This window comes from Parus major, chromosome 6, assembly GCF_001522545.3.
Source record: "Parus major isolate Abel chromosome 6, Parus_major1.1, whole genome shotgun sequence".
NCBI classification, from domain to species: Eukaryota; Metazoa; Chordata; class Aves; order Passeriformes; family Paridae; genus Parus; species Parus major.
In genome coordinates, this window is record NC_031775.1 from 17212368 (window position 1) to 17346930 (window position 134563).

General features: G+C 38.2%; 2 protein-coding genes and 1 long non-coding RNA gene across 3 annotated transcripts in view; all 3 read right to left on the reverse strand.

Moving 5' to 3' along the window:
• Positions 1-28448, reverse strand: part of ADGRA1 (adhesion G protein-coupled receptor A1) — a 258887-nt gene extending 230439 nt beyond the window's left edge. Inside the window, exon 1 of the mRNA XM_015633408.3 lies at positions 28170-28448. Within this exon, the coding sequence (XP_015488894.1) occupies positions 28170-28390 (221 nt within the window). The 5' untranslated portion in view covers positions 28391-28448. The remainder of the gene's footprint in view (positions 1-28169) is intronic.
• Positions 28449-53066: 24618 nt separating this feature from the next.
• On the reverse strand, positions 53067-70857 carry LOC117244671. Its single transcript, XR_004498177.1, has 3 exons — positions 70820-70857; positions 60506-60604; positions 53067-55434 (listed from the first exon to the last, which is right to left on the reverse strand). It is a non-coding gene; the product is annotated as an uncharacterized LOC117244671 (long non-coding RNA).
• A 12393-nt stretch (positions 70858-83250) lies between these two features.
• Positions 83251-121401, reverse strand: LOC107206598 (gamma-aminobutyric acid receptor subunit pi-like). The gene is made up of 9 exons (XM_033515838.1): positions 121317-121401; positions 115918-116021; positions 106702-106769; positions 105226-105443; positions 104548-104630; positions 99979-100116; positions 90575-90727; positions 89518-89711; positions 83251-83860 (listed from the first exon to the last, which is right to left on the reverse strand). The coding sequence occupies exons 1-9, from the start codon at positions 121370-121372 to the stop codon at positions 83546-83548; spliced, it is 1329 nt and encodes a 442-aa protein (XP_033371729.1). The 5' UTR covers positions 121373-121401; the 3' UTR covers positions 83251-83545.
• Between the last annotated feature and the right edge of the window lie 13162 nt (positions 121402-134563).

Sequence of the window (134563 nt, forward strand, 5' to 3'; positions counted from 1 at the left end):
AACAGGCTTTATGATCAAAGACAAAATCCAGAGTGATCTGGTAGAAGCAAAAAATGAGATGAACTTCATTAGGTCCCTACCACTGAAAGCTCTAATGTTCTTTGTTTCATAAAGCACATATGAATATTCTCTTCCCTTAAAATTACACCCATTTCTCTAAGTATTATTATTCCACATAAAGTGAATCAAAGTACCAGAAAGAGAATTATTCATGTGGCTTTGGACTTCTGAGTGAGTTGGCAACCAGATCAAATTTCCGGCGTTTCAGGCTGCAACTCTGAGCAAGCAACTCTCCCTCCCACTTCACTGACTTCAACCTGAGAACTGGGATGAATAAGAATTGCATTGCCAGGAGAACAAAAACTGTGAGCAAGAATTAGCTGAGATACATAAGTCAACTTCAGACAGCTTAAGAAAACTCCAGCTGAATTGTTCAGGCAAAGTTAATTTCACCCCTAAGACTGAGCTGCTTGTTAAATCACTGAGTATGAAAACCAACACACAAACATATATTCATTTCACAGATTCCATTAAATCAGCTGAGTTTCAGTAAAGCACAACTTCCTCACCTCTCTGGGATAGCTCTCTTGGTGCTTTTCCTGTTAATGTGAAACAGGTAAAACATTAACCTCAGCTGGGAGACCAATGTGAGCAGAAAGGCAGAGCAAGCAGTGGTTCCTCCCTGGGATACCCAGTGCCCAAGGGATGGACAGGAAGGGGATCTTCTGAGCAGAGAGAGAAAACCTCCAAGCAAAGTCTGAGTTCATTTTCACTGCACACCACCACTGAACATGAAAAATAACAACTGCTCTTTGTGAGAGATGTACTTCGGAATTTTCTCAGAGGATACACCTCAGAGAATACCACTGTCAGTGCCAGAGAACAAGGGTTTTGCAGGTCTCTTTGGAAAACCACTATCTTCTTTATGTTGCCAATTCCAAAGGAATATTACATTAAGCCTTTAAGGGGCATTCCTAGTTGTAACCAGTATGATTTGATAGAAATTCAGGGACAACATGGCATGATTAGATCAGACAAGATTCAAAGAATGAGAATATGGCACAGAAAGTATTGACTTTGCAAAGTCAAACTGCAATGCCTGAAATCACTTCCACTTAGCAGATGCAGTGTACCAAGACTTGAAATCCAGTACAAGAAAGTCTGGGTACTGATCCACAGAGTTCACCATATACTTAAAGGCATAAGCAAACAATTCCTGCCTCTGAACACATCTCCAGAATTCCATCAAGATGTCAGATGCCTGCTGTACTTTCAGCTCCCTCTACAGTGGAGAGAATAAATCAAAAAGATTGCGGATCTCCTTGGCACCTTTACAGAGTGCTGTAAGTACCTGGGCTTGAAAGAAAGATCTTGACTGTCAAAATTTCTTTACGTATAATCTCCATACATATTTGAATGGCAGAAGTTTTGAAAATTTACAGCCATTCTTGCAGATTAAGATGACAACTGAACCCAGCCATTCCATTTAACAAGTGTCACAGCAGTGACAGAGCTGCGTTTGAAAAGGGTGAAGGAAGGGTTAAATCAGTTGTCACTTGGTGAAATTCTGACATTGACTCTCCTGTAGATACTTGGCTACCAAGGGCAATGAAAAACTGTGGTGGCATTCACTGACCTTTCCTCCACACCTAATGCTGCCTGACAGAAAGACTTAACCTAGTCTGTCAATTATAAATTGCCACTCTGCTCTCACTCTGATCAACTAAATCATCTGAGATATTAAAAACAAAACCTCCCCTATACCTGCCTTGGCAATAAGTCTCATGAAAACATTCATTGTTGGGTACATTTTTGAGCTTGCACCAATCTTTTACAGCTGTGATAAATCACTGTTACAACAGTTTGTGTGACTGCAAATTTATCTTAAAATAGATGAAATCACATTTCCAGTTATGGCTTGTACTACAAAATAAGATGGTTACTCTTGTAAACCTTTTAAAGGCTATTTCTAGAGCCAATTTCAGAACTTTAAAGACCTACTGCTGGTCCTAGAGCCTGAAATCAGATACTCACACAGCTATAGCATCTGTTTAAGTTCAGCTGAGAAGAAAGAGGAGAGGAGGAGAATAATATTAATAAAATAGCAAAGTTAATGCATAACAACTTCCTGAAAGGATTTGGAGTTGAACTGAGTAAGAAAGTCAACTACCAATCTCATTTGGAGAATGTCAACAGAATATAAAAACCACTGAGGATGCAATTAACACCACCTGACCCAGCAACACAAGCATCTTCAACATTTTATAGATTGCACCACAAACACTGATTCTCTCCATAAAAAAATAGTGCTTTTCAGAATGTCAAACCTGGTTATTTTTATTTCAATTGAAGAAATATGAGTTCTTTTTCTTCAATTTATCTCTATTTTATAGGTTTACAAATCCTGTGACATTAAAGCAAGTCATAACATTCTCTTGCATGTGAGTATAGAGCAACAACCATAGGGCTGCTCTGTACACTGTATTTTGCTTTTTTTTTTTTGAGACACCTATTTTATCTTAGGTATTATTTATCCTTTTATACACTTATAGACTGAAAAGAGTATTTTTAGAAGGCATTTAAAAACTACAGGACTGTCTTCATACCTGAGCCTGACACTTTCAATGGTGTTGAATCCTACTGATCTAATACTAGGGTCTCACTGAAATCTAGATCAGTTTAGAAATCTCTTTACCCACTTCTAGGCAATTGATCACCATAATAAACTATTTGCTCAGATATAAAATATTCTCAGAATACCCATTTTACCAATGCAGAATATCTACCTATGAGCTTTGGAAACCATCATCAGGGTAAGCTCAGCTCAGCACCTGAGGGAAGTCTCTTTATCTTTGTGAAATGTGGAAGTGAGGTCCTGGACTACAGGCAACAGCCAGAAGAGAGCTAGGGAAGAAGATCCAGGACACAGGCACTGAGAGTAAATAACAGGATTAGATTGAAATTATAAAAGTGAATTCACTTTCTCACACTTTTTAGGTTTAAGTATTCTCTGCAGAAATGCCCAAGAGACAGATGTTTTAATGAATGCCCCAGCAAGCTTCACCAAATTCATCAGTCAAATAAAGAGCAGATGTAATAACCTAACAAGAGGTACCTCACTTTAACTACTTGATCACACTTCTTCTAAAGCATTCATGGCTGCAATTTTATCCAAATGATACACCAGAACTATAAAAAGCTCCTTGGCCTGCAATCTGGATCATCTCACTCCCATCTGTAAATCATCAGCTAACCACTGACTAATCAGCAGTTACATGCTTTAGGTAGCAATTTATTCCATAATTTTGAAAAAAAAAATACATACAAAATCATTGTGGACTCTAAGAGGCATACAGAAATAAGATTTCTTATTTAGTTTGAATACAATTTAAATGACATTGTCTGTATCAATAAGCTTATGCAGTACATGTGACACTAGTTTATTTATATTTATTTAAATTTGCCACCAGATTTTATAAGCTGTATTAGCCCAAGGCATGTAACATTCATACAAGAAGTAAAATTTCTGGCCACATAGTTTATATTCCATAATTTTGCAGCTGCATAGTTCAGAAAGAATGAGTAGTGAAAATAACTACAAACCACAACTAGCCTCATCCATTCCCAAATGCATTATCACTTAAAGAAGTGAAAATTCCAGTATCTTACTTTCTGACACGCAGCATAACTTAAAAAGATAAAAAAAACAACAACAAAAAACAAAACAAAACAAAACAAAAAAACAAAAACAAAAAAAAAACCCACCACCCCACTAAGTTGGCATTCCAAGACTTGGTTCTTTTCAACATTCACTCTGTTCCCAGAGAAAGCTATCAAGCTCCTAATAGTTCCATAAGATCAAAATAAAGGTGGAACTCTTGGCCATACTGCTTTGGAACATTAAGTCTGTAAAGTAGGCGAAGTATTTTATATACTTACAGGTGGTTTTGATTCTATAATAAAAGGAATTTCAGTTCCTAAATCCTGCAGTGTTATTATGAACCTTTAAGACAGTTTGCTAAACTTCAACAATGTGCCTTTAAATTCTTTCAGGTTTCCTACTATGTTTAGAGAGAAAGAATTTTCATAAGGCTGATAAAATTTTCCTAAGCTATATAGTTTCATAAATATGTTTTTTTGAAGAAAGAAGAGCTCTTGAACTTGAGATGGGCAGCTTTTGAATCCAGAAATTCAATTTCCTTAGAGAATATCTGAAAGCCACATTACAGGAAGCTATGGTTCCTGACTTAAGGGAAGTGGAGAGAATGAAAAAGTAAAATAACAAAATGTGCAGCTGACCTGAACCTGCCAAAAAAATCAAAATAAATATTACCCTGCATATATTGTTCCAAGCACATGTTGCATTATAAACAGCAGCTGGCAGGCACCAATAAATAAAAAGGGTATGAACTTGGTTTAATATGTCTACACTTAGCAAATTATCAAAACAAAACCAGCAGCGTAAGCTATTCTATCATAAACTATTCATAAGGGTTCTCTTGCATTTTCCTTACACTTCAAATTAATTTCTGATTGCTTTTGCTACTAAACAAGTAAATATACATTAAACATATTTAATACATACAATAATATATTATAATAATTATGATAAGTAAATATAAATGTACACACAAATTTAGGCATTATCTTAATGATAATATTGTACATTGACAAATCTGTTTCTACATGTGAAGTACTGCAGACTTTATAGACATAAAAAAAGCCCCACATTGCTTAAAGTCTGTCCTGGCTAAACTTGTTACTCCAAAGTGTCAATTAATGTACCTGCAGCCCTTTCAACCTACCCCAGTGTAAACACATTTTTTCTCATTGTACATTTCTTTTTCCAAATTTCCTTTTAAAGCATTATATTTTCCGCTCTGACAGTGTCACTCCCTGTTTATATCTATATATAGATATAGTTCATACAAGTATACCAATTTGTCTTATATCAACTAAACTTACTGCTTCATCTAGTTCTATTTCAGTCAAAAAACTTTCAGCATATTAAACTTGGTTTTATTTATTATACTGCAATGGTAAACATTTTTGAAAGTAGTATTTTTCATACATTATATTTGTGCCATACTTAAATTTCACTTCCTTAACTTCAACTCCATTCCAATTTCACTGAAAGCCCCCTCTGAAGTTCACTGCTCATTATATCCTGTCCATGTGTTTGTTTGCTCTTTATGTCGATGCATCCCTGTTACTCCCTCTCACCTCACCAGGGCTGATGTTTTTATTCAGTCACCAAAGTTCAGAGTATTGAGTTTTTCCAGGTTCATTTGGGTCAAATAAAGGTAAGAAGGGCTATAAGTAGTCATTAGACAGTCGAAGTGTCAGAATTAACAGATTAGATTTTCTTGTTCAAACTCAAATATTATTGCAGCACAGAAAAGGAAAACCAGAAGCTTGGTCTTTCATAATTAACTGATTTGGGAAAATTATTTAAAAGGTTGTTGTTTTTCACAATGCAAAACGTTGCTAAATTACAAAATGTATTGAATGAAATTAAAGTAAAAATTGGGGGTTTTATTCCAGGAGTGCCCAACAGGCAAATAATGATTTTCATCAGAACTCGTTAGATACAACTGCAAAACACGAATAGTTTGAAAAAACCAAGCATGCACTAAATCCTGACAATCTTTATGCCTGCCAAGGATAACATTTGGCCCTACCTCTTCTCTCCTGAGAAATAAAATAAAAATTTCACTTTTTCTGGGTTCAGTGCGTAAGTATCTAATAAAAATATCAAAAATAATGATCTATGATAATTACTTGTATGTAAAAACCCCACCCTGCCACTAAAGTACTTTAAAATATGTTCTTCATTTAATTCTCTTCTCTCCTAACATACACAGTTAAAATGCATATTCATACATCTACATGAAAATAAAATTCAAGATAATTTGGATATGTCAGCATCAAAGAGGTTTCTTATTTCTTTACACTTGGAATCTCTCCATGGAAATTAATTCATTGGAACTATTGGTTTCCTTCTGGGAATCATTTTTTCTGGTCTCCAGACTTTCAAAATATTATTACTGTAATTAACATGGATTTGAAGGCTTGATATTACTGCATTGCTTTCAAAGTCTACTGAATACCTTGTACCAAACAACTTATTCATGGAATAAAATGACAGAGGCAAACTCAGAACCATGTTGATCCAATACAGCAATCCAACAGCTATCACACATTAATCCACCTTGAAAAGTTATGATTTTAATTCTTCTGTAAGAACTGCAGAACTGAAGCAGTACTTAAAAATCCTTGATCATTTTAGCATCTTTGGCCTCCCTGCCTACTTCTCACATCATTTATGAAACCCAGCACATCTTCATGGTACTTCATAAATAACCAATAATGACAACTTTTCATGCAGAGGCAGTTGAATCACCAGAGCATATTTGTTCACATCCATCACATTCTTATCCTTAACTAACACTGAGGACTGCACCTGTAATTTTTAATTTATAACTCACTATCTGAAGACATCACTGTCACTCCCCTTATGCTTATTTTCCTCATCAGAATCTCTTTCTCCAGATCAACATTTTGATGCAGAGAAGGAAGCTGCTTTTTCCAGCTTGGATTCAGACAGGCAGGAATGGACATCAGAGCTGACCAAGGAGGTCCCAAATCCTTACTAAAATGGGATGTGATCCCAGCTTCTTCAGAAGATGAGAACGACTACCCAGCAAGCACATGAACTGCATAAGAATTTCACAAAAGCAAAGCAGCACAAAGTATTTTTCTTAAGTGTGTTACGCATATTCCAAGGTACAATTACTAAGCACTCCTGTGGCTGCCAGGTTTATTTTAGGCTTACCTTGTTGTAGGTAGTAGGCCAGACTTACTGTGGTGGTGCCAGCTACAGCTGGAAATCCATCTAGAAATATTAGGTTGGTCACAACTTAAACCACTCCAACAGAAAAGGAAAAAAAAGGGAGAAAATTCCTTTCCTACCGTCTTCTATGAAATATAATTCTCCTAGAAACAAATACATCAGCTCTTCTTCCAAGCTAAGGAAACCTTGCAAAGAAAGCAAAGCTTTGACAACGTAAAACTTAACTTATTTATTTAAAGTTTGTCCATTCAGAATGTTTAACCCTAGAGGTAAAGGGTTTTACCAAGATTTTTAATCTCTATTTTTCAGTTTAAATGCTCCAAGTATCTTGTATCTGACATACATGATGTTAAAAGTCACTGTAGTAAATCAAGCTAATGTGAATGAATCTGTCTTATGAATCAAAGCCATAAGTTTTCAAAGGTTTTAAGTAACAGCTGTGATGAAGCTGTTTCTTGTTTTGCTGTTCCTTTTTACCCACACAGCTTTTTAATTTATGTCCTGGTCACCAACTGAAGTAATAGGAAATAATAATATAGCAAGATACAAAGTAAAGCAATTTGAAAATAGAACTTGTTCCTCCCTTTTCAAATACCTTAATGACTTCAAAATGCACTACCCATAATACTGGCGAACAAAAATTACTTAGCTGATTTTTTTTAACACTTCTGAAAGCCTCTCACTGTTGCTATTTCATATTATATTCAACAAAACTTTCAGTGAATATTTCAGAGGTGATCCCAGCAAGTACACAAAAGCACACAAAAGCATTCCACCCTGGCACTAAAAGATGCAGAATTAGTTCACCTTCATGAGCTCAGTTCTGCCATAGAAGGACAAAAATACTACACACAGACACAGGGCTACCAAGATGTGATGTGCTGACCTTGCCTGGACACCTGGTCCTCACCAAGCCGCTTGATCCCTTCCCTTTCCAGCAGGACAGGAGAGAGAAAATAAAATGTAAAATGACTCGTAGGTTGAGATAAGGCACTTTACTGAAACAAAAGTGAAAATTTGTGCATGCAGAAGCAAAGAAGGGAGAAAAAAAATGATTACTCCCTACTTCCCACCAACAAGTGATGTTTAGCCACTTCCTGGGAATCAGGGCTTCAGCACAGGTAGCAGTTGCTCCAGAAAGCAAACAATGCAATAACAAACACTCCCCTTTCTCCTCCTTCCCTTGGATTTTATATCTGAGCTGGTGTCACATAGTACAGAATATCCCTTAGGTTAATTTGGGTGAGCTGTCCCAGCTGTGTCCCCTCCCAGGATCTTGCCCACCCCCAGCCTCCTGATGGGGGGAATGTTGGGGAGGCAGCACCGATGCTGTGCCAGCCCTGCTCAGCAACAGCCAAAACACTGAGGTGTTCTCAGCACCTTTCTGGATACCAAAGCACAGCACTGGGAGCGTTGCCATGGGAAAACGAACTCCATCTCAGCCAGACCCAATACACAAGAACACTGAGGAGTATTGTATACACAGATAACACAGAATCCCTCCGGATTCCTGAACTAATATATAAAACTATGTCAGGTAATTTTCAGTTAATTTTCAGGGCTGTAAGCTGGCCAGAGCTCTTAAGATCTGCCTAACTCCTTTGCTCCCAGGCAGAACTCAAAGGTCTTTCAACTAAGGAAGACAAACCAGGAGTAAGAAGGGGTTTATCCAGACCTCTCCATGTCATTTCTTTCATACAGTTAGAGGGAGAATCTGATGGAGGTATTTTTTGCTGTTTGATAAATTTTTTTTGAAAATTCTTTGTGTTTCATTTGTATCAAAACCTCCACCACCACTTCTAACCTTTTGGCAACCACCACGGTGTCCCCATGCCTGTCTCATTGAGTTCAGGACATGAGCATGCTTTGAATGGAATCCTGTTCATTCCCCCTCTGTGCTTTGGTTTGTGGCACAACACTGCCTCCAAGGACACTGATGGGATTTCTTGTGGGTGAAATCAAGTTCAAGCTCTGCTCCAGGAGTGCATCTAATGCCTTTCAGAATGAGAGAAGCGCTCAGTCTGCAAGACCAGACTAGAGCTAGTCTGAAATTAAACACAAATACACATTCCCCTTCATCCCCAAACTATGTAAAAAGGAGTTCTACAGCAGCATTTCATATCCCAGAAATCTCTCTGGGATGGATGCTCCCTCCTCATCACCAGCTCCTTCACCCCACAGACCCACAGCACTGGTCGTGTTGGAGCTGGGAACAAATGCCCTGCTCAACCAGGCACCTGCTGACCATCTGCCCTGCTGCTGGCTGGCAGGTACCTGGAGACCCCAGGTGACCCCAGCTCCACCCCAGGCAAGATCTCCAGGCAGAATAAGGCACTGTACCTTCTTGCTCTCAAACATCATCACAGAATCTTCTACATTTTATGTCGTGAAAAGGAAATACTTCCTTCTGATCATCATCACCCTCATCCCAGGGGATGTCAGATGAAAATACAGGCAATAACCACAGGAGAAGCTCAATTAATTTACTTGCAGATTACTGAGCTTCCATAGTTGGCTGGAATGCCTTGGAAATATTGAAAACCCATGACAAGTGACCTTCCCCAAACCCCACCCTCTCACACCTCTGCCACAATCCCCACAGACCCGTCATTCAGTCGGGCCTGGAAAAGCGATGCAGGGATGCTCTTGTTTATCATCAGGAGCTATTGCCATTTTATCACATTATCTGTGACCTCTTATGTTGGAGTCTGAGATACAGTGTGTATGCCCTTGTAAAAACAATAAATTCTTTGGTATTTCCATTACAGCATGTGCAAAAAACCCAGCACAATCATTCTTCTTTGTATCACTGTAATGGGAGAAAATGGCAATGACATGATAGGGAGATGTAAAAATGCAGTGAGACTGAAAAGAAGCACAGATTATCATTAAACCCTACCTCTGACAACTAGAGATATACCTGAAGGATGGTATTCCACTGTATTGACAATGGTCATCTGAATCTGTACAATATTTAGCAGTTTACTGCTTTCCTACAAGCTACACATCACCACTGCTCCCTCTAATTTTTCTTTTTTTCCTGTCATCTCAAAAATAATAATCCCACAACCAAAATTCATACTTTCCAAATGACAGAATTCAGAGACATATTCATCTAGAGCACCAACACTCTGACTCCCTAAGGTGCTTTGTTTTGTGGGGATTTTTAACTATTCCTAAATACTGAATTTCATTCATTAACACCATCTAGATGTGTTTCAACAGAACCAAAAATGACAGTTAGCAATCAAAGTACAACATGCATCATTTGTATCATAAATAAAACAAAATTTTCATTTGCTTTCAACTACACTTTCTGATCAAAAAATACTACAGATAAAAGTATAAATTTGGCTTCAGACAAGATGACAGATTCTGGTAAATGCTAGAATTAAGTCAATGTGCATATTGTGTAGAGTACTCAAACCAGAAAGCAAATACTGTAGTATGGCATTTTTGTCACAGACTATACATTTCTTACGGTAAACTTAAAAATTTCATTTTGAGTATCTTAAAAAATAGCAAAAAAGGAACATTATTTTATAAAATGGATCTTGACTTTGAATGCTGAACCAGTTACAAAGAGCTGATTTCTCACTATAGAAAATGGGAATTTATCTCTCTCACAAACATGATTAAAATGAATCAAGTACCATGCTCTCATCTTGCACAAAAGGAACTATTGATGTATTTCTGTCAGACTGCTATGAGCAGGTTTCCCCATTCTATATTCATTAAAGTAAGATCTTAGTCACCTTGAAAGAACACAGAACGTGTTCTGCACTTTCTGTTCTTGACAAAAGTCCCAGAAACTGCAACTATCACTCTCACCAGGCTCATAATGTAAGTGCTTAAATATACAACTGATGTGTCCTGGGAAGAATTAAATTCAGAAAAAGCTTGTTTAAAGTCATTCAATATCCTTTCATTTTATTAGTAATCCCCAAAGTATAACTTTTGCTACTCATGTGCCAGCTCCTATTGTCAGTTTGTATTTTCTCAGCTTGGCTATAGTCAAGATTTATTGACAATAACATTTGGACACATACTCCATCAAAATGCTGTATAAATACATACTGTATTAAATAAGTCTTGCAATCTTTGATCATACATGCTGTACCATAAACCCTTTTCATACAGACTCCATTAATGGTGACACTAAACTGATGTGACTTTAAAAAGTTTTTCCTGTGACAATGGTACCTGTTTGAAGAAATGGGCAGCAACATTAATTTTTACCAACACCAGAGAATCAGGATAGCATCTGGAGAGACTACACAGGAAGTGAAGAGCTCCAAGTAGTGGAAGGGAACAGCAGCTTCCTTTAATGCCTGCAGCATGGATGCCATAAAAACATTTCAAGGTCCTGCTACCGAATTCTGGCAAAGGACTTTGGTCTTGAATACTTTTATAATGGTTTGCACATTGTCTTAGAAAGCCAGTTTAAGTCACAGAGGAGAAAAAAGCTTGCTTCAAGTGTTACAAACGTTTTGTGAGGTTTTTTGGTTTTTTTCATTTTTAAATATAACCTTTCCCCCAGCATATGCATCACATCTCAGTTTAATTCCAAATGATTAGTGGCTGTTTTACACAGCAGAAAGCTGAAATCTAGCTGCATCATGAAACCCACTCCCTTTATCTTCACTTTAAAACTTGAAACAGCAGTAATTTAATTGTCTAGAAAGTAAAAAACTGCCAATATTAAGATTTCTCTTTTCCTCTAATACTTTGGATTACTCCAGTGGCATTTGAATTTTCATATAATATAATGTATATACACATACCTGTTACACAAGAGAACATCCATCAATAAAACAAAAGTAATCCTAGATTACATAAGAATTTACCAGTGAATCTTCAGGGTGATTTATATGGTTTTTTTAAACAGTTGTCATTTTGGTAAGCAAAATACACTAATTTTGCACACACATGATGTAACTGCAGGTTCTCCAACTATCTGTAAGTTTGATTGAAAGTGGTATGAAAAAACCAGATACCTAACTTGTTCAGTCTGGGTTTATAAATTATAACATACTGCTTTCATTGTTGCATAAATTATTTTTAAAAGTACTAAGAAAGTCTAAGAGGAAATCTTTTTAAAAAGGCTAAAAGGTCGCATTTCCTAGTACAGGAAAGAAACAGTGCCAAATTACAGAAATAACTTTTTCTTTTTTTTAATTTAAAATACAAGGTACAGAAGAAGAAGACCTTCAAAACAGTAGCTACTGAAACATTAAACTTAATGAGCAACTTAAAGATCAAAGGATGGTAACATTCAAATCACAAAGCTCTTCATGACTTTCATCTCTGCAATAAAGCTGCTATACACTGACTTAGAGCTATACTGGGTTTTAGTAGCATCCCCTTTACCAACACCCACCACTCAATTAAAAAAACTAATGGCAGCAACAGACAGGGAGAGCAGAAATACAGTTCATTAAAGAAGAACACAGACACAGTGATTCTCTTTAAATGCAACTTCTTATGCTAGTATCTTTTTTGTGGTCAGTATGTTTTAGGTAAAATGGCAAGGGTTAAGTTTGATGGAGAAACTGAATTAGTTGTGCACAATCAAATAATAAACAAACACCATAAAAATCACTGTGTTTCACATCTCAAGAGTTAAATTAGAGCCAGAGTATTTGGCAGAATTCAAAGCAGAACCATTCACAGATAAAGTACACCTGGTGAACACGTTTGCCAGTGTCAAGCCAAAAGACACTTGGAAACTCTCCAGCCTTGAGTACTTCCAAACACACAGTGTACTACTGTACAGTCAACAACACTGTTTTGATACTAGCAGGATTCTACTTCTGTATTAAAAACAATGAGTCACATGTTTACAAGTACTGCACCAGACTGGCAGCTTCTACCACACAGAAAGAAACGTTGCTTAGATTGTCGTGGTGTTTCTATGTCCAAACCCTAGAGCACTGAAATCGTGGGTTTGGTACTGTTCGTGTAAGTACAGGGGAATACATGCTAGATTTTCACCAGGTCATTTATTTTAATGGCCACAAGAGACAATGTGATCACAAAGCTAAGAATCCCTCCCAGTATAAACACATCAATCCACTAATTTCTTGAAGTTTTACAATATTCAGTCTTAATTTAAGAAGGTAAAAAGTTTCCATTACAGTTTCTATGTCTTCCAACAGTTAATTACTCTCTCTTAGATTTTCACTGGCATTCTTATTCTGACTTCATTTGTTTTGAGTTCTCAATAACTGTATCTTATTACTTCCCAAATTAAAACATCTTTAACATCAGACATCTTTTTTTTCTGGGACATGATCAAATAACCTCATAACCTCAAACAAGTAAAACAGATTTATGAGAACATATTCAAGGATACAGAACAGATTTTGTAGTTCCTAAATCATGCTTGAAACTAAAATGTAACACATTTTTCTGGTCATCTTTTTCTCGGTAGCAGCAAACAAAAGTAACACTCCTTAATTCTGCTTTTTATTCCTCACTTTTGGATCCAAGATGATATTATCACTGCACTTTTAGTAATATCACTCCAGGAACAGATGTTTAACTGATTATGCACTATTATAATTAACTGCTTTTCACTGACACAATTTTGGAACTGTTTTCTGGAACATGCAAATGCAAATTATTTTCTTTATTCTGGAGGTATGACAACATTCTTGGCCATGTAAAAATGAATGCTGATCTATTGAGTCCAACTCACCAAGTGATCCGTGTTACTCTGCAGAGCTTCCCCAGGCTGTAATCACATCACCTGACTCTGCCTTCTGAGAACTTGGTGGGTTCCATCTGGATTGTGCACAAATACAGCAACAAGCCATCAGGAGCAGGTCAAACAGCAATCCTTCTAACTCTGACCTGTCCCCAACAGTGGTCAAGTTAAGACATGTGAATACAAAACCACAGTAAGAAGCTCTGCAGGTAACCTACTTTCAATTTCTTATGAAACTTCAAAAATTTGGTGCCCCCTCAGTCCAATAATATGGAAAACAGTGAATAATGTTCCCTATTTACTATTAACACACTCTAGAGGATTTCAGGATAAAAGCCCCTCAGCTGCTCATCATTCCTCACACACAAGCTTTCCCACAACTCTGCAGATTTCTCTAGCTTTCCTTGACCTGTTATGCCATTTTGACATGGAGGAATCAGAGCAGTGTCAGAATCAGTGTCCAAGATGCAGGAGCACCACTGTGGGCTTACACAGCAGGAACAAGATGCTTTATTCTGTCATGCATGTTGACTACACTGAGTTTTCCTGAGGATACACTGAGGTGTATCCTGCCTCCAGAGCATCACTCCTGCAGCTAAGTACTTCATTCACAGACAATCAATGTGCAAGTTAAAATGTTCAAAACATCCCTTTTCACTTAGCATTTATCAATGCTGAGTTTAATCTGGATTTTATAGGATTCTCCTTCCTGATCACTTAAATTTACAGATGAAAAACAGAAAAGCAGAGGAGGAAAAGACTTGGACAGTGAATGGAATATTCATAAGTTCAAGACATCAATATTTTCACCCCTATTCTTTTAAACATTAACAAACTAACCTTAATAAAATATTACTTGTGCAGTGATCTATATGTCTTTTTCTGCAAAGTAACTACTATTAAATACAATACAAAACCAGAAGAAAAATAAAATACTACTTTAACACAACACTTGCAAGCTCAAAGTGAGCACAGAATCCCCTATAACCACTCAGGGCTGGGGAACCCATCAGGACCCCACAGCATCCTGCACTTCTCTGACTCACTGTCCACAACAGGCACATTTCCCCAGACTGGACAAAGACCTTGGCAGAAGAAATCTGTCTCTGATGGCTGGGCAGGATGTTCTCTGTGCAGTCTGTAAATCTCCAAACCATGCAGGCAGACTGATACACAGAGGAAATTATCTACATTTTAAGCACTTTGCCATGCTGTAAAAAGCACCCAGTGGATGGGTTGTAAGCACATAAGTCTGCCCCTGAACATCTCGTCTTTCAGGGTTAATCTGGCAGACAACAGGCACCTTGAAAAGCCAAAACTGGCAAAGGCTTTCCTGCTGAAGGCTCGAGGACTCTCCTACTCCTCATGTACTGGATGGTGGCTCCCATAATTTACAAGTTAAAAATCAAAACCAAAAGCTCTTCTCCCAAAAAAGCAAACCCAAGACAGTCAGCAGTAGGGCACAAAATCAGGAAAATGGTGCAGAACAAAGTAAAAAATAATAGGTAAAAGCCCAGAGACAGGGGTGAAACACAGGGTTTGTGGCCAGATGTTCAGAGAGGATCAGCCTCAGTCCCACAGAAATAATGGGGAGAGACTACACCAAGGAGGGAGCATTACAGAGAGACTTAGAGACTGGCTAAGAAGTACAATCCTGTATAAAATAAAATCATCAATGTTTGTATCTTTTTTCTCCCCCATACAAAAAATTCAGGCTCAAAATCAGATTTTTTCCACTTCTAGTTTCATTCATGTTCTTCCAGTCTCAGATAAATAGTGTTGTGGCCCATATACAGTAATTAACAAAATCTACTCATTTTCTTTCAGCAAATAATAACAATAGAACGCAGTAAAAGACAAAAGTGAAGCGTAACTCAGTTATCAATCAGCAGAGTCAAGCTGCAGTCTTTCTGAACAAATACAGTGCCAGCCTCAATAACCAGTGAAACTTACTTTTAACAGCTGAAAAATGAAATTAAAAAGGACCAATGACCAATGTCTTCCGAAGCATTTACTTCCACCAAAACCTTTTCTCACTGGCATGCAGTTGTTGCAATTTTGCACTTTTTTTTCTTGCTCAGACCATCTCCCTCTGCTTTCTGTGGTGCCAACAACTAAACAAAGCACAAAACACTGGCCTCAACACACAAGGAAAATTGAAGATGCTCTTATTGTTCAGGAATACAGAAGGAAACAGGAAAATCTATCAATCTGACACAAGAAAACTAGGCCAACCAATGAGAAAGCTGACTATGAACTTTTATTCATTTTTCATTAATCCAAAATGTTAAAAGCAGGAATAGAGCTTCTTTTATTTTTCCTAGAAGACCAAAGCATTTTCCCATGGATTGAGTTAAATATAATGATATTGTTATAAAAATAAGTTTTATCACTGTTCTCTCTTCACAGTGTTGAAAAGAGAAGAAAGCATACTATTAGTAGAAAAAATTAACTTTAATTCCTTACATTTCATCACCCCCTTACCTTTCTTACTGAGAGGGACTAACAGGTAAAAAGAGAAAAGTAGAAATATACAGAGTCTCCTACTGAAGACCAAACCAGGTCCATCCTCCCAAGTTTGAGAACACACCAGCTCTGGCTGAAACAAAGCTGGAATTCAGAAATAAACAAAAGCAGGATGGTTCCTTGCCAGCAGGCAGTTGAGCCATGGGATGCTCCAAATGCAGGGAACTGTCATGGGATCTGCAAGGGCCTGGATCAGGCTGTGGAAAATCAATCCATTTCGGTAAATCAAATGCACATAAATCAAATTCACAAACAACTCTGAGCTGCAACAGGGACTGGAAGATCCTTGTGGAAAATATCACAGTGTTACTCGACTGGAGGCACCTGCTTCAAAAATTTTTAGTCTGGAGACAAAATACTGGGATATTCCATGGCTCTCTGGCCTGGTCCAGGACAGCCACATGTATTTTCATTAGTGCTCCAGACTCAGAAAATTAAAAGCTGTGTAACCATAAACATTTTCAAAGCCCATTTATCACATCTTCACTTATTCCAGAACAGTATTATTAACTAACAATTCACACAAAACATCAAGTTAAAACAGCCAGGAAACCCAGCTGCCACAGCTCCTTCCACTAAAGCTTTTCCCAAAGCTTTATTACCTGTTCCCATTTCTAAAAGGAAAAACCAGCCAACCAAAAAGGCTAATAGACTAACCAGTCATATGGAATGACTGGCTCAAAATGTAATTCAGTACCACCATTTTGACAGAAACTTTCAGAGAAAAAAACCAAACCAATTTGACTTAAGTGCTATTAAATAAATGATTACTTAAGGGATTTTATTTGTTTAAAACAATCACTCTGCTTCAGCTAAAGAAGTACTTTGGAAAGCCAGCATTAAAAAATTATTTGCTCTAATCTTTTCCAAACTGAAGCTTGGCATCTAATCCATCTTCATTACCAAATAGCAAAGTAACCAAGTATTCCATTTGTAGTCACAATAACAACACCAAAATCGTTGACCTGAGTTCTTCAAAGGTAACTACAGAAAACAAAACCTCAAACAGCATTTAATTACACAGAGTCAGGCAACAAACTCCCTTAGTCTTATTAAAAATATATGAAAATATATGGAGGGTATTTTCATATGAAGTAATTTCATCCAATTAGCAATACTGCTGTATTGCTTATTTAAAAAAGAGATGTTGTCCTAGTCAGCAAGTTACTGTTCAACTGTGTAAAGTTGTTATGAAAGTCATTCCAGACAACAATTCACTAATGGACTTGTTATTAAATATAGGCGCAAATGAATTAATTAGAAAAATAATCGTTTATTAGGAAAAAAATTATAATGATAATCAATAATCATGAACTACTTTACAGCAGTAACTTCATTTACTCTAAATGCAGATGATTATAATTTATTACATTTATTTAGCTCGGGGTTATTTTTTTGCTTCGTCAATCCATATTGCTGACTCTTTATATTGTTATTTATAAGTTTTAATTGTGTAGAAAGGGGAGAGAATTATGAATAGTACAACAATAAATTATCGTTAATATGTTTTTTCCCCCACATTTCAAGTCTTGGGAATTTCCTTTTTCATCCTTTTATTATAGAAGGGAAAGACAAAGAAAAGTGTTAGAAAATTTACTTTCTCTTTTTCTGCAAATCTCATTATTTTAAACAAAAAAAGAAATAAAGACACCAGAAGCAGAATATCTGCTACAGGTCCATAAAGACTAGCAAGCATACAAATATGCCAGGTGACTTTTAATTTAACAAGAACAGTTGGTGTTCATTTTGTACATATTAAGTCATAAAAATAAATACCAAACATCTACCACTGACATCCAAGTAATTTTCTGATGTTCATATCTCAGATTGGGGTATACCACAAAAAACAGGTCCTCAAACCGTGAAACCTTTAATTGACCCTACCAGCACTGGTGCTAAGGAAAGGAAAGCATGATTCACAGAAAAAGAACCCATAAAACCACAACTGATGTCTTACTGCTCCCACTGGACAGACTTAATATTCTTACCAGTCTCCCAACATTAGAGAAGTATTGAACTTCCCTCCACAAGACCCTGACATGATACAGCCCAGGCAAAGAGCAGATTAACTCTCCAAGAGCCTATTGTTCACCAGACACGGAGGGATAAAGAAACAAACCACTGATATTATTCTCACACGCACCAGCAGTTTAACAGCAACCTGAATATCTGGTGTCCTAACTCCCACAGCTTGACTCTGTTTTCCAAGCACCATGTCATCCAAATTCCTTTAGAAGTTGGAATATCTTACTTTGAAGAGTTACTTGAAGCATAATATAACAAATTTTGCTATTTTCCCTTTGCCACCTTGCTATAGGTGAGATGCTGTGTGACTGCATCAGGGAATCCAGTAGAACAAAACTCTAATGATGAAAATGTTGGTGAAACAGGATTCATTAATGCCTTCCCAATAAAAAAGCCTTATAATCATGACATCAATTACTGAGAGATCAACTCGTTGTTTTCTTCCAGTGGAGAGTTGGTTTCCACATATGCATTTTGACTGCTTCCTTTCCCGCATCCCCTGTGTAGTATGGATAGAAAAATGTGTTTTTTCCAAAATTAGCACATATTTGTCAACTGTTACAGCAGCTGACAAATAGCCATATTTCTCAGCCATAGCAGAGAACAGTTCATTAACCTGATCTAATTTAAGATAAAGATTTATGATAATTATGTGAATAATACTAGCTGTGTCACAGAAGAAATGGATACAGGCCCTTAAGCTTAGATTTGCTAATGTAACTTTCATTTTATGGCTCAAGAACTGCATGAAGAGTAACAGCAAACATTACAATTTCTTTACCACTATAATTATTTGTGTTACACACATTTCATAGTTTTTCATGGGTAGTTGCCATACTGTTTGAATGCTGCCACGAGGGTGTAGAGAAAACTGAAAATCAGACATTTCCCTTCTAAACAATACGCAATGCAGAGGATGGAAAACAGCTTTGATCATCGTGGCTGTTCCCTCTGATCGTCAGTGCCATGTCTGGTGGGTCAATATAAAATCACTGCTTGACACAACCACATTCAGACCTCTCTACTCCACTAGCTGCAGTTTAATGATAAGCTCTAAGGAGGGAGAGTTAGAGATTCAAAAGATTTTTCTTCTTTCTAAGTTGTGTAATAGGATCAACTCCATCTGCCTGGCCCCAATTCCAGGCACGGCTGAACTCCAGGACTTAATTCACATCTCTCTAAGGACCCATGTCCTTGCTCATTTCAGTTCCACTCAGCGAGTTCAGAAGAGAAGGGTAAAATGAGTCAAGGATCAAAGGTGATGAGGGAAGATGTAATAGAGGGTTTTAGAAAAGCAGAAGAAGCTGGGAAGTCATGCAAGACTAAAGAAGTGGTGGAGACCGTGAGCTGAAAGCAGAGCCTGCAGCACACGGCAGTGAGAGCGCAGAGGCTGCCACAGCACAGGAGCACAGCACAGGACCAAGAGCAGAGCTGGTGAGGAGGGAAATGGGTTCTTTACTTTTTTAGAAATGCACTGGCAGCCTGCAATTCAGATAATCAGCAAATAAAAACAAGATGCAGACAAGAAGGAAAAAACAGGCAAAGTATCAAGAATGATAGGAGTTAAAAGGAAAGGGTAGAACTGAAAGATTCTGGGAATACAACAGATGGGACAAAGTAAAGAGGATGGTCCACGGAAGACAAAGAACTAAGCATTTTTCTTAGTAGTGCAAAGTTCCCCAGACAGGACACATGTTAATGTATAAAAATTCATGAGTTCAGAGTTCACAGGAGTTAGGAGTGCTGGCAAATTTTATTACTCAAAATAAATACTACTTTTGTTTTGCTTCTCCATCCCTCTTAAATGCTTGTAAGTTTCCTGTTGTGCCAGATTGTGCCAGCACATTCCATTACTGAAATCTTTCCCAACACTTGAGTATATATCCTGTGAAAATTCTGTACAGCCTAATCTGGTAATAAAGTCTCTCACAGATTATGATCTCCTTCCACCCCTCCTCTCTCAAAGAAACTAATTAACGTACCATGCACGTTAATTTCTAATGCAAATATTTAAAAAAATGTTACCAGGGAACTACAAATATACAATAAAGTTATATTCAATTTTTCCATTATGTGTTTCTTCACATTTTACAGGCTTTATTTTGTTATTACTAGTTTTAACCTTCTTTTCCATTCTATGATGCATTTTGTTCATTTCTCAAGTCACAATACACATAAAACCTTTACCCTCACAATTAATACTTTTGATAGTAAAATAGGAGTTCTCTGGGAGAGGCAATCTCATAACATAAAAGGAAAGGTTTTACGAAGAGACATAATCTTGATTGCTATTAATTCTTCAATAAACAAGGAGAATCATAAATGTGAATAATTTAGAGACCTTGACTTACCAAGTTACTTGAAAGCCATAATGATACCTTAATAACACAGAAAATCCATTAAACCTCATTGTGTGTTGTACCAAGCCTACAGCAGAAATGCTGAAAACACAGGCCAGTGTCCTTCCATCCTCATGAGTTTTGATGAATAGCCCCTCAGCAAAGGCAAGCTTAAAATACAAGTTTAAAAGAATTTGCTTACTTATGCACAGCTATCAGCAAATCCAGATTCTATATGATGTAGGAACCAATCTCAGGCTTTTGCAAAGACAGGTCTGTGAGCATAACATCCCAAACCCCTGTGTGCCTGTGTTATTGGCAAAACTGTTTATGCATTTGACAAACTGCTGTTCAGATAAGATGAAATCCAACTAAGTAGAGAAAGGAAACTGTCAACAACTCTGCAAGACTGTAACAGAAATTGCAAAAGCAGAGCTTTCATGATGAACCATACCTTCAGAATAGCCTCAAATCAGTCCCAGGCATGAAAGCACAGTTGGAACTGATTTTAAGAGAAGGGTGAAGAATGGCATGTTGCCACAAGAATAAGAACAAAGCCTTAACTGTGTTCCCTGTATTACATAATTGCTAAAGTAGATAAAAAATGTTAATATTATAGATAATACCAAGGTTTTAGCCAAATTATATTTGACAAGTCTAGAACAAGACGGCAAACTTGTAACTGGCAGAAATTAATCACAGTTGACTGGATAAGTACATACCCAACATTTCATGGTTTGTATGTTTTTATTGCTCTCAGGGCTTGGATGCTCCATTAGAAACATGGAAAGGGAGGAAGTTTAGAATCAATAGGTTATTTTTTCCACAAAAATCTAAGTCAAATGGCAGAACTAAGCAACTCTTGAAAACATGCATCAATATTATTGAGTAGTGAAAACTAAGCTGGCAGAAGCCCTGGCTCTCAGGTGTGCCTGGCCAAAGGGGGTAAGGTGCAGATACACAAAGGTTTGTTTCCTATTGGCTGCTAGAGCAGATGTGCTTTGGGAAAGGTACTCTGCCCTTTAACCTCCAGATCTATGCCAGCTCTGCATTACAAAACCAAGGTAAAAGACATCAGTGAGGAAAGTAGGGATGGATAAGCCGGAACATGGCTGAATCCAACAGTGGCAAAATTTGTGATCACAAAGGGCCTCAAATAGGCAGAAGCTTTGCACAAAAATATCATTTTTCTTTGGCTATTTCTGCTCAGAAAGTTTCTGTGTCTGTTTTAACAGCAAAGTAATAAATGGGCTTCTAGCATCACAAGGGTTAATGTGATCCTATTGTTGTAAAGCATCTAACATTTAAATATTTGTGATTTTAAAACACTGAGGATGCAGAAAAAGGACAACATATATAAAATTTAAAACCTTTGGAGTTTGCTTTTAATAATACTCTTTGGATCCCTTCTTTCTGGACCTTCCCCCTTCACCTACCCCCTAACCATTCCACCACTCCCTACTCTTCACCTCATCTGGTATTTTATTATATTGTCAGGATATTTAGAAGGGAACAAGGAAAGAATAATATACTTCGAGAAACGTTCCAGAATGCCTTAAAAAAAAACTAAAAAAAAAAATCACATTTACAAATCTTTTAAGAACAATTCATTTTAAGGGATAGCAGTACTTTGGTCCCAAGGGCCAGAAATTCATGCAGCTTCATATAAAGGCAGATTCCATACACATAAATCACCTTCTCCCTGGCACCAGCTCACTGCAAGAGATGCAAATACATACACTTCAGAAACTGATTTCTGTTGCACACATCTTTAGAGCAATAAAATTAAATAGACTTTATTAATATTAGGCAAAAATAATAAAAAAACAAATATGAGAACCAACAAGATATTCTAAATCTCTTCCTGTTTAAGGCAAACAAGGTCAGTAGCCAGACAACTGACAAATTATACCGTATCATAAAAGCCAGCTTCATCTAGGACTGCTCAATAGGTATCAGATCATGTAGACTTAGATGATAAAAATCCCTTCCCACATGCATCATTTTCCCCCTGGCTATTCTCACCACTTTATTTTTACCTCTGGAAGGAAACTAAGTGAAAGATCACAATACTGCAAATTTCCTAGTATGCAACAAAAATAGGACTTGATTTCTACATTAAATTACCAAATTAATGAACTGTTCAATACTGTGATAATTTTATCTGTTTCCAGATATTCTTATCTCATTCTCTTACACAAACTACTTTCCTCAAAAAAAGTTACACTCGGACATAAAAGCACCAGGAAGATATATGGCACTGTTTTAACTCATGGCCATTACAGTTTAATAATAATAGAGAAAGAAGCATCAGGATGACTCATATACCTTTTAAAAGTTATGGTATATGGCAACTGTTAAAGTGGTGTTTATTGTATTTTGAACATTATTTGCTATGAGAGTTCTATTTTCCAAGCAGAATTTTCTTCAGACTCCTCCTGGAAGTTTTTACATTTCTATAATATAAAAATATTAAAAATTATATCATAATTGATAATATTATATATAGCATATCATATATAAGTATATATATAGTGTATACACACTCAAATATATAACATATAACAGATATTTATACATGTATATAGATATAAATATAAAAATGTATTCTATAAATATATAATTACATATGTATAATATATCATATGCATTATATATCATATATAATGTAATAATTGGTAATTTATATTTTTATAATATTATAATAATTTTCAATGATGCCAATGCATCAGTTTAATCAAAAAAAAGTCATTGTTTGGGAGTGGTCAAACAACTGATATTTTTCAGGTGCAGCTGTATCCTTGCCAGAAAAAAACAAACAAAAAAATGATATGTTATGACCACTCTAGATGTATATATAACATGAACTACCATGGAAGATTAGACTAATACTTGAGGAATATCTTAAGACTTTTCATCTCTAGAACCTCTGTCTTCTCCATACTTTGCTCTCCCCAACAATTTGTCCCACACCTTCCAAGTCTTTGGTGTATTTTATCAAGGCTTCCCTTTTAAAAGTTTCTTCCACAAACTGTTTTTTTTTTCTTTTTCTTTATTTAAGAGTTTCAGAGAAAGCATGTATAAATATGTATATACATATAAATAATGGAGCAGGAAACCTGTTTCTTATTCCCTTTTTCCTGCCACTTTGAGTGAACACAGTAAGCTAAGGTGACCAAGTTGAAAACGGTAACCAAGGTGAAAAAGTTTGCAAAAACCTTTACAACAAGAATCACCCTACCTTCTTTAATAATGCTCTTATTCACAAATTAGCAATGCTATGTTAGATCTCAAATCAATAAAGAAGAATATGTGACTTTTAAGACGTGCAAATAAAACTACTGAGTAATATTTTTTGTTCAGTCTTTCTTCAACTCTTTGTTTGCTTTGGCTAGCTTAAACGCTGAACTCTTTGGGACATAACATTTTTGTGATCTATTTTTAAAACAAGACACTTATATAAAATAAACCATATTGATATATCCTAAACTGAATAAACGTGTAAAAGACCAGACTGGACATGAAAAAAAACACAGTAATATAATAACTCTGAAGAAATTCCAGTGGACATGATATAAATGAATGTGACATGAAAGTAATTTTGGGACAGAGAAAAGTGGGGCAATGCTGCTTTCAGAAGACAATTTAATGTTTGTGAAGTGCTTTGAAGATGAACACCCTTCATAGGTATCATGGCCATGGATTACCATTGGAGTCATGTAGCCTTACTCTGAAATTGAGAATCTGAGGAACTGGAGACAACCTCCAATTCAAAGTCAGAAGGAAGGCCTAGACATAAAAAGTATGAAGAATCCTATATGATAAAGAATTGATATAAGCCATACAGTACCATAAATTTTCTTCATTTTTATTATGACAGTTTAAAATTACACCTTTCAATAGGTATATCTGTGGGTAAAATTTGTCAAAAATAACAATCATTGGTATACATCTTAGACTTTCTTTTGAATTGACTGAGGAAAAAAAAGTGATGCTACTATCAGAAACCGATGGCATTTATAACTTCAAAGTATACTGTGCCCAGTGATACCAAGACACAAATTGAGCTGAGAACTTCCAAGATTAAAAGCATAAAGTTTTTAATCCCACTTGACACGAAAGAAAAAGGTATGTAAGTAATCTACCAATATACTGTCCAGTAGAGAATCCAATCTGCTAATTCCTGAAATTTCAAACTGTAGAAGTTTCACATTGTAAAAAGCAGCAAAATATCTTTGCCACATAGCCCAGATTTCACTTAGTCAACTTAGTCAAAATTTTACAACTAACTTTTCCATCAATATAGAAGAGACAGATGATTGTAAATAGCCTTATTCCCTAAAGCTATACTTTAACAACCCAATCAAACTGATTAAAAAAAAAAAAAAGTATAATATTGGTTTCATACAAGAATTCCCAAGTATTCAACCAGAGAGTGTAAAATGAGAAAACTACATTATCCTGAAGTGATGACTCCTCCTCGTTGGGTCTCCACTTCATTGCCTACTGAGAGTGAAATAGTGAGAGTACATCCCATAAATTAGTGATTCAACAGCTGTATCCTTCATGAAAAAAAAAACAACAAAGTAATTCCCTTTCTCCACCCCATCCCAAAATACAAAGCAAGAGATGCATGGATGCATGTTGCAAATCCGTAAGGACTAGAATCCCTTCTAACAAGATACGTGCAAATACTTGGTGAAGGTACAGCTAAGTTTTTTCTTTTGATCCACATCAAGCACATGAATCCTGTTTCCAAAGCAGTAAAATACTAAATTAAGACAGTGAAACAGACTCCAGAACAAGGATTTTTTTGGTTTGTTTTGGGTTTTAATACAAAGTAAAGAGGAGAGAATAGGTGCTTTATCAGCTTATATTTTGATTTTCTTTCTTCTAGTGTGATTTTTTATCATCAGGAGCATTCAGACACTACTGAATAGCTCTAGTGTGCATATGATTTCAAAGAAACTCTGCAGACTTCCCCACCTCATAAGCTGGAAATAATTGGTCCAAACATGTCAGGAATAAGCATTTCTTCAGTGACCTCACACTAGTTTGTAGTCACTGTGTGTGATTGTGTCAGAAGTATTTCTAGTAGCAATAGTTCAGTACAGAAACACCATAGAGCCTAAGCTATCAAACCCAGACAAGGCCCATGGTCACTTAGGTGAAAGAACCTAAGCTACCAACCTCATGCTTCAATTAAGCTACCAAATCATAACTTGTAAGTTTGCTGATAAGCAACATTACTGAGCGTGTAAATGAGATGTTGGACATCTACATCTTCATCTCTTCAGAGATGATGCAGAGGCAATTCTCTTCCATCTCCACAGAGCGGTTATCAGAGTTTATCTTCGACCTTACCTTCCAAAAGATCATGGCATTAGGGAACCAGCAACCCTATATAATGAATGATCTGCCCCAAAGCCCCCAAAATGTTTATTACAGTGTTTCATTACAGTGTTACTGCATCTGAACGTATATTCTTTTATCCACCTCTATATTTCTTAATAGTTAAAGCAATCCAAAAGGTTATGCTCCATATGTTAAAACTCTCCTTCTCTCTGTGGGCCCATAAAACTGAATGGAAGCAGACATCATCTACCAGAATATTCTCTTTTGCCTGCGTCTCCTATGCAGCTACAAAAACAAGTGTAAGAGCGCTAATACTTGAACCCATTATCATTATTTTCTACAGCTGGCCAAATCCCACAAGTGTAACTTAATTCATAAAAAACAGTTTCACCTGGAAAATCTTTGACGTGTTCAATCAAATTGTCACCTGTATGTTCTAGCTGCTGAAAACTACTAACACAGATTTTATTTTTCTTTCCTTTTTAGCTACAACATTTAGCCTTAAATTTACTTTTCTGAAAGAAAAAAAAGACCACACCAGAAAAACCTTCTCAAAAATGAGAAGAGGGACTGTAAGAGAAATAGGGATAAGTTTATATGATACATGGTACTATACTTGTCCATGTAATGCAAAAAAATAATAGAAACTGTGTCTTTTATATTAACTAGGGCCAACTAAGCAGCTCTCAAGTCAAGAGGTATTTGTGACTAAGTTTAAAAAAAACTAGCACAGTACCTTTCTAATGAGTTTTGAGCAAGTGTTACCTGAAATGAATGTGTTTAGGGGAATAGGATCAAGTTTGCTACTGGTGCCTTAGATCATATGTATACAGGAGCAAATCCTCCCACCTACCACTTCAAACACACCACCTCCCCTGTTCATCTTTCCTCACTTCTGTTTCCAATTCAATTTCTTTTCACTGCAGTGAATACATACTTCTGTTGATCTCATGGTCAGCTGGATTCATTGACTGGTACTTACCTCAGCAAAAGTTCCTTAAAAACCTAAATAAGACTCTGAGACTCAACATTTAAGAGGAAAAACCATGCTGAGTGTGAGAGTTTCTATAGGTCTTTAACCAAGAGGAAAAAAATAGTTTCTACTTCCCTAAAACACTGACATTTTATAATTCTGGTGAGTACCACCTCTAACTAGTTATACAAACTATAGAATTAGCAGTGAACTTATCACTGAGGTTAAAACTTTCATTGGTAAGTAATGTAATACTCTAAACCAGCCTATCAAAATTTAGGAGGAAGTGCAATTATTGTATCTTGTATAGAAGCAGAAGTTTCCTAAATAAATAATCAGCATACTGATAATCAGCATCAAGTCACTCAACAGTTATAGCTAAAACTGAACTGGAGCATACACAGCACATCTGTACATTTACAAGCACCAGCTCCCCAGATGTTATAAATTACTATCTTTTCTCCTGAAAGTGTTGACTTAAAGAAAATGCACTGAACAGTGGAGATGTTCATAGCAGCAACTGTCAACAGAACTAAATTCTACAGTAAAAGATCTGTTGATATGTGTATGATCTAAAGGGTAAATGTCACAGAGCTATTACTGCTTGGGTGCATTACAGGGACATTACTTTCAGCTGTACTTAAGGATACAATCTCAGAAAGTTCTACTACCTTACTTACAACATACTATTTATTCAAGTTTAGCTATGTGCAACAGGCAACGAAGTATCATAACCTAATTTCTAGTTAAGGGAAAAAAAACAAACAAAAAAAACAAAACCAAAACCAAAACAAAATAAAAAAACCCCTACCGAACACCATACCCCGAGTAATTTTAAATTACCAGACAACTCTGAACGATATTGGAAATTTGGGAGTTTCATATGGTTGTACAGAAACTCATCTTTTAGAAGAGACATCAAATTCCAAACTTTATTTAGAGGAGACGAGAGAGAAAGGGAAAACCAGTTAATGACACAGCACTCCGGAAGGCAGTTCAGCGTTACCGATACCATTCATTTATTGCCCGGACAGTGTGAGCCCGTCCCGTTGCTGGCGGAGAGGGACACCGGAGAGCTCCATCAGTTCTGCCACCACTGACATCTCCCGAACCGCCGCCCGCAGCAGCGTGCAATTTACACCAGCAAAGCCCAGCTCCCCCACTTCGACCCAAACGCCAGCAGGACTTTCCCAACACAACACGAAAAAGGGAAAAAAAGAAAGGAGAAGAAAGACCAGACTTTTTAAGAGCAGGGGCAGGGCTGCAGGGTGCAGGGAGCGCTGTGCGGGCTCCGGAGCTGTGCGGGCGCGGGGTGCCCTGGAGCCCCGCGTCTCCCCGGGGCAGCCGCAGCCCGCGCCAGGTGCGCGCCGCCCCGCGGGCCGTACTCACAGGGACACGGTGCGGTTGGGCAGCACGGCGGGCTGCAAAGTTTCCACCAAGTCTCCGCCGGTGCAGACCACTTTGATGCGGAGGGCCGGGCGGCCGGGCCCCTTGGCGCGCTCGGCGGCGCAGAGGCAGCGGTCCACGATGAGGTCGGGGCAGTTCCTGCTGCCCCCGCAGAGCCCCAGCAGAGCGGCCAGCAGGCAGAGGCGGGGGCACAGCCCGCGCATGCTGAGCCAGCGAGCGGGAGCCGCCGGCTGCGGTGCCGCGCATGGCACGCGCCCGGCCGCGCCGCTCCGCGGGCCCCTCCACGCCTCCTGCGCCCACCCCGCCCCGCCTCTCGCTGCGGCCGGCTCCGCTCCCAGGGACCCCCCTTCCTCCTCCTCCTCCTCCTCCTTTCTCCGAGGAGCCGCCGCTCCTTTCCTGCCGCAGCCCGTGCAGCCGCGGCGCTGGGCGGACCCCGCGGCGCTCAGCGGGGCCCCCCGCCCGCCGGCAGCCGCAGCCCGGAGCGCCCGGAGCGCCGCTACCTGCGCTCGGAGCCTGCGGCGCTGCCAGCCCCGCGCCGGCTCCGCCGAAACCGGACAGATGCGCCAAGGACCGGAGAGGCGCGGCCAGCCCAGGCACGGGGCAGGAAACCGGGAGCTGGAAAGATCGTGTGGGTCGGGAATCTAGTTTTGAAAACAGCCACCTTTGCTAGCGCTCCTGAGTGTGCTAAGTGCTGTTTGCACCTATGGCTGTGGGAAAGGAGCTTCAGGACATGGGCAAGGGTCAGTGTAGACCAAGAGACGGGACAGTCCAGCCTCTGCCACCGGGAAGGGTCCATGCGGGTAGCTGACTTCAGACACCTCACATAACGCTGTGAACGTGACCTAAAGCAAAGGTTTGATCAGTAGTCAGACACCTCATCACCCAGGTCAACGAGCAGTTTCTTTTCTACTTGTATTTCTCTGTCATTTATGGCACTCGGTGGCTTTGGAGCCCTCCCAATAGTATTTTGTGATCTGACTAGTAACTTCTGGGGTAGATTTTCAGCATCAAGCAAGCTACCCTCTTGCTGGAAGTGACCAAAAAAATTCCACATTGTAACAGCAACTTCCATTTTTAATGGCCTTTCACTAAAAGAGCAGGTTCCTTGCCTTCACTTTCTTGATGGAGACTCACAACGCACCATTTCATTGCAGGATCTAGGCCAAAGTTAGTAATAGTCTGCCATAGCTATAAAGCTATTTCAAGACATTACTTGGGTTTTATAAAATAATATTGTATTATAGCCCCTCAGGGAAGATTTGTCTTGCACATTTGCAGTGCCTGTTATCGCTGCTGTCTAATACCTAATTGGAGCCTTTAGGCACTATAGTATTAATAAGTGATAGAAAGGGTAGTGCCCTTCTGAAATTCAGGGCTAATAGCAAAATTTTCAGGAATAATCTTTTTCTGCACAGTTGTTGATTTAAAGAATCATAAATATTACAACCTCTGCTCTTTTATTTTTAAAAGCAAAGTTGTGTAAGGCTTACTGGCGGGCAGCAAAATGGATTATATTTCATGAGACCACTCAACATACTATGGTTTCATGGTGTTATTTATCATAAAAAACCCCAATGTATTTAATTATGAAAATGCTCTTTTAGTTTTGAAAAATTCTGTCTCATCCGCAGTGTTTTTGAAAGTGCAGGTGAAGAATACGCATTTATTAAGATGGTAGCATAGATTTCATTCAGTTTTAACCTTGCTGAGAAGAAAAGGAATTTTTCAAACTCAGCCCTTAAACATATGCTAGCAGAATTTTAATGGTTTTTTCCTACCTCATTGATGCTGAAAGGTTTTTTTTTTTAAATACTGTTTCATTAGGGAATAAAAAGGTTTACAACCCTCTATCAAATTCTGTGGTAAAGGCAGAAAAGGAATTATTCAAAACATTAGAGCAAAAAATAAGAGGAAACTTCCCTCTGTTTCCAAATATATCTTTTTTCTTGCTTTATTACACATAAAGACAAAAAGTTCAGCCATCTTTACTTTTCCTCACTGACATCTACAAATATCAAGGTCAATGGTTTGTGATGTTAAAGGTTTATGATGATTTGAAAGCACAGATGATGGTTCCTGCCCTGAGACCTCACAGTCTAAACAATTGTCCAGTCAATAAAAAAGGACCTGAGCACCTAGAGAGCTCAGGGTTGCTTCAGTCGCTCCAGCCAGCACAGCAGAGCGTTTAATGCTGGCGGTCACTAGTCATTTTCACAGACCGTGAAAGATGCAACTCCCACCCACTCATAATATACAAACAACTAAATTTCCCATGTCTCAGGACAGCATTACAGTCCCAGACTCCTTTGTAAGAAGGGAAGAAAGAAACTCGTGGCCCTTTGATTTGAAAAGCAGCCAACATTGCACTGTGTTTGGGTTCCAAAGTGCCGGTTTTAGACAAACTTTGTGCAGCTTGGGTGCCTTTGGACACTTACACAGCAGATAGCTTGGGATGGGTCATGAGCTCCTTAGCTGGGGGTTGGTGTGTGCAGAGAGAGAATCATGAGTTTATTGTGAAGTCAAAGATACTTGGGGAATTTAGGTGTCTGTGCTGTTAAACAGAACAGAGAGATTTTTTTAATTCGTATTTGAAGCCTTCAATTTCTCCTAAATCTTTCTAAATCTAGCTCAAAGTTATTGCCCATATAAATTGAAAGGGCATGCTTTAGGATATTTCTCCTTAATGTTTTCTCTCTTGGTTTGGTCAGAAATCAAAATGTGATATGTGCAGGTCTACTTTTGGACACAAAACCAAACATGAAATCTTAAGAAACTCTTGAGAAGTCCTGAAACACCAAGTTCCGATACATGAAGTTCCTGGCTGACAGAAACAAGACCAGAGATTTGCTTGAAACATGAAAAAAATTCTAATTTTAGAATTTATTTACAGTTAAATTCTTGCTTTAATTATTTGATTAAATCATATAAATGAGGGACACATTTTCTTAGATCAAGGAAGTAAGAAAATTACTAAAAGTGTCTATTTTCTTTATTTTTTTATTTCCAAGCATTAAACACTTGTAGTTTTTTAGTAAATCTGTCCATGTATCCACACACCATGACCTGATTATAGTACTTGAGAGAAATTCTATCCTGTGGCTGAATGTGTAAGTATTAAAAGGGAATGCAAATTAATTTAGGAATGTATCGCTAAAATAATATTAGCCAGAATGAATATGAGCAAGATAAAAAGGAATCAAAGGTTAGAGATACAGGTGGTTCACTGAACTACAGGTTTGCATTTCATTTAGATCACATTCCCAGGCACAAAACAGCAGCAGCACCTGCTTAGCATCACAGGACATTACACAGCAATTAAGTAACAAGAATGAATTATACAATAATAGGAAGTATGGGGAGGCAGAATGTAAATAAATGAATTTGAATTTTGTCAGGATTTCAAAATTGCATGTTAGTACTGGAACAGCGCCATGGAAACTTGAATAACTACGAACAGGTTTTGGTCATGGCTTTTGTTTCATTTCTTATCCAGGAGCTGGCATTCTATCAGCCCTCTAATTCCTTGAACATTGACTCTTTATTGATATTAGTAAAATAATGCATCATTTACTCCATTTCCTCCATCACCTCAGTATCCCAGCACTTTCATTCCACCGTGACTGTATCTCATGCTACTCATCACATCAGCATAGCACAAATGTCTGTAAGCCTTTGCAATAGAATTATTAAAAAAAACAAACCAAGAAATGATTTGATGTAGGAAAACAATAGGTAAGGTAACTGAGAGAAAAACAATGCAGAGTGTGTTTCCACTAGGATGCTTGGAATCCTATAAAAAGATATTATTTGAAAGGTGATAGAGGAAAGAAAGAATGGTTAAAAATATGCAGTACAACATTCATGTAGAAAGGACCCAAGATTTTTTGGGTCACACAAAAATGAATAATACATCAGCATTAGAGGTGAAATAATCCTGGTCCAAAAACAGGCTCATATAAGGCACTGGTGATACCAAAACCACTGAATAAAACAACAGAAGCAAAGTTGTTCTGGTTTGCTACCAGTCACTAGCATAACTGGATAAAACTGGGTGCAGAAACTCTCAACAAAACCATCCTGATGTTATTTAGCAGACTGAGTAATTTTTTAAGGAAAAGTGGAAACTGAGTCATTCAGGACTGGAGTAATTAGAGCAGGGAATCATATACTGGGGGAACAATGCTGTGTTAGAAGGAACTGACAAAACAGGATTTCCATATCTGCTGCTCTCCATCAGCACAATCAGAAACACCTCTGTACTGGTTTTATATTAAGAAATTATAATGTAAGAAACCTTCAAATATCATTGCATTGCTTCCCTACTGCTTACATTTGTTCAGCATATTCACATTTATATATAATATCTGAAATCAAAAGGGCTTTGAGCACTTCAGTCCTCACAGGGCACCAGATTTCCAAAAGGTTGCATTGAAATATTTATTGAAATAAAGAAGTCCTTGAAGTTAGAGGCCTCATAAAAAAATGTGGCTTCATTTTCTCTTAGCAGAGACCAATGTAAAATTCTGATCAAAACTAAGACTATTGCTCTGAAGTCATAAACAAATAATAATAAGCTATCAGTCATAGTGGAGTAATTATCACAAAAATAGAGGAATAATCAGTGGAGTGGAATAATTATCACAAAAATATCAACAGGGAAATAAATGATATTTGAAGGAAAAAAATGAAGTGTTTGGTATTTCTCAATACTGAGCCAAGTTTTCCTCCAATGAATACTTTAGGGTTGTTGCCAAATAGTACAAAATCCCCTTCCCCCAGAAAAATCATACCTACAGAGGAGTGAGTATATGTCAGTGTAAATTTCTGATGGCCACAAAATACAACTCCAGCTGTTGCCAAGTCCCTCAGCTGCTTCAGAGAACATATTGAAATTGTTCAGAAATACTGTTGATGGCACATATATTTTAATGTTCTAGCCTTCATCACTTCATGCTGTTTTATTTACTTGTGCAGTAGCAGAATAACAACTCTTTTAAATGGTCAGCCAAAGGAGAAGCAGCTTTTTTTTTTTTTTAACTTTGTACCTTTTGAGGTCTCACAAGGGTCAAGGTTCAGACTGCAAAACTGCACTGCAAACTGAATCTCTGTCCTGCAGAAGTCAGAGCAGAAAGTGCAGAAGGGATGGCAGCTGTCTTCTGTCCCACAGGCATCTATTCCTGCAGGAATGTGGGGTTTCAGGAGAGCCACCCTCTTTCTCACACACGTGCTTCCAAGATACCCTGGGAGGACATATTTTTGGATGTTGATGTACACATGCCAGTGCTTCTCAGTGTTTTTCATTCCTAAGACACATGAGAATTCTGACTGATTTAGCAGCATGCCTTGCATCAGATAAAAAGGGAGAGAAAAAAGAAAAATGTAGCACCCTGAAAACAGACTATTTTTCAGGTAGAGAGATATTTCATTTTCCTATCATAGAAAAATATTTTTTCTCTCTGTCATTTCCCTGCATTAAGAAGGTCAAATGAGTCTTTTCCACACCTTCCTGAATTATGAAGACCTCTTAATACCCTCCTTTGTGCTTCTAGAGGTGTCAGATTAGTCACTCCTTTCATTGCAGACGAGGCAAAATGGTAAGTGGATATTCTAAAGTCAGAAGACGGCAAGGGTCAGATGTAAACAGCAAAAGCAACACGTACTTGTGCCCATGATAGAGGGGTTAGAACTAAATGATCTTTAAAGTCCCTAGCCCTTCTATGATTGTATGATTCTGTAACTTCATTAATGGACTTTAAATACACTTTATAATAGTCATTAATGGAGTTTAGGGTCATAACATGGTCAGATAATGTCAGGATGATTTCTGTCTGACAGAAGCTCTGGACATCACCTGGTCCAAGTTCCAAATTAAAACAGCTTCAAAAAACATCTGGTTTCCCAGGGCTTGTCCAATGGTATTTTGAATCACTGAACTGAAGAGAATTTCCCTTTAGTTTGGCCATCCCTGCTGTAAAAGACTGTTTTTCCCTTTGCTCTTAGAATAATTTCCCTTGCTGCAGATTGTATCTATTCCCTCTTCTTCTTTTGCTGCGTACCTCTGAAAAAAAAGTTTATCTTTGCCATCTGCTCTTCATCTACCCATGAGATAATTGAAGACAGCATTAAGATCCTCCCTTTGCCTCCTCTTTTCCAGGCACAACAAACCCTTCTCTCTCCTTTATAAGTCAGGTGCTGCAGCTCCCTAGCAATCTTACTGATGCTCCAGGGAGGTAAAACCAGTTTATCAACGCATTTTTCTGCATGACTCTATCATCTTGTGACAATATATGAATGGTGCAAAATAAAAGTAGTCATTGCTTTATTATTTCCCTTATTAATCAACTTAATGGCGAGGATTTCCAGCAAGCTGACAGGTTATGTGCTATCATTTGTGCAGTGAATTAAAAGGACATATTAACCTAACCCATATTTCATTGCTTGTGGATTTATTCCCTTGCAGCAAAAAAAAAGGAAAATAGCGATTCATAATCTGAAAGACAATGATTAAAATAAGAATCTCATTATACAATAAATGCTTAAAATAGACAAATGTTGCACTGACTGCTACATTTTATCCTTATCACTCACTTATGTGGAATCCAATCAGAATGCCAACAGTAGCTTGATAGAGAAAGTTCCATGAATAGCTAGTGATTCTAATTACTTGCTAACTTGTATTTAAATGGCCAATTGAAAAGACAGGGAAAAAAATTCCAAACACTAAATAAGAACTTTTTTTCATACATGAACACTGATTTAAAAACTAAACTATACTGTGGCTTGAACTAATTCTGTAGAGGATTTAAGTGAAGTCATATTTTGTGGCCAAGATAGAAAGTCCACTGGTAGAAATGCTAACATGAGGAGCCAACAAATTCAATTATCACTAACAGCTGTGCAACATTCTGCTAGCATCAATCCTGCAGTAGAAGTATTATTATCTGTAAAAACAAATTTCTATCCTTGTTTCCTTACAAACAGAAAGTTGCATCTATTATTGTCTGTCCCCTTATTCCCACTTTCATTTTATTTCCCACTTCAAACCACTTGAAATTGTGTCATTCACTATTATGTATGGTTTCCTTTAAAATCCTTTGGAGAGCTCATATCTTCCTCTAAATTAAAAGTGTTTTAGAAACTGATCTTCTCCTCTGCCAGGTAGATGTCACCTTCTCTCTCTTTCTAAAGTCTTTAGATTCACCAGGAATTCTGGACTTTAATACTTTCTATGCATTCTTAGCAACCATTGTGTTTTCTGAAACATCATGCCTGTTGATGTCATCTGCCTTGGTTCTTTTGGAAGGAAAAACCTTCAGTGTTAAATTGAAGTGCTACATAACTAAAGTACCATGTACAGCAGCAGCAGAAAATGTCAATAAAGAAAATATTTAAAAGTAGTAGAATTACATGAATGCAAAATAAAAAGTATATGTATTTGCAAATCTTAATTGCTGTTAAGTGTAGCAGAAATTATTCAAGAAAGTATTAGTGATTTTAAAGGGCCCCACCTCCTTCTGAATCTTATGGTATCAGGCCTGCAAGCAGAGAATGTAGCTGCTTCCTTAAAACTCAGAAATGCCAATGTCCAAAAAGCTTATTGTGAAAAAAAATATTTTTAATATCCATTTAAAACTATTATTCTTTATGCTTTTCTTGTAATATGTACTGTTTTCCCAATCTTCCCTGACCTCCTCTCTCAGTATGGAGGCACAGTTGGAATACTGAATCACACTCCAGAATGGCAGCCATTGGTGTGCATGCAGTGTTAATTGACTAGGGAGACATTCCTTACCAGATGGATATGGATTTTTGTGAATGCATAATGGCCCTTTAAGAAGCTTAAGAGAAAAGTATGAAACCTTTTACAAGCAGCATTCCAAGGCAGGACTGCCAAAAGCAAGTGCACATAAATAGCTTTGATAACTGGAGCCGTCTTCCTGCGCTCGGTCCTGCAGCAGAGCAGGGCTGCTGACCACACACCATGGGGGGATTTGCCACCTGGGCTGGGCTGGGCTGCTGCTCAAGCTGCCCTCATCTTCTACCAAATACCAGAACTCAGGGCTGTCCTCTGGGCCAGAGCTGCAGCATCTGGCAGTCCCCAAATGTCATTTCCCACTTTCCGCACATAAGTGGATTTTTAGATTCTGTGCTTGTTTTAAAAGCAGCTGCAGGTTGGTACAAGGACCTGGCCCCACCAGGTACACATCTTCTCCAGGAACAGCAAAATCAATGGCCCAAATCAAAAAAAGAAGGGGGAAAGATGACATTAAATCCATCAGAACCGAGGTAACTCAAGGAACAGACACCTGAATTTTACATTCTTCTATGTGGCAATGGCAGTTTTGATGAGACTGGTGAAGAGCCATCTACACAATACTATTCATTATCTATTTTCTTTATCTACATTTTAAAAAACATGTGTATGGCATATGTTTCTCATCGTTAACTACGACCTTTGTTTATTTATAGTTTTAAAACCTCTGACTACTGCCAGACACTATTAAAAATAAACATTTTAATTGTTTTCATGTTTTCTCCTCCCCTCCCCTTTCCACCCAAATCTGACAGGATGAAACATTGTTTTTGCTTGGGATATAGCTGCGACAAGAAAGAGGACTAGAAGGAAGTTGTATGCATATTATCAGAATAGTTTTATATCCATCAGTCTGGAAACAAAGCAAGTGCGAGCTCACAGCCCTCTTTAAGATAAATCTCCCCATTCCCAGGCTCTGTCTTCAGCTGAGGGTGAGAACTGAATTGCTCTTCTGCCTTTAGCTCAGCCAAACTTAGCTCTTTCCTCCCAGCAACACAGCCGCAGTGCGAGAGGCCGTCTTCATTTCCCATGTAAACAAATAGCTGGACTGTTTGGTGAAAGGTGGGGTTTTGTTTCCACAGCCATATCAAAAGACTTCTGCATCGAAAATTAATTGCCTTAACAACTTCTAGCTTTTTGAGTTTGTTTGCTATTTGCCATTTGGGGTTTTGTTTGTTCTGGTTTGGGGTTTTTTTGCACAGGTTTAAGCATGTGATCACTGACCTAGTGCAAAGGGATACAAACTGCCAGAGAAAAGTTAAACCACAGCCTTTTCCAGGCTTCCTGGTCAGCTGGTTTTTGTGCTCCAGAACACAGATCAATCTTTTCTGGTTTGGGGGTACAAAGCCATGTTCAGGGAGCCTTCTCAGCACCATGGATTTTACTGCATGAAGTCCATGACTTTAACAGCATTGCAGAGCCTAAATCTCTTAGGGGAGATACCGGGAAAAGGCTAGAAACAAACTAACTAAAGGTGCTTCTAACCCTCCTGCAGTATTATTGTCTGCAATTCTGGGTGTACATACCAGATGCAGTAAGTTCTTTTATTGATACATGATATATCTCCTTTTCTGGGGTGTTCTACTTTCTCAGTCAACAGCAATGACCAATGTTTGAGAGAAACTGATTCAAGACTGATTCAGCTGAGTCAGTTCCCTAGTTTGAAAAGAGACTATGTAGCATAGTTTTCCTTTATTCCACTTGCCTTTGTTTGAAGTTAAATCTCCCTAGGCAAAACCATTCTTAGTAGGTGTGCCTGGCACAAGGGACCCCAAACAGAGTTGTGTGCAGTTTTTGCCAAGCAGGACAGGAGCAGCATCACGTAACACCACACAACATGCTCAGAAACTTAAAACAAGGGACACTCTCACTTTAAAAACTCTAAAAAGGACAAAGCATGTAGGTAATCCTCATCCTCCATTCCTGTGAGGGTTCCCAGCTCTTCCTTCTCCTACCTTTCATTGTCATGATGAGGTAAAATATCTCCATAGTTAAAAGCACTAGGTGAAGGAAAAAAAGACATACAACTAGGATATTTAGGGAGAACCCATCAGATGGTGAATCAGTGCAGTTCTGATGAAAAGAAGATACTAAAATCCATCTTCTCTGTAAAGATTAATCTCATTCTTTCCAGACAAAGAGGGAATAAAAATATTCTCAGCCCTTGGTGAAAAATAATGGTAAGTGAGTGTATGTGTCTGTCTGGGGCAGTGGTGCTGTCCAAAGAAGCAGAGAATGGGAGTTTTTGCATTGTTCCTGGCATGTCTGGGAAACAGGTAGAAAACAGGGAGGGAACAGTTAAAAACAAAGTGACTATATGTTTTTTCTTTGCCTGGTTTTTATTTGGTTAGGATGATTATTGGTCTGTGCACACAAATTCATTGTGAATATATTAATTTATTTCTTTGATCTTTTTCTGCTCTCTGTGTTAGATCCCTTCGTTCAACAGGCTGCAAGTGGAATTTCTGATCCCTCTGTCTCCAGCTGTATCTTGATGACAGAAGTGAAATCAAACTTTCTTTCAGGTAGGAAACTGAAAGTCCACAGGCTAAATGAGAGGTGCGTGACTCAGAGGTGTTTTCCTCCATCCTATCTCAACAGGTGCCATTGTACCTCCTGCTGTTTGGCCAGATTACCTGTGTGAGCCTCATTCCCTCCAGGCTCAGCAGTTACACTGTGCTGATGGACCCAGAGACCTGAAAAGTTACAGTCACACCTGGACGGGAAGAGTGATGGAAAATCTGACTGCAGGAATTTCCAGCCTGTGGGAACCTCAGTTCTGCTGTGCTCAGGAGCTGCTGCTACCTTGAGGTAACAGAAAAACTTTCAATTTCCAGAGAAACTGCAAAAATCAGGAATCTTCTTCTGCTGGTGCTACTGCTCACACTCCCTGTCCCAAATGCACTGAATGGATGCTCTGGATCATGTACAGCTGGTAAAGCAGCAAGGCTCAGTGCATCCTCCTGATTCCCTGAGTAAAGCTCTGCTTTTGTCTCCTGACTATACCATCATAATTTACAATCCAAATCCATAAACCAGAGTTACTACTGAGTATTTAAATCACCCAGGCAAATAAAATATTTCTAAGTTATGGTATAATTTAAGTTAGTGGCAGTATTTCCACTGAACTTGTATAGCCAGGCTTTCACTCACTAAATCTTGCCAGAATTAATAATCAGCCATAACAAGTAATCACTTATTAGTAATCAGGGACTTCACTGATGTCCTGACAGCCTGGTCTTCTGCAGAAGAGAGAATCTAAGAGTTTTCTGAACTGTGTCCAAAATAGAAATAAAATATGGATAGCCATCAGAAAAATAAATATCCAAATTTGATGTGGATTTTTGGTAGTGGAAATCTACTGCAGTCTTTATTAAATTATCTTAAAGGTGTATATATATATATATATATATATATAATCTATATTATATATATAAGCTATATAATCTGCATCTTGTCCCATGACAATTTGCTTAGCTCATATTTGTTATCAAATGGAAAAAAAATATCTTTAGCCTGAAGATGATAAAGTAAATGGATTAAACTTCTCGAGATTTTGCAGTAAGTTTTACATCCTCTTCTCATTTTTACAATTCCTGTTCTGACCATTCCAACGTTTTACTGCAGGAATCAGGAACCTGATATTCAGGCAGCTTCACACAAGCTGATACTGCTCCTCCTTGAAACCACACATTTCCAGTAACTTCCGTGCAAGTTTGCAGCAAACTGGGTTGAGGGATTAAGCAGATTACAGTGAGAGAAGTAAACCTAAGGGGAAAACAAAAACAAACAAAAAAGTAAAGAAGGAAAAAAAAAAAGCCAACACCAAAAAAAACCCTGAAACTTTAAACCAGAATTAGACTACTATAAAGATGCTTCATTATCCTTTATTAAACAAGGTAGGCAAATGATATTTCAGTTCATTCTATCAAAAAAAATTGAGTTACATTAAATATATATTCTGGGAAATTTATGAAGTGGAAGAGGAGAAAAAGAGGCTCAAAAATTGTTGAACTATAAAACAAGATTTCTCTTTTAAATCAAAATCTGATATTCTTGTGATGCTTCCATTGCAGTTAGAATTATATAACTGAAGTAAACAGTTAGATGCCCAGACTCTGTTTTTGTATGTTTGGGGAGGGACCTAATATTTGTCAGAAGCCTCAGAAAATAACATTGGATGTTTAATATTTCAGTTCTCATTAGCTGCAAATAAATCAATTAGTTGTGAACAGCTCTGACTCTCCTTGTAAACAGACTAAAAGCTGCACATAACTGATTTTTAGAGGCAGGGTAAAAGTTCTCCCACTTTATTTATAGAGGTGGAGAGAGACAAGGATATCCTTTGGACTGCTGCAGCTCAAAACTCAGAAAGAGTTTCCTGCTTCCAACTGTGTCACTAGGAAACAGGAAAATCAAAAAAGAATATTTACCAAAAAATATTCCTTTAGTTTGTATATATTATATCAAACTGCTATTACTACTGGCCATGAGAAAAAAAGCTTAACATCTAGTCTTTCTTGACTTTAGGCTATTTATTATCATAGATTTACACTTCTGAAATCATCGTTAACAGCAGAATTCCTCTGTGTTCGAAGCACATTTATGGTCTAGGAATAGCTATTGCCAGAGGAAATAAGCAAGAGGGTCAGGGGGCAAGCAAATTAAAAACAAACCCAAAATAACCCAAGGATGTACTGCCTTGGTAAATAAAAACTTATTTTCGATGTTGTTTTTGTAAAAAGGATGTCTATATTGGATCAATAACAACGTATTTATTGAAACTTACAGAAATCCATGAGCTATTTATTTTCATGTGAAACAAAGCCCTGAAATCTTTGAAGGTGACAAGGAAACTTAATAATGCATTCCCCACCCCCCAATGTGTGCTAATCCCGATTAATCCCAATTTTAATGATATTTTACAGCCTGAATTTTTAAGCTGTTACCACAACACACTGAAAATCCTTAGCATGGCTGCCAAATTGATCTAATCCTTCACTTCAAGTAAAAAAAAAATAGTAGTAGTAGTCAATGTTTTCCTCTACTACAGGAAGAAACCTACCTTTTTCTGAAGATGTGCAGCTGTATTAAGGCTCATTAGGAGAGTCACCCACTTGCTTGCTTTTTCAGCATAGGCCATGCACGTGGTATCAGATGGTTTTCAGAAACCCTTTCATTATCCCATCCCAAAGGGTACCACAGTACAAATCCCCATGGCTGTTGGTGAGCTCCATCCATCACATGGAAAGAAAAGTTTTATGAAGAGTTGTGAAAATGTGCAGTATTCTTAAACAAAACAAAACAAACAAACAAATAAATACAACTTCCCCACACAAAACCAACTGCAAACCCTCCCCATGAAATACCACAACAGACAAAAAAAATTGGTATTATTTGCAGGAAGTCAGGTGCCAGAAAAAAGTATATTTACAAAACATTGCTTAGCAGAGGCCTGATCTTCAAAGCTTCATAGAACATTTGAAAAAGTCATTATACAGGAACATGTCAGTCAGGAGAGCAGCTTTCTCATAGTCTCAGTTTCAGAAGGAAGACCATTGCCACTGCAAGGGCATCAGACAAGCTGATCTCAACTGGAAATGCTGGGCTGAGTCACAGCCTTGCAGCTTGTCTGCATTCTTCAGTTCGTCCTCTGTAAAGGTCTAACCTTTCACATTTCAAACAGGTCTTCAAAGGCATGTTACTGCCATACTGGGACCAAATTTCACCCAATGGATCGATTCTCCTGCCCAGGATTTCAGTCTGGTACAGTAAAGTATGATCTAAAATTAGTCAAGTGAGCCAAACTTCTTTGAATGGAGTAAGTAAACAGTACTTGCTTATCAGGCCATGCAAGATAGAAAGCACTTTTGTTTGACATTTATAATTATTGGGTACCTAAGTAAACTAATGGTTGGCTGTGAATACTAATCATGAGTAAGTTCAAATATTGCCATAGCTGATAAAAATTTTAGATGGTTTTATGGCTAAGTTCTGCTACAATAACAGCTGACCTTAAATAATCATACATTTTATAATAATCTCTTCATCTAATGTCCGTTTCCCCCTCAGCCTAAGTATTTGTATATTTCAGAGAATGGTTTAAGCATCAGGAATGTGTTTTGTAGCCAATTTTCTTTGGTTTGTTTTAATGTAAAAAAAAATCCAAAAAGAAATCACCACTTTTAAAGGGGACAGCTCTAATCTATTATTTCTCCTCTCATATAATGGACATTCTTACTGAAGTACTGAAAACCAAGACAGTGGTGATTTTGCTGATATCCCAATAGCCTGAGAAATGTCTTCAAAGACTCAGAAGTTGAAAGGCAGGGACTGGGCTGGCAAAGGTCTGTGTTGGGCACCCTGTGCTTCAGCAGAGTTGCACTGAAATGCAGAGCATAAAACAACACCAGGTTGTCCTCCTGGCTTGTTTCAGCCTATTCCCCGACATGAAACACAACATCCAGCAAGTGTAAGAATTTTCCTTAAGTCTACCAAGGAAGTTTATAGGTGTATTTCTCCACACCACTTAAGACTGGATTAAAATTTGAAATTAATCCAGCACTCAATTTAAAAGTAAGTGAAATAAAATGGGAGGAATATATTTTAAAACTTGCATATTTTTCCTCAGTGTTCTTGAAGTAGTTACAAAAGTGAGACTAAACCCACCAAGAATGGTAATTAAGCCTTTCTTCTCCCTTTTAGGTTTCCTGTCATCATTTGAAAGACAGGGTCCATAAAAAAATAAAGGCTTTTCCCCTTTAATTTACCTAGCCTGAACAATCAGGTTTTACCTTAACTCACGTGATTTTAATAAATTTGGTTTACGTTCTTTTAAAATAGTGGCCTTGTGCACAACATGTGTATACCAAACACATGCTTACAACTTCATAGTGGAGGTTTTGCTGTCAATCATAAAAATTCTGCAGGCTGATTATGCAAGTTTGAGACATCTGATGCTCCTGTTTGTAAGAATTTCTTCACAGGATTACCCAGGAACAGCTCAGAGAGGCCCAAACAGCCCTAGCACATTTAAGATTCAGGCAGCAACTTTGTGAAGTTCCTTATCTGTGTAATGTCCCAAGGCAGCCTGGTGTTCTGCTGGTTACCAGAAATTTCTTTTAGAGAAGGGAAGAAAAAAAAACCCTACACTGTGGAAGGCAGAGAAGCAAATGGAAGTTAGTGCTCACAGGGCCCTCAATGGGAATTAAAATAAATGCTCCTTGTCATTCCACTTACAACAAAGACTTAAAGTCTGGAAGTAAATCAGAAACAAAAGCTTGTCCTTTGCCTATCTTTTTACTTATTTGCTCCTTCTCGCCAAAATGAATGATTTCTGAGTATCTAAATTGGTCTGAAGAAAGAAAATATTTATGATACGTGGGGTGTTTATAATAAAATAGGATTAGTGAATATTTAAACATATAAATCACAAGTGCACTGTAACTATGACACACATGGCCTCCCTTACTAATATCCAGAGACTTGATCAGGTAGGACAAGACAGACTCCTGTTGTCCCCAATTCATTTATTTACTAATGCAAACAACATTAGACAACTTGCCCTTGTTTTGCTCTGCTAGTAAATAGATTCATAAGCCCACCAGCTACACAGAGATCATCTTTTTAGATTAAATTACATTAAAAAGAGTTATTTTGGAGGATCCAATTTTCCACTTTTTCTTTTAATAGAGTAACCTTGTAAAGAAACTCAAATCAAGATTATTTGAAAACCAGTGAGATTAAAATCTAGCCATTGTAATTTCAGTTCACATTACCCTTCACTGTCCTATCTACTAGCACTAGGCTGCCTTGAACTTGTGCAGGATATGAAAAGAGATAGCTTTGTGGTACCAGCTGAAAGAACTTAACTGTAAGTGTAAGAAAATATATTTTATTCCAAAAGAAATTTAGGAGTAGAGTTCATGTAATTGTGGAATCACTGGGAAAGCCAAAATGGTCAGACTAAACTGTATTCTCCAACTTGTACCCTTACTTTCCACATGACTCAGAGGATGTATCTGAAATTGTATCACACCTCTGTCCATTCTCCAGGCCAAACTATTAACACTAACACATGAAACATCATAAACCTAGGAGTTATAACACTAGGTAAATTCACTAGCTTCAGAGAGACAATACTATATTATTATTATTATGTATTGTATTTCTATATTATTATTATTATTAATAATAATAATAGTAATAATAAATGTTATATATTATATTATTGATGGTATCATCTGTTTAGGGTATTTTGATGAAAATACTTCACCAAAAAACAACTGGTCAATTTAGACAAGTGAACTACACTAAACTCTTCTCAAAATAGGTTAAGGGAGTTGTTAAACAAATGAAGGATGAAAAATAAAATTGCTTTGCTTTGTTAATTCTTTGCAGAAATTACTTTGGGGGATATACATTCAGATGTTTTATAGATAAATGTATTAAAGCACTTCAACAGGACTTGAAAGAGCTGTAATCTATCCCTGGCTTGCTAGGAAACCTTGCCACAGAGCCTTCTGTATCTATTACTCAGTTCTCTTAGAGATCAAATTCCTATTAATCACTTTGAAATTTACTAAGAAAAATATATAAAATAGTTAATTCTATTGCATACTTCATGATTTTAATGCTAATCCTTCTTTCAGTTTGCATATAAAGTTCTCATTGATCTCAGCAGAAGCAGGATCAAGGCTTCTGGTAACAATTTTGGAAAGCTAAGGGTTTTTTCTGACACCCAGGTAAAAAAGTTTCCAGAAGAGTTGATGTAGGCCAGATGGGTATTTGTCAATGGCTCTTTCTTCATAAGTTTTAAAACTGAGGCTGGTAAATGGAGCAGGGGGGTGGATTTATTTTGTTTGGTGGTTGTTTTCTTTTTAAATCCACTGCTCTATTTGTGTAGAAGATTCACAGTCCTACTTCTGCCTATCCAGGGTCAGCCACCTGTAGAGATAGCAGCTACTTAACTTACTCTCCTTTAGCATTCTGCAAACTAATATTTTGTATGTTGTCTGCCCACTGAGCCAAATTTATTTTAAAGGGTATGAAGTGATCGCAGAAGCAGGCAGTGATACTTTATTCTAGTTTGTTGCAAGACTTGTACAAACTACAGCTTGTCCTAGACTACAAAAACAGCAACACATTACTTAATTTTGATTCAGCATTTGCACAATAGTCCAATGACAATCTCCCTTATCAACAGTGGCTGCCTGGAGCACCACTTTCCTTCTGTGGTACAGCACAGTTGGTCTATCCTGCTTCTCGGTGACAAACCCCACAACTTTCCAATAAATAAAACCTACTTTTATATTAGCTTGTTTTTGCTCTGTTTAAGCAGTAGAAGGACAAAACTTGAAGATGCAGATGTAAAATATCTGAAAAAATAATATAGACTAGAATGAAATAATTGGAGCTGTTTGACCCCTAGGATGGGCAGGTATGTCCTGGCAGCCATTGGTGGCACTAAAGAAGATGTTATAGCCCTTGGAAGTGTCAATAGCAGTCAGTTTCACAGCAAAGATACAGGTGGAAAAAGCAGGGTGGGAAAGAGAAATCATCCAAACATTCAAACTTTCTGCTCATTCCAGCAGCTCTCCCTGCTCATGACCCATAGATCTTTAAAATGTCTTGTTTAAATATCCTCTAATTTATTTTTAAAAAAAAGAGTTGTCAGCTGGCCACAGACCACACATTCCAGAACTGAAGTAGAAAGGAATGTGAATGGGTGGGTGGGGGAGAGGAAGGAAATCAGATTTAGTATTGAAAACAAGACTAAACTCAGAAGCAATGATGTGCACTCAAGCTGTTGCAGTGTGCAAGATTATTTTTGTTCAGAGTACCTCATGTTCAGAAAAATATGTGGTGAACAGCCAGTTATTCATTTGCACACACATTCCTACACACTCTGACACATTTACACTCTTACACACACACACACTCATAGGTTCAGCTGTTATCTTAGCTATGATCATTTCTTCTGCTCAAGAAATGTAAGCAGATGTCAGTGTTTTCTCTCCAAAGTGAATGTAACTGCTGTGGAGATTACTGTTCAGAACACTGCATGTCTCTTCTGCAATCGGTACATTAAAGCCAAATACAGAAAGTGTTACATAAAAAAATTTCCAGTAGTGGCTGAATGCATATTAGGTGCTGTTAAATGTCAGTTGGCAATGTAGTGTGCATTCTACTGCATGAGCTATCACTGGAGGCAATGCCTTTCGCCATCAATCTAAAAATGGTTGTGGTGATAAGATAAAGCAAATACTTACACGTGTAGGTCTGGATACAGGGCTCCCTTTTATTTACATGGGGAAACAAATGGTCTCAGCACGAGTGTATATTTCAGAAAAGCAAAGGGAAATCTCTTCCAGTCCTTGCAGCGGGGCTGGGTTTGTTCTCATTGAGAAATGACCCTACAGCACATACCAGTGAAATTACACTGATTTTTAATTCAGTAAAAAAGGAAGGACTTGTCTTTCAGAACGCAGATATTTTTGCAGACAAAGACTAGACTAGATTAGTTATCTAGGGACTTATGGAAAATGAAATGTCCCTTAAAGTGTGCATTAAGTACCACTGAGATCATGTAATTGTAATGACTCACAGCTATTGCTGATGATAACTCCACAGTGCCATTAGATGAAGAAAAAATGTTGATAATGTTCTGAGATGTCGTTAATGTTGAGAGAATGAACATGCATATGTTCAGATTGCTCTTGTTATTACCATAACTATCACTCTAGGGCTGAGTAGCCATAACCATTTTGTGCTAATCATTTCACAAAACACACACAAAAATCTTTAAGAAAATAGCAACAATCTGAGGTAGAAAAAAAAGCATAATGAAAAAAATTTAAAGGCAGTGAAGCAGAAAGACATAAAGTACAAGGATGACAAGACAGCTCAGCACTGCAAGGTGTTTGTTTCAGGACACCACCAGCATAATTATTTTCAAGTACCTATTTTTTTTTAAGACAAGAGACAAGCAGCAAATGACTTGTCACCTACTGTACTTTATGGAACAAATGGAGATGCATTTGCCTCTTGTGAGACCTCTGGAACTTGCAAAAGTTTCTTGTCGCCAGTATTGAAGATTATCCTGAGGATAATCAAGGGAAGAAGCTCACATTTAATGAGAACAGATTAAAAGATTTCAATTTTTGTTTATTTTGCCTAATAAAATGTGGGGGGTTATAATTGCTGTTATAAATATATCATAGGTAAATGCTCAAGGAGAGGGGAGAGTTTTACAGAACTAGACAATGTTGGTGTAGAAATAAATAATTGCAGCATTGATGTGCAATCTCTAGCCATGAGTGAAGAAAAATTCTGGAATACTTCCCAAAAACTTCCCCAAAGAAATTTTGTTAGAGCCTGAATTAATTCTTTTTAAGATTACATTCAATCAATTTTATATAACATGACTCCTATAGCAGTTTAGTTGGCAATATATAATAATCCAAAGTATCTTCCCTTCACTTTTGTGGTTTGTTTATTGGTCCAGTTTTAGTTGGCTGAGGTTGGGTGAAATGAAGTCCCTAATCTCTTTCTCTTATGTATACAGAATTTTATCATCATAGGAACAGTCAGAAAACTACATTGTAATTAGACACAAGCAGGCATCAGCCACTAAAATCAGTGTGGCTCCATGGGAAATAAATATCTGCTTACATGGATTAAAGTGTCATTCAGGATTACAGATTACAGTCTCCAACATGTTTATGGGGGGGGGAAAAAAGCTTACAATATATCCTGCACTTCCATGGAATTAGTGAGGCTAATGTTAGGCTTCCACAGACAGTAATTCATCATTTTTCCTCGTGAATGAATGGGTTATATATGATTAATGAAGCTTACAGATGACCCTCAATCCATGTTTCATAACACAAGGTCCCAGTGATTGACAAAATCAATCATTTAACTTGTGCTTCATTACTGCTAATAGGTTTATAGCCACCTTCAAAACATATGAAGTGGTAAGGAATAAATTTTCAGCTTGGTTTAATGGTTTAATAATTTAAGAACAAATATTTACCCTTGCCCTCCAAGTAGGAAAATTTATCATTTAGTACATTTGTTAGTGTTTTTTCTCTGCTAAGTTTTATATCTCAGCTTTTGCACTTTCTTCTAACTTTTTAGGAACCTATAAGGAATGGCATTTCAGGAATCACACTGCATACCTTTACCATAAAAATTTTATTTTAAACAAATTCTTTTAAAAATCATAAATAAAAAAATTTGGTTACCCAAGTTTCTTTTTCTTCTGATTTTATGAATGACTGGTACCTAATAAACAAAGCTTCAGAGAACAATAAAGTAAATCCTTCTTCATGTTTCCAGCAGTGCAGAAGTAATTCTGCACCTTTTAGTCACTTGAAACAAGGTTTTCATGATTATTCCATCAGAACATGAATGACTGAGATAAAACAATTCTTATAATTTTTATATATAAGAGATTATTCAGATCAAAACTAATTGTGTTCAGAAGGTGGTTGTATTTTGTTCTTTGGTTTGGGTCTGTGTCCTATTAATGATCAGATAGAGAAATAAATTTCTTGCTCTAGACGATTCGCTTACCCAGAACCCCGACTCAACTGTGCAAAGGCAGATAGGAGGTTTTTTTTACAACTGTAGGAGAAAAAGGAAGTGGCTACAGAGAAAACAAAAACTAATTTAAAAAGAATGCATGGAGTGGAAGAGGATATTTTGAAGAAGACACCAGGTGATTCATTGATGGTGTTTCCTGGTGAATGTTCATTTCTGCAGTCAAGGCTCCCTGCATCACTCACTGACTTCAGTGGTTTCATTAGTTTGACATTTATGACACTGTGGTGTTCAAAAGGCATGTTTTGATGCTGAACTCTCAACTCCACATAATGACAATGACCCAAATGGCAGCAGAGTTGACAGCTTATCCCCTTGTCCCACGTGTTACACGGCCTCTGTGAGTGGATTTTTGAGTTGGTAAACGGAGCTGTCTTTTACGATTACTAATTCCTTATTTTACTGTTGATTCATGTCTGAAATTTATCCCTCTGTTCCTCTAGCAGACTGAATCAAATTTTTAAAGAAAAGTGATTTTTGTTTCTAGGATGTGCACACGAACATTAGAATTTTCAGTTTAGTTCTGTTTTCCCTTTCACGACATCTGCTTATTAGGTATTTTTGACATGATTTAAGTTATTTCTGTTACAGATTATGACCAAGGTAATTCATTAAGTCCAGAGGATGGCCTTTAAATTAGACATTGGGTAGTACATCTTAGGGAAGCCTCTCTGAGTGTGCCCTCTGTTAACAGAGAGGTTTATTTCTGGGTAGATTGTTAGTCACCTTTTTGTTTGGATGTTTACCTTTCAGATTGAAATTCAGAAGAGGAAGTTTGAGAGTATGGCTCAGCCTGAGTTATAAACTGCACACAAAAATGGATGTTTCCTTCCTCTGAGTTTTGGATTTCAAAGGCACAGCATATGATTGATGGCATTATTGACCAAGTGCAGTGGCTCAAAAAATTTTAAAACCCCAAAACTTGGCTTTTAAGTTTCTATTACTTCAGTGTTTTTCTAGAGAATGCCAACTTTTCATCTGTAGTTTTATTGTGAATCTCTTTGTCCAAAACCTATTACTTGATTGATATGCCTGTGACATCTGTGGTTGTTCTGGATCAGAGAGAGATCTCTGTACCAGCTCTCCAGCTGCTTGTAATGCTATTAAACATAGTTCAGTGTAATGCAGAGAAAGAAAAAGAAGAAAAAAGTAAGAGCCAAGGCATATATGAAAAATACTCTTGGAAGATTTCTGAAATTATACAATACTCTCAGAGAAATGGTGTCAATGTCATGGAAGTGGTTTTTTTACCCCTCTCTGACATACACAGTTCATTATTTTAATGCTGGTCTTTGCTGATATATTTTTTTAAACTTAATAGAAATTTCTCACTAAGATTCTCACTATTAGCAAGTGAGAGGTTGGAGAGGTGTTGATAGCAAACAAGCTTGCAGAGGCCCCTTTTGTCTCCTGATCTCTGATGAACAGCTTCCAACCAGCTCCTGGAGCCTTTTCCAGCAGTGATGTCACTGTGAAACTTGCAACAGAGAGAAGGAATTTTGAGCATTAATACCAGTGTGTTGAGCAAAAAAAAACAAAAGTGGGTTCTCAGAAATAGCAAAAGCACTTGGCAGAGTAAAGAATTTACTGATTAGTTTTATAATTTATCCACAATCCTTATCATGTTACTAGGGAAGTGACTGCTGGAAAATGAATTTAGGTGTTACCTTCTGTCAGAGCATGAAAGAAGCACAGCCCTGGTACCTGCAGGATCCCATTAGATACAGCCAAGCTTTCCCTATATACACAAACCCTGGATACCCTTTATGTTTGGAAACTGCCAGTTTTTAAGAGAAAAATCAATCTCCATAAATCAACAAAGCAATTAGATACAGCAAGGGGTAAAATTAATATTAATGAATTTAGATCATCACTGATTTGCAAAATATCAGAGCTCTTGCAGTCCCACATAAAATGCTGTCAGAAAAGGCTACAACATCACCAAGGGCAAAAGCCATTTTGCATTTATTGAGGAAATGCTTCCAAATGGTACAGGCTGTGGATGCCCTTCTGTGCATGGATCTCATATAGGAGAATGCCAAAATAGCCATACAGCAAAAAAATGTTTTGCAAGAGCTCCAAGCTGTGGTTTAACCATTGTGAAATTGCATGGAATTTTGTTTGAGAGCTTGGTCCCTGGTGTCCTGTGAATACATGAGAGTCTGTGCTCAGACCAGTGCCTGGTCCTGATCTGAACAGTGATGTTTGAAACTGTGGACTCTGGCAGTGCTGGGATAAGACTGAATTAGATACTGGGATCATAAAATTAAATAGGGAAACATGTTAAAATATCACAATGTTAGACTACACTTATTATTGACTCATAATCATGAGTTTGATTAGTTCTGATTATTCTAGGACTTAAAAGATGGAGTAAATCAAGAACATAATAACTGACACAGAGCAAGAAATGGTCTTTTGCCTATTATGGTCTTCAATACCCTAAAAAAAATTAAATAAAATATATGGGGTTTACCCCTAATCAACACAGATTATATTTCTGTTATTGAGATAAAATGTAACAAATCTCAGCACATACCTACTCTGCATGTTCTGGAAGTGTTGCATAAGAAACTTGCTTCTATATTTTAAACATCCACCTTCTCATTTTTATGGGAACTATGGCACCACAGCTGTAATAATGTAAATCTGCCACTTCCTCAGAGATAGGAAGAACTAAGAAAAAGTAAATTGTCAGGTAAGATGCTGTCTCTGGCACCTATCCCTCACTAGGGAACTTTTCAGCTCCTTTTTTCACTTAACAATAAGTTACAAGGCTCATTTGGTAGTTAGGACACAAATGCAGCTTCCTGCCTGGATGTCCATGATGCCTTCATTTCCCTAATGAGACTTTCTGATGTCTCCTTTTCTCAGTTCTTTCTCTTTTGAAATCAATTTTTTAGCAGCAAAAGGTAACATAATGCACTCACAGGAAATTACAGTATTTTATGAATCATTAAATAACAATGGCAGAGATGGAGGTTTATTAACTGAGACAGCAATTGCCTCAGACAGTAAATATTTACGACTATACAAAGTGGCAAAAAGCTGAAGGAAAAAGAATTCCAATAACCTTCTGTCCATTTCTTGCAAGCAGAGACACCAGCCCAGCCTCAGTCCGTGTCTCCTGCCTGGGTACAGGCATGGAGATAAGCAATCCTTTAGCACAAGTACATTAGAGGTGTCAGTGGACATAAGAGGGACTGGACAAAGTCAAAGTCAAGGCTTTGTTTCACATCCACAGTGATCTGCTGAGGCACAGCAGAGCTAAGGAGAAAAGCTTTTGTCCTCCTACAGCTTATTCCTGACACTCTTGAAGGCAATATTAAGGGTTACTGCATGAGCATTTCCTTCCTAAATGTTCATTTGAGTGGTCTTTGTAAATTAAGACCCCAGAATCTCTTTCAAGGAGTAGTATTTCTGAGTTTTCACTAACAGGTTTTTAAATACCCATTTAGAAAAAGTCTTCATTATTTACGTTAACCATTCCTGCTGAGAAGAAAAACACACATTATGGATTCAATATACTTAAAATACTATGGTCAGATCTATTTTAAAAACATCCTTAAAAAGACACAAAACTATACCTTTTATTTGAAGTTACAAATTGTAACTTTCAAAAATTGTAGTCAAAATTGCTATAGCATTTATCCATCTATATAGCAAGACAATTTTTAATCATACAACAAATTAGTTTTTTTATTCTTGCAATCTTATCCATGAAGTAAAATCCAAACAAAAAATATCTGGAACCTATGTGCATCATTTCCCACTGGAGATCTGCTGCATGTCTTACTTGGTTTTAGTTATTTTGTAGTCAGAAGCAATCATTCAATTCTCCTGTTGTGCTCACTGCCTAATGATCATCTCTGTGAGTAAGCCAGATGGGTAACTTAAATCAGAACAATGGCAAGGAGGGCAAGGTGATGGGGAAACTGCTACAGAAGCAAAGGTAGATTTTTTGCCTGCAGAGTGGTAATATGTAAGATTCTGTAGCAGATCCAATGCCTCCAAAAATGAGCCACAAGAAAGGGGTCACATTAACATCTTTTATGAGTGCTAAAAACAGGTCATGCATAAGTCATTGTATATGAAATCTTGTTACCAGATGTTAGAGGGGAGGAAGGTGGCAAAGCAAGATGTTTATGTGGGATTCAGCAATAAAGACAGATCTTTCCAAAACACCTGCAAAGTCTGATACTTCCAAACAGTTCCTTAAGTGATATTTTTCTCTGTTGCCTTTTAAAGTTGATTGATGACATACAAATCTGAGCTTACCTTCTGATTAAACATCAGAGCAGAATATACTCCAGGCAATTAGTGTAACTTATTTAATAATACAAACCCACCCTGACTGCAAATGGAGAAGAAGGTAAGACTATAGGATACAAAAACTTCTGGCTAATAGAAGATTTTGAAAGCCAAAGTTTAGATATGCAAAATTTTAATAAAGTGTATTTTCTGCCAGCCAGTAATAAAAAAAGGTTTGCTCTTTTTTAATGTCCTGTAAGTTGAACTGTCTGAACTGTCCTTAGTTATGTGAATTACAGTGCCTAAGCGATTTAAGGACTTCTGGGTCTTAGCCAATAGAACTAAAGGTGTTTAGTCTCTCTAACCTGCAAATACCAGAATGCAGCCCAGAAGATCAGACAGTGAATGAGGATGAGGTTAATATTCACACAAGTGTCTTGATTTCACCAGGAGTTTTTTTAAGCAGCACACTTAGTGCACCCCATCTTCCTTAGGACTTCCTTCAGTCTTACATTTCCTGACCTTCCAATATTTCTAGCTTTCCTTCTCATTTCTGCTTCTGCATCACCCTCTCCAAAATCCATGTCTCTGGGAGTGCCCCAGCTCTCTGCACCTTCTGGACTTCTATCTCCTCAAGAAGCTGCAGCTGTTTCTGAGTCATCAGCCAGATTTTTGCCTTACTGGTGTGTGCCAGAAAGAACAGAATGGTGCTGACCCTTGCACTATGTGCAATGTGGAGGTACTAACTCAAGTGTCCTTTAAATGCAGGACTACCCAGTTTTCACAAAACTCACAGAATATTTTATCTTGAACATATTTGCAATCAGACAGCACATTGCAAAGCTTTTTAGAAAAACAGACAGAAGGATGCAAAAGCCATCATCCCATCCAGAAACAAAACTAAAAAAATGAAAGAAAGGCTATCCAGATTTTGATTCCTCCTCCCTGTATCAGCTATCCTGGGGCGAGTTTCAAGTTGTCAAAACCAGGGATATTCTTTGGAAATTAATTTTAAGTTTCTGAACTTCATTCTGGAGCTGAAGGAGAGAGGGAATGCTAAGGTAGGAGTGTTTACACCACCCCCAAATATCTTCAAATTGAGAGAGCTCAGCTCATTGGCACCAGGGTGATAAAAAAGCACACATGGTTTGAAAGTGTTGTCAGTGAGATGGATAAACAGTTCAATGAGACTAATAAACATTTCATATTGTCAGTTAGAGTTAAGTGTGACAGATGTAGATGGGACTAATGCTAGTTTTCACTCTATGTTATGATTAATTAGACAGACAACCTATTGGTGTGGTAGTACTAATACAAACATAATAAATAGTTGTTTTTCAGGGCTGTTGCTTAAGCTTTTGCCTTTGAAAAACTACTACTAACTTCAGTAAGAGTGTAAAGGAAGAACTGAATAAAGTACAAAGATGTAGTTTTTTCTTCTCCTACTCACTGTCCAAACCTGCAGGAAAGGGGTTCTCAAGAAATGAAGTATGTTCTTGTTTCTCCTGAATCTATGAAAACCCTTCTCTGTGATGTCTGCATATTTTATAGAAGAAGAAAAAGAGCCAGAAAGAAGCAGATAGGTTTGCTGTAAACCCTGGGGAGGAAACAAGTTGTTTAATAATGTATAAAGATCTGTTTGCTCCCCAGTGCTTTGGATCTCTACAGGTTCCTCTGGAGGCTCCCTGTGTAGCAGGTACCTCAGTTAGCCTTAACAACACAGTCCCATCCACCTCAATGCCAAACAAGGAGGCTGTGAGGAGGTGAGGAAAGGGCTTTCCTAAGTGAATTGGGAACCTTCATGTATCCCTGATTTGTTTCTAATGTCTAGGGATAAAAGACTTTTTTGTCTCTCCATGTGTAAATTAGTCCGACATAGGAGAGATCAAATTTTTTGTCAGTCACTAATTATGTTCAGGATTTTTTGTTAAGTTATAACTCAATTTAATAAAAGTTTTGATAGTGCTTGTTTCAACAAAAGTATTGAGTCTCCCCTCTGATAGAATGGCAGCATTTAATGCGTCTACATGCTGAGCAGTAGTCAATGTTTGATCATGCACTAAGCCAGTAAATACTGTTAAATTCCCTTACATTTACTATTTTATATATGCTTGATTGAAATGTCCCATGTTCTAAAATAGAAATCATTAGTGAATCTGTTAGCTCTTCTGACCTTAATAATGTGTAACCAGAATTAATTATCACATTGAAGTATTTGCTTTAACTTGTCATTAAGTGATTATTTCAGAGCAAGAATGCAGAATCTCAGTGAATTAATCAGTGACCTATATTTTCTGGTGCTCCTGCTTTAAATTTAGCCTGGGTCAGAATGACGGAAGATCTGTCCAATTGCATTCTTGTTAAACGTTCTCAACTGAACAAGTCTGGTTACTGTCACCCAGTGAATAAAGGAGTGCATTCTTCACAATGCTGTCACCCATGGATTGTTGTATTGATGGGAACTTGGAATTCATTCAGCTGTGTCCACAGCAGAGTCTCCCCAAAGCCTGTGTAGGAACAGGACACTGCTGGCTGTAAGCAGTGAGAGGTTTGCTGCTGATGATGCTGGGAGCAAGTCTGAAACATAAATTATTAATCTGCTTTTACTTTAGAGCCCTCAGCAATGGGAAAGATGTTTTTCTTCAAACCCGTTTGAATGCTGTGATAGACACCAGTAATTCAGCAGTTTAAAATCAATGTGCTGCAGCAATTTACTTGCACCATGAGGGATGCCCAGGAGGATGGAAAAAGTGATAACCTCATGGTAAATGGCAGATTCTGACAATAAACAAAAGTGTTACGGTTATTTTGAGAGAGAACTTTGTCTTCACCCTTATTTAAACATGCAACCTAAGTAATTTTTAAATAAAAAACACTGCACTAGTATGGCATTAATACTACTTAAATACATTCCCCTCTAGCAGAAAATGAAAGGACCGTCTTCAATAGTGAGATGCATTCTGAATAGTGAAGTATAACATTTAAGATGAAATAACCATTTATTTGGAACCATGTTGTGTTTGAAAAGAAAAAAGGATGTGGGAAGAATTAAACAGGTTGTGACAGGCTATGGAAAGTGTGGACTACATATCAATGTGAGCAATTCTAAAACACATATGTACTGCTGGCTGACCAATATACTGCAAAGTTACTGAAAAAGAGAGGATAAAAACATAGTTTTTTCTGATAAAGACTTGTAGATGCAAGGATCAAGAATAAAATGGACAGGCTGAGATTGAAATGGAAAAATTGAAGGTCAGGTTTAGAGGAGCAAGAAAAGTGATTTTTCTTTTACTTTTTGATCTTGAAACAAGAAAACACATTATTTGAGACCCATCTGGCAAAGTGGGGAAAGACCATTTTTTTCTAATAGGATTACTAACCTAATGAGCAAGGCTTTGAACTTTAGGGTTTGATTTCATTTTGAAATGCCACTACACACATGCTCACAGTGTGGAAGATAAACATGAATTAGAAATCTGCATAGGGCTGCACAGCTCAGCATTTCTGGAAGCAGAGGGATACGGTGCTGTGATGGAAAGACACAGGCCTTATACCTAAAACCTAAAGCAAGGTGAAATTAGGGTTCAGTCAGGGAACTGGCAGATAAGATCTCTCAGGAGGGTACCCTGAAGGGCAAAGGGTCCAGGAGATCTGATTGATCTTTAAGAACAACCTTGTTAGAGCAGAACAGAGCATCCTGACAGGCAGGAGGCCAAGGGTGTCTGGTGAGAGATGAGGAGCTCCTGAATGGGCTCCTGCACAACAGGAACATTCAGGGAGCAGAGATGGGGACAGGCTACCCAGAAGAAGCACAGAAATATATCCTGGGCACACATGGCCAGAACCAGGCATGCCAAATACCCACTGGGTTCAAAACTGGTGAGGAATGTGGAGAGCAGCAAGGAAGGATCATACAGAGTCATTGGAACAAGAGGAAGGCTAAGGAAAATGAGGCTGCTTTGTCCTAGTGACAAAGGATACAGGAACACCTGAACTGCTCAGGTTCTGTGGTCCTGCTCTACCTTCCTGTGGTCATCTCTACCTTCTGTGTCTCGGTCTTCACTGCCAAGGTTTTCTCTTGGACCTTCCAGCCATTACTGGCTTGTGGCAGAGTTCCTACAGAAAACAAAACCTGAGCTGGATCACTGAGCCAGATGAACAGAGCACAAGTCTGTGAAGCTGCTAGGACACATCCAGGGTGCTGAGGGAGCTGGTTGCTGTTGTCACTGAGTGACTTTCTGTCACCTTTGGCAGCTTGTGGCAGTTAGGGAGATTCCTGGTGATGGGAGAAAGGAAGATGTCACTCACATATGAGAAGAGCAAGAAGGGGAATCCAGGAAACTACAGGTTTGCTGAACTATACTTGTTCATTGCTGCTGAGCAAAAAGGCAATTTAAAATTTAATCAAATTATCTTTGCTTTTTTAGGAGTTAAAATTAAATCAGTGTTTTCTTTCATAGACTGCACATGAGAAAACCCTGTCACCAATTAAATTCTGACTTCAAATTCTCAGTAGAAACATTTCAATATTCTGCACATTAACACAGAATTAATTCTTGTCTCCTATATTCATATACAACAGCCAAATATTTGTGCATCTTGCATACTGGAATACATACTAATTGCACAAAACAGCCATCTTTTCCTGCAGATACTGAAAAAAGCCAGAGTGAAACTGAGTGCAGAATGAAGAAGTTAGCTCTGAGCAGACATACAGTTTACATACTATATATTTTTACCTTTTTCCCCAGAAAGCCTGTTTTCTATTTCGCTACATACTTGTCTGGTTTGTTGAAACAGCTGTATCTTCCCAACACAGTATGAGTGAAGATCACAAATAATATTTGTACAGCAATTTTGAACTACTGTACAAAGAGAAATAATCTCCCTCTTAATTGTCTTTTTCTTCCTATAAATAAAGTACATTCTTTATTTTTAAAAGTGTGATGACACTCTGAAAGCCCACCAGAGTGAAAATGTACATCTTCTATTATTAATTACGTGAAGAGTCTTACTTGCAATGATTTTTCTGCACTTAAAAGTATAAAGAGCTTTTCTTGCTTTATAACAAAGTATTTGGTACCATCGTTTTTGCAAATCTGGGCATATCTTCCTCTAATTGGAGTGACTGGAGCACAAGAGCAGCTGAGGTGAGTCAAAACTCTTTAGAGCCACCTAGCACTCAGTCCTGTCTTTAGTGACTTGTGATCACTACAAATACTTTGGAAATGGTGCCACTTGAGAGTAATTATTCCTGCAATACATACTCCCAACTTTCATGTTTCAATGGTTTAGAGACCTCCTGAGTCTGAGGTTGCATCCCCATAACTGTGCTTTATAGCTTTGGTGCATTTTCTTTCATCACTGTATTAATTACCTTACAAACCTGTTAAAGAATTTGCAATTACCAAGTGCAGAGACAATGATTTCCAAAGTTAAATTACATGTTATGAGAAACAGAGTCCCTTTTGTCCATTTTGAATCTTCTGCCAGACAATTGTATCAGGCCTCCTGGAAGGTCAGTACTGGTAACTATTCCTCATAATTTTCTTCTCAAAGCAGTCCTATGGACACTGCAATCTGTTGGCTCCTCACACATAATACTCCTGCATTCAGAACTTCACCAAACTCCTTTTTTTGTAAGCACCAATGCAAAAAGATTCATTTAGCTCTTTTTCTCTCATACTTATTCATTTTTTGACCACATGAGATGCCTGCAATCATTAATCCTTGCCATCCTTCCCACATCTCCAACATGCCTTGTCACCATTCCCAGCTGGGTCATACAGTACTGCTATTATACTTTTTTGTCCATCAGTGTGGAATTTCAGTCCACAAGGATGGTGCATAACTGATGGACAAATTTTAAAGACATGCCACTTTTGTTACTTCATATGATATGTACACATCACTGACATGATCCATTGCCATTATGGTAATACTTCCATGCATACAGAATTTCACACAGATGACAGAGGCCTACTAATCAAAATAACATCTATTCTAAGGATGAAAACCCACTGTAAATCTATTTGCACATTTCCTGTTAACATCATTAAATTATGCAAAGAAGTAATTGTTTTATGGCCTTTGATACAGAAAAAGACATAATTGCTTTCCTAGAGTAATTTAAAGCTTCTCTCTACTACCAAAGTAGTCCAGGGCCCCATTTAGTAGCGTGGGACAGATACCTGTGAGAAAGGATTGAAGCAATTCAAACCTGTTACCTTACTCTAAATTTATAACTCACTTTGCTTCTTGCAGCCTCTGATGTAGAAGGAAGTATTTTATACAGGTTGAAAGGGACTGCACAAGTTAATGAAAGGGAAAACAGGGGAAACCTGTGAAGTCCATCGAGAATTACTGAACAGATAGACCCCATGTCTGCTTTGGACAGGCCCTGGGCTGCAAGCAGCTAGACACTCTGAGAGGAAAACACTCTTTATGCTTGCCTTGTCTGACATTGTTTCCTAGGCATCTGCTGACCCTGGGCAGTGTGAGACTTGGAACTTAGATCTGACCTGATAAAACTGCTCTCATGTCCATGGATTTAGTGACAACCTGAAAAAAAGACAACCAGTTTCTAAAACAAATACTGTTGTATAAGTATGGCTGCAAATCCTACCAGCAGGCACAATCTAAAGTGTGTTTTTTGTGGCACTCTAAGTGGTGGCTATAGTCACTTTGAGTTTGCAAATACTTGTGATTTACTTGCAGATTTTTGCATCTTTCCATCCCAGGCTTTCTTCCACAGACTTCCATTGTCCTCTAATTTCTTCTAGGAACATGATGCTTTCACAGTTGTAGAAGAAGAATTTACTGCTGGGCTAATGCCAGATGGAGCTTGGAAAGACCCGAGTCTTGAACATCTGCTCTTTTAAAGTAAAACTGGATATATTTTCAGCTTAATGAGATGAAAGATAGATTTGTGATAGATTTGTTATATCTGTCACAATATGAAAATTGAGAGTGAATCTGATGAGCAGGTGTTGGAACTCAATCTTTTTGATTCCAAATCCTCGTCAGAATAGAGAGAAAATATCTTAATAAGATGGAAAGATACCTGTGAGAGAGGATGAAGCAATTCAAACCTGTTACCTTACTCTAAATTTATAACTCAGAATATAACTCTAAGAATATAACTCAGAAGGGTTATATAAATATAAATGTAACCTCACAAAAGCTAATGAACGTGATTATAGCTGTTCTGCAGATGAGTGGAAGGCTTGTGCTGTGAGTGGGATGTATGTTAAAAATCCCAGCTGTTGCTTCTGTATTTCACATGAGACTATAAAAGCTTATAAAAAGCTAAGTCTGTTTTAGCTTCAGTGTGTATGTGTATTTACTTTTCCTAACCAAAGGGTTGTGTGACAGTTCAGTGCTCATTTTGTGGAAAACTGTGGCTGTAGCAGAAGGAAGAATTCGAAAATCATTTTCACAGAGGAAAGTAAGTTATTAGAGTTTAATTAATTTAGGTCCCCAGCTTATGGGTAAAGAAGAGGATTGGATTCAAGAAGGGATGTGTAATGTTTCTTAATGATATCTGATATGTCACTTGTGTATACATCTATTTATTTGTGTAAACATTCATTCATTTGATTCAGAATTTCTTTAGACAAACATATGGCTCATCATACGTACTTACAGTTCTGTGCTTGACTTAACGAATTCACACAGATTTGATTCTCTCTTTGAGCAAATAGCTTGTGATGTTTCTAAGGAATGGCACATCTGCACTGGAGATCTGAAAATCACATAACAGGATACAATTTTGCACCAGGACTGCAGCTGAGGGACTTAGTCCAAAACCCGACAAAAGTGTTAGCCATAGGAATATAACCTTCTAAGCTTTCTGTCATGGCTTTCTTTTTCCAAATTCACTTGACATTTCTGTTACCTGATGGAGAAAGGTACAGTCTTTCCCAAATACTTTAAGCAGTTACTGTGCAAACATAATATTCTTTGTAGCTGCTTGCCTGCAGCATGCAAGTGCCAGCTACAAAATAAGTTGAATTTAGTTGACGAGAATCCACTCCAGACCGCTGTAACATATTTAAACAAAGCAGTTTTCAAGCACACAAAGAACAAAACATACCTCTGTTTAGTGCCCCATACACACATTTTGAATTATTTTTATATGTAGGGAAGAAACTTCTCAGTTGTACTGGAAAATGTTACTTTAAATAAACACCAAAAAAAACCCCAACAGTGCTGCCCCAGAAATACTTCACTTGATATTTTAGACATGTCTAAGAAAATTTCACGTGTTGCTGTGCAAAATATTACTGTTCTGTGTGTGTCATGCTGCCTGGTTTGTGACTGAGCCACAGAAGATGTAAGAGTACACAGTTCTCAGAGACACCGGTGCCCATGGGTGTCAGGACATCAGTGCTGCTCAACAGCAGAATGACAAAGTGTCTGCACTTTGCGGTCTCCAGAAAGTGACATCAACTTTCTGCTAAGTGGATGTTACACAAGGTGCTAAAAAGGGTGACAACTATAGATACATTTATTACATTATCTCTTTATAGGACTCTGAAGAGTTCAATCCTTCATTATAAAACATATAATCCTGGTGACAGGCAGAAACTGAAGTGATGCTCAAAAAAAACCCTCAGTGTAAAAAGCTGCAGCTGATTCTCAATGATTTACATTTTGAATTTTATTCACATTAAGCATATAAACTAAGTTTTAAATAAAACATATCTTAGCAATTAAGAGACCTAACTTGAGCTACAGACGATATTTGATCTGGTCTAAGCAAATAAAGAGAAATTTTCCCTGAACATCTATACCATAGGCCTATTCCCATTATGCCTAGGAGCCAGGATATCTATTTAAATTTAGTTTGAGGAAGCTGATGGAAAATTTGTCTGTCCTTTTTCTTGTGAAGGAAAAATAAACAAGGATCCCTGTAGGTGTGTGTAACCTGTATGATCCCACAGCTCTTTCTTCCTCTGCATGTTGCTTTGTCTCTGCTTCAGTGCTGCAATGATCCCACCACTGTGAGCTTTGCTCTCTGCTTGCACTCCCTTGCTTCCCAGGGAAGGAAAGGAGTCCAGTTCAGAGCACCATCCAGTCCAGCCTTGAATGGGGTATCCACCACCTCTCTTGGCAACCTGTGCCAGTGTTTCACTGTCTAGAGGATCTACCCCCTTTTAGTTTAAAACCATTATCCTTTGTCCTATTTCAACAGGCCCTACTAAAAATTCTGTCCCCATCTTTCTTATAAACCTCCTTTAGTTATTGGAAGGAAATATCTAGATATTATCTAGGAAGAAAGTTTTAAGATAAAGCTTGACTCCTCTGTCCTCATGCAACTCAGTACATTGAAGCTCAGATTTTAGTCTTCTCCAAGGAAGAAAAGCCAGAAAAGAAGCTACTCTGGGCTGCAGGATAATTGCTCCCAGGAAGGAAGGACGGAGCAGACACAGGTTGGAACATTTCTTTTGCATCTGCTTCTGTAGTACAAATAAACATAAACAGAAAAAATAACAACAAGAGGAAGTAAAACCAAAATGAAAAACTTTTCTTCCCCTGGGGAGGCACTGAGTGTACAAACAACACAAGGCAGAAGTGGGCATGCTGGATTTTTCACACCCCCCTCATTGGGGCTCAGAAAGGTTCTTCTTAAGTCATGATCCCAAACATGGTATAGGAAACAGTACAGAAAATAACAGAGGAAAAAGCAGTTTCCTGCCTGTATAACTGCATTTCACTGCCAATTTTGTACTGTATGGTTATACACAGATGCTGCAAGAATTTGGCCCCAAAGTCAGTTTTTTTGCCAGTTGTAACAACTGAAGAATTAGATCAACTTCTGTACTGTGCCATAAAATGGACAATGACAGTTTCAATACTGTATCTGACTGATTCTTCCATGTGTTCATTATTTTTTGAACGATGAATGTAAATATTAAAACGTTGTGATATTTTTAAACTTGGCTTTAGAATACTGGAGTGGCTCTGTGGGAAAATAATTTGTCCCTGGCTGTGTAACAATCACTTTCCACCAGTCAAAGCTCTGGCTACAATCTGTTTCTAATTAATCAGGAAGACAAGACAGGGTGAGTCTTGTACTGAGACAATATCATACATAGTGGACTGACTGTAAAGCATGCCAGATGAAGATGTGTTTAGTGCACTAAAAGGAACAATCTAATTATCAGTTTAGTGCAAGAGTCTTGAATTCTCCTGAAAAAACAATGCCTACTAAAGCACAGCAAATAATCTGGATACAGTGAAACCATGTAGCATAAAACAGTGACACCTGGGCCAAACCAGAATATTTAGAATCTTAACATAAAATTTCTAATTCTTCCAGAAGCCCTGCAGAGTACAGGAAATTCAAAAATGTTGACACTCTAGCACCTTGTTCAAAGCTAAAAGTTTGACAATTCACCTTCAATAAGTCTTGGAGCTGACAAGAGTGAAAATAATTTTTATAGTGTGTGGAGTAAAATATATAATGCTCCAAAATATAATGAAAATAAAGAAATTCTTTTAAAAATAGTTTGAAAGCCACTTTTATTTTTTAGCCAGCAGTAGTTTTAGTTGTTGAATAGAGCTCTCTCTTGCAAGCCTTACTGACACAGATGGTTCATCTAAAGTAAGGGGAAGCATTCATCTACCAGCTATGTGCAGGGGCAGATCATAAGAGAGAAAAATGGTTTACTTTAGAAAATGGAAGTAATGGAAAGTCTGTCCATGTTCACTTTCATTTTGCTCTTGTTCCTTTTATTTCTGATGTAAGGAGCATTGTAGTGAGTGCTGTGTGTCATTGCTCTTCAGGATGCTGGAAATAGCATAGGAATTGTTCCAGCAACAGAGCTTAGAAATTATAGTGAGTGTGTTTGTGAATAGGAGTTATGTCTGTTTATTATTCTGTCTTCTTTTGAAGAAGAACAGAGCTGTCCTATAATCTCTTAAACTCTTTCCAGAAAAGTATTTCTGATATTATTGTAAATATGAAGTCCAGGGTACTGTTTCTGTACTTAAAACAAAATAATGGTCTGTTATTTCTAGATGGAGAAAGTAGTGAAAAAAACCTGTAGGCTTGTTTAATTTCTGTCCACGCTATAACTCAGTGGTGTCAGACAAAGCGAAATTCCGGCTTAAGCTGAATGGTTGATATTGCACTGCAGATTAAAATCACAGATGACAGGAAGACCTACAGTTTGCCCTGTGTACCAGCAACAGTCAGAGACTTCAGCTGACTTTCACATATTAAGTAGTTCATGTGAGTGGGTGGGCAGAAACTCTCCCAGGGCTGAGATCTCACTTGATAATCTGGCTCCGGATATAAAAATGTTAGCCATTGGAAACTTAATCCAGCAAGGGACTTTTAATTTTCTTTCTAGCCCTCCATCTGTGAAGCACATACCCTTTTCCTTCCATTCCTCATGGTCTCATTCCTTATCAGCATAATTCACAAAACAGATTTGGTGCAGACTTGTTTTGCAAGATTTCCCATAATTGACAAGAGCGCATGAACAATAAATATCTTAATTAAACCACTCTGATCTGCTTTAAGTTTTGGTCTGCATTAACTTCCCATTTTGCTGCCCTCTGACCAGAATTAGTCTCTGTTTTCTTTGGGGATAGGAATTTTTGTGGAAATCTTCATTACATTGACTATAAAAATAGATCTATGCTGAGGGATTTTACTACTTGCCCCTCAACCTGTAGTGCAAGGTACCTAGTCTGCATTCAACCTATAAAAGTGTGAGGAATAGTAATAGTAATTCAGAGGGGAAAAGTACTTGTATCTGAACAAGTAAAACCATTATAAAGTCTGCTGAGGCTAAGCTAAATAACACAAGTCATTTCTCAGCAGGGACTAAGTGATGTACACTGAGCACAGGGAGGCTCAGGCCAAGAAAGATCCTTGAAAATACCTGGGCTCAGAACTGCTGCAAGGCAGACCTTTACTAAATATGTCATCAGTTAAAAAAATAACAAGACAAAAGACCACCATCAAGCAATGCAAACCAAGGAAGCAGAATGATGGCTGATGAGTGTCCTCATCAGGCTGTGGCTGTCAATCACCAGTGGCACCAGGACTCCTTCCTGGAGGCTCATGAGAATACTTTGGTCACCTGGGGCTGGACTTTGGATTTTCAGCTTCTAAACTCAAATAAAATACAATGCAAATATGAGGAAGTATGGCCCTGTTGCTGTGATTCTGGCAGCCCCCAGCACAAGCAGCAGGGAGAGAAGAGAGAACAGCCCACACCTGGGGGTGCAGGAGCTCTGGCTCTGGTCTGCAGCCTTTGGGGCAGGCACCTAGCTCAATCTGTTTGCTATCTCTGAAAAACCTGCCTGTTTCAAAAATTAATGGTATCAAGTGACAAGATCCTGTTGCAAGACAAAATATTTATGCCACAAAAATTTTATATATGATTCCTAAAAATATTTTTATCACTGTTGTAATTAATAAAAAATATAATAAATATTTTCCTTGAAATTAAGGTAATTGCTTTATCAGAATTGCATGCCCTTCTGATGTATGTGCAATAACATTAATTAATATTGACTAAATTTTGCATTGAAGATAAAGTTTAAAAAATAAACAAAAAAATGCAACCAATACAGGACAATTTATGGGTTTCTATTTGATAGAGGGATAGTGCAGTAAAACAGGAGCCCATCTGAATAGTTCATGAGACCAATAACAAGGAAACAACAGCTCCACGGAATCCCGCCAAATAAAAATAACATGGAACTCTAATGCTGTACAAGAAGTTCACCTATAAAAAATGTTCTGTGCTTTCTAAAGGAATTGAACTGAGCATCTACATCTTGAACTTTAGTTGGTAAAGGCTAGCTAGAACTTGTTAGTATGGACAACCAGACCTCAAATAGCACTGACAGTGCAGGAGGGGTGGGTGGTTTGTAGGTTGTCTTGGAGCTGAGCAGTGACTTCTGATGGATTTATCACATATAAATAATAAGAATAAGAATCTTTGTCTTTTTTGTTAAGAGAGTAGAATTGAGGAAGAAAAACAACATAGGAGGATACACTGAACATGAAGAAATTTTGGGTTATTCTTATATTCTTTATCTTGCATTTTCTGTGGGCCTCAAAGCACAGATAAACTTCAGGAGCTCTTCTGTGACTGCCCAGGTGTATCCTTGCACAGTAAAAAATTCAAGGTTATTTGAGATAGAGGGAAAACCTTTTGAAGGGAGAAACTCTGAGAAGTCTTCTTTCCACCCACATAAACTATACTCCTGTGTCAGCTAATTTGTGGAAAATTATAGTTACCAAGTGCTGGGTAAATTTGTCCCAGATTTATAGATTTAAAGTCACATCTCAGCATTAAAACAAATTTATACAAGTCCTTGAAATTAATCTTATCTTTAAAATTTATCAGTGGTATACTTAAACACAAAGTGGTTCTGTAAATTTATTAGGCTGTACTGGTATGAGTACTCCTATGTATGATAATCTGGTGTTTATGTAAATAGAAAAGAGATTTAATAGCTTATTTTGACTCTGTCCTTTAAAGAAGAGATAAAAGCAATCATTTTAGGGATTCTGAATTTACTCACCAAAGCCCAAGGACATCCTGTGATGTGCCATCATAGCCTTTCTTGAAATGGGGAAATTGGAAATGGGAAAACCTATGGAAGATTCTGGTGTCTTCTCAATAAGGTTTCTGACCAAACATGCTTGGGATTCAGTAATGCAAAAAGAAAAGTCTGAAATTCCTCTGTAATGAACTAATCATGAACATTATAAGCTAAAAACTCACTTTCCAGTGTGAACCAATTGTACCTGCTCTTTAAAGCCCACACACACCCTGCAAACTGGTGTTCAGGCACTCTGCAAATAGTATTTTTGGTGTGCATCTTGTTTCCCTCTGAAATAGTCCAGCTAAAGGAGTCCAGCTAAAGTGACATGATCCCTCAAGTACTTCTTACATGCACACAATGGTGAATTACTTGAAGACTGAACTTGGAGCTAGATCCCTTCGAGTCTTTGTAAGCAGTGATCTTGCATTGCTCACAGAGCACCCACTGTGGACTCCTTTGCAGGAAAGCTGAACACTGATGCCATGTGAAACCCCACAGCCCAGTGGGGTAAGGTCTCATTAAATTAAATGGCATCACAAACATGATTAATACCCACACCACCTAAAGCCATCAAGATACTGATCATTTGGGAAAACCAAAAGTTAGTCAATTCTGCTGAACTTTCAAGTTATTTTTGATTCTGGCAAGATACTAAAACAAATATTTTTGGAGTGTCTGAATTATTTCATGAGGATCATCTATCTATGAAACATGCTATAATTAGGTGTTCATGCCTAATTGCAGAAGAGAAAATGTGTTACACCTATGGATGTGCAGACTCTGGAAGGGGTGCTTTAACTCGTATCCCTTCACCTTTTGATGCAAGGCTACCTGGATTTTCCAATCCATCAGAAAACATCACTGCATTTTTGCTCATCCTTTGCAGGTTCCAAAGGCTAAGTCCAAGGAATTAATCTGAAAATTTGCCTTAATGATATTTCTGCCAGCCTGAGCAGATCCAAGAAATGAAAAGATTTCATACATTTCAAGCTCAAGCACGCAGGAATACACATTTCCTCTATATTCAGTTATACATGCAGATTTGCCCAAATGCTACTTCTCAGTGTCTATCAAAATTGAAAAAATGCCTCACAGGTTTGATTTCCTCAGTGAGTTAATTAGCATTTGGAAACTAACAGACATTTATCATTGGGATAAAAAACAGCTATTTCCTTTGGCACAGAGGAAAAGGATGACAGAACCTGAGTACATAAGAATGGTAAGTTGCATTTCGACCACTACTAATAAAATTGGGTAAGAGATGGACAACAGAAGAGTTTCAGAGCCAGTGGGATGTGCAGCACTCACTCTCAATGCCAACAGATTTGTGTGCCATAATTAAAAAGTGATAAACCAAGGTCCATGAAGCTTTCTGTTGAGAACATTCCGCATTCAGTGGTGTGTTTGGGGAATAAATTGAGAGCAAGCCCCGCATGGAAGTCTTGAGGTCATGCAGAATGATTTACAGCATGGCTGTCCTCGTGTCAGTCTCTGCACATGGGCAGAAAGGATGTTAAGCCCATCTTCCTCAGCTGTGTTTCGATGCCATTAGTAAGTAATCCTCACATGCCTAGTCTTGTTTTACAAACCTAGTTACTATGAGAGTAGGTTTTAGCTCAGGAAAATGTTTCGCTATTCTCACTCCTGATTGCCATCATTTGTAACTCAATAGGCAAATCACAAGTAGTGGAAAAAAATATCTCCCTGTATACTGAAGGATGTACAAATTTATCTTCTCAAATCACTGTTATCCATCTGGAAAACAAGTAAATTTTGATCAGTCTATCAGACATATTTAGTAACATCTGTTTATTGCAGGCATTTCAGATCTTAAGTTTAGGCAAGAGTTTGTTCATTCACCTTAACACACTCCTTCCACATTGGTTTATTTGCCTGGAGGCTTGAGAGTCTGACAAAACTTCAATTGAAGTCAAACAAAAATTTTTCATTACCTCTATTGGAAAATTAATCAGGTAGTTGGTCTGCAAATAACATGGATCTAGACATAATCAGTCATATTTTTCTTCAAATTGCTATTTACCATGTCCTGTGACTAACTTTTAAATTACTTGAGAAACAATATTTGAAAAGGTTGTGATATAATAAGCCAGACTGTTGACATTTTTCTGGAATGTTATTGAGCTCAGTGGTTTTCAATTAAGAGTATGGGCTATACCAGCTCAGTAAATACACTGAGTCACATACATTAGGAGATTATTTAAGTATTAAGCAGTGAACATCCCATAGAAAGGGTCCTCTTAACACCAAAGTGGGTTGCAAAGATTTAAGAGCCTTAGGACACACCAAATACGTACACAGATAGGAACAGTGACATAAATCAGTGATCCAAACTTTTCTTTAAGCAGACATTGCTGCAGATCTACCCTTTCTCCTCCTCAACTCCCTGTGTAACCTGCCAGGCACTTTGCTGTTTTCCCCCACCCAAAACAGCCAGACAACTCCTGCATGCAGCAACACAACAACAACAAAAAGAATGAAATTCTAATGTTTAATAGCTCATTGGTATCTGAAAACTCCATTCATGAAGTGTTGGTGGAACCCTCTCCTGAGCCACACATGGCTGGAGGGGAGAGGAATGGATACCTGGGGTTTACTATGACAGATCTCTGCTCCACAGCTCCTTCTTGGGCAGAGGGACACCAAACAGCCCTGCCCCTACAGTCCTTACCCACTGTGCAGGGCCAGCCTGAGCTCAGGGTCAAGGGACAGCTGAGCCTATAATACAATCCTGAGAAACCCAGAAAAAGAGATAAAGTCATTCATGAGTATAATGCAAAACAGCACTACTTTCTTTCCCAAGAAGAGCAAAGTTTAACTTATGCTTTCAGCGTAAGAAATCCTTGCATAGCAAAGAGGAATATACCATTACTCATCCCTGTCAGAGCTGTTTGCAGTCTGGACACCAGCACAGAGAGAGCCAGAGGCAGCATTCTTGGGAAACATCTGTCCTAAAGGACTGGGCTTGTTATCTAGTGCAGCCCTCTCCCTGCACAGTTAGTTAGCTGCAGTGAAACATGCATCCATCTCCAAACTGGAACCTACTAAATGGCATCAGTTGCATACAATATGCAGTTGTCTGCTGTTGCTGGGGGTTTATTTATATTTTAATACTGTCAACTAAATCATTAACAACAAAGAATGTTAAACCATCACACATTCCAAATCAATATTGAAATTCAGAGAAAAATATCACCTGCTTCTGCAGCTTGTCATTTGGAAAAAATAACACATGATCACTAACCAAACAGCATAACCAAAATTATAGATGAGTAAGACTGAAATCCCCACAGCATCATCATTCTGTCAGCCTTTCCCCAAGACTTCTGAGATGTCTGCCAGAGAATTAACACAAAATGCTCCAACACAAGTAAACAAAATACAGTTATTCCACCTAAAAGTTTGGGTATGTTTTTCTTCTTTATGAAGTACTGCTTACATGTGTGTATATATATACAAACACACACACACATATATATGTACAGATATGTATCTTGGCTCAGTTCTTCTTAATCATCTTCATTTTGTTTTATGCCCCTGCTTCTTTGGTTTATCCAGCTAGGCAAAGCTTCAAGGAAAGAAAGGGAGTCTGCAATTCAGTCACAGACCACAGCTATCCCTGCAGTATCTTTCCATAGGCCTTTTCTCAGATGCTAGCTAAAAGGTTTCAGGTCCTGCTTCACACCCAATCACAGAAATTATTTCTCTTGATAAAAATAAAATTGTGAAAAAAATCAACCATTTTCCATTTTGGAAAACGCTTCATTTTCTGAAGCATCCAACTTGTATATCAGTGTTGAAGAAAGGGAGAGGAATGAACTGTAGATAGGTAGCCAATACACAAACGTAAGGAAAAACCTTTTTTCCATTTGTGCAAAGATTAAAGTATAACTTAATAATCTTAATTCTGTAGGGTCTCAAACAATCATAACAGCTGAATGGCTTCTTGTCAAACTCTAAATTTTAGCTCTGTGCTTCCAAAGGCATTATCAGTATTAGATACTGGTTTTACTAGCAAACTAAACCAGCAAGGTAACACTTTACTTCTTTCACCTGGCAGTAGACTCAGGCTCAGTTCTCTCACTGGCAGGTTTTCAGGAGAAATATTTGCATGTGGACAGAAAGTACATTTTAAACTTGCATTACTGCTCTTCTTCAAATAAAGCAGCTAAGCACAGGAATCAGCCTTCAATCCTCCACTTAGACAAAATTCCCCAAAGTGCATCACACAGAGGTTTTTAAGTCTTTGGAAAGTCAGTGTTAAAGACATAGACCTTAAACAGATCTCAAATGTGACAAAAGTGGTACATATGTATTGTTAAATACAGGACTGTTGAAAAGTTTTATAGACAAAATAACTTACTGATGAAGAGAGCCCCAAAACAATCCCATGAATAGCTGCAATCTCTGTGTCAGTGTGGGGCAAGATTTTGCAAACCTTCATTCAGTCATTTATTCCCTTTCCTCCAGCTGTGATAATTCTGAGAAGGATTGAATTCACATGGTATTGAATAGTTCTCTGTCCTATAGAAATGTCTGTGGGTTATCTGAAGCAATACAATTACAGTCATTGAAATGAGGAAATAACTTTGTGGTTGTTTATACATAAATGAACTTTAACTGTAAAACATCCATTGCATTTTTTGTTGTCATTGGAGAAAAGAAAATCAACTTTTACAAATACTTGTTTTAAACCAAGACCCAGCTGCAGCTGGTTTTAGTTTCATTTTCCCCAATTTAAAAATCCTGAGATGAATCCCCACCGACTTTACCAAGAAGGGGTAAAAGATGCATAATCAGTCATATATGCTTTGCTTTAGTTTTATTGCAGAAATCCATCCTGATTTGGCTTTTTTTTTAACATATATGAAAGTCTGAATTCTGCTCAAGGATTTCTATATTTTTCTTGCTTATGTTTTCCTCAGAGGTCCAAAATTGCCCTGGTAAGCCCTCGTGCTGGCTGTTCATAGAAGCAGGATATATTCTAGCTGTTGTGTTGATACCCCACCTGCAGCAAAGTGGTAGTCACTCAGGAGCAGGTGATTAAGAATTGATCAAAAAGTAGAATCCAGAAAATAACTACACCAGTGGTCATTTTTTTAATGTCAAATCATTGCAAATCGATGGAGGCAAGTTGGCTTAGCAGCAGCTTTCAGAGCCTAGCCCTTTTTGCATAGTAAAAATATTTAGCAGTGAACAATAAAAGCTATTCAAAAATTTCAGGAGGTTAAATCATTAGCTGAATAGCAATTGCCAACAAATAAAGCTCTACATTGTACCTGTAATCAGGTCAGGTTTTCAGGGACAGCCAAAATAAGAATACAAGCCAAAAGAAAAGAGAATATTCAAAAATATGCACATCCATAGCAATTTACAGCTTGTTGCTCCCTCAGATAGTGGAGCTAGAGGAGCAACTATTTACAGTTCGTTTGCTAGCTCTGAATGTGCTGGTGAAATTAAAGACAAACCAAGACAGAAATATTGAATATAAATTCCTTGTTGTGAACTATAAAAAACAACCCATTGCTCTTTGATATTTTCAGTAGTGGAATGATTCAGATCACTCTTTGTAGGCTGAGGCATCAAACAGAGAAAATGCTAAGATGACTTCTTGTGAAAAGCAATCAACTCTTTCCACTGAAGTAGAAAACTAGTTTTTTGGAACATTTTATTTAGATTTGCCTTAAAAACAAGGTATTTTTTTGTTGCAGAATAGTTTGCATATAATTGTTACATGTAGTATACACTCATGCTTTTTAGCCTTACACATCCAAAAAGCTGTGATTCAGAGCTCATGAGGATGAACTGTCTGCTTTTGATTAACACTGGTTTTTATTAAGAAATATTTCAAATCCAAAAGTTATCTTCACCATATGACTTAGCACATCTTTGTGCTGCCCTTGCCCTGGCAGTAAAGGTCATCATAGAGACAAAGAAATGAGAGCTAAAAGATATCCCAAAACCAGTTCTCCCTTTTCTGTAGTCCAGAAGAGTAGGATGACCAAAGTCCTACTCAGAATCTGCTCTCTTAATTTAAGAGTAATATGTAAGTGCTGACAATAGTTTGGTTTATTAGACAGAGCACTTTTATGTGAAATGTTAATAAGAGAGAAGTTCTCAGCTGTAAAAGGACACCAACAGAGCTGGGACTATCACTAAAGTCTCAGAAAATTTCAAGCCAGTGCTCTGTGACACTACAATGCTCCTTCTGCTGGTTTGTCAGTGGGAAGTAAAATCTATTGAAAATCAAATCTTCAGACTCCTCTTTTGTTCAGCCTACACCTCAACAAATGCAAAGGCAATCAGACAGGGAAATTGTGGTGTTCTGGGACGGGATTATCTATCTCCTTTCTTACTACAGTAGCCCCATTTTGGGTAGGAAGTTCTCTTGGAAGCAGGTGAAATTGATTGATACTTTTCAAAGTGTCATTTTATGGGGCTCTCATTACACTTCTGCCAGTTTTCTTCCAGGCATTTAGCAGCTGAGTGATTGTTGCTAACATCGTTTTTTCCCTCAGCCAAATCCGACAGAATTTGCCAGGCAGCAAAGGAAGCAGCATGTTACCAGCTCTCAGGTCATGCTGTACACACATTTGTATCTGTAATACTTGCTAGATCTTAAGGGCAAAACCCTGTTCTCCTGTCTGCAATGCAGTGTTTTAGCTGCAGTGCAGATCATTTATATCTATGCTCCCTGTCCAAGTCTCAGGGAGGTCAGCTGTGATTTTGTGAACATCCCTCTGCAATTTATTTCCACATTTTAGTGTCTCTTCCACAATCAGTGTGATTAGCGGGTGTGTGTGGCCTTTCTGTGTGTGCTGGCTCCTTGCTGACCTGATGGCTCTGTCCCTGCTTTTTCCTGTCACTCCTTAATTGCACACTCACTGCTGACCCTCCTGACACTCTCCCAGCCCAAGCAGCTGCAAGGGTGACCTGTGGTCCCTGACTTCATTTCTTCAGTGTGTTGTTGATATCAAATAATTCATGTTTTGTTCTCTGATGTGCATTCGGTTCCCACTTTATAACTAAAGCATTTGAGGCCAAAAATGAACTTCTCTCCTGACAGCTGGGACAGTGCTGCCCAGCCACGGGGTTCCTTCATTTTTTACCTGTCGTGTTGAGGGGTGCAGGGACAGCGGGGACCTGGATGGAAATTGCTAGAATAGCAGTGACAGCTTACCTCCTTGTAATAGGATGTTTTCACATAAACTTTACATAAGAAAACTCTTTTTTTGTGTGTGTGTGTTTTCTCCTTTTGATTTCTTCCCTTTCTTCTGTAAGAAAACGGAAGTGTAAACCTATGTCTAAAATGGTGGAAGATATTTCCTTAATCAGAGTCCTAGCAAACAACAGCCATTTTCCCCCAGATACAACAGACAAGGTGAGGCAGAGATGCTGCTTTTCCCTCTGCTCCCTTTCTTAACTTTTTTTCCACAAGGCCACTCTGATGAGGAGCCCCTCTCTGCACATGGACCTGCAGGAGCCCTGTTTATTACTTGGCTCGATGTTTGACCTGACCATTGATGCACATAATTGAAAAGCAGTGTCTAAAGTGCAGAAGAAATCCATTAATGAAATTGTGCCTTTTCAAGACGCATTTGTACAACTTGTATATAGACATACATCTATATATATATATATATGTACACAGGCACATTAGACATAGATAAATACATGTACACGGGCACAAAGGGTGATAATCCTTTTGCAATCCATTCCAATCACTGCTGTTCAATACAAGAAGCATGACTCTCCCCCTCCAGGCAGTTTTGGTATGTGCCTATAAAAGATGGCTACACAGTATTTTATATAATTACCAGTATTGCTAGAAAAAGTGCAGTAGTGGGGAATGAGAGTCAGAGAGATTTCTTCCATGAGCAGGCTGGACCAGAGCTAAATGCTGCATTGCACCAACTAAAAGACAGTGCCTTCCTTCTGCCTGAATTTACCCTGTGCTTCCCCACTTCAGACAAGGAAAGAGAGTTTGCAAACATCTAGGATTATAGCCATCACTTATTCTTGTGTTCTAGTGCTGTGTGCACAGCACAGTTTCGTCACCTTAAAAGACTGGTGATCCAAAAAATGGCAAAATTGCACCCATATATCAACTAAATTCTAAAAGGCTTATTTTTATCCATGACATCAGCACTGCTTTAATAAAACTTAACAAATGTCAGGTATTTTCTGATATATCATGCTCCCTGAAGTGAACTCTGTGATCAAATGCTTTGCTAAAAATCTGACTAGCAGCATAAGTTTTTATTAAATTCTTCCCTAACCATGAACTAATCAATTTTTTTGTGAATACTTCGATATGTGGGATGTTTCAATCATTGGAAATTGATCACTGAAGCTATATATTATTGTTTCTTTTTCATGCCTGGTAAAAATGCAATTGATATTGGAATTAGTTGCTGTTCTTGCAATTTTTAAAGTTTTCCACAGGACCAGTCATGGGTGCTAGGAAATCAGATCCTTTAAAGGCTAATTTCAACAGAGTATGACAGCATGAGAACATAAACATAACATATAAAATAGTGGGAGACCAGACACAAAGCTGATTGTGAAATAACTTCAGCTAATATTACAGAAAGCTTTCTAAAGCATATAGAAAAATCTGGGATCAAAAAGTTAGCCCATATTTTGCACATGGTGCAGTAAGAGGAGGGATCTATTTAGTGAAAAATCCCAGAAAATATATTACAAAGAGACCTTTTATTAATATCAACAAAGAGAGAAGAAAATTCTGCAGAATTCCACCAGAATGTTCAAAACAGAACCAAAAGAACATGAGCTGAGAGCACCCTCTTCTGATCATTATTTTCTTCTCCAAGTTCTAGGTAAAATATCTTCTGCATATGTTGTAAAATTCCAGTGACCTGCTCTTTATCAGAATCACAAATACATAATGTGCTTGGGAGATGAATACAATAAATTTGTTTCAGCTACAAACGAATATTTTTACTTTAGTTGTTTGGGTTTTTTTGTGCAAACATGAAGCCAGTTCTTCCAGTAACTCTTCCCCTTTGTATGTTCCAGTTTGATTTCCATGGAGCCACCCAGAGCCAGAGGTGCAAGGGACAGGCTGATTTTTTGCTTAATTCATACCACTGAGAGTGATTTAAATTCAGGTTAAAAAAAAAAAAATCTGATTCTAAAAGAGTGTGTTTACAAAGATTTATAAAGATGAAGGAAGGAGCAGAGCATGGGGAGAGAGTAAGAGCAAGAGGAATATTAGGAATATCAATTTTTTCTATAACTATACCAGCATTGTTTTTACTGTATTCTTACAGAGACCAAGCTGAAGATGTACATTTTAAATCCCACTGTAATTCAGAGGAAAAAAAGAAGAAAAGAGAGCAGTGCCTCTAACCTTGTACCTCACTTTCAGTCTCTGAGGACTGGAGGAGTAATTCATGAATATTAGAGCTAATGAAGCTTGATTTTTCTCCAGATTTTTGGTTCAGTGTTGATTGACTCTCCTGTCTGGAAGATGTAAATTGTGACAGAAGCTTGTTCTGCATTTGAGACATTTTGGTGTGCCCTGTTCAGTGTGTATTCTCTGGGATTTAAAAAGACTCCAGCTCATGCTGTAATGTTTTTCTCAGTGGGTACCTCTCAGATGTCTCTCTGACCTGGACATCTATCTACAGAAATCTTGCAGGAACATCCTGTCTCTGAGGTTTCTGTTCCTTTATCATATTTCATAGAAATACAACAATGGGTTCAAAGAACTAGATAGCATGGAGTGATGGGCAGATATGTATTGAAACGTCTAACTTCTAGTTAATCCTCTGAAGATTTTCACTAGAGAACTCTTGATAGGCAGAGGTGTGGAGAGTGGTTCCCTTTGGTGTAGGGAGTGATTCAAATCAGAGGTGAAGCCCAAGGAGGCAAAGGGAGTGATCAGCCAAGAGTCTCCCGCAGTGCAGATGAGGCATTTCGGGGTGAGTGATCCCATCTCTCAGCAGCAGAGGCTGATGGACCAGCACACACTGCCAGCATCACACAGATTGGAAACCAATAGAAATTAAATTGGAAGATACAGGCACAATCCTATTATGTGATAAGAAAACCAGGCTGGACAGAGACAGCACAGAGATAAGAGAGTCATGAAAACTAACAGAGCAATTTGGATCTGAGAAAGTGGATGCACTATTAACCAGATGCACTCAGCCTCACTGGATTGCCAGATGAGGCTTGTCCTTGTCAAAATACAATAAATTGGCCTCTTCAGCTTTCTCCACATTTAAGGTTCTGGCATGAAACACTTTAGACAAACATAGATTGATGGCTGAAGTAAACACAGGGATGACACAGGACCAGGATGATGCTGAAATATCATTAAAATTGATGATTTTGGCTTGTTCGTCTGTCATTTTTAGTACAGCATGGCAGTGCATCTGGAGTCCTGACATTATCACAGAGCAGTGTAGAGCCTTCTGGGAAGGGAATGCTAAAACTGGAAGAAAGGCATATGCAGAGATGCAAAACATCAAGGAGCAGCTTTTGATCCTGCTGGTAAAGAGCTGTGTTGTAATTCCAGGTGTCTGACAGGACTGAAATCCAGCTCAGGCCATTGTGTGCACTTGCTTACAGAAACAGTAACCTACAGCTGGGCTGTGGAAACAAAGGTTCAGGCACTGTTCAAGTCTCCTTAGAAAGGTAACCCAAGGCAAATGCAACTTTGAGTTATTGACCCAAAAGTGGTAATTTAGAAATGGGAAATTTAGGTTTTTAGAATAGAATTAATGGAACTGGCCATTTGTAACACCTGAAATAAGAACAGCAGCCCATGTAAGAATATGTGGGTTTGAAATGATGCAGGGTCAGCTGTGTATTTAGCATCCCTGAGAGGTCCTGTATGGAAATTATGGGAGTCTCCAGAGTTATCAGCTCTTATTATCAGGCTTCGCAAAAAAAAGTGGACCAGCACTACATGAAAAGGTTGCTCAGAAGAATTAAAATTATCCTGGGGCATAACAAGCCTCCGACTTCAAAGTTTCTAGTTATTTGCACATCATACTTTAGGTTTTTTCTGTTAATGAAAAAAATTACAAGGCTGTCAGAATATTTCATTACGAAAGAACCTCAAAAAGTAATGACACTTGAGCACAATATCTTACCTTCCTGGTAAAGAAGCAGAGAACAAGGCTGGATTTACATTTACCTAGTTAAAAATTTCTTCTGACTTAATCTGCTATATTATTATTTTGAGGTCAACATTGTCAGTTCTGTTCTCCAAAATGCACTTAAGGGTTATCAAGGTGTGCTGCTTTTGCAAGGTAAGCAAGGATTGGATTGAATCCCTGCAGCCAACTCATATATCGAACACAAGGCTATAGATCTTTTCTTCACAAGCATGGAAAAATAAAACAAACAAAAAAAAACAATAAAAAGCCCCAAAAAACCCATATAAAAATCCACACAAAAATGACAGTTGTATTCATTAGATATCATCCAAAATACTGCTGTGAGTGGAAAGCACTTTGATTAGGACTGACTTAGCAACATGCACAGCATAGTCTGGCATATGAGTCTAATGGATCAGCATTCAAAGGCATATAATGAACAGATGGTTCCTGCAGAAGAGACTAATGCACTGGTTTTGGTCACCTTGCACTGGCACCCATTCAAAGCAGGTGCTCCACAAACCAAGACTGGAGGTGGACCAAAATGAACTGGCTGAACAAAGCTGGGACATTGAAAAGGAGGAGACAATCCCTGTTTCTCTCTTTTCCAAGAATAAATGAGTGCATGAGATGCCAGCTTTCCCACGGTGACCAATCTCACATGTTTGCTACTGTTTCTGAGACTCAACATCAATAACTTTAACATGAGGACCAGGGGCACTGATGAGCTGAGCATGTAATTCAGGTTTGAACTCCATTTTAAACTCTCTTGTTAATTTTTTCTGATTTTGTCAGCTTGTTCTGTGTCCAAAGTGGCCAAGACCCAACTAGAACCAAAGCTGCTATTCTGAATCCATTCCTGATCTGATTTTCAAGCAGAAAGATTAAATTCCTTGCCTTTAGGAGAAATCAAATAAACCTGGCATCACACCCTTTCACTGTCTAGGTTCCAAAATTACCTGCTACAGCAAGGAAAACAGCAGTAGTGGAGATACATGTTTTTACTGATGAAGTTATCCAGTGGTTAAATCTGGATCAAACTTCAGAGCAGAATTTCAAAATGAATCAGGGTCATGGTTCATGCACACATGTGATGGTGCTAAAATCTTCTGGGGTTTCTTGTTTTCTGAAGTTTTGTCTGTGTTTGATCTAGAATAGGAAAATAGGGTCCATTCCAATTTGGAAAGAAACCCAGAACCCAAATTATCTGAGTAAACTCACATCATGAGACTGAAATACCCCCTTATCCTTCTCTCTCTGAGGATGGAAACTTTGACAGTCAGATGGGACTGGAGAAGAAAGATGTCTCCAGATGGAAAATGATGAAAAGCTGAATTTGGCAATATTATTAAAGTGGACCCCTGGCTTTAATTATAAAGTTATAGAACAAGTGATGGCAAATCCATTACAGAGTTTGAAATTATGTCCAGCTTAGCTGCTTTTAAGCACTGCCAAGCACCCACTACTCTACAAGCAGAATTCACTCCAGTTTTCAGCTCTCAGGTTGAGATGGCTTGTTCTTGCAGTGACCTGTTAATCTGCCCAGAAGACTCTCACAGCTCATCTTCCCACCTTTTCAACCAGCCCCCTCTCAAGGGAAATTTTCTTTATTGAAACTGGCTTTAAAAATTATCTTGCTCTTTGTGACAATTTTTAGCAGTATGCCAGTGAATTACCTGGGAACATTTATTTAGTTTGCATAAATGGTTATAGGGAAACTGTTAATAGAGCCACTATTCTGCTTGCCTTGAAATACTGAGGTGCTGCAATGCTTTGATTTGAAACAACATAACCTGCAGGAGGATGTCACCCTGAGAATCAGGTTTTTTGATATTGTTTGTGTTATTTCTAGCCACTTTCTCAGGAAAGAAACTATAAATATAGGTGTTTATACATTCCATTAAAGATATGACCTTTGATGGACATCTCTCATGGCCAGTGTGGTTGGGAAGGTGGTAACCTGACTATGCAATCCCTGGTCGTTGTCAAAAAGCTATAAATACTGAAAGAACAAATAAACTTTTCTTTTTTTTCACCACACTTGGAGCTGCATTTGTGTGAATCATTTGGTGTCCGACAGTGACAGGAGAAAACCTTGAAAGAAGGATAGAAAATTCACACTTTAAACACAAGGTATTGCAGTTGTGAAGTTACTTTGTGGACTGGCAGAGTATGTTCGATTTCAGTGGCTAAAATGGTGGAAACAACAATCGGGCTTTGAGAAGCCTGGATTCAGTGTGAAAAACAGTCCACCTGACAGTGCTGTCCTGCCTGACTTTAATTAATGTGTCGCTACAAACATGACCTAGTTACCACAGTACAAATGTCAGCTTGTAATAGCTTTTCCCTAGAGCCCTCCTTAGCTAGCATTTGCCATTTACATTTGCTCTTTGAAGGATGAAGAGCAGTTAATGAGCTCCATCTACTGCTGCACGGAGTGAATTGTACCAGCAGCACCAGCTCCTCTGCACCTCCCCAGGCTGCGCTGGGACAGCTGCTCAGGCACTCTGCTGCACCTCTCCACTGGCAAGGGCTCTTATTCACCTCTTTGTAGCCACCACCTTTACTCTATGTAGGTTTTCTTTACTCTATAATCTTTTATGTAATTTCATGTGGAGTTACAGGGTGACAGCCTTTTTATTTTTTTTTAGTACATTTTCCCATGCAAAAATGCATAACAGTTCTCAAAATAATTAGCACAAAAACCCAAAGAGGCTCACAAAGCAGAAAAGTTTATTTAAGTTACTGTTGCATTCTTAATAAACAAGGCCACTGTGTTGAAAATCAGTACTCAGATCAACAGATGGATGCCCTTCTCTTATGCTTGCTGTATGTGTTGACTGGAGTATTCAGATGGGATATTTAGTTGTTCATGTCTTAAAAGAAATTATCTGATAGTGACTTAAAGTACCTTCTCTAGTTTATGAGGGGGTTAATGAATACCTGTTCTAAAATATCACCTTCCTTAGTATTTCCCTCTTGATTTAGGTGAAATATTTCAAATACTCTCAAAGTATCACATCTGGCATCACAGGAAGCAGGCTGCAGGAGATACTTACCTAAAGCATGGCTGAATTAGAAAAACGCTATGTAATTGATGAAGAGGAAAGGTAGCAATAATGCCTTTGTCTAAAATCTAAAAAAGAATAAAATATCTGATTAAATATCTCAGCACAGGATTCTATTTTCATAATAATTTTCCATTAAGAAAGAAAACAATATCAAAGATCTTGCTAAGGTCAGAGGTGTTTTTCTAGTCTGCACAATGCTTAAACACCTATGTGATGGCTGCTGAATCTATTAAAAGACCAGGCTTGGAGATTCCACAGAGGAAGGAAAGTCCTTTCTCAGGCTGGCTGCTGCCTTTGGATCCATGGAAAGCAGGGCACATCCTGCTGACAGCAAAGCAAACTACATGAGGATACATCATCAATTCTCTAATGTAACCCCCCTCACTGCCTCAGGTCCCTCATTGTACATCAGCCCCCAGCGGTCCCAAAATACAACATTCCTCAATTATGAGTCGGAGAAGGACTCTGATTGGAAAACATTAAAATCAAAGTAAGAAACTCAACTATCAACCAGAAAAATGGTTGCCAAAAGTCCAAGGTCTTTTCATTAGATATGAAACCAAGGTAATTTTCATCCCCTCAGACTCAGCCTCAGCCCCTGGTCTTAGCACTGAAACTTTCCTCTGAGTTGTAGCACTCAGTGAATTGCTCATGAATGCTCCTTCCTTCAGGGAGCCTTTCTGACTAACTCCAAGGGATTTGGGAGTTTCCAGGGACAGAAACTATGTTTGAACAGGATAATTCAAATGATCTTCTTCATTCTTCATACACCACACTGGAAATCTATTGGGAACATCAAACCAAGTTTTATTTTTGAAATTAGCAATTAATGCAGAATTATGCAAAGCAAAATAATGAATAATCTGTCTGTGCAGTCAATTCTTTCATGAAAACATGGGGGACTTCAGAGTATAACACTACTTACAATTAGCAAATCAGTGGGAGAACAGACCCTGTTTTCAGCTAGTTCATTGTAAATAAAGATGCTCAAACTTTCAACAACTTTTAAAAATAATATTTAAGGTGAATTGTCACCAAATTAATTGGAAGCTACAAAACTCAAAATGTTTACTTTATGCTTGCAGTAAATGTTAATCCCAAATTTAGTGTTAGCATGATGGGTAACTGTTTGAAAAGATTCAGGAACAATGTAAACTTCAAATTTAAGAAAATAAGCACAAAGATTTAATATCTGTCTTCTGTGAATTTTATGGGGGTAAGAACTGGAAAGAGATTGGAGAGTCCAGTTTTACACCTCCAAGAAAAAATATCATACAGCCTGTTCCTGAATAAAGGGTTTAAGGTAAAATATTCAGTAGCAGAATGTTAAATAAAATAATTGGCAGCCTTAGTTTGATTTCTTGAATGTATTTAATTTCATATGAAAGTTAGAATAGCCACAATGTATCAAAAGGCATGAGACTGTTCTTGAAGTTGCATTGCCTCAATAAGCTTTGCAAAAGGCATTACTGATAACAGCAGAGAAACAAATTTTCAGTAGTCAACCTTTAGAAAATAAAAATACTGAGGGGATTTTAGTGACTTCATAATTGTCTACCAGTGTGCAATGATTTAGATGGGAGCAAGGGAAAATCTGTCTCACTCTGGTATTTTGCACTTTCTTCCTCCTCATGTAATGGTGCTCTTCATGAGCAGCACCCCGGTGTCCAAGCCTTAGGGGAGATGTTTAATTCATTTAAACATTTCATGTGTGCAGTGAGTCTGATCACCAGAAATGCCAAGATACACAGTGCACAACAGCACATGCACACATTTTTACCAGTGTGTGCAGCAGATACCTGTGTTACAGTCAGGAAAAAGGTGTGATAATAATTGCCTTTAAACTTCCATGCTTGCAGTGGAGGGGACAGGATTGTAATAGCTGTCAGTGAAGTAACCACCTGGAAAGACTGTTATGGTTTTTCATCACCTGTAACCATTATCTCATGTGGGATAGCTCTCATCATTTTATCTGTGTTAAACTTTTCCTATTTTATCACGAGCTATCACACACACAGGGTTTTCTTTTCTATTCAAGAAGTTTTCCACCTTTATGTTAATTTTTTTTAACAGCATCTAGTTCAAGAGGATTTACCAAGCTGAAAATTAAGCATATCAAATTTTTCCTCTGCATAGTAGTTACCCAGGCAGCTGTGACTGAGCAGAGTACAGAGTATAAACGTCAGAATAAATTGCCATTTTCCATTAAGGATTGGTGAAAAACTAAATCCTCACTCAGGGAAATGCATCTCCCTGGATGTGAACCTTTTGGCTCCAGTCCATTTCTTTCTTTCTTGCTGAGAAAAGCCATTGATGACTATGGGAGCTCTGTCTAAAGATATAGAGGGATCCTGACACATATCTGTGACCTTACAAAAATGAAGATTGTTTGGTTTGTGTTGGTAGCTCATGTCTTCAAAGCTGTTTCTTGCTATGTAGCAAAACCACTTTGATCTGCAATTAAACATTTTCTTATATAATCTGGAAAATGAATGCATTATTGGCAAAGCTAGAAGGAACTGAGGACAGAAAACAGAAAAGGAAAACAGCATTTCATTTTATTTTTACATTTATTCAATGGAGTTCAGAAACAAGTATAATATAATTTATTTTACAAAGTTGAGCATTAAATATTAAAAAAATTACTTATTGGCCTTTGATAAGTAGTTTCATATGGGACATGCATGTTAATATGAAGCCATTTTTGGATGACAGACATTTAAATGCAGAAAAGTGAGTTAACAAAATTTTTAGACACACTTGAAAAGGTGGCACGTCCTTTTGTATTCCTCTATCCACATGTAACTTCTCCATTTTTCTGCAACTTCCCCTCCCATGTCAATTTTCTAATATTAAATGTTAAACTAATATTATGAAATAAAATACTTAGAAATACAAATAATACACCCAATAAAGTACATTAATTATGATGAATGATAAGGGGAAAGAGAATCTGGCATAGTTGTCTATGTGGTAAGGATTTTTAACATGGAAGCAATCAAAGATACAGAAAAGTCTTTTCATTACTGACATTGCTGAGCTACACCCACTGTGTTGACTTCTCTCCCTTTTTCTGTCAGTGCTGGTTTGTTTGCTTTTGTTTGTATCAGTCTTGTTTGTATTGTCAGGGGCGCTGCAACTGTTGGCCACTGCTGCCAGGACTCCATTCTTCTCTTCTTCATCATCATCATCATCAATAATCTGGGAGGGAACAAAACAGCAGGTACTTAAGTGTATGTTTCATCACCTGCTTCCTTCAGAGCTGCAGCAAATGGGATTTTTCTTATGTCTCCTCCTCTGTTTCACTCCTCGACTTCAAGGACAAGCACTTACATGTACCAGGAGCTCCTTTCAGCTCTCAAAGCCTCCATTTAGGGAGAAAACTTTGACTTAAACAACACCGTACAGCAAAAACTTTGGAAGGACTGTCAAGCAAACCTGGGTTTGTTCAAACACGGACGAGGAACTTTACTTAAGATAGCAGCAAACCCCTGAAATGCACAACAGTTAACTGTCTTCTCCTCAGGGCAAATGCTGGCAAAGGTTAGTGCCCAGAAAGTGTGAGGACAAAGGTTAGTGCCCAGAAAGTGTGAGGACAAAGGTTAGTGCCCAGAAAGTGTGAGGACAAAGGTTAGTGCCCAGAAAGTGTGAGGACAAAGGCCCAGCCTGGAGATGGGGAAGGTGGGGGAGCTGCCAGACCAGACCAGACCAGCCGAGCTGCTTGCACCCCAAACTGAGCACCCCAGGATGCAAGACACCCTCCTTGTGTGCAACTGGCTCAGCTTCATCCTGGTCCTCTGTGATAAAAATCGAGTTACTTTAAAAATAAAGAGGGACAAGGCCCCACCCACAGCTGATTTAATACTGAATAGCTTGGGATACTTCTGTCAAGTCCTGGAAGCCGTGCTTTAAGTTCAAAGTTATGCTAGGGTTAAGAATATTTTCATGTGCTTCGCTGCATCAAGACAGGTCTTTGGAGAATGTTGTATAAGCCTGCTGGTGGGTTTTGTTTCTTTGATTAGAAAGGGCTCAGAGCCATAAAGTTCATGTATGAAATTTTCACCCTTTGAAGTCAGTGGCTTTTCTGTTACTGACTCAGAGGACACAGGATTAGACATCAGCTGCAGCTTCAGCTCTGAAACTTCCTTGGAATTTCTGGGGTGTTTAGTTTGGCTTGGGATATTGCAGAGACACCAGCAGAAACAAGCTACAAAGACTGGCTCTAATTTTGTATCTAAACTAAACCTTATTATATATGCTTTGAGGAGGGGTCATTTTAATTCAGGTAGGCACACATATAATTTTAATTTTCTGCTGATAATTTTATTACCTCCCAAATCAGTAGGTGACACAAATGTAAGACAAGACTAAAAAAATTATTTGTGAAGTGTAGAATGCAGAATCTCATTCTTCTGACCAACTTGCTTTTTTTCCATTTGCATCATGAGAAGAAACAGTTTACACAAGGACAATATTTCAAAAAGTTAATATGTACATCCCCATCTGCAGCCAGACAAAAAGCTCATTTAGGTATATCCCAGCTATTAAAGTCAAAGAAAGCTCATTAAAGCACTAAGTGGTCTCCATGCCAGGACAGAATTGCTCTTCTGCCCAGGGTGCACGTGTACAGCACAAGCCTTGAGTGAGTCCTCTTCATCTAAAATTACTGACACCCTTGAAAATTAAAGTGGAGTCTGGACAACGTCCTCAAACTGCTGTGAATCAGTGAAGCAGAACAAATGGTGGTAGAAAAGGGATTTTTACTGCTTTCCACCTTCATTTAAAAAAATAACAAACAACAAAAAACCTGGGATATTTTATCTGAGAGATAAACGTAGTTCAACAACACTTATCATCCTAAAAATACACTGACCAAAAAAACCTCAGTCATCCTCCACCTGGCCTCCCACAGCTCTGTGAAAGGCTGGGATAAAAATCTGCCTATAAAGCATTAAGAGGATCAATCCATAAAACTCCAGTCTGAACCTTAAATAATCCCCAGGGTAGTACTAAAATTCAAACCTCGAGTTTTTACTTGAGGCCTGACTGTTATAAATATCTCTCTCTTCTGCTTCAAAAAGCTCAGGCAGCTGAGGAGAGTGCTGGGGATGGCAGAGAAGCCTTTGTCAGCAGTGCCTGGCACTGGAAATGAGGCACTGGAGCCACAGTTTAATGAATGCACTCAGCACTTTAAAAGTTAATAAAATAGAGGAACCTGACACAAGAGTCCTGACTTTTTCTCCCTGCTTTCGTTTTTCATTACAACATCTGTACTTCAAAACCATCAGGATATGGGGCATTGCTCTGTTTAAGAGTCTATTTTTCTCTCAGGTAGGGCTGGCTACAAGTTGTTTAGAATTAGTTTTATTTCAGAGCATGAAAGGACATTGTGTACGTGCCACTTGTCCTTTCTCACAGCTGCATGTGAGTGATTCCCAGGAGGCTGATGTGTTATTAGGCTGCTCTTGACTCCTTTCAGGTCCCCAAGGGCCAGTCCTTACTTAAGCAGAAAACACTGTAAACAGTGCATATCTACAGGATTCTCTTTGCAGTGCAACAAGGCAGGGCTCTTGCAAAACAGAGGGGAGTTTACAGCAAAAGTGCTGTACCACATAGCTTGGAAAGGAGAGAGCTCGTCTAGAAGAGAACCACACCTCCTCATTTATTAAAAACTGCAGTCTTATAGAGTGAGTTTATAAAGGGACTTTTCCAGATTGTTATGGAGAACTGAGCATGATGAAAGACTGAGCTGGTTTACATTATATCAGGAAAAAGAAATTGTGCTGTGAGTGTTCAGCTGTGGCTCTAATTTTAAATGTCATACTAAGCTTTTTTTCTGGATTGCCAGCTGCCAATGAGGAAACGGCAGCTGGAACTAAGGGCTCTGTTTAGGTACCAAACCAGTACCATCCAGGAAAGATGCTGTGCATCACCCAAAAAGCACTGTCCATGACCCCTAATACCGTGGCTGCTGTTTACTAAGTGTTTGCTGACATCCAAGAGCCAACAGAGTTGAGGAAAATTGTCACTTTCACTGGAAAATAAAGCTGCTCAAGTTTAAAAATATTTCAATCCAGAGTGCTGCACACCTGGAGCTTATGTGGTGCTCATAAAAACTGCATGAGGCTTGCACAGAAATACCACAGAGACTGAACATCACACTTACAAAATTATTTTCAGTTTTCAAACTGTTCTCCATTCTGCCTTAAAGGTGGAGGTTTAGGTAAAAGACAGAGGAAACATGAGGAATATTTCTGTGCTTTATAAGAGGGTACAGTTAATGCCTTTGTGCAAAAAAGAAACTCATGAGAGGCAACCTCTCTCTTTAAGCATCCTGTTGTTCTGGAGCTGGTGTGAATGGCACATTCTGCCTGACCTGCCTTGCAGCAGGGGGCTCCTCTGCTTTTGCCATTAGCTTTGAAGGTGTCTCTGTGGGTCCACATGATGTGAAACATTGCAAGAGCATGGATATGATGAGCTCTTTCACCAGTTTATGTTCTAAATTGAAGATCTCAGGGGCTTCAGAAGGGTTTGATATGTGGGTGCCCAACTTCTCCAAAGAGCAAAGCGGGAAGCGAGTACAACTAATTCCTATACAAGAGAGAGGGTGACATTTCCATTTCACCTCCTACATTTATTTACATAATTCTGAGTGCAAATTTTCTATCAGCTCACATATGGGAATAACAAACTGGGATGTGAGATTTCCAATTAACCTGTGTCCACAAGAGAATACGCTAATGAGGACAACACATTTACAGTGACGATACTCACACAGAAATTGCTAAGTAGCTGCTAGACAGTGACATGAGATTTTAGCTGGTGTTTTTGCCCTTGTGATGTTTTTGTTTTTACAACAAGGAATGAGAAATACAAGTCAGGTGTGCTCCCCATGACACCCTGCTCAGTAAGCAGTTCTTGCCCTTGGCTACAGTAGGAAAAGGACATGACACACATTTTCCTTATTCTACAGAGCTGCAAGTTGATCTAGGACCAAACAACTGTTTCTTCTCTTATATCCCTATCTTTGTGCAGGCAAGAATTATGTTTGGCTGTCTTGCTCACTTCCTGATACCCAGCAGAAGGCAGGAAACATGCATGAAATGAAAGACTATCTATTCCTTTTGATCATTAAGTTCATCACAGTTCTCATTTTACAGCTGTACCTCCATGTATTTCCATGCACATTTTTGAAGACTACAATTTCCCATGTCCACCCTACCTGCAAGCATGAGTATCTGCTCCAGATGAAAGGGAATCTGAAAAAGGCAGGTGAAGGCAAGGGCTGTATAAGTGCCCTTCACAGCTCCAAAGATGCTTAATCATCCGAGCACTGAAACACTTTACTTTCTTGCCCGAACCTCCAAGCAGCTGTTTTTTTCCCTTACACTATGAGCAAAATGACAGCCACTTACTTCACAAGATGGATATGCTCACAGGGAATTGTCACTGATGTAACCTTGCCAACAAAAATTACTTGCAGGCTTTCCTTCATTGGAAATGAGTGTTTTCCCATTTGCAGACAATCCCCAAGAGATGCTATCTCACACTGCCCACTGCGGAGGCTCTGCTTCGTGGCCACTTTGCAGTCTTCCTCCCCACACAACAGGCTTGGTTCTCCCTAACCCAACAACAGCTTTTAACATATTCTTGTGCATTTACAGGGCCTATCTTTCATCCAAACAACCAAAATCTCATATAAATTGATGAACTATCAAGACATAACCACACACACACACACATACTGTCTGATCTTCAAAAGGTTTTGAAGCTTCTCCACTTGAGCTCAATATCCTGTTTCTTGAGTATATTGGGGAGCTTTGCTTAGGCATTTGTGATGCTCTGTTCTAATTTGGCTTAAACAGTTAACAATCTTCTTCTGGACATTTATCCCTACAGCACTCAACCAAACTTCTTTCTGCCTTTTATTTTTCTTCCTGTTATTCCCATTTTCCATGTTTTACTTTTTGCTATTAATCCAGAAATTTCATAAGCTGCTTAAAATTTTCTTTTTTATTATGCATATTAGGTTCAGTTCCATAATTAAAAGTTGCAAGAAAATCATCTTTCAGCTTCCTTGTGATTTCTTTTCCATTGCTTATGAAAGCACTGCTATACACTGGAGATGGAAGATGTGACAAAACTTCTTCATGAACCTGTCCTCATTATTTCAGCAACCACCAGTCTCAAAAATACCTATGCTGATTTCATCCATTTTTATTTTAAGTATATTTCACAATATTTCAGAGTTGTGAGAAACTCTTTAGGGCCACAAAAAGCACTGTTACAATAATGATGCAGAAGGGAAAATGGATCCCAGTCTGATTTCAGGTGCAGCTGTTGAAGGAGAAGGTGGGAGCAGAAGGCTACAGGGACCTGATACATCCAGCACATGAAGACATCTGCCAGAAGACTGACTCATGTTTTATGCTTGGGCAGGTTTCATAAATGGAATGTGGTAAAATCCTTTTTTCCATATTGCAGTAGGATCAAGTCACCAAGCTCAGCCTAATTTTTGAACAATTAGTGACTAAATGCTATTGCCTGGGAGACAAGAAGTGCCTGTGATTTTTGTAAGACACCCAGAACATTGATAAATGGTCAAAAAGATCATTCCAAAAGAGAGAAGAGTGCTTCAGTTTGTTTGGTCTCTTCTAAAAAAGCTCCAGCTATACAAATATTTTTTTTCTTTTTCTCAAGATTATTATGTTTCCCTGTCCTAATTCTAAAAGAGAAACTACCTTAAATACATTTACCATTAGTGCTAAGAGAATTCATTCTTTTTCAGGGTGACACGTGCTAAAAAGAAGGTTATTTTAAATCCATTTTGTAGGACTACAACCAAATAATTCAAATACCTTTGGAAGCTCCTTTGAGCTGAGTTGGTGCAGGGTGCAGAAATGAGTCACAGCATACTCTAACAGTGCTCCGAAGATGAAGCTGAAGCAGATACCAAGGTAGACATCAATTGCCTTAATAAAGCAATTAGCATTTGGGAGTGAAGTCCTGGCTCCCATCATCAGTGTTGTCATCGTAAGGACTGTGGTGACACCTGTGGAGTGGAAAAATATATGTTCTAGTCTAACACAGATGGCACTGAGGGCTTCTACTGCAAGGGCCCTACTGCAGGAGAGTTTTCCCTGGACCTGAAACTCCTAGGATACCATAGCATTTAATGGGTCAATTTTTAGGAAGAGTTTAAATTTAACTTACAACTTTTAAGTGCTGAAAAACAGTAGCAGAAAATGCTAGCAAGGCTGAAAGACTAGAAATGAAAATGAGGAAGATTTTGGTGTCATGGAATGTATATTTATGATTAACACATTATTATTGCAAATCTATGCAGAAGGTCCATTTAAAATATTCAGATATCATTTTCCTCAGTGGTTGCCCACTGGCCTCATTCAATGTGAAATCCTTCTTTATTCCCTGTTCTGTAGGAGTGGTTTTTCCATCCCACCTGCAGCCTGATCAAACCTGATTTGAATTTTTTCCCTTTCAGAATATCCTTTATTTGAAATTAATTATATTTAATCTCTTATAATTCTCTTGTTATTCATGTGTTAATTAGTGTGTATCATTAGACCTCACAAAAGCCTCACAATTGTCTGTGCATGCCATGTATTTGAATATGTTTAAACTATTTCCAAAATGACAGTTTTTTGCTGTGCTTTCAGCAGCCTCCCCTGCCTGTAAGTCTCCTTCCTGTAGCTGCCAAAGGCATTTTTCTTAGTTAAAGAATAGCAAGGCTTTAAGGGCAATCCACATGATGTACTGAGTATGGCAAACCCAAAAAGTAATTCCATAAAACTCAGAAGCATTTTCAGCTTCAGGAAATGGATGCCCAGCACGTGCAATAGAGAAGGTGTCTGGATGATCCAACCCTGGGTCTGGGATGGTTTATCAGCTCCTCACCTATGCAGATTCTGGCTGGAACCGACGACTGGCTGATCCAAAACGACACCCAGGAGAGCACCACCAGAAGGATTGATGGTACATATGTCTCTAATATGAAATACAAGATGTTTCTCTTGAGTTCGAAGTGAAACACGAGTTTTGGGTAACGTCCTGTGGAAGGAGCAGAGAAAAAACTTTGTGAAGGTGCAATTCATGAAAAGATCTTTGAAACAGCAACCTGTATTAGTTTGGTGTATTGCAATGCAGTAAAAGCTCAACAAACAAGCTTGTAAAAATTAATCACGGCACTGAAAAATTCAGATTGAAGACTCTGAACTGAAGGAAACAATCAAATATGTAACATTCAGTCACCATATCCAGAATTTTATTAAAGACACCTTGAATTGGAAATTAAATGAGGATTAGTGAAGGAAAAAATAAATCCATCAATGCATGAAGAGAATGTTTCATTATATAACACAGGGCAAGGAAATTTGAAATCTCATATGGATTTAGCTGTTGCTATTCTTAACAATGAATGAGCTACTATACAAACTAGAGTAGTAAGGATTGTCATTTCATGAAGGTGGCACAGATTCTGACTTTTAACTATCTCACCTATTCAGCTTATTTTTCTTTTCATTTACTATTGCTCAAGATGTGGATTGAGGGTACCTGTTCTGGAATTGCTGACCTACCTCTCATAATCCACTTAAACCCAAGCAGTGTCTTTGCATCTCACAATCTATTTTTCCTTTTTATTAGTGCATTAGAGTGTTTGTGTACCTCTGAGTAGTGTCACTATTGTGGCACAAATTATTTGCTTCTAAGTGAGTGATGTCCAGGAGATGAACTTTGGGGATCACAGAGTCAAATACAGAACTGTGTTCCATGAGGGCACAGCACACTCATAATCAAGCCTGAATTTCTTATCCAGCTCACTAACTGAACAAAATTTGGCTGTGTTGAAGCTCACGATCTGAAATTGTTACCAGTTCAGTGCTTTACAGGAAAACAAAATCTTGCTTTTTAAATGGGCAGAAAAGGCTTCTTGTTCTGAAGTTCCAGGTTATAAATTAAATGGTGTTAAGTTTTTGCAAAATCATTTTAACACCATTTGCATGTCAGTGAAATATCACTGAAAGACTAATGTTCTGTAGTCAGACAGTTTTGGCTTCCACTATTTTAACACAAAACCTATTTTCTGGCACCAATGTTTGCTTCTAGTGCTGCCTGCTGTGAGTCAGGACAGAACTACAGAACAATGAATTCACTTTAGCAACAATATAGGTACTGTCAGGCTATTTGTGCATCCCTCAGGTGTGCTGTGAGACACAAAGAAGAGCACTTTTAAAAGCTTGAAGTGAAAGCAGTGAATGCCAAGAAATGTTTTATTGCTCCCAGATGAGAAAATGGATGGCTACATTTCCATTTTTAAAAGTATTGTATATATTGCATCAAGAGAATAATAACAGGATTTTTAAAACAGAAAGAATTGCAAGATTATGTAGTCTGACCCTAATCACAAGCCACTAAGTTTCCTTAATGATCCCTTGCTTGAACTAAATATTTTTGGTTGGAATAGAGCCCACCTTCCACACAGACTGAAGACTTAGCCTGAGGATATCCAGACACACAGCATCCACCATTCCTCTCAGTAAATAATTCTGTTTGCTAAGAATGAATTCCTAATTTCTAACATTAACTTGTTTTCAGTTTTCTGCCACATTGACCATCTCTTCTCTACTGAACTAAATAGTCCTCTGGTAGTCAGTTCTTGCTCCTCACAGGGGTAAAAATACACTGTATTTAGTGTTCTTCTTTGTAAATTCAATATACTGAGATCCTTAAGTGTCCAACTGAAAGAAAGGGTACAAATATTAAACTATCTTGATGAGGCAAGAGATACAAATTTGTTTTATACCATTATTATTTTTACATGAAAAGAGGGATATTACACCAGTGTACCTCTACTGTATTGACTTTTATCAATGTATTGTTATCAAATGTATTGACTTTTATCAATACATTTGTTTCAATAAATGTCATTTTTGTCACCAAAACTGATTTTAAGTGTATGCAGGCCAAAGTAAAGTACTCAAAAGGCAGGGAGTGAAAAAACTGAGAGATGACTGTGCAACCTTACTTTCTCTGTCTGCACTCATCCGTGCTCTGAAAGGAGAAGAGTGCTATGGAAAAGCACTGAGTCTGTACAACAAAAGCAAAAGCACATTTAGGGAATGGGAATGGGATACTCCACAAAAGCTGTGTGTGTTGTGCTTCTGTGCTGACCACAGGGAAGGATGTGTTGCCACGTGCCCAGCAAAGGGGAGTGGAGGGATGAGACCATCTTTCCTGCAGTGTGTCACAGGCACCTGGGATTTCCTGTGGTCCAGCCTCAGAAGAACTCGTTGTTAAGAAGGAAACCTCTGGAATACAGAGGTATCTTTCAATACAGCCATTCAATAACACCCTTTCCTCATTAGTGCCCTACAACTTTATTTACCTCAGCATAAAAGTCGTTTGTGTAGATGGGAAGTAAGTTCAAAATATCAAATTTAAAAGCCACAGTTTGCAATTTCCAAGTTTAGATGAGTCCTTTGAATATTCTGGTGTTACTATTTTTTCTGATGCCAGAAATTTCTGAAGTAATGTGAACAAAGAGAAATAGAGATGTAACAGCTTATAGTTGAGTGGCTCTTTGGGTAGCAAAAAAGAGGTATTTCTCTAACCTTAAGGCTTTCTTCTTTCCAGAATCCAAGACATATCATGGACATGATAATAATAGTGTCAGCATTTCTCTAAAGAGTTCAGAAGAGCTTTTATAATGGAAATTTTGAAGCAACCTATATATAGAATTCATCAGAGCTCCTCCTGTAATAAACTGAAGGAAGCAGTAGTCGAGAAAAAGTATTCAGTGCATACTTATCATGCTAAAGAAATGAACAATGGGATAAAATTAAGATAGGGAAATATTGCAGTCCCTTTTTCATCTATGCCACACATGTACCAAAAAGTTATCATCTTTAAAAAGAACAGATTTGCTGCTGCTGTTGTGTGAGCTGCATATGAGAGAGTAATGCTGTATCTCATTGCCTTTGACTGGCACATCTGAGACCACAGTGCCATCAGCCAGATCAAAATTGAAACAGGTTCATGAAATCCTAGTCTTGACTTTACCAGAGTTAACTCAAGTACAGCTCAAATTAACTCCTCAAAACTGTCACAAGTTTGCCACTTACATGACAACAAAAAACATGCGTTAAAATGAAAATATGCTTTTTTCTTTTGAGTTTCTGGTCCATGATGAATGTCACCTCAGTGTGAGACTGCTCTGATTTAAATTTGTTAACATGACAGAAATAATTTCTGTACAGATATCTAACTGCAGCAAAGGCACAGCATTGGCACTTACCAAAGTATTGAATTACTCTGTGTAACACTTTACCAGATAAACCTGAAAACTTAAATTACTGTTAATATATACACACTAAACACACCCCTAGGTGAGTTATGCTTCTTATGTGACCCCACAGCAAATGAACATTAAGCTGAGTAATTTGGGTTTTATAGAATTTACAAGAGAGCAGCAGTACAGAAGTAGCTCTAACTTGTAGATGAAGAACAAACCCAAATAGCAGATGACAGTCTCCATACCCACTCTAACCCTCTCTACTGCTAAAATGTACAAAAAGGTCCAGCTGATTACCGTTGTTAAAGTGTCATAAAAATCATACCTGCATGGGCTCTTTCTCAGTAGCTGAGCAGGCCTGGGTCTAGGTCTGGAACAGATCTTTCTGAAGGCAATAAAAACTAGTTTATGTCATTTTATAACTTGCCATTGAAGTTTGGCTTTTGGCTTTTAAAATTATATTCTAATTGATGGTTCTGATTATCAGACACTTGGTATAGACTTGCCACTGCTGAGTCTATCAACAATGACTGTTGCTGCACTGCTTGAGAAATACATAAACCTAAACAAGATTCTTTTTCACCCTAGGTCATTCATTTCCTGATTATCCCATTTTTCTGTGGCATCTGTTCCCAGCTGATGGCAGAATGCTGCATCTTTGGTCTTTCCTGCAACATCTCTGGCCAGTGAATGGTCCCAGCAGAGGTAACTAAGGAAGGGGTCATTCTCTGTGAATACTGTCAGCAGTTTCTCATTTCCACTCTGTTTGGGATGGGACTGTTTTCCCCACAGCCACTTCCTGTGGACCTTCTGCTGAACTCCACTCCAGGAAAAGTCTGCTGCACATCACCCTTTATGTAAGAAGCACTTTGGTGTCCTGCACAGAGGTGTGCAGCCAGGGACAAAGAGCATCTTTTTCTCTCTCATGAATTATTTATGCTAACCCCTTGGGTGTCTGCTAAAATGTGTGATGTACAACTTACACAAGCACATCAGTGTAGTTCTACCAATGCATCATTTCCTTCTCATCCTGCATCTTTCAAGGGCAGAGGACAGAAGTGCTTAAAATAGATTTTACTGGCTTAACTATACACTGAAAATGTAGTTTTCAGTATGAAAATTTGTTATTGCTTGTTTACAATGAACATGAGCAGTGAGTAATCAGAAAGTCCCCACTTTTACACAATAAATAAGTTGTTCAACTGAAATGCAATTCTCTGACTGCTGCAGGATGTTAATGGTGCCAATATAAATTGCTAATATGTTATTACAGCTTATTTGCCCCTTCCTCAGAGACAAACAGTCTTCTGTCCTTCATAGTCTAGATCTTACAAACTACCTCTTTTCTTATTTGCTTTTCAGAGGTGAACTAAAGGAAATGAAAGTTCAGGCCAAGCTTCTCGACATATGTTTCATCTTCATGAAAATGCTTTACAAAAAATAAGTTTGAAATTCAGATTTCCTAAGAATAAAACAAACCCTTTTATGTAGTGCATGTGTGCACATATATTTATCCAAAATTGTTTTCTTTCTAAACTGTTCTACATTGCAGAATTATCTCAGCAACAACTCATGATGGAAAACATCAGCTCAACTCAAGTGGAAAAGCTTGTTTACAAAGAGGGATGCTGTGAGCTCAGAAGAGTAAATTGTATATGATAACAGATAGATATGCATAGGTAATTGTTTGAATCTTAGGTGAGGAGGACTGAAGACTCACCAAATCAGATTATTACTGAATACAGCTCTGGGATTCTTTGTGAGACCTCTATGGCAAAGAATATGTTCTCAGAAGTAACAATTGGAGAGCAATTACAGACAATAAATAACTGATAAAGGGAACAGGAGAAGTTATTCAGTGCAACATACCTCAAAAGGAAAAGTACTGAAAAACCTAGGAAAACCTGATTACTAACTAAATAATCTCCTGAACCTTTGTAAATTGCAGATGAGCCTGTAGGACAAAGCAAGGCAGTGCTTCTGTTTAGAAAGGGACCTTGACTGATGAACATACATTCTTACACAATCTTTATATATCTATATGTAGTTTGCACACATTTTTATTTCAGATCACCAATTATAAATGAGAGAAGCTCCTCACTGGCTTAGCTGTGACATCCCCCCTGAGGAGCTGATAACAGCAGAGGCCAGGGGCCCACAGAGCTTCAGCACTGCACAGCCACACAAGGGCTGATGGGCCTCTAGCCCAAGGAGGCTAAAGCAGGATTTGAGATAGACATCAAAACCCTGGCAGCAGCTGCACACAAGAGCAGCAGCCAGCTCCCTTTGCAGTCTTTTTAACAGAGCAAATATCTTGTCTTTGTGCATCAAGGAGCAGAGATTTAATTTACGCTTCTGTCTCTTCTTTCCTTCTGTTCTGCCAAAATAATACCATTTGAATATGGCAATTTGTTGACTTGACATTTCATAAGTGGGGACTGAGAGCCCTGCCTGCCATCTCCCTCTGCCTCCTGGGCTGAACACTCAGCGTTGGACCAGACCTGGGCAAGCTGAGCCTCTTCATTCCTGCTGCTGCCAAGGCCTTGACAGGAGGGCTGAGCAGTGAGTGCAAGACTTAAGGAAAGATGCTGGCAAAAAGCTATCAACAGCCAATTAGCATGAAGTTTTAAATTATGTTTTTGTTATGTTTTTGGGTTTTTTCTCCAACTAAAAATGGAAATTGAGATGAATTAGCTATTGTTTGCTGTGAAAATAGAAGCATTTATCAAGTGGGAGCACACAGGGTCTGTCCTGTGCCCAAAAGTGTTCCCTAACATGATGACATACCATGAGTGTGTTAGGAGTGGAGTTAGCGCGTTGGACAACAGGATTAGAGTTCAAAAATATCTCACCAAGTATTAAAACCCAAGTAAAACAATGGAATTCAACAAGTATGAAGTCCTGCACTCAGATGGGAATCACCAGCTCCCAGAGCTCAGGGAATATGTGGCTATAGGGGAAAAAAGGAGTCAGAGAACTAGGGGGAATCACCAGCTGAACAAGGTCAATAATGCACAATAATTTTCTGCAAGAAAGGCAAATATCAGCCTAGAACGGATAAAGAGGAATAGATTTCATGGAACATATTAAGTAAACCCTTCCATCCTCAGAGGATATCTAATGGGAACCCATTTTTGGTTGCTGCATATCAGCAAAGAGATGAGAATTCAATGGGAGAACAATAGAAAAGACAGTTTATCTAAAAATGCTTATATGAATTTAAAAAGAGGAAAATTGTTGGTCTAAGAAAATAGATATGAGTCTTGAAACAGTGAAAAGGCTGCTGAAAAATAGCAGGATATTTGTCTTCAATATCCACATAATAGGTTTGAAATGCAGCAGGGGAGATGAAGATTAGACACAAGGAAAATATGCGTGTAATAAACACCAGGAAAAGTCACCTAGGGAGGCTGTGAACACAGACACTTCAGAGTTTGTCTGACTTACTCTGGAAACATCTGTCAGGAAGTAGGCTGCAGATATAGATGACCTTGCCTTGTGACATGAGAATAGATTAAATGAATTTTTAAAATGCATTTCAGCCTTATTTCCACGATTATTTATACAAAAAGCTACACTGTAACCGTCTTTCATTGCTTTTATGTTTTTCCAGTACGAAAAACAAGCTTTTTACATTAGTATTTATTACTCTGAGAATGCAGGTGGTGTTGGCTGGACACCCACAGCACCCACAGATGCAGATAATATGGTTTGGGAGTCCAAGAGTTTATCAGTGTATGAAGAATGAGGACTATAGTTAAAGACATTGAGGAAATGGTTCTAACAATTAAATTTCCCGTGTCCAAAATGAAATTGTTCTGTACCAAAACAAGAGCAACACCAAACCCTAGCCAGAAATCTAGCTAACATTATTCAAAGTGACTTACTATTATGTGATTACTATTATGTGATGCATGCTGTTCTACAAACAAGATTAATCTACAGAGTCCTTTTCTTAAATTTACTGAAGTTATTTATGCAGGAATTTTGCTGACTGCATTTTAAATTTGGCTCTGTCAGTGGCTGTACGTGAGCTTGGGTTTTGCACTGCTGTACAATATTTCACTTGCACAGCAGCTGTACTGTCTGTTCAAGTTCACAGAGTATCAAACCCTGATTGCTTTTTTTGCTGTGTTAGGAAATACAGCACACAGCTCTTCTCTCATAACTTCAGTTTTAGCCCTTTGAATTGTCATGGTTATAAATAGCTGTTATTTATAACATAATTGTTATTTATAAGCTACTCTCATATCTATTAATGGTGCTGAAGAAATGCAAAGCATTATTTTTTATTTCAAAATTGATTACACAGCTCCATAATCTGGTTGCTTTTTTCTTTTAATATGGTCTACAGTAGGCACTGCTTTCCAAAAAAAATCTGTGGAAAATAGCACCTAGTTCAGAGTGACTCGATAGAAAATTAAGAGGATTAGGAGATTAAATTTTAAAATACTGTATAGCACTTGATAACATGACTTTCTTGAACAGGAGAACAAGCAGGTGTGAGAAATTTGAATCAAACTAATTTGTGTGTCTTAAAATGTATAATTAAAACAAAAAATGGCTTTTGACTAAGTACATATGATTCCTGCCAACACAAAGGGAGGAAGACAGCATCATTTACTGGAAGAAGAATCATTTACTGCAGTTCATCTGATCATGCCTCTTCAACTCCAATTGGAGATTGGCTTTAGTCTACTTAGTTAAACAACAAATAAACCCAAAAACCAACCAAACAAAACAACCAAACTTTTTTGTCTTTAAACTCCTCATTCTGTGATAGAAGGTGATAGGAATTAAGCAGGTTTCCTCTTCCACTTCCCTGTATGGGGAACAGGTCCTAATACCCTTCTGGGCAGAACAGCAGTAAAGGATTATTCTTCTTTGACTGAACCTGATGCTGCTTACCCAGAAGCAGTAAAGAGGAGGAAGGCAAACAGATGTCTCTTACATAAGTAGCAAGAAACTCTGTGATCCTAGAGCCTACTGCTATGTATTTAATTTCTGCTTTTACATCCATTTAGAGAACTTTGACCTTTTTAGCCCAAATTAATACCTGAAATTAGATCACAAGTTCCTCTGTTGTGTTATTAAAGCAGAAACACCCAATAATGGAATAGAGAAACTATATTTCTGCGATTCAGAATTAAAACCACATCCTCTGGTGAAACTGCAGTTTTGAAGGATGTGTGTGTCTTGATTTAAAGTCACACCCTTGCGAGGGTGTGCTGACTCGAGCAGAAGAGAAACTGCACACACAGTGAAGAGCAGCAATGAGGGACCTGAGAGTAATCCAAAGAACAAAAAGGTTTGGCAGGTCTTGAACTCTCTGAAATCCCTTTCAAAATCTCTGGAAAATAAGAGCACACTGTTCCCTGAGGTTAAGTCCTGCAGTTAGAGGAAACTCTCTACAGCAGTTTCCTAGGCTCGCAGACGAGCAGGTCTGTGGAAACGCTCCCGACCCTTCCCTGGGCAGAGGAACCTCAGGTGGAGCACTCTGCTCCCTGCTGCCCACCAGGCCAGGCAGAGGCTGCCACTGAAACAGAGCAATTCCTACAAGCAGTAGCCATGAAACTCAAATTCCTGCAGCTGTGGAAGCACCCAGCATATTCTTGGAATTTCCACGTGTGAATAGAGGCTTTTGACTTGCCTTAAAAATCCAGAATGGCTGATGTGAGCTGGGTACCCTGAGGTCCCTGGTCTGTCTCCAATTTAAATGCTCAATTACATGCTCCTCTTCCTTGAGAGCTCTCCCTAACATTATATGGAAGGAACAGTAGATTCCTGTTTATAATTCTTTAGATAATGTGTAATCTCCAAGAAAATTCTGCATCTTTCCATTAGCTCCATTTCTTGTAACTTGAAAATTATTTATGGCTTTAAGAATGTAATTATTAGAACATGAAAACTGTAATCCTAACAGAAAGCAATGTGCTCAGTTCCTTAATGCTGTTGTTTCCAAAGCCACAGTTCAAACTGTACCTAGAAAATGTTATAAGGGTGTTTTTACCTGTCTCATACACAGCTTCAGTTACAGAGGTAAAGTGGTCTTCCACTGTGTACTGTGCCAGCTGGAGTGTGTCCAGACCTCGAACTGAATCATTTCCTCTGGTCCAATAAAATATGACATCATTGATGTTATAACCCCCTGTAGCAAGACACAAGCCAACAATAGTGTTTATTTTACACAATAATTAATTTGTGTTGAGCACACTTATGGTTCAGCTGTTTCTTATTTCTGTGCCTGAAAGTACAATTAGACAAACAATGATGGGGTTTGGCAGATTGTAATGCCTGTTCATGGCAAAATTTCCAATAACATGCAAAGTCTTGTAAGTTAAAAACTGACTTTTTGGAAGTGGTCTTTTTATATCTTCTATTTCAGTATAAGTGACAAACTAATAAAATAGCCTAATATCACTGGTATTCTAAAGGCAAAAGCTACTAGGCTCTAAGAAAATAGAGCTTTCATGAATTACTGCACTTGTCAGCATTTTGACTACACGTGAAATGTGCCATGTGTTGCATCCCAAGATGGTGTTTCTCAGTGGAGTGAGTTCTCCCCATCCCCACAGAGATGAAGGGATGAGGAGAGCAGCAGAACTGCTCTCACTGCTGCTGTGCTCCAACCTGAGCTTCAGTCATCACTTGGGACAGGCTGAGGAGCTCGGGTACTTGCCAAGGACACCAGAAGCTGATGTTTCTGCAGGCTCAACAGCATGGCATGCTTCAGGGGCCCCAGGAGGTTCCCTCTTAACCTTCAAGTAGTAATTAGGAGCTGGATGAATCATCTATCAGAAGGCAACTGTGTTTTGCACACACTTGTCAATGTGCAGCACAATCATAGCTAAAATACCTCTGTAGCTTTTCCCCATTATATAAAAGGCAGCCACTTTACAGACTAGCGTATATGATTAATTCAAGATTATGTTAATGTAATTTACATATTAACAGGCAGCATTTGAACATCTTTTTTCTTTAGCTTGCTTAGATCAATCATTCTTGTATTTGACAGATTTATATTGTGTGAGTTAATAGCTCAGCTTGGGGAACAGAAACATGAGCTGATGATTATTTTTAGACCTCGGTCAGCTGTAAGTAAATTACAGTGAGACAACAATGCAATACATTGCACAAGGGTATATGCTGCAAAAAGAACAAAGCTCTAGAATCACATGAAAAAAAAAGAGGTGTATTAAAATAAAACAAAAAAAAAATTTGCCTTTTAATCTTTTTAAGTTATTGGGGTTTTTCCTTGCAATGACAAAACAGAACTGATTTCTCCAGCTAGCTCATGTAGGAAAAATAGGAGTTCATATTTTATTGTAAGGAAACACTGGGCTGGTTACCTATTAAATGACAATTTCACCTGAAAATTCTTCCTCTACTCATTCTTTAAATGTAAATTTTGTTTTCACTATCACTGGCAGTTATATGAAAAGGTATCATGGCCTGGAATCTCTGCTCACATTATCACATTTATAGCAATTAAAGCTAAAACACTTTTGTGTCAAAAGACTAAGCCAAAAGCATATGTATCCAAGCTAAGTTTCCAATTCCCTAAAACCACATGCTGGGAAATTTCCCAGATTGTGGGATGTAAAATAGGAGTAACATTTTCTATAAACAAATGATAGCATTGTTCTTAGTCAAAACAAGGCGGCTCATAGAACCAGTTCTTATGCATGATTCCGGCCACGGATTCGTTTTACTTCCTTTCAGTATAAATGAAATGCAGACATTTAAATAAAGTCCAAAGTACTAGAGAGCACCACAGTAAATTCCTTTTTGTTTTTATAACATATTCAGCCTTCCAAGTTGTGTGAGACAGAAGTTCTTGGTGCCCACATGAATGATAGTGAGCATATCTTGAAACAGAGGTTATTTAGTTTTTGTTCCAAAATATTCTCATTAGTGCAACAATTAGTAGGTTTGAGTGATCCTTCCTATGAAAATTCTTTGAGTATAATAATTCCAAAATTCTTAAGAAGAATTTTTATTGAGAGAGCCTTCCCAAGAGTCAGTAAAGTTAAATAGTAGTGCTCCCTCTGTGCAAAGTTGTTCTTTGTTCAAGGGATTATTATTTTACTAATTATAAAACATTTCAAAAGTTTATAGAGACAAAATCCTTAAGCCCATGTTATTTGGCTTTTGCAAGTAATCTCTACTCTCTTTATGTGACACTGAGTTTTTATCCTAGCTAATTCCTCCAGCCCAGGATGTCTCATTCCTGTACATTGTTGATAGAGTGTGAGCTGCTAATGTCAACAGGGTTAACTACAGGAATAGTAAATTTGGGATTAAACATTCATAATGCCTAATACAAATTAGTTTCTTTACCTTTCTGTTGCTAATTTTAATTTTCACTGATTGTCAAGCACAAGTTAAGTGCCTTCACATGGCTCTTCACTGAATGGTAAAGGACAAGTTCAAAAGGAAAATTTCAGAGATGGGCCCAAGACATGAATATGTATCTGGACTGGGGGTCTGTGTGTGAGAGAAATGTGAGTACAAACCCTTCAGCCCAGCAAGGATGAGTGGTGGTGTTCCCTGCCACATGGCAGAGAGCAGGAATCCAGCCAGGACAGAAACCCTTCACTTTCCCAAATGTCACAGCACCCATAACAGCAAAGACCCAGAGTAACAAGTCTCTGTTTCCTAACACATCACCTTATAAAGTGTTGCAATAAGGGGGCAAAAACCCTATAGGCATGCTGGCCAGAATGTATTTTGATATGTAGAAAGTACAAGTCAATTAAAGCTACTAACTAGCAATAGCAGAAAAGTCTGTTGGAAAGGTCACTGGGGATGCTTTTTTGAATAAAGCCATTACTTCATAATGTCATGACATATTTGTCCTTATATTAACAATCACTTAATAAAAGCCTAACTCTTTGTTTCAGCTCAAATATTTGCTGCAGATTTTACATTTTATTTATAAGCATCAATATTTGTGCAGGTGTGCGTGTGTACGTCTGCATCCACAATTCTTAAGCCCAGGTAATGGTCTTGGCAAGCAGTATGTTAGGAGGATGGTGACATTATTCATCTAGAAATTAACACAGCTTATCACATGGGGAAACAAACCCCATTTCCAGCCTACCCAGAAGAAAGGATTGCAGTGCATTGATGAAAAAAAGGCCACAGCCCAAGGCACACTCTTTCTTATTTGTATTTGTTGCTTCTGTCTGTTCTCCTCAAAACTAAACATCGATGTAATGGGAGCATTTGTTGTGACATGGCTGGGTTTTCCCCTTGGACAGAAGACACTTGTGTGCTGTTGAAAAAGCAGATGGAATCAATCTGAAAAATGCTTGGTTTTAATTATATGGGGAATTCTCCTTTTTATTTTTTTTTAATCCTGTCAAATAAATTGTAAATTCCTGTGGGATATATCTTTCATTCTGCAACTAGAGAAAATACTAAATGACTCATTAGGCACTGCTGTTGATTTAAATCCATATACATTGATTTACCAATATGCTCTTCCAAAGGAATATAAAGATAAATCCCAATTCCAATTCAAATCACTGTTTGTTAAACAGATCTCATAAAACTGCTTATTCTGGAGGGATGCCTGTGTGAAGAAGATTTTGGGTTAATTTCCTTTGTGTCTCTGTCTAAAATGAAATTTTGTGGCAATCCAGTTTGTCATTAACAACAAGAGATGAACAGTGAAAACACACACACACACACACACACACACACACACACACACACGTACACGTTTCTGAAAAGATACAGAGTAAAACTTGAAAAGTACTGAAAAGCCTTCCAAAAAGATTTTGAGCACATATTGACACATTTTAAATATGTATTTTCATCTTACAGAATGGTTATTCTTCTACATTATCCCATGCAAAAATTATTTTCTAGAGTTTTGTCATATTAATAATAGCAAACATTTAACTACAAAAGTGCATGTTTTTGTGTTTGCAAAGTAGCCTTGTCTACAAAGTATTAGAGAACCTATTTCAAAGAAAACATGAGGATATTGATTGATAAAATGGAAAAAAATGTATTTACTCTTGTCCATCAATTGATGACATTTTTTACCAGGGCACTGACACACAGACAACTAAATATGTCAGAGTAAAATCTAAAAACAGTAAATTATTAAATATTAACTATATGCCTTACAAATAAGCCTCATTCTGAATTATTTCTTTCCTAAAGGAATTATATCTCAGGGTGAAAAAATTACATACTCTGAGAGGGAAAAAAAACCTATTTCATTTGTGCTAGAAAATGCCTGTTCCCAGAACTCCCTCTGAAGACCAAGACAGAAACTGCAGGATGCACTGCAAAACCAAGCCTGTTTCAGAGAATCTCCTGGGATTTTGCTCAATCATTAATTATCACTGCAGCATTTCAGTACTGCCAGGCTAGCTCCAGTGATGTCATGTGCACGTATGTGCACACATCTTTGCACACAGATACTGCTGTAATTCAGCTGGGACTGGCCACATTATGTCCCTTGCCTTCTATGAAAATTCCAGCCACTCTGCTAATATCTAACAGAAAAAGATCACAGATATTTTTCTTATTGTATAAAAATAATAAGGATTAAGTGTCTTACAGCTCTCCAGTTGCAAAGTACATGTCTGCTTATCCATTGGATATTTAGTCAGATCCATGCTGCATGAAACAGTTGTGGTGATCCTTGGGGGAAAAAACAGTTTTCTAAGTATTAATGGGACAAAATTTTTCATCAGTAAAAATAAAAAAGCCATGTATCCTTCTTGAAATAGTATTTTCAGACTAATATCTACTGTGAGGGAAAAAATAAATCTATTATTTACGGGTATCTAATGTACAAAAGCAATATAATCCCAAACAGAGTTCAGTGACAGTCTAAAGAAGCCATCCTTTGTTCCCTTCTCATTCACATTTTCCTTTGTTATTTGCAATATATTTTAAGATTTTGTTTTAATTATCAAAACCTTTCACAAAGAGTAATTCACCACAAATTGTGTAAGCCAATCATCACAGCTTGTTCTCCCCTGTGATGGTTTCATTGCAAACTGGAATGGCACCACGCAATTCCTGTGTTCAGTCTGCATGAAAGCAGAAGGGTCTATTTAGGGAAGAAGATCTATTACTAAATTTAAGAATCTATTCACATTGATCAAGAATATTACATATTCATAAAACCACACGAGCCTACTTTCACCAACAGACCCATTTTCTTAAGCAGAACCTGACCAGTTTAAAATGTAGATGCAGCCATGAAGGCTGACAGGTGGTATTTACATACCTTATAGCATACAAGACTGTTCCATTAGGGTATATCCTTATAAGACGATTCTCAACAGTGACATCATGAAGAAAAGACCTTTTGGAATCAACTATAAAGGTATCTGGTACCCAAAGCATTTCCACAAGTCGACCATCTAAGCTCAAACTCTTATTTCCATCGAAACAAAGTCTTTCATCAGTCCATCGCTGCCTTAGAAATATGGTAGCTGTGTAGTCCTGAAAGAGAAAAAACAAAATTGTCAAACAAAGGGAGCCTGTGTTGTATTCTCTTTTACAGAACTCTATGGAAACAGCTGCTGGGCACAAAGTGTGACTCTCCATGTCCCTGGCGCTCCAAGAGCAGCTGTACTGAATCTTGTTCTGCCAAATTTTCTGGCACTCAATGTGAGGTTGGTAGATTTTGTTCTTATGGTCATTTACAGTAAAAGCTGATGGCCTAAGTCTGGGGCTATAAATCAGCTGAAGTCATTGGAGCTTTGTAAGCAGATAATCTGGCTCTGTAAACCTTTAAGTTTTAGAATGATTTATGGAAGTGGTTCCAAATCTCATTTTGTTCGCATAAGCTAATAAATGAAGAATTTTTTAAGAACACATTGGAAAAAGCTGAATAAATTCAGATAGACAAAAGAAGTTAGTGAAACAGAAAAGGAATCTTCTAGCACAATTTCTCCTTTTAGCATCACAAAGGAAACAGTGGTACCAAATTTATCAAGACCTTGAACATAGCGCTCAGTCCAATTCCCCTTCAATTTAGATATGCCTTGCAGTCCTACATTAAGATCACACTATTTCTTAACACTTTTAAAACAACTGTTGATTTTTTGTGTGTTTTTATCAATATTATAAAATCATCTGAAGTTCTGATCTTATTTCCCCTTTCTAAATAGTAACTAATAATTACCAATTACTAATACATTCATATTTAATATCTGATTAATTATTTTCTCTTTTTATTTGTCTACCAATGAAGGATCTTTAACTAGAAAAGTACATTCCATTTCATAGTTTGTTCAAAAACAAATGATACAAATTAAATGAAACACAGCTGGAATAAATTAATGTGTGACAGCAACAATAGAAGAGAAAAACAGTCGGAGTTCAGCTGTGTCTAATCATAGGGAAAGAGAATGGCTTCAAAGGCACATGAATATATCTTTATTTTTCTGAAATGCATGAAGATATAGACAGTTCAGCTGGAAAATAAGTACTGATCCACATGCTTCTCATTAAGATTAATACTCAGTAGCAGATTTCTGTTTGTATCTGAGAGAGGTGGGATTTGCAGCTGCATTTCTATGCTTATTATAGTGTTATAAACACTCTGTGTAGTGAAAAAGAAAATTCCATCTCCTAACCCATATTGACTTCACAAGGAGACAGGCCCAAAGCTGAATTGCCAGCAGCTGTAAGCACAAGGCATCAACAAGCAAAAAAAAAAATAAGACTGCAAAAACTACAATAAAAACTACAATACCATATTTATTTCTGATATTGTATCAATGCTTGCAATATCCATACTCATTCCAACTGACACAGGACCATCTGAAAAAAAAAAAAAGGAGAAAGTCAGAATGTAGCTCATAATTCTGTTCACGAGAGCTTTCTACAAAATTTTTCCAATTTTTTTCTAAATGTTTAGAAGCCATCTTAAATATACCTCAAACACAGATTATGCAAGAATTTTCACATTCTTAACCAAAATGTCATACTTCTCTGCTAAAACTATTTTAGTTTTCAGAAAAAGGCTTTATTTCTTAAATATTTCCTGGTTTATATGATTTTTTGCCCCCAGATAAAAAAGGGCTGGGGGAAATGCTACACAATAAGATGTGGAAGGCACAATCCCCACTGTACATCACACTCTTCTGCTCTGAGGTGCAGAGCGTGGAAAGAATTCTTCCAGTTGCAACATCTGGTCCATCAGATGTGGGTGAAGGAAGAAGTTTTACCTGGCAATGTCACATGGTTAATATCCAGATGGCATAGCTGAGTGACTTTCTTTACTGCCCATTTAAGGATTTATGCTATTTATTGTATCACTGAGATTTTAGTATCTTGCCTTTGACCACTAGCAGGAAACTTGTGATTTAAATACTTACATTTATAAAGGAAAACTTGTCATAAGCTGAAGGTTTGTTTGGTGTAGTTAAACACCTTACCTGAGTAGGTGTTACTGTAATGTCAGTATGCTCAGATTCCCATTTCCTTCTGAATGTGCATTTCACACTGTTGGAAGGAAAATCACTAGCTGTGTATTTTAAAATGCAGGATTTGTGCAGAGCTTTGATGGAAACATGACATTATTCCTGGTTGAATATGTGCAGAATAATTAACAGAGCGCTTGTACAAGGAAATTAATATTAAATCAGTGCATTTTCCCATGCAATTGAGAAGAAGAGAACACAGAGCTGAGAAATGCAGAAATACTTTAGGGAAGATCTCTGTAGCTGGAAGTGTCCCTGTCTCACAGGCACATGGCTGAAAGCCCCTCTTGTCTCCTTGCAATACATTTTGTAGAAATCTCCTATATGGCCCCAAATGGCATCCAGAGGAACACGGAGTCCAACTCCACCCCACTGAGTAACACTTAAGAAAAAATGTCTCATTGTAAGATGTATAAATTTATTAGTATTTTTATTTTTTCCAAAATATTTTCTATTTCTAATGCACGTGTTAAACCATTACACATCTGTCACTCCTGGCAAAAACCTGTAAGTCCTTTGCTCTGGACTCAATTAGAAGTTTAAATATAAAGCTCCACCTTAAAACAGAATTTCAGGTTTGCAGCATGTCCTGCTGGTAATAATGTATTTATTATATACTATTAAATTATTCATTGGGTTTAGAAACAATTGCTCAGATATTGAAAGAAGACTTTGGAGGTTAAATTTGGAATAAAATTGACTGAAAAACTCTCAGATAACTGACAGGTTGTTCTTCTGTTTCTTTCTATTCTTTTCATATTTTGGTACTCCATTAATAAATCTATGTTTTCTCCCTCCAGGATGAAAAGTTCAACCCCTAGGAAACTCATCCCCAGCTCCCTGGGGTGCAACAATTAATACTTATACTTACCATTGTACTATATCATTATTGCTGATACAATACTGCCAGCCTCAAAAGATATGTCAGACCCCCAAAGACCATTGAATTTTAAAATAATGTGATTTATAATCCAAATTCTGAATTTTTCTATGTCTTCCTAGAGATTCCCATGTATGACTGTAACAGAGCATATTATTGCCAACTATCACATTTGGGGAGAGCCCCATCCAGCAAGGCACCTGCTCAATGATGGGCCATCCCAAGAAGACCACAATGCAGTGTTCAGATGATAATGCAGGAATCATGGCTGGGAATAATCAGGCCCTTTTTACTATATTATGATTTATTAGTAGGAACAACACCTGATCCTTGACTAGTAGGGTGATACAGATAAGGGAAAATGTCCCTTAGCAGCATTTCAGTATCATCAGTGCTGGGCTGTTACACATATGAAGGGAAAAGGTGACTTTCCAGAAAGATTACTGAAATTAAGCAGGGGTACATTTCTCTGGAATCAGACAAACAGGACTTTGTAGATCCTTTTTTCTCTCTTGCTGAAGTATTTTTTGAAACATTACTGAGTAACACAACAGCACTGCAGTGCTGGGTGGCTCCCAAGCAGCACAAGACATCTAGCTCAGGTTAAGATGTACTTCAAGCTCAAACTGCCTGAACACAGATCTGCCTTGGGGTTCAAGGACAGGCAGGACAAAACCATCCCTGCCCCACTCACCCCAGCCAGCAGCTCTCACTGCCCAAGTGCCCCCAGCCTGTCCAGCCCAGCACCCACAAAAACTCAGCAGAGAAATACATCACCCCAGATACAGCAACGTGCTGTCTGGGAGGAGGTGTGCAGGAAAACAGCAGCTATGGAAAGGATCTTTATCAACGCAGTACAAGATGCTAAGAAGAGCTTTGCTCCAGCAGTTAATTAAATTAGGACAACATTAATAGTTAAATGCTACTTTATTTCTTGCATGTGAGGATAAATGTTTCTTTAGTAAGGCACCATAAATTGTAAAGTATTAATAACAGAATGAGTCTGCTCATAATTATTCACCAGGGTTTCCTCTGAACTTCCTCTGAAAGGTCTCTTGTTGACAGTGTCAAAAACTGGGCAGCAAACCAGATGAGGCAGTCAGTTCCTACATTTCCATATGTTTGGCAGAAGTTATATGTACAATGACAACATCAGAAGAAATCTACCTATCTTCAGAAGAAAACTGAAGTCAGTTTGTCCTGCATTATTGAAGGGAATCTTCAAAGCATGGCAGAGGATTGCCAAAGGGAGCGCCTTCTTACAGCAGTGGCTGTGCAGCCTAAGCAGCACACGTTTTAATTTCACTGCAATTTATGTACACTGCTCCTCTGTGTCCTTTATGGATATTCAGTGATGCCAAATGGGAAAGCAGCCAGAAGAGTGGCAGATAATGTACCTAAAAATTAACTTTTCACTGCAATGATCCCAGTGTGTAGCAGCAAAATAAACCATCACTGTGTGATGTGCTCCTGTTACTGCAATGGATCAGCACAACCAATAACTTCCAGTGCTGAGCTGTTAGCATGAGCCCTTGTTCATTTAGTTTAAGAAAGCTCAAAACAATTCTGACTTTTAGAAAGGCTTTTTGGAAGAACGTCTCATCTTTTCAGCAATACTGGATGAAATATTGCAAGTAAACATAGAAGGAAAATTGTCACTAGAATAATTCATTATAACTTCCTGAAAACCTCATTTTGTCTCTCTGATTGCCAGCTTTGCTTTGGAGTATGACAGAATTCTTACATAATGAGATCTATTATGCTTAGATTTTTTTTTCAGTGCGTTTAACTTCCCGCCACAAGACATCTTTCTTGACAAATGGTTACATGAAGAAAGTGGACAGGATAAGACAGGTCTTCTGGCAGAGCTCATCTCTAAGTCTTGATTTGAAGGCATCAGAAGACAGATGCATTTCTAGCACGAATCAGTTTCAATCCTATTAGTTTGCATCAATAATTTTTAGACCTTGGTGTTGCTTTGCTGGTACAGTTTGTAGAGAAGGCAAAAATTGGTGGGAACCATATTAACAACAGCTTGTTAAATCATTTTTCAAAACCCCCATGTTTCCATACAGCCAAATGCAAGCAATTTATGTGGGGACAAACAAGACAGGCAGCACATACAGGACAGGAAACCAAGAGGCAAACAGTGCCTTTGAGAAGGATTTAGAGGCTGTCACACATAATCATTTTAACATGCTCTTTCCATCTTATGCTTTGGCAGCAGCATTATTGCAATGGGGAATAATGCACAGAATTAAGTTATCTTGCAATCTATTCTGTATTGGCAAGACTGTTATGACTGTGACAAGATTTGTTTTCCACATTTAAATAAAATGTGCAAACAGCAGACACAGTGTGGTTAAGAGAAAGAGAAATATTTCAAAAGACAAAAAAACCCTGGAAGCTTAATATCAAATCTTGTAACATAAAAATCAAGGAGCGTTGTTTACTCAGTCCTCAAAGAGAAGTCAGGAAGGTGGCTTGTCCAATGTCAGAAAATGCATGTAGTAGTTAGTTGTGCACATTTTTTGGCAAAGCGAAGATCCCAGTTTATGGATGCAGGAGACAACAGGAAACTTCAATTAAATTGATCTTTTTACTATCTGAACACAACCACAGTTTATAATTTAGAGTCTCTGGAGCTAAGCCTTGGGAGAGACAAGGGAGAACTCAGAAACCAAAACCCCAACTGTCCTGCACACAGGACAGGCTGGGTTTGGTGGCATTCAGATGCTCACAGTGTCTCTTGGTTCCCTGGGACAGGAAGGAAAATCTCCATTACCATGTGTATGCTGAAGTTTACATGTTCTGGGCTTTTTGTTTTTCTGTAAAGGATTAGATATTGACTAGCTAAAATAGTCTTTAGATGATGGTTATTCGGTATTTCTTTCTCATGCACCCTGAGAGTTTGGCTCACTAAACCAAAGGATGTTAGACACAGCTAACATTCTGATATCTGTCTCTTTTGTACGCTTCTGAAGACTAAAATGCCTTCATCTAATTAAATTAATAGAACTTAATATAAACAAAATTTGAAAGGAAAAAACCTCATGATGGCAGGTCTTAGACTTGAAGACTTTGAAGACATTGAAGGTTGGACCCAAAAAATTTTGTTTTAATTTAAAACTTTAGTCTATGAAATTTATAACTCATTATGAAGCTAAGGAAAATAATCTTTTAAATGTGATTTAGAATAACTGATTTAAGCATGACACTTTTCTGTACCACTTGAAAGCAGCTTCCATATTCAAATATACTTAGCTGTGACCTTTTCCTAGTCTCTCTCTTTTTAATTAGAACACTTAAATTATCACATTCAATCACAGAACAAAATCTATTTGTATAAAATTATTTACAAGATTTTATGCATCCCTTAACAGCCCTATGAACCTGATCCAACACTCAGTGAAGTCTGCAGGAATTGCTCATTAATTCAGAGAGTTTGGCACAGCACATAAAGTTATAAAATTGATCTACATGGTTCCAGCAGAAAACCTGAGGTGGAAATCAACTTGTATTGCTGAGATAAAGTGTTGCAGTAATGTAGCACATTTAAGGGGAATAACTGTTGATTTTTAAATCCCTTATGCCAGCTTTTCTATTGAAGTATTCCATATATATCTGTAAGGGTAGGATAGATATCATTACACTGAGGAGTAATATCTACTAACATTAGTATAAGAGTATTTTGCATTCCAGTCCAAAGAATGGCTACAATCTTTCCAGATTAGGGCTTTGGGGGTTTTTTTAATTCTTTATTGCACCTATCTGCTTAATTTATGAAGACTTTTTTGATGAACCTCCCTAAAAGAGGGACATTAAAGTGCTATAGGTAAGGAAAGAGAGCATTCTTAATAGCAGCGTTCAGATGAGGGCAGCGCTAAAGAACCATTCCAGCTGAGATTCCTCTGTGCTAACAGTGTCTAAAATACCCTCACAATTTGGCAACTGGCCCATGCCACCCACCCTGGACAAACCTAAAACATTCAGCCAGTTTAACTTGTCTGCAGATTTCTGGCATACTAAGGCTGGCTCCAAGTGATCCAGCTTTGGGCACCCGATTTTGGTGCTTAGAGATGGGAGGGACAGGCTGTGTTACACAGGAGCAGCAGCGTTTGTGCAGCCAGGGTCTGGAGGGGACACCTGTGCAGCAGGACATGACCAAAGCAAGGTGAGATAAACCCAGAACTAAAATCTCAAAAAGCAGTAGATTCAACCCAAGCAAGGAGAGGAGAGGACAGCTTTTATGTTGTTAAGCAGTCGTTGGGCTCACATGAAAAAAGATCTTCATAGTCCCCTTGTTAATGACACTACCCGAGCTGGGGTAAGTGCCTGGGACATTTCCAGTCATCTGCCAGTCCTAGCACAAAGACCAAACACAAATTAATAAGAAATGAAGGGCTTGTTAAACTTAAAATATATGAGTTGCCATAAACTTTACTCGACTAGTAAATATTTCTGGTTTTTCTGGCTTTAGGAGAAAGGAACTGTCATTTAATGAACACTTTTTTGTACCTAACTTTCTTTTCAGGACTAAAACCCCATTTTGTTAAATACTAAGGAGTTCAGTGTCACTGATTTTGTAAGCATATGATTGTATCTTGGCAGCAATCATCACTTCAAAAATTGCCATTTCCTGCCTGAAGAAAATTTTCAAGGACAAGTAACTTTGAAATTACTTTAAATGTTATTCTAAAATTTAGCTCACCTCTGGCCCTCTCACACTTGATAAAAATCACATTTCAGAGTTCCATTATGACTCACTAACGTTAAGCTGAAAGCACTGCATATGCCAACGAATAATACCATCAAGTTTTATGACAAATTTCTTCATGCATATTTATGAGTGTGTATCTAACTGGGCTAATAAACAGAAATACACATATTTTTGAAAGCAAAAGAATCTTGGCCAAAACTAAAGAAAAGGAAGCCAAGTGTCTTAAAAAGGCTGGCTTCAGCATATTTTGTGGAGATATTTCTGCATATCAACATACACATACAAGGTTCCCATTCATACAAATCCTTTTGTTCAAGACAGCAAACATAGATTGTCAGGTGCATATCCATCATTTTCTGTTCATATTTCTAGAAATACAAGTTTCTTTCTCAGAGTATATCACCACTGAGAGGTTGCACAATCAAGACTGTGCAGACTTTTACAGTAGCTGATGATCTCTACCAGAATACACCAGTTTATGTTTTTAATGTGCATTTGTTCATTAGCCTACTCAAGTCTAATCAGCTACTTGACCTGTCAAAAGGTCAAAAGCAGATCTGTCTCTAACTGATCAGTCTCTCACTATCAACATGAGAATATAATCCCAAAGAAACTAAGGATTTGGGATGAGCAGAGCAGGGGAAAGAGGTGCCAATGACTAATTGCTACTCTGACTTCATCAGCTCTCTGCCAGCTGTGCTGCAGCCATTGATGTTATCCTGAGTAAAGCCAGGTACCAAGAACAGACACAAGGTACATCAGCTGCAGGCAAAAAAACACCATACCAATCAGGAAAATCAGGAACAGAGCTAGCATAGCTGTGGTCACACAGATAAATCTATTCCAGAGGTTTGTTAAGCTGAGGGCTTAGGTGGTTTGCTAGCTCTGCTTCTGAGCAGAGCAATAGCTTCTCCTGGGCCTGACAAGGCATGCCCTCATGCAAAGTGTAGCCCACCCTGCCACCCCAGAGAGGGGTCAGAAATAGGCTGATACCCCTCCCCAGCCCAAGCACACACTCCTCTATAACAGGGAAAGTGATCCCAAATGATCTCACAAAAAGCTACAGGTCCAAAAATCAGGAGAAGCATTGCCTGAGTCATCCTAACTCAAATTATCCCTACAAAGAAAGTAATTTCTCACAAAACCACCAACTCTGCATTTAGAAGTGGCATCAATAAAATGTGTATTTTTTTTTCAGAGTGTCATCTCATTCCTTCAGCACTAGAGCTAATAAAGATCCATCAGAGATTTCTGAGGCAGTGCTTGCATGCCTGAGCTGCAGTGAGCATGTGCAGCGATGCTGGAGCTGTCTGGAGGTGAGAGACTGGCTTTGTGTGTGACACAGACTCAGCCTGTGCCTGAGCTCCTCTGGGATTTCTGGGCACACCCAGAGAGGCCTCAGCATCCCTCTGAACAAAATTCCCAGACAAAAATTTATAGCTTTGCTGTGATACAACAGCTAAGGAAAAAGAGATGGAGAAAAGAAAAAGGAGATTTGTAACTCAAGTATGATTTATGGTAGGTCTTAATTGCTATTATAAGACTTTGAAATGAGACTCTGTTGTCTGCTCAAGCTCACTCATCATGGCACTGCCAACATATCTCTAGTACTAACATGAGGTAATGAATAAAATATATTAATTGCCACTGAACACGGTTATTTTACATTATGCATCATCTCCAATGAGGAAGGGTTAGTTTATTTATTGAAGTTACTTTAATTTTGCTGAAAATCTCCTTAGACTGTTAAATATTTTGTAGCACTTTTATCATCAGCTAAGATAATTACAATAAAAACAGACAGGTGAAATAGTTTTCCCCTTTTTCTTCAACCTAAAATACAGGTATATCTTAAAATTATGGATTCAGAAACGGAACATGATGTGGAGCATCCATATTGAACCAGGTATTTGGCTGACAAGATTCCAGCAGTATGACCTTAGAAACTCATTATTCAATCATTTCTTAAGCAGGATATAAAGGGATATAAAATATTTCATTTGACATTCATACCCCTAACATTTCCCAGCCTCAAGCCTAAGAGCTATTGCCTAGCATTCATGCTACAAGTTTATTTTCTGACAGACACATGGTGCTGAGCTTCTTCTCAACATTCAGAATATTTTCTTCTTCAGTGTTCTGCACTTTCTCCAGGACAAGCTCTTCTGCCACTTTGTAACTCCTCAGTACTTCTGGCAGATGCAGTAGCCTGACTCAAATTAGGGATTTCAGGTGCCTGACTGCACTGCAGGGCAGTAAAATCACCCTTGATGCAGTAGATTATGTGTGTCTTCCAATCTGGTGACCATTAGCTTCTGATGCTGGGAACTGACATTTTTGATTCATTTTCCCTTTTCAATTCATTTCCCCCCCACAATTCTCAATAAATCTATTCAGTGACCTTTAAGACCTGAGGCAAGAATCATTTATTAAATAATTCTTTTGCAATCTTACAGTTGAGGCACATAGTACTTTGCATAGTAACAAGATTTGCCTGTGCTGTTATGAACAGCTTGATATATAAAGCTTTCAAATCTTTAATCAAAGCTTTTTATAGTTATTATTTAGGAAATTAGAGGAAATTATGCTTTTAAATAGGTTAAGATGTTACAGCTTATTTCATGAAGACACTCATACAATGCTAGTCAAGTTTTCTAACAGTCTGAAAGTTTAGCTTGCAAATACTTGGAATACACAAGTTTCACCTTGGGCAACAAAAGCTATTAAATTCTATCTTATTTTATCACAGAACATGTATAATCAGATCAGTGGCTGTCAGATAGCAGAGGAAAAAAGTACAGAAAAAACCCATTTGTTTTCACTGCTGAATTTTAGACACCACATTGTATTATGACTCAGTCTTATTGAAAGAGCTTTTCTACTTACTATCAAAAAACGGACGTAGATACTTGTTGTACCCTTTTACTATTTTTTGTATTGTTGGAGGTAGAATTTCAGTTTTCCCTTCAGCTTCAGGAATTTGCATGGACCTAAAAGGAATTGAAAATGAGGATGCTTTAAAAGGGCATAATAAAAAAGACAATATTCAAAAAAATATCAGATTTCATAATCTGTATTAGTCTCTTACTGGAAAAAAAAATCCCTTTTATACCTTAAAGTTTATTATTTCTTGTTATACCTTAAAGTCTAATTCTGTTTCTTTTTAAACATTGAGGTCTATTATTTCTTAACACTCCATCTGAGAAACAATCTTCTTTAATACTTAATCTGTAAACAAGGCATTATGGTTATAATCTAGGAATGTGGAGGGGATGCTGATTGTTTATTTCAGCATTTAAAATTAATTTAATTTTTTCTTTTTACATGATGAAATACATTATATTTAGGTCTCAGAGACAGAAAGCAACCTCAGAGACTAGTGCATAAAAACACTCTTCAAATCCTGCTTTCACGACACAGTTTTTAAACAGGTTGCAGAAATAATCCTGTTGAGCAAAACCGGCGAAGCGTAATGAGAATTCAAGTACTTCCTTTGTTCAGAAACAGCTACAAATACAATCCACAGAAGTTATATATAAATAATTACAATCCTTTTCTGCCTAACCCTGAAGGTGAGCACCCCAAGACTGTGAGCAGGGCGTGCTCTTCAGAAATTAAAGCACAGATTTAATTGCGGCTACTTGTTCCCAGTGATTTGAGAAAGGTGGGGTATGAATTATGAAGGTAAGAAGCAAATAATTAATCAACTTAGTGAGCCCAGATGGGAGAGGCATTGTCTCTGTTGATGGAGAGCAGACACCTATATAAACAGCAGGAGAAGGGTCTGTAGTTTTTAATCCTTGCTCTGGGAATTACTGGCCCCTAAAAGTGACCAGCTCTCCTGCAGGAGGTGCAAGAGCTGCAGCTGGGGTGATTCGCTCCTAGGGAGGAGCATCAAAGTATAAACCATTGGGTAAGGGGCTACCACTGGGGTCCTTCCTTATAGTGCTAAATCCTCACTGCATTTCTTAGTCTCAGTTCTTTCTGGAGCTGCTCCTGAAAACTCTGATTCCTCTTCTGCATTATATGTCTGGGTCCCTTGTAGCTTTCCAAAGCTTGCTATTTTGATTTTAATTTTGCTGTTTCTGAGAAAGCCTGAGTTCTTTTGTCAGGACACTGAGAATTTCATCCACTAGGAATGATCCAGTATCTTAAACTGGCAAAGCTTAAGATGATCTCACTGAATGCACGTGGCCAAATCATACTGGGGTCTTAAATGTGGTGTCCAATGGCTTAAAAAGCTGCTATTGCTGTATAATTTTTTATTCACCAGACCCTATTGCTACAGAAGTAGCTGTTTTTCATTAGCTTCCTTGCAAAACAAATATCTTAGCTATTTGAATGATCTTGTTTTTTTCCTTTAGTTTTTCCCCGTTTTTCATTTCTATATTGCCAAAGAATGATGTTGTTACTTAAGTATACCCTTGAGTAATACCAGCATTGAAATAAGGAAAGTTTCTCCTGTAAGTTTTTCCTAAAGAAACAAGCACAGTCATGTTGAATTGAGATGTGAATATAAATAAGAAGGCCAGTTTTATGTTGAACAGAAGTGTTAAAATTGGAAATGCATTTAAATGTAATTAATTTCTTAAATATAGTACTTGGAATAGATATCTCTCCTTTTGTAATTTACATATAAATTTTAGCTAAGTGTTCAGTGAGCTGCATGAGTTTAATTTCACAGCTTTACTGGATTGTTCTTGAATAAGTTGTACCCGGTGTGAAATCTTAAAGGAAAACTTGTTTCTTTTCTATTGCAAGGACATATCATTGTTCTGCCAATCAGCATGGAATTGTAGCATGGTCTGGTTCATTATCATTAACTCCTATTTTCAATGATATATTTTTGAACTTTTTATGGAAGTCCTTCCCTTAAATGACCTGTGGTAACTCATCATTTTCCTCATGAACACATGACGTGCAGCCTCATATCACTGGTCTTCTAGGAGTTTTATGGTTACCTAAGCCTGGGAAAGCTGCTGTAGTGTAACTGAGACTGTGAATTAATGAGGCATGGTCCCCTGTGTGCTGTTTGGCCACAAAACCTTACAGAAGTCCTATCATAGCAAGCCAACAAGTGAGAGGAACCTGAGGCCTCCCAAACGTGAGTGTGCGGTGTTGGGATACCCAGAGGCAGATGGTCAGAGGTGAAGGATAAGGAACCTACCAAGCTTCTGTGCCTTAAGTAGTCTGGGGGCTCTGTGTTTTAAGGGATGATGCCCTGTTTCCTTTAAAGAGCTCTTTGATTCACGTGCTCCATTCACAGCTCATCCACACTGAGCTCACGGCTGCACACGTTCACAAAGGATAAAGTAAAAGTTGAGAACTGTTCCACTTATGCATCTGCATCTTCTCATCAATGCACCTAGGCCTCTCTTTTAACCAAATCTGTGCTGTTATATTTAAGTATATTTATATTTAAGGGAAGCTGTTAAAGTTCTTTCTTTTTTCTGATGTATGTGAAATACCTTGGTATGCATCTAAGTAAGGAATTGCCTTGCAACAGGTGTCCCAGCCACTGAGGAGTGAACAGGCTTTCACAGAAAGAAACTGAGTGTATAATCATTCTTCAGCTGAGAATATCTATCTGTTCTGGGCTGGCAATGCATAATAAATGCTTGAACTCATCAGGTTCAATGCCCTCTGGTTGCTTTTATGAAAGCTGAATTATAATTATTTCTTTTCCCAAGTCATTCTTATGGCTCAAAAACTGAGAATCATTATGGGTTTGGCTAAACTTGAAAGGTAAAACAACTGCTTTTTATTTAAGGTAATTTCAAGTTAGTGTCTTAACAGAATGGGGTAACTGGAAGGGAAAAAAGGAACATTTGCCCTAAACAGTAGTATATATCATTTATTTAGGCAAAAAACAGTCCAGACACATGTATGAGAATATTTTTTCTGGCTATTTTTTGTCAGAAGTTATGTATCATGAAAGAGACAGAAACACCTTAGAACTGCAAGAAGATAAACAAAATGCCAGATACAGTCTGAACAGTTTTTTGAAACACTCCCCCCAGGAAAACAAGAATAAAAAAAGCTTTTTTTCAGGCAATTCACTGACAGGCGAAGGGCTTAAAGATGCAAATAAAGTTGTTATTTCTGGTTTCATACTTGTTCTCAGTGATATGGGGGTTTATATGGTCTTTGCAGATAAAATGTAGCGAAGTCTACCACATCCCTGATTAACTCTCTGCTTTGAAACAGACAGTACTGTCACCACTTTTTTCATTAAATGGTGAGGTTGAAACTGTAGCATCATTTTAGCAGATGCAAGAACAGTGACGAACCATAAATGCTCTTAAGTTCAGGCAAAGAAAAAAAAAGAACATTTCATAGAATTTTCTGTCTCTGATTCCACAAACCCAGGCTAGCATTCTTTACGTTGAAAACACCCTATCTGAAACAAATGGGAACCCTTCTTCGGACCAAGAACCCTACATTTACTTAAGCTGATTCCTGGTAAGGAAACATTTTCTTCATTACTACTTTAAAAAAAAAAAAAAAAATCTGGGAAAGCAATCATCCAAACTCCCAAGATATAGATTTTGATACTAGAAAGGGGACCATGATGTGACTATAATGTAATTTAATGTTAAGTGGTGTCCTTCAGGCAAGGAGAGATGGAAAGGAAAGAAACAACCCCATACCATTACTGATTGTAAATTATTCAGTAGAAGAAACACTCTTCACATGTTAGGCAGAGGTTTTCCAAGTGGAATATCTGAGGGACCACTTGGCAAAAAATCACGGCCCTTGCTTTGGGTGCACCTCAGTCCTTGGGTTTTGTTTAGAAATACTTTCCTGTTTCAGTGCCAAGCAGGATAGTTTCTGGTTTAAACAGCACTTTCACAAACCCCTCCTGATTTGTGCACTGGAAAAACGTATTTTTGTATCCAAGCATCATCTTGTCTGTGAGATAACCAAGGGCCAGAGCTGCTTCTCAGCTTGGGTGTGGATTTGGGTACATCAGCCCAGCGCTGTGCCCTGGTATCCAGGCACTCGTACAGGTGCTGTGTGTACCCTTAAGCCCGTGGATGATACTCAGGAATGAACTTCCTCTGCTTCTGGACACTCACTGCCAGACGAAGATGTAAGAGGAATCTTATCATTCTTATCAGAGTCTGATAATAATGAACTGTGTACCACAGGCTGAGCTCCTGGGGGAATTTTACCTCCCTGTTACTTGGATGCTTCTGAAATTGCTGGTCTCTTGGCAGTGTGTTATTATGGCTAAGCCATGAATCATCCACTTATTACAGTGTGGCAAGTCACAGCTGACAAGGAAAGAAGGTGGAATTAGAGCAAGTGTGTGTTTTCAACAAAGATCTCCTATAGGACTGGAGAAGATGGGGTAGGTGGATGTTTTAAACTCACTTTCAGGGGGCTGTTCCACCTGTTCCCACTACTGAGAGAAAGCTTTATCTAAATGAGTGTTTGCACACCCACTTTAGTTAGAGCTCAGACAGAACCTTATCCTGAGGAATTTACTGTGAGATGAAGCAGGGTAGGCAATTCTAGATAAAGAATTGGCTTTAAATACTTCAGTTGGAAGTAGTGATGAGAACATTTAACCTGTCCATGCTTACATTTTCTTATTAGAATTACTTTAAAAATGTTTTTTTCCCATTTTTATAGAAGGAATATATTTTAAGTGCTCCATTTCTATATGTTCTTGTCAAGGCAGCTGTTAGAAGGATTATGTGTAGCCAGAGGGGATCATTTTCAATTTTCAGCTTAACACAACTCAGATTTCCTAAAGATTTCACGATTTCGCAACAGAGAATAAGAAAACAGTGTTTCAAGTAGGTAATTCTTTTTATGATACTCTCCTTTTAGTGCACAATGATGATTTCACTATCTCAAGCTCGTAGTAAATCTAGGTGGACTGTATGCTTCTGTCCTTGGGCAAGGCACTATGCTCCAGGCAAGGACCATGTGCCCATCTGAATTTGTGAAACATCTGACAAAATATTCACTCTGTACCCAGTAATTCTTTATTTAAGTGTTGATATGCTTCATAATTTCCATTCTTTTTCTCTCTCATCAATCTTTCCAATTAAAAAAAAATCTGTTAAGGCAGCTGAGATTCATGAAGCTCAGTCCTGTATTCCTGTTATTAATACCCAGGTTCTTCAGTTTTTGTAAGAGGTACGATTCAAATGCCAAGAAGATTTTACTTTTTTACCTGGTCAGATATGTCTTTAACTATAAGTAAGTTTATTATAAACCAACTGATATAATAATATATTGAAGAAATAATATTTTTAGCAAATACTTCTTACCTATAGAGCAGCAATAGAAAAAGGGCTCTGAGACTGCAGCACTTAAGACTGCACATTTTCACAAGTTATTTCAGAAGTTCTTGTAGCTCCTAAAAAACAAAAGGTGCAGAGGTAATGTTTTATAACACATATGCTTTTCTAATACATTAATTTCCAAAGGTTTTAAACACTAAAGATAATTTATCTTGAATAGCTTCCTCTAATATATTCACTAATACATAATTTTTTCAAAAATAATACTTAATACCTATATAATAATTAATACATAAATTTTAAAAAATCTCAAAACTTGAAAAAAAAAAGGTGGCATCAGGATTAATTTAACTAACCATCAGAAAGCTGCATTCAAGTATTCTACAGCTCTTTCATTTTTGCCTTTGTCCTTTAAATATTAGGGAAAGTAACTGCTGTGAAAAATAATGTAATCCCGTGCAGGAGAATTGCAAACACTGAGTTTTGTCTCTGCTATTAGTGCTGTGAGTGAGTGCATCTCTGCCATATCAGTGTCTTTTCTTAAGGGACAGCACATGACCCCACCTTAGAACACAGAGCTGTTTAAGAGCAATCTCTTTGGTACATGTGTAACAACACCACTGCTATATAACTTTGACAGTCTTTTTGTTAGTGAGGAAAAAAATGAAATTTTAGGCTTCTACCCCTAGCTATTAAATAAAAATCCTTTGTATATAAATCATATATAATCATCCACATTCACAAGAATGTTTGGCTGAGGCAAGATGTCTTTTCTGAATGGGATTTCTTTGCTTTTGTCAATATGATTTACATCCATAATGGTTATTTTAAGAAATCTGTCATCTCTGTAATCCATTTCTGGATGAAAAGATTGTAGATCCATAATGTAATGCAGTCATGCAACAGATCTGAAATGCACAGACGGTGCACACTTTTGCTTTGTTTCATCAGAGTGCACAAACCTTATTTGTAAGTCTTGTTTCAAAACTCTAAAAAACCCCTATGTGTCAGGAATGCTCCCTACCCAGAATCCACAAGACAATTGTAAAATGCTAATAAATGCAAATGAAATATCTGTTTTAGGTTTCAGGAAGGGACAATCAAACATAGTATTTTCAGTGTCCAGACTGAGTATCTTGCAGGAGTATCTTGCATTTTAATTTCTCACTAAATTGCTAAGAGTAAAGAATTTGAAGTTTCACAGCCTGAAACTTTGTTTCACTGTTCTTTAGTGACCAATATAAAATGCCAGGAAGCTTTTTAAAAACCAAAGTAATTTTTCTTTCAGTCTACAGTTCTAGTAAGAGCTGAAGTAGTGGTATTTACCTAAATTAATGCCATGTGAATGGGATATGACTTTTATGTAACAGTGAAGTGACAAAATAACTTGTTAATGCCTCTAAAGAAAAAGGAAACCCATTTCAATGGGTGTTTAAACGAGAAAACATTCTTAGCATCTTGGCTACTTTAAGCATACACCAGCGTGGTAAATATTAATGTCAAAATAAATCATACACTCCTCCTGACTTCCACAGAAAATCATGCATGAGACATTAAGAGAGTTGGTAATAGGAAAAAACAGCACAAATGAGCAGATGGTGTTGTCAGAACATTGCTCTCTCCATGCTGATTCTGTAACACTCCTGGTGCAGATCGTGGGATCTCTTTTGCGTATCTCATTTTGGGTTTGGATGCTTTCTACATTCATTATCTTTATCTCACAGGAAAATATGCTAAAAATAAAAAGCCTCTTACTGACTTTATAAGTACTTCATAAAGCTGCTTTTATATTTAGCTTTTGAATTGCTACTATGAGCTTCTAATATGACTGAAGATCCTTTATAAACAGATTAAGGAAACCTATGGATATTTCTGTACTTGCTTGGGTTTATTTTTTACAGTACTGAAGATGAAAAGGAGTGGGCTTATTACTGATTTCTTTCTAAAGCAACTGGTTTACCTTCAGTTCTTAACCAGCATCCAAGGTAGCAATTTTATGGGAGGCTGGGGTGGAGAATTTTGGTCTTTAACACATGAAAGGTCAAATCCATCCTGTGGTGCTTTTGGATGGATTACTTTTGTATGCTCAGGAAAAGAGAGCGTGGAATTAATAGGAGGGAGAAGATCCCTCACTTCTGTGTAAGAAACACTAATCAAGAGCTCTAATTTCCAACTCAACTGGCTTGCCCTCACTGCAAAGGGGCACTGCATGCCAGCCAAGGAATAGAAGTGGGTAACTACTGAAGTCTTCAGCTGTTTCACAGATAATGCTTAAGCTGGATATATAAATCTCTGCTGCATGTGTGTACATGCTTGCATGCACGCACACGTTTTGTCTGCTGCCCCTTTTTTGTGGGGCTTACTGAGCTGGTTTGCTGTGCTGAAAAGCCTGCCTCTTGGTGTGTTTGCACATCTGGACCTTTCCTGTCACCCATTTCTTTATCAAATATTACACATTCACAGCAAGATTCCTTCCTGCACGCGTGTACCTATGAACTGCTGGTATTTAAAACTAGTTCTGCAGAACCCATAATATTTTCCTCCCACCCTAGAAAAATAAGCATAACCTGTTTTCTTTATAGAATATTGAGTCATTTGGTTTAACTAGACAGACTGCATGCTGTCCAGATTATTGCACATCTATTGACACATCTTGTTCTAAACCTTTAAATGAGGTGAAGGAAACAAATCTGGCCCAGATTCTCATATGATGAGAAAACAACAACTCTTTCTCTACTTTTATTCAGGTCAGATTAGGACTGTAAAATGTCATCCAATGTTTTGATATTTCTCATGGGAATTCAGTTATTTATTATCTTCAGCATGACAGGAAAAGTGACTTATGGAGGTTTCACAAACCTTTGAGGCTGAAACGGGGTGAGGCAGACAGCTGGCAGAGGTAGCAGCAATATCCGCAGATTTCACTGGGAGTGAATTTTGTGTGAATGAATTAAAGGATAAGATGCCTATTATGTTGAAGTACCTTATGCACAGGAGGATGCATGGGGAAGACTAGAAATTATTAGATAATACACTTTGTCATATGGTAGCAGCCATATGCCTGAATTCCCATGGCTGCTACTGCAGGCATCTAAAACTGTGTGTAGAATTATCTCAGAATAAAAAGCAGATGGTGGGTTTTAGAATATAAACTGAATTAGCATTACAGTTGCATTTTTCTTCCACATCCAAACTGTTGAATGACAGTGCCTTAAAGTGCTTGACTGAAAGGCAGACAGAAACTAGGAGGGATTCACCCAGAGTGCCAGAGAAGTACAGCTGCCTCCCCTGCTCTGCATTCTCTGTTTGCATTGTCTACTAGAGCTGCAAAGTATCCGGTGAGCTTATCTGTCCTGGACTACATCCTCTGTTTATTAGGTCAAAATGAACCAGTTGGAGGGGAAATAACAGAAATCTGGAAGCACTGAGGACTCAGTGGGAGAAAGGGAGTGGGTATATGGAAGGCAGACACAGGGTAAGATTTGGAAGCAGAGGGGATATACCCCTTGGGTCAGCTGGGGTCAGCTGTCCCAGCTGTGTCCCCTCCCAGTTCCCTTTGCAACACCAGCCCCTTCACTGGTGGGGTGGCACAAGAAGCTCAAAAGGTCTTGACCCTGTGCATGCTCTGCTCAGCAGTAACTAAAACATCCCTGAAATACCAATGCTTGTGTTTGCAGCACAAATCCAAAACACAGCCCCATTCTAGCATTACTTCACTCTAGAGAAAATTTACGCAGTATGGAAAAGTCAGCTGCATACAACAGATTGACAGTAATCACTGTTACAATCTTTGTGGAATAAGGTGCCATGATATCTCTCTTTGGGTTAATCTGGATGCCTGTCTATAATGGCTGTAGTTTCATGGTACCTCTTGACCCCCCTGAAAAAAAGAAATGCAAAATATTCACACATTCAGATATTATTTCTTCATGTTAGGATTACTACTGCAGCAACTGCAGCTTGAGTGAAAAGTATCAAGAAGGGTTTGTTTTTTTTTCATGCAGCAAATTAAAAGGAAGGAATAAAACCCAGTGGCAGCAAAACTCCAGGTCTAACTGGGGAATTGACTGATGAAAGTGGACAAATGCATGTATCTGCATCCTATTATAAGGGGCACCCTCTTATTTGGCTGACAACTGGCTTTTGGCACACCAGCTAGCTTGTTTCTAGACCCTGGGCACATCTGATCTTGCCTGGCATAGGCAAAACCATGCAAGTCTCCTTGGGCAAGTAATCAAAGTTAGATGTAGTTGGTCCATAGGAAGTAGCTGTCCTGTCATGTTTTCTCTGCAGACAGGCAGTACAGGGGCCATCTGTTATGACAGCGTTATGTCAGCGATTGAAGGGCTCTTAGGTCTCTACTGCTGCTAAATCTGGCAACAGCTCAAAGTGAAACTCTGGATTCCACTTATGACATGATCTTCTGATCAATACAATTGTCACGTGTGCCAGGTAAGAGAAGTGCCATTTTCTCAATGAAAAACTTGGGAAGTTGCTCCAGCCTGAAAGCATCTTCTCAAGTTCTGTATTCTGAGATGCTTTTGTCAAAGATATTTTTCAGCAAGAGAAGCTCATACTGTTAAATAAGTAGAATGAATTTAAGATTCGCCAGAAATTTAAACTGCCTCTCTGGTATAGCAAAATGAGCTGTAATTGAAACTTCATAATTAGAGATTGGTTATATAGGTATAAACATCATATGAGAGTCTTTAAAATTATCTCAAATAAATCACTATGACAAATATGTTTATTTAAATAAAAATGACCATAGCATGATTTCAGACTATATAAGCAACAACTCGGTGATTTACTTCAATGTTTCAAATAACGTCCCAAGTTTATATGTAAAATTCCCATTCTCAAAATACACTGGAAGGTCAGAATCAAAGTCAAACAAATCAATTGTTGCAGCCTTAATTTTTATATTTTTTTTTTGTATCAGGACTTCTAGCCACCAAAGGAGTAGGGACTAGCAGTATGTTGCTAATACTTACATAATTAAGTGTATGAGAGACATTTGGTGCCCTGGATTGAGGTCTTTATTTCTCACCAAGTTCCCTGTATTATCAATTTCATGAACATCAAAGCCTTAGAGTAAGTTACATAACCTATGATAGGATTATTTTATATGTTTATCTGTTGTTGTTTTCACTCTGTGCATTTTAAATACAGTACATATTGTGGATTAGCTGGGAGATAACTGGCAAGGATGCTGTTAGCATTATACTGTTTTTATGGAAAATTCATTTCAGATTTATAAAAACTGGGTGCTTAGGATGACAATACAATTCTAGGAGTTACCTTCATAGAGCAAGTGCCAGATGTCCTGTTCCCACCCAGCAAAACACTGAACTGAAAGGTTTCAGCAATGGACAGAAATGGATGTAGTAATAAACATTCACAGAATACATTTTAAGAAATGAACATGTTCATGTGACTGCTTAAATGTAATGCTCATTACAAGCTCTGCTTATATCTACTGAGAAATCTACAGAAAACATGCCCCACAGGTTATTTTCTAGTTTTAAAAGGCAGGGAGAAAAGTAACTTATCTCTACCTTGTTCCTAAATATGATTTTAGATAGTTGACACTCAAAAGTCTGGCATATTAGTGGTGTTTGAGTCACGGCTGATGATTACTGCCATTTGTAATTAACCAAAGAAATCAGAGGTTTATTTGATTGTTAATGGTTGGGTTTATGTGCATACAGACTTTTAAAAATTTTTTCCTCTATGTATCTCAGTTCTGCTATCTGGACAGCTGAACCTCTACATAATTCTGTAAATGTTTGGGTCCTCTTGTACCAAAATCCTAGTCTCAAATCTGAGACCTTTACTGGCTTTTTAAGGTGTTTGTCAATACTCTACCATCCTCCCACACCCAATCCCACAGAAAAGAGGGGATTGCCTTCTGCCACACCAGTTTTACAGTCACAATTCACAGCCCATCCATGTGGCTTCAGCAGGCCCAAGAGGCTCAGTTTCTGTGCCATTTAAAGAACGAATATGTTTGAGTTGGGTCAGAGAGGCAGGTAACCTTCAGGGGCTGCGACTGATGGATGGAACCTCAAAGGCACCTTTTAAAGGTTTGACCGTGCAGAAAGATGCAAACACATCTTTCATGTGGCAAACACTGATGGCTTGGGTGGTCCCCCATGGACCATCTGAGACCTGACAGCTGCCTGGGTGAGCACGTCAGGTCACCACGTTTTTAAAGGGCACCGACAAGTGTGGGCTGAAGGCAGATACAACATTCCCTCAGCACTGAAACCTCCACACAGACCAGGATAATGTGGTTTTATCACCTACAGCAAAACTGAGAGAGTTTTGTTTGGGCACTATCAGCCTAGATATGATGAAGATAAACAGTTGAAAATCCAGAAAGTTGGACAGGATATGCTGTTTCAGATTAAGAAAATAACAACCTGATTTGGAGAGACAAATGAAATCCCGCCTTTGTTGTGCCAGCTTAAATTACTGTTGCTTATGAAAGTTAGCAGATCTAGAATCTTCCAGCCCTGAACCTGGGGCCGAGTCTCCCTGCATGGATAATGATGACTGGGAGCTTTGCTCAGCCTTCTCACGTTGTAGGAACTATCCAGGACCCAGCTAAAGCTCCTGCAGCTCCCCTCCGTGCAGCCTGGGAGAAGGAGGGTATCTCACTGTCACCACACAAATGAGGCTGGGAGGGAAAAACAAAGGTCCTGCAGGAGCAGATTAGGGTCAGTCATATCCATCTTCTCTCCTCACTGAATGTTGTGCAATGTGCCTTTCAAATATATGACAGTGAACAGCCCCTTGGTCTGCAATTAATTTTATTTTCAGTTCCAAATTCTTGTTAGTTTGGGAGTAAAGGGGAAGAAGGAAAGGAATATACTCCGGCTATGCCCCTTATTTTCCATCCAAGTTATGAATTTGAATCATAGACTTTTCTGGGTTTAATTATTGTTATGCATATCTGAAACCTTCCAGAGAAAACTTTATTTTTCTGTCACCAAATATCTACTTCTCATCTTGGGCCCAAAGTCTTAGACTCAAATTCATTAGTGAATTGTTAAGTGTCCTGTAGCCAGGTGATTTACAAACTAACCATTCTGAGTAGTGCAGCAGGATGAAAAACTGGGAGGAAGAAAATCAGTTTTCAGAACAGTTTCTTTTTTTTTTTTCAATCTATGAAGCTTTTGTATTCAAAATTAGCCAATACAAATCAATAAAATTAAAATTACTCAGTAGAATTACAGATTTTGCAAATAATAATCACAGGATATAATGCTTCTAATTGTACAGCCATACAAAATTGTGAATGTTGTCCAAGTTGAGGGTCCTGGGCTCAGCTGTAAGCTTTTGTACCTGCTAAGGTTGAAGTCAGAGGAGTTATTCCAACTGAGATGTGGCCCTGAGCTCTAAGTAATCAGGAATTTGGCCTAAGAGGAAATGGCATAAGGGGCTTTGAAAGCAAGAGGCATTTTTGCAATAAAATATGCATTTCAGATTTTTTTCCACAGCTACCACATGGAAAGATTAGTTAAATCTGTGTCTGCCTGTTGCAGGATCTTCCTTTTCCTTCAGCACTAACTGCTTTAGTGCTTTATTCTATGACAGGTCATTAGAATTACCTGGTGTTCATGATGGAGTGCAACTTTTAAGAACCCTGTTTATAAAGTCTGAACAGCCATTGAAATTGTGTTTATAGGAATTATTTTTTTAATAATTAGAACAAAAGAGCCTCCTAGAGAAATGAAATGCTTTCATTAAATTCAAATATTCACTTTCTTCATTACTTAGTGCTCAATAACAGGTTTAATCAATGCGATCTACTTTAAATTTTGTATACCTTTTTAAGTACTAGTGCATTGTTCATCTATGTATTCATTTGAGGTGAGATGCAGGAATGATGATTTGAAAGACGATAAGGAACTGGGGGCAGGGAAGGGAATGGGAAGCTCTCTCTTACATTATCTTCCTCCGAGAAGTTTCTCCACGTGCCACTCACTGTTTTAAAAAGCAAGGTTCTGCATCCTTTTCGGGGAGACCCATCTTCGATTTGACTTACTAATTGAAATTGATTGATTCTGAGCTCTTTTAACCCAGCAGCGTAATGACAGGTGGAGAGGAAACGCTAACAGCTATTTAAAAAGCGATTGAGGGGAGAGCAGAGCGGGGAGGGAGGGACGCGGAGCCCGAGCGGTGCCTTACCTGGAGCGGCGGCGGGCGCTCCGAGCAGCCTGGCTGCCGGCCGAGCTGTGCCCGCCGCGCCCGGGCTGCGAGCCCGCCCACGGCCGCCTGTGGGCGGCACGACACACGGATGTCACCCTGCTGCTGCTCGCCCCAGCCCCCGCAGGAGCCTCGAAGCTTTGCCCCTTCCCTGCCGCTCTTTCTTTGCTGCATCCCGCGCTCAGCCCTTCTCGGTTTCAAGTGTGTTCTGGAGAAAAGGATGCTAGACAGAGGAGTGGCGAGGGATTCCCGGCAGACAAAAGTCGGGACAACACTTCCCATGGCTTCTTTTTCTGCCATACCTCCGTAACAGAGCTTGAGTGAAACTTCTTACTGATTGCCTCTGTTTTTCTTCTTGCAATTGTCACATCCCAGCCACCCCGGGTAGAAACCTCCATCCTCGTTCTCTATTTGATGTGGAAATGTTCTGTGTGCCTTTGAGTAGCACTGTGCAAGTCTTTCCAGAAGCAAAAAGTTCCTTTTGGAGATGCTGCTTTACTGTCTGTCCTCCCACTTTAGGAGCTGTTGGCAGATTTTGGAGAGATGCAAGTAGCACTTTCTCTGGGAAAAAAACGTTCCACAACATTTAAGACAAAGGAAACTACACTGGGAATATGATTATCAACAGAGGTTGCATTAGGAAAAGGCACTTCAGACAGAATTTAACATCTCCTGTCAGAAATCATTTCCTGTGACTACATTACTGTGGATGAGAGGGATACACAGGAATACACCAAACTCTTCCTGATGCCGTCACCAGTAGTAAAATGTTGTAGTATTGATGCAAGGTGTGAAACAGGAAAGAAGATTATTTTGACTATTTCAGTTTCAAATCCTGGTGCTGTTTTTTGGGATTAAAGAGTTAACTTTAGAGGAAGGCAAAGTACAGGCTCAGTCCTCTATCTTCTAGCAGTAAAAACCCTCAGGTTTTTCTTCCTAGAACATGATAGTCTCAGTTCATGTCAGAAGTAAGCATATGTTGTTTGCTTTTTCACAGAATTATGGAACTCTTTTGGTTGGAAAAAAACTCTAGAGGTCATCAAGCCCAATCCCCTGCCCTGGGCAGGGACATCATCTGCTATATCAGGTTGCTCAAAGCCCCATCCAGCCTGGCCTTGAACACTTCCAGGGATGGGGCATCCACAGCTTCTCTCGGCAATCCGTGCCCGTGTTTCACCAATGACACCAAAACACTGTCTTTATCCAGTCTAAATCTATCTCCTTTTACTTTAAAACCTTTGCTCCTTGTCCTTTTTCTTAACTTCATCATAAAGCTAGTTACAGATATTGCCCTAAGAGGTTATTTGATACCACATATCAATATATCTGCTGTGACTGCTCTGGAAGCTCCCTCCAGGTTACAGAACACGGGAAGATCAGAGGCTCAGACTAGGAGAGGAAACACACATCTCTACATGGCAAAAAAATGGAGCAGATTCCTCTACTGTTTTTTGCCTTTCTATTGTCATTGCTGAAGCTCTTTCTGCATCTGTAAGAGGGAGAAATTAAAGCAATGTAAAAACCATTCTTTCCTGCACATGTTGAATGTTGATCCAATTACAAGTCAAGAATATGTGCTGAGTGTGCCTGCCCTGGGATAGTTCCCCCCATATCTCATTTGAACAGTCTGTCTAACTGGATAAAATATGTAGTGTTTATCTTCCATTCATTGGTCAAGCAGAAAGAAGCTGGAAACCCAGTGGGAAAAAAAATCCCTGGCTGTTTCTATTGCAGAACAGCTGTAAGTAGGAGAATCAGCAAGTTTGATCTTTTGTGGCCTTTCAAAGCATGAGAAAACAGGTTTAAAGTCAATTCTGTAAGCAACTGGCACAGAAACAATGCTGATTGTTATTCCCAATAGAGCTCCAAGCACAGGTTTAGCTAATGCACAATATCAGAAATCCTCAAATCTCTAGGCATCTCTTCCTATTTACTTCTTAAAATACCTTTTATAAGTTCCCACTAATTGCAAGTCATAATTTAATCAGAATGAGAATATTCTGTTTGAAAACGATAATGTGATATTTCCTGTCTCAGTTCACAGTGCCCAGCTGGAGAATGCTAAATTCCCACTTTAAGACATTATTTTTCAGCACCTGTCTGCATTTCAAGGCTCTGAGACAGCTGTGATGCATTTGAAAGTCTGGGGCAGGGCATATTCTTCTCCTCATACCAGAGCCCTTGAGCATCAGTGGTCACTGGGATTTCAGAAGTTTCAGTCACAACACCTGGGTTGTGACTGCTGGAGACAACCAAGTAAGTGACAACACTGAAAACTAATTGCTGTGGCCTATAATGTTAAAGCTGTCAGCAAAACCTGTTAACATAAAACGAAAACTTATGCTGGTTTAGTGTAAAACCTAAACTGGTATTTCAGAGTGCCTACGGAGTGCCCTCTCCATTTATTAATTTGCTGCTGGAGCTGTTGCAGCCTCAGCAAGTGCTAGCTCAGGAGAAACTGGCTGATATGAGTCTGTCCCCAAGCACAAACCTGCCCTGTCATCTCCTGGAAGCCCTTGTCCCCTTTGTGCTCCCTGCAGCAGTGGGACCTCTGAGGCACCAAACCCTCATCCTCCCCTTAAGCTACTCCCAGAAGGGAGCAGCTCAATTATTAACCCTTGAGTCTTTCAATAGAGCCATTCATCAGCTGGGAAAATCTGCCAGCTCCATCCTCAGACTGGTAATGAAATTGTTTTAGAGAACAGCTTGCAGAAAATAGTCCTTGAACACAAAAATCTAGATGTCCACTGTAAGAAATCATTTAACTCCTCTGGGCACTTAGTTCTCTGCATCCGTATTGGAGCCCGTGTTGGGTAAATTGGGTTTTTTAGTAGATTTTCCCTACATTTTGTAACCTCAGCTGGTTTTTGTAGCCTCAGAGGGTGACTGAAACATTTTCAGCACTGATTAAGCATTGTAAACTGTAGTGGCTTTCAGCAGCTGTAATGCCAAGAGTAAGAGAAAACACCTTGAGCTTTTGGTATTCCAGGGATCCCTGGAGGTATGTTAAATTCTGACCAGCAGTCTGGGTGTGAGGTTTTTTGGATGCTTGAATTGCTTGTCCAATAACACATAACCCTTACAAATAAGCCAACATTTGCATTACCATTTAAGTATTATATTGATACACAAATTGGGGTGCATCATGAATCAAAATGTCCCCATTTCTAACTTGATTACATTCACATTTACTGGATATTATTTTGGACATATTAAAGTAATTGGAAATGCTTGGAATGATAATCAAATGAGTACAGAATAAATGCAGTATTGAGTGAGGACCTGAAAATTAGACCAAATAATAGAGTATGTATCTAAGCAAAAGGCAAAGAAAGAGTGAGAGAACACCCACTGGTGTATTGTATTGATTTAATTTTTCCCATTTTAATGAGATAACACATAATGTTTAGGATTTTAAAAACCACTAGTAGTAGAGTATTGATTTGCAATTATTATAACAATTCTATTTCATTATCTGTGTCCCAGAGGATGTAATTGAAAGAATGAAACTAACACCATAAAATATGTTCCACCTTTAGAATTTAGGAAATAAAGCTTTCTGATTGCTATAAATTCTGTGAAGTGGGGGATGAATCAATTAGCATTCTAGTACAAGGTCAACTTTCTAAAAGAAAGTTCATGAAAGTCTACATTCTTATACTGAATGAATAGTTGCATTTTAAATTATTATAATAATTCTCAGTGACCTGCGGGCTACATGCTCTGCAGCTCTTACAGAGTGGAAAATAATGAGCATATAAAATGGCTCAAATTTAAGGTTCATGCCTTTTCTCTTTGCATCCTGTTGCCCAGTCACACAAAAAAAAACCCCTTTAAACATTACCTGTATCAAGAGTCACAGATAAAACATAATCAATTTTTATTAAGTATTTCATGTTTTCATTTTGTTTTAGACCCATCTCAGACTGAATTTTTTTCACCTCTTGGTAAGCCTTTACTTGTCAAGTGAAATTCCTTTCTTATTCACTACTTGCTGCTTTTTTCAATGAACTGAAGCTTAATGAATTATTTTAATATTCATCTGACATCTTGTAGGATTACTCACGCCAAAATCACTGCATATTCTTGCTGAAATTGGGGTCTCTGACCCTGTGTCAATCTGAGGCTCTGTTACCTCGAGAATCGCTGTTGCAGCAGCCAGGCTGCACCTTTAACCTGAACCTCTCCATCTCAGACTGTGCTCAAGGCACTGCTCCCCTTTACTCTTGCCATGGGGTGACAAAAGCACCTGAGGATGAAACCTCTCTGGGAGCCAGGCACCCTCACCTGACACCACCCTTTCTTCAGAGGTTGTTTGGAGAAGCACATATTTTTGGTTGTACCACCTGTCAGTTTATTTTTAACAGCAGGGCTGCATTTGTCAGAGCTTTGTTAGCTCTTGCTACACTATTGAATATGTCCAGGTGGTGCCTTTAATGAAGCACTTTTGTTCCCATTATGCCTGCAATAATGTCAGTACTCAAGAATTAGATTAAATGAATGAGAGAGCTGAGATAAAGACAGTGGATTTGATTATCTCGGGTAATTGATTTTCTTTGCATGAAGCTGTCAGTGTCTGAAAGGCCAGGTGGATTAACTGTCAAGAACAGGCATGCTTGTACTAGTCCTGCACCATATACAATTTTGCAGTTTATTTTCAGTAGGACTGTGGAAATGTGAAAGCCTATGGCTGGGATGTCTCCTGGTGTTTCAAAAAAAATTTGGTTTGATAGGATTTGGGTTTTTCACTCACCTGGAATGTTTACCTTTCACCATGATCAGCTATCAATACAAAAAGCCTTCCAGAAGGGAGCCACAGGGACACCAAGCAGCACTTTGGACAACGCCCCTTGCCACAGGGAGCTGTACAGACATTAACGATGAGTTGTGAGAATATCACATGTGGGTATTACATGGAGTAAGAAAAATACACTGGGTAGAGTTAGAAAAAGCCGGCGGGCACCAAGATCCCTCTAAACTGCCCAGCCAAACAAATTTGAGTTGCTCTGGTGTAGTGTTGCGGCCAGCAACTTCAGGATCTTGTCCAGGGAAGCAGCAGG

Bases quoted from the DNA above. Each gene is read 5' to 3' on its own strand.
- LOC107206598 (XM_033515838.1), bottom strand. From the start codon at position 121,372: ATGTGCAGTCTTAAGTGCTGCAGTCTCAGAGCCCTTTTTCTATTGCTG. The intron at 116,022-121,316 runs GTAAGAAGTATT...AATTCCTTTTAG, and splicing joins TTTCTATTGCTGCTCTATAG to GTCCATGCAAATTCCTGAAG. The intron at 106,770-115,917 runs GTAAGTAGAAAA...TTTTTTTTTCAG, and splicing joins TCTACGTCCGTTTTTTGATA to ATGGTCCTGTGTCAGTTGGA.